Genomic DNA, 144,179 nt, shown 5'->3' on the forward strand with positions numbered 1-144,179 from the left:
ATGGAATAGGCTTTTAAGGAAGATTTATGTCGTGCCATGTGTGAGAGTAAATCTGAAACCAAAACTGAATATTCTGATTCTTTACTAGCTGATGCGACTATGACAGTACTTTTCCCGCAATTTCTTATGTGTAACTAGCAGACCTCGGATGGAATTTAGAAAATCGAGGTGGGGATGAATTTACAAAAATCCTGGAATACGTATTTCTTCATTAGTGACCGAAAACCCAAGTACCAATTTTCATGCAAATAAATTGAAAAATGACAGACTTTCATACAAACTTTCATCCCCTATTTAACCCACTTAGGGGTGGAATTTCGACAAATCCTTTCTTAGTGGATACCTACTCTTTACAAAGAACACACCCTCAAAATTTCATGTCTCTAGGACCAGTGGTTTAGGCTGTGCGTTGATATGTCAGTCAGTCAGTCAGGACTTTGAATTTTATATAAATAGATTATTTATAGCTTAGTACCTACTCGAGGATTTATCAATAAAATAATTTTCAGAATACATCCAAAATTACAAACTTTACCTCTTTATAATATTATTGAAAACGCGACTTCGTACGCGTGGATTTAGGTTTTTAAAAATCCCGTGGAAACTCTTTGATTTTCCGGGATAAAAAGTAGCCTATGTCCCTTTCCTGGTCTTAAACTATATCCGTGCAAAAAATCACGTCGATCCGTTGCTCTGTTGCGACGTGATTGAAGGACAAACCAACAAACCAACAAACAAACACACTTTCACATTTATGATAGGGGTAGTGATAGTACTCGAGGATCTATCAATAAAATAATTTTCAGAATCAGATCATTAGTTCCGAAGGTTACCACAATACATTAAAAATTACAAACTTTACCTCTTTATAATATTAATGTATATATGTGCGTGCCCAGCTTAATGAAAAAATCTGAAGCAAAAAATTAACGCACGAAGAATTTTTAATAAGAAAGACGCCTGAGCAAAAATCCCCGCCAAATTTCACCATCGTCACCCGGTCCCCAAGCAATTTCTAATTCATTTTTTCTAAACAACCATTAAGGGCGCGAATCATCCAAACTGAGGCTGGCAGGTCGGTGGAGAAGGGATGGCGTGGGGTGGTACTTCCCCTTCTATTTTCGGAGCTTGAATTATAGTCCGACCAAACATTGAAGACCTTTTTACCGAAATTCCCTTTCCGTTTTACGACTGCCTCCTAAGCATTGGCGGATAAATTATTCAGTGAAAGTTTTTTTCTTCCGATGCTGATGTCGGTTCTCGGGGTTTAATAAATGCTAAACGCTTGAGTGTGAGTCAATATTGTTTCCGTATTTTCTGTAAAGGAAAAAAAAAACCGACCAAGTGCGAGTCAGGCTCGCGCAACGAGGGTTCCGTACTACAGTCGTATTTTTTCGATATTTTGCACGATAATTCAAAAACTATGATGCATGAAAATAAATAAAAATCTGTTTTAGTATTTTCTAATAATTAGTATTTTCAATTTTCGAAGTAAGCTTCTAAAATGGAAAATACTAATTATTAGTTTATTACCACATTTTAAATTTTTTTCTGTGATGTAACCACAAATTCACGGTTTTCAGATTTTTCCCCTAATGTCAGCTACGAGACCTACCTACCTGCCAAATTTCATGATTCTAGGTCAAGTACCCTGTAGGTTTCTTGACAGACCGACAGACAGACAGACAGAGAACAAAGTGATCCTGTAATTTTTCCGTTTTCCCTTTTGAGGCACGGAACCCTAAAAATGTGTTTGTGTTTGAAGTGGACTTTAGCCTGCGACAGGTTGAGATGGCAATCGGGGTATGAGGCTGGGGATGCCCCGTACACCCGCACGTCACCCGCGCTCGCCCGCACCGGGTTAGGGCGGGGGCCTGTGCGAGTGTGCAGGGCGTTGCCTCCCCGGTTGCCATGTCAACCTGTCGCGGACTATACGTTTGAGTGTGTTACAGTCTACAGGGCAGTTTTAGATAAGTATTATGAAGCCAAGGTTTTTCGACTTTTTTTAGAGCGTAAGAGTTCCTTACATTTTTTTTAAACATTAAAATTTCATTTTTTATTCAGAGTATACTTAGCTGTTTTTCTCTAGATTAAAGTATAGCCTCTAAATCAGAGGATCTAGTCTCAAGAGATTGATTAGGAGCAACCTATTAATACCATCATAAAAACGAAAATGTGTATGTCTATCTGTCTTTCTAAATCACTAAAAATACTATAATACTAAAACTTAAACTAAAAAATGACGCAAATGGTTATTGGTATTGGATTGTGTTTAGGTAGTATAATATTAACGCTAAATTTTTGCTAGTGTTTTGGTTACACCCTGTAATAATAACAAATTATTATACTTTAATCTTCCAAAGCCACCATAACCCAAACTTAATAGTTGTTGACAGTTTCTTCCTGTGTTGGGGACAATACGCATATACATTTTCAGCATCAAAATAATAAAATAAAATAACGAAGGCCTGGCCCTCCCAGGCTCTTACTCCATAATAGAGTTATTATAAAGCTAAATAATAAATTTTGCATATTAATTAGGTACGTCGTTAAGTCAGATTTTATCAACGTACATAAATTTAGGAATTAAGTATCAAATGAAGGCCTTTTCTTTTAGTTAGGTTTCAAATTATAAGCTTGATTTACTGAATTATTAATTTTGTCAGATATTGCCAACATTTTCTGAACTATGTACTTATTTGTTTAATTTTAATCCATAGTTACCTACTAATATTATAAATGTGAAAATGGGTCTGTATGTCTGTATATTGCTTTTTAATGGGCCTTTCTCTTAACCGATTTTGACGTTTGGTTCAGTGGTAGCTTGCATATTAGAGACGAATATAGGGTACTTTTATCCTGAGGACTTTTAAATAAATAAGTCCACGAAGTTGTGGGCCATCATCTAGTAGCGGAATATAAAATAGTCGATATCACAAGCAGATTCGCCCCGGCTTCGTGCATGTAGGCATATTTACGCATAGTTACCTAGTCAAAATGTTGTAGTTCACAAAAATATTAAGGAAGTTCTCCCTGAAAAAAATATGTGCCGTATTGAAACCCACTTAAATCTATAAATAAATAGACAAAAGTGTATTGCGACTTTGTTTCATAAAAGAAGCTAGAGAAAGGATATAATATAAAATAGGTTTGAACGAATATATCTTTAAGTAACAAGTAAAATGTGTTATGAACTACTTATGAATCAAAGGTTGCGAATATATGCCATCATGTACAAAGCGCTCGTTTTTCAAAGGCGTACACCACCTAGGTATATAATATATCCCTCATTTACGCCCCGCAGTTTGTTAACAATACAACTACTTGCACAACATCCCAACATGGTACTAGATGATGCCCACGACTTCGTCCGCGTGGATTTAGATTTTTTTTAATCCCACGGGAACTCTTTAATTTTCCGGGATAAAACGGAGCCTGTGTCCTTCCCCGGGATATAAGCTAACTCTGTACTTAATTTCATCAAAATCCGTTGAACGGTTGGGCCGTGAAAAGCTAGCAAACAGACAGACAGACAGACAGATAGACAGGCACACTTTCGCATTCATAATATTATAGTATGGAAGATTCGTAATAATCAACCGCGTCACCTAAACTGATTTCATTTGCCTACTCTCTATTCCCTCACTCTCATAGCCTGATGGGAAGGTAATCCGACACGACCGGAGAGAGATCAGACTCAGGACCGACAGCTTTACGAGCTCTTCGAGGCACGGGGGCTTTTTAACCTCGGGCTTGTATTGAGATTTATTATTAGAAAAATCTAGTACCTACCTATTTTTGACCCAACAATCGAACCCAGAACCTCGGCGTTCACAGTCGAACATGCTAACCACTTGACTAACGAGGCAAGTGCGAATATATGCCATCAATTACGAAGCGCCCGCCTTTCAAAGGTGTTCATCACCTAGATATATGCCTCCTCTACGCCCCAAGTATGTTTACAATACAACATCGCGAGGTACAAGATTCGTAATAATCAACCGCGTCACATTTACTGAGTTCACTTGCCTCTAAATATCAGCAAGGGTGAGAGAAAGGGAGGCCTGTATCAAGATTCGAGGCTCCCCCATAGCGTACGCTATGAAAGGTCCGGGAGGGAATTTTAGGTTAGTGGACATGTAGACATATAGACGGGAACACGGCAAATTTGTTGCCTAATTTAGTTCGTGTCTTGTTGTGTTTATTTTGTGCGTCGAGTCATCGTTCGTCGTTGTTGTGTGATTATTTTTAGGGCTGTAAATAATACGTGTTTTAGAATATAGTGACGGAAAAACTGAGAACTGAAAAAGTTTGAACGCTGTGTTGTGTGTGCTGAATAATAATCGTGAATGTTTTCGATGGATAAACGCGAACGATAAATTCGCGGTGTTTGACCAATACGTGAATTTTAAAAATATAGTGTTGCGAATATACTGTTTTGTTTGTAAACAGACCGGCGTGCGTCCGCCAGTGTAAACACTAACGCGTTAACCGCGTTAAACTTTTTTGGCGCAAAACTAAATATCTACCTCTAAATGTATTGAATGTTTTAGAATATCGCTAGCTAGGGAATAATCGCTCAAATTTTACTCAGTACCTAAATCGTGCCAATATAAATAATCGTAATATAATAAAGTGTAAATATATATAATAAATTTAGCAAATCTAAGTGTGAGAGTACAAAAAAGAAAAAAAGAGAGTCGTGAATAAAAATATAAGTTGTTTATAGGGTAGCACGTGTGGAACATTGAGTGGGTGAAATACACGAGGTCTCGGAGCCGCTACTATAAGGATCGATAACATTACGCATTACGCGAACGAGACACAAACACACACATACACACAAAAACCGCGCACACCGACGCACCCCACCCTACGCCCTCCGAAAATAAATAGCCCGCGAAAGCTTTAAAAGAAAACCGAATTTATATTAGAGTAAGTTATAAGTGATAAGAAAATTATAGTACAAAAACACTGTGATTAAAACAAAACTGATTTTTGTTGTTAACATAAATAGCTATCTAAAAATATGTTGGTGGGAGCTAACATTTACAATCCGGGGGTTTATTTCCCGGGTTTTGTGCAAGCCCCGGTGAAAATGTCTCAAAGCGGGCAAGAGTCGAATGCTAGTACGATGCCGTCTACGCCGGTCCATTCGGTGAACGATACTAAGCGCGGCTCGCCCCTGACGCCGGCCGAGCGGACGGGCGCGCCGCCCGGCGCCGGCAAGGACGCTGTCAAACTTTTCGTCGGCCAAATACCCAGGCATTTGGAGGAGAAGGACCTCCGCCCGATGTTTGAGGAGTTCGGCAAGATTTATGAGCTAACCGTGCTGAAGGATAAACACACTGGCATGCATAAAGGTAATTTGGCACGTTTTTCAGGGCTTTTGTACTTCGGAGCGGATTTGGGACACATTTCCACGCCTTTTTTTTAACAAGACTTTCTAGCGTAACAACAAAAATTGTAGGCTGGCCCCAATGATTCGACGAATGATATAACTATAATTATATTTGATGAAGAATTGTATGTGCAATTTTCTCTAAATAATTTTCAGGCATTTTATAATAATTGAACTCCGGAATAAAAAGTACTGCCAAAGCACGATTTTTTCTTATCTGACAATAATTTATGTAACAGTTTAGTATATAATTAATAAAATTTAGGATAAATCGGACTTATCGCTGGTTCACTAGTAAGCAAAAGTCCCCTCTCAGAATGAGAAAGGTCACAGTCCACCACGCTGGCTAAGTGCGGATTGGCTGACTATACAAACGTTTGAGAGAATTATAGAGAACTCTCAGGAATGCAGATTTAGGCACGATTGTGTTCCTTCACCGTTAAAGCAAGTGCATAGATAAGGAAGATATGTATATTATATCTAACAGTTTTCACAAGTAGACGAATCACTGACGTCACGTCACTTTTGCGTCACGTGATCACCGCAAATTGCTAATGCGCGTGGCCGCCATTTTAGTGACGTCAGCACTAGACTGAAGTTTCGAGCTGATGGTATATTTGTATTTCGGCTGACGTCAAAATGACGTCATTTCGATGGTAATGAGACATGGTTCCAGCGCAATAGAAATTTGCGGGACTTATACCGCAGGAACCTACTTACTCAGTTATACGTTATGTTTGTAGTATTTACTTTTTTTTACTTTCATATTTTATTTACTTGTATTATGTGAGATAGCAGTCAAGTGCGAACCTGTCATACAAAAAAACAAGGGTGAAACAAATTCGCAGGGTTTTGTGGTGAGGAAATCATAACTCGAATTCACCCTAATAGGGTCTGGTTCTTTATGTGGTTTTCCCTGCGAAGGTTTCTTGTTACCATCGGGGTGAATATTTAATTGGTTTAATTTATATGTTTATGGTTTTGACTTCTAAAACGTAATTGGATTTAATTTATGGTTTAATTTCTAAACAATTATAAATCTTTTTATTTTTAAAATTCTGACACTCTGTTTTATATTTTGAGTTTTTATGGTATTTTATAATCCATAATTTAATATTAATTATTATTAATTGTTTAAATGTAAAACCCCCTACAGACTGGTTACGATAATTCGTAGCAACTTGCTACGACCTGAACGTAGGCTATGAATGTTGTAGCACTCTGAGAAATATACTTAGCGGCGACGACGTGTGCGCCCCTTCGAAAGCTCCAGCATAAGTATCATTTATTATCATAATAGAGAGAGATAGATAATGGGTAAGAGAAGGGTAAGAGTTAGAAAGAGAAGTGGTGTTGTCTAGTTTGTAGATGTAAGTAAAGTTTTGCTTATATTATTTCTGAACTTTTATAATACCAAATCTCAGTATCAATCGAACTTACTAACTATAGTATAGGTATCCTATCTCTATTTTATACATAGTCGTAGAAAAATCATCCGCTAAAATTATATGACCATTAAAGTTTTATGTATAATATTTTTGTAAATTTTAATTTTTGGATAAGTTTATTAATGATAATATTTTGTTTTGTTCTAAAAAATAACCTATGTATTTTTTTATAAAAAGGTAAAGAAATCTGAATTAACGTAGTTTTTTATAATTAAAAAGAATAATCAAAATGCTATATAAAAATTTAAATAAATTATTCTATTTACTAAAAACTATTTATTTATTAAACTTGACATAGGTGAGGCAAATTTTAGCTTATGTTACCTGAAAATCTGGAATCCGTCAGAAAATCTACAGAATGCCGATACAATATTATGATAATAATTTTATCTAGCATTCCGCCCAACATTTGCTGCTAAGGTTAAATTCCGTACATTTAACTCGAAGATCCTTTATGACACTATACGGAAATGATTTCGGACACGACTTGCCCATAACTCAGAATTCCAAGTAAAGTAATACAAATGGTAATTTTGCTATTTTTTTAAACCGAGATAGCGTGCCGCTGATTTTTAACAATAAAATTACTAACACACAAAAATAATTTGGAAGCATATTTCTTTAGGTTTCACTAAGATGGCTTGTTAAATTGCGAGGCTCTGTAATAACCACTGTACTCTCCCGTGGCCAGTGGTAAAACGTCATGGAAAAAAGAGTGAAAATAAAAGCAAAAAATCAAGAAACTCAACATCATTTCACCCTCCTGCAAACCGCACAATACACCTTATAGCATGTAAATTGACTTTGATAAAACTGTTACAACGTTATGAAAAACCGGCCAAGTGCGAGTCAGGCTCGCGCAATGAGGGTTCCGTACTACAGTCGTATTTTTTCGTCATTTTGCAGGATAGTTCAAAAACTATGATACATAAAAATAAATAAGAATACTGTTTTAGAATGCACAGGTGCAGACCTTTCATATGATACCACTTGATATTTGATTTACTTCGAAAATGGAAAATACTAACTATTAGTTTATGAGCACAATTTAATTTTTTTTGTGTGATGTGACCACAAAGTCATAGTTTTCAGATTTTTCCCCTAAAGCCAGTTATAAGATCTACCTACCTGCCAAATTTCATCATTCTAGGTCAACGGGAAGGACCCTGTAGGTTTCTTGACAGACAGACAGACAACAAAGTGATCCTATAAGGGTTCCGTTTTTCCTTTTGAGGTACGGAACCCTAAAAATGCCAGGTTTTACAATGACTCGTACTCATGCATTACAAGTGATCTTCTTACTACTTCTGTGTTTTATTCTGGATTCCTTGGCCATTCCATAACAGCGAGGCGATCACGTGAAGCGTAGATTACTTGATTGGTTACGCAAACTTAAAGAGCATATTTAATTTTGTAGCGTGTACTTCCAGTGTGGAGGTTTAAATATTAAAATAAAATAAAAAGAAGACTGACTGACTGACCTATCGAGCTCACAGGTCCACCACATCCACAGCTCAAACTACTGGACGGATCGGGCTGAAATTTTGCACGCAGATAGTTATTATGACGTAGACATCTGCCAAGAAACAATTTTTGAAAGTTCAACCAAAGAGTAAAATTGGGGTTTGAAATTTGTGTAGTCAAGTCGGACAAAGTCGCAGGAATAAGGTAGTGAATTATAATAGTTTATTTCAAGTTACAAATACGATAAAAGAAATATCATGCTAGGTATAAAAAAAGTGAAAAATAAAAGAAACTATACTAAGCTTAACTTATGTTAGCTCAGACATGTTCTTCTTGACGAGCAATCTTTTTCTTTACAGTTAAAGCAAGTGATATTTATCATTACTTAAAACGCACATATAGACCGCGACAGGTCGAGATGGCAATCAGGAATCAAGCTAAATCGGTGCGGGCGAGCGCGGGTGTCGTGTGGTTGTGCGGGCCGTCCCCCCGCCTTATACCCCGATTGCCATCTCGACCTGTCGCGTACTATACCAACCTATCAAATCCGAAAAGTAATTAGAGGCATAGAAATGCGTGCCCGGCATTGAAACCCGAACTCACCAATAGAATTGACGACCTCCCTGGCACAGTGGTGAGCGCTGTGGTCTCAATAGTGGGATGTCCCGGGTTCGATTCCTGGCAGGGGTTTGGAATTTTATAATTTCTAAATTTCTGGTCTGGTCTGGTGGGAGGCTTCGGCCGTGGCTAGTTACCACCCTACCGGCAAAGCCGTGCCGCCAAGCGATTTAGCGTTCCGGTACGATGCCGTGTAGAAACCAAAGGGGTATGGGTTTAATAAAAACTGCCATACCCCTTCCAGGTTAGCCCGCTATCATCTTAGACTGCATCATCACTTACCACCAGGTGAGATTGCAGTCAAGGGCTAACTTGTATCTAAATAAAAAAAAAAAAGAATGCCGAAGTCTTAATTCACTCTCCATTTTGGAAAGGAAGCAGAACCACAGGAGTCCACTATGCCATTACCGCTTTTCATGGAGTCGGTTGAAAACACTTAAATTACAAAATAATCAAAGTAATCTCGAACATTTTTCAATGCAATAACTTCAGGCGAGATTTTCCAAATAATTCCAACTTAAATACATACTTAGGAATTTTTATAGTGCATTTGAATTCTTACGATAAGGGGTATAATGGTGCTTAATTGGTGCTGTTTATTGTTTTTGAGGGTAATAACTCTGAAAGTGCATTCTTTGTAATCACTACCCCTATTATAAATGCGAAAGTGTGTTTGTTTGTTGGTTTATTGGTTTGTTAGTTTGTTCTTCAGTCACGTCGCAACGGAGCAACGGATTGACGTGATTTTTTGCATGGATATAGTTTAAGACCTGGAGAGTGACATAGGCTACTTTTTATCCCGGAAAATCAAAGAGCTCCCAGCGGATTTTATAAACCTACGAGTAAATCTAAGCGTACGAAGTCGCGAGCATCGGCTAGTTTGACATGAAAATTGAACAATGGGGCCAATTCTCTGGTACACAATCTCTAAACTAAACTAAAACGACACGTCTAAATCTATTGCTATCCCTTTCAAAATGTTGCTTGCGGAAAAGGATAGCACTAGATTTAGGTAGACCTATTAATTTAGTTTAGTTTAGAGATTGTGTACAAGAGAATCGGCCCCAATATTTCACTAAAATGAGCAAATTATAACATTTACTTTGAATTTCTACGTGCTTGATTTGTCGATATTTTGATTGAGTTAAATGGATCGCGTTTTTGTTTAAAAGCTCATGATTAGGGTGCCTGCCCACTAAAGTAAAGCATAGCGGCAAATCAGTCTGAGATTTTGGTAAGATGATGACGTCATGTTAAATATATCTCCTAATACATGATTTGTCTTCTTAAGGCGAGTCACCGAGGCTAAGCGGAAAAAACTGGTTTGCTAGATCAAATATTTTAGGTATTTACTATTAAATAATGGCCTTGCTAAAAATATACAATATACCTAAAGACATTGTATAAAGAATGTGCTACTTTGATACACAATAGGAAGTACTTCACTCGATCAAATAAAATCTTGAAATAAGCCGAAATAAAAGACTAAAACGAATTATTTAATACTAAAATTTCTGACTAGGCAAATAATTTTTATATGGAAATATTTGTCTTTAAGTACTACAGAGAACCTACTAAATTTTGGTTTTCAACAGGACTTCTATAATTTATTAAATTCAAATTTAACGTTTGAAACACATAATTTGAACGTTGCCAAGCGGTTTACCTCAAAGCCGCGCTGCCCGCCTCGGTGACTCGCCTTAAATCTTAATACGATATTTCCGTTCCGCTTCACTTAGTGGACAGGCAACCTTAATGTTTGCGTGAAATTTTTATTTTATTTTTATTTATTAGGTTTTCTTTATAATTTCAGTTCATTGACATTGTTATTTTCTTACGGCTACTTACAAATAATACTTATTCAAAAAATGTTACTAAGTGTAGTGGCCATTTACAAATAAACACAACATTTGTTAAAAATTTGTAAGATACAAAAAAATACTAGATACATATTATTACAATAATAAATCGAGACAAAATACAAAGTAAGAGATATTTTAATTATTGCAATTCAGATCCGTTAATTTTTCTAACCTGACTAAACTAAATACGTAAAAATTACTCCTATGACACTTAAAAAAAATATGACGAATGTGTAACTTAATGTAAAAATGAATTTGTATAAAAATAAAATGGCGCATAAATTAAGGTAAAAAGTTACATAATTCAGCGGCGACCTTTATTTACACGCAGCCACGATGCTCGCGAGTGAAAAAATAATATTGTCGTGTTTATTTATGTTTGCACGCAGATTATGCGGACTCCGTATTTGCATGCCTTTGATATTTTCACAATAAAAACAAACGCTAAATATATACACTAGCGAATTTTAGTTAGGGCAATATTTATTTTATTTATTTTTTATGTACCAAAATTGTAGTTACAAAGTAATAATAAATTAAGTTAAATTGGAAATGCTTATCTCTAAACAGAGATTTCTTCCAGCTTCCCATTCAAGGTTGTGAGTAAGGCGTATCAAGAAGTTGAATTTAGTTTAGGGTTAAAATACCAGTCAACATTTAAATCAATTTTCATGTCCTATAAATTTAAATTCCTTCTCCAAAAAAGGTTTTGGGCACACCCGAAAATTTACTAAGTGCGAGTCGGTGTACAAATTCACTCATGATCGATACAGTGCATTCTTACATATTTAATTATCAAGGTTCACATCTTTCTGTATATTTAGGAGAGCTAGCCTGCAGGATAATCTTTTCTGTGCCATTGAGGCAAGCAACCATTGTCTGACATCGTATGGACAGGGTTATTGAACAAACGAAATGGCACCGACTCATTGGATCTTTTATGCACCAATGCAACCTCTGTGACATCTGGATTTCAAACGGGTCGTTCATTAGTATATAAGAGGTGGCGCTGATTTATTTGGTTTCTAAACCGTAAAAAATTTTGTTCGCTTGACCATATCTTGTCATTTATATCGATGCAAGCAACAAAGTACCACAACGATCTGCGATTGTTCGTCATTCGCGACAAAGGTTTCAAATGTTTTCACTTTCATAAATGTTATGACAAGGTGAAAAATTTGTCGCGATAAGTGTTATTTTCCGTGTTATATTGGAATGCTTTGGGGTAAACCAATGTTATGAATGCCAGGTCCTTCCTTTAAAAAGTAGGTACATATCCCTCCCTTTTGGCTTTGCCGTTGTCGGGTAGTAACTAAGCCCTATAATTTTACTAGCTGACTAGCTAGTAAAATTACTTCGTCCGCGTGGAATTAGTTTCTTAAAAATCCCGTGGGAACTCTTTTATTTTCCGTGATAAAAAGTAACCTATGGCACTTTCCAGGTTTTTATCTATACCCATGCAAAAAATCACGTCAATCCGTTGCACCGTTTGCGACGTGATTGAAGGACAAACCAACAAACCAATAAACCAACAAACAAACACACTTTCGCATCTATAATAAGGGTACTGATACTGATTTCATGATTTAAGGAACCAATTTAGTTGATGATTAGTTTAAAAGTTTACCCCGAAATGTGTGTATCTTCATAAAACATTAACGAATGAATAAGCGAGTTCAAAGAGTAACATGGCCGCTCGCTTTAGGCAAAATAAGGTCTGAAAAAACAAAGGCAGTTTTCTGCTCGATTGAACGAAAATAATGCTCGCGTGGCCTTATTACATGACGTAGGTCGTGTGAGGACGCTCAGTATGAAAAAAAACCGGCCAGGTGCGAGTCAGGCTCGCGCAATGAGGGTTCCGTACTACAGTCGTATTTTTCCGACATTTTGCAGGATGATTCAAAAACTATGATACATAAAAATAAATAAAAATCTGTTTTAGAATGCACAGGTGAAGACCTTTCATATGATACTACACTTGATATAGGTAGTTATGTTACTTAGAAAATTGAAAATACTAATTATTAGTTGACCACAATTTAATTTTTTTTGTGTGATGTAACTACAAATTCACGGTTTCCAGATTTTTCGCCAAATGTCAGCTATAAGATCTACCTACATACCAAATTTCATGATTCTAAAGGTTCGTACGCACCTGAGCGGCGCGGCGCGGCGCTTCAGTCCGACTGCAGAACGCGTCACCTCAGGCCGCTCGACGGTGCCTACCGCACTACAACTTCAGTACGCGGCAGCTCGCGTCACTTGCGCGTCACTTTTATACCCGTTCGCGTACGAGCAACAACGTCGCAAGATGAGCGACAGTGAAGAAGATTTGATTATTATTTCTTTGTTGTGCAGAAGAAGAACGAATTATCGAAGAGAAAAAACCGGCCAAGTGCGAGTCAGGCTCGCGCAATGAGGGTTCCGTACTACAGTCGTATTTTTTCGACATTTTGCACGATAATTCAAAAAATATGATGCATAAAAATAAATAAAAATCTGTTTTAGAATGTACAGGTGAAGACCTTTCATATGATACCCCACTTGGTATAGTCACTCACTTCGAAAGTTGAAAATACTAATTATTAGTTCATGACCACAATTTAATTTTTTTTATGTGATCTAACCCTAAATTCACGGTTTTCAGATTTTTCCCCAAATGTCAGCTATAAGATCTACCTACCTGCCAATTTTCATGATTCTAGGTCAACGGGAAGTACCCTGTAGGTTTCTTGACAGACAGACGGACAGACAGACAGACAACAAAGTGATCCTATAAGAGTTCCGTTTTTCCTTTTGAGGTACGGAACCCTAAAATAGGGGTTCGAGATTTGTGAAGTCCACGCGGACGACGTCGCGGGCATAAGCTAGTATAATATAAACACAAGTACAACAATAGGTAGGCATATTTCCGAAACTATTAATTCTACCTAGGTGAAGTCGGTAGGTATAATATGTACATAATATATTATAGTTATTTAATCAGGATTATTTTTACCATTGATGTTTTCTCATAACGCTCGGAGAGACATTTATACATTTAGACACTGGGAAGGGGGGAAGCCGACATCCTAGGGGTTGGGTCCTTTGAGGATATACTTCTAAGAGCATGAGGAACACGTCATGTGCCAAAAATTAAACCTACGTTATTTATTTTGAGGTCTATCTTGCCGATTCTTGCCTGTACTTTAAATACCTAACAAGATGCGCGTGTATCTTATTCGAGCGACGTACGCATACTGAAGCGCCGCGCCGCGCCGCTGGGTATGTCGCACTAGCGTCACTGCACTGCGCGTCGCTTCGCTGCGCTTCAAAATATTCTCTCCAGCCGTGCCGCGCGGCAACGCGCGGTGAAGCGCTGTGCAGCGCCGCTCTAGTGCGATATGCGCCATACAAAATGATAGAAATGATATTTTGAAGCTCTGTGCCGCGACGTGCAGCTCGCTGAAGCGCCGCGCCGCGCCGCTCAGGTGCGTACAAACCTTAAGTCAACGGGAAGTACCCTGTAGGTTTCTTGACAGACTGAGAGACAGACAGACAACAAAGTGATCCTATAAAGGTTCCGTTTTTCCTTTTGAGGTACGGAACCCTAATGATGAAAAATATATCATTTTACGGGAGCGAGCGAGAGCTGTAGAGTGTAGGCCGCTATAAATATTCTCCTTTGCAAAAAAACTGGAACCTATATAAATAAACTGTACGAGCCTCGAAAGCTATGATAAGCTAGTGCTTAGGACGTCCGCCTTCTAATCGGAGGTCGGGGGCTCGATCCCGGGCACGCTCCTCTAACTTTTCGGAGTTATGTGTTTTTTAAGTACTTAATTAAATATCACTTGCTTTAACGGTGAAGGAAAACATCGTGAGGAAACCTGCATGCCTGAGAGTTCTCCATAATGTTCTCAAAGGTGTGTGAAGTCTACCAATCCGCACATGGCCAGCGTGATAGACTATGGCCAAAAACTTCTCACTCTGAGAGGAGACCCGTGTTCTGTAGTGAGCCGGCGATGGGCTGATCATGATGATGTGTCATTCTGATTCAAATAAATAAATTTATTTTGTAAATCGGTAACATTACAATGTCCTTACAAGTGTAAAATCGTAGCCAGGGTCCTCGATGAAATGATAGACATACCTACATAATCAATTTAGTATAACGTTTATTTCTCTCGAGCACTATTAGTTATCTGTCGTAACTTTATTTCGTTTACTTCTTTAGCAATTATTGATTGTGTTGTTCGTAAAACGGCCATGGACCGATATTAAAAATGCGTCAATAAGTGCAACTGACGGAGCAAGACTGATGGTCAATACCGCCAAGAAGTTCGTTCTTATTTAATTATAGACGTCATGATTTTACTATCATGACTTGTAAAAATATTTCTACTGTATTTATTCAAATCAAGACATATATTATTTTTATATTTAAATTTGAGTCAAATGAAGACTTTATATTTTCTTTATTTTAATCAAATCAGCCTCAAATATTAGTTTATGAAATAATAAGCTAATACAAGATAGTCGAGCGACCTTCAAGAGACCTATTTTATATACGTACTACGAACAGAGTATATTCGTTGAGTTTATTGCGTGTGCCAAATAAAATATAGGAGCTACGCAGAAATTGGCAAAGTGGGCCATCTCACGTGACCGCTTTCAAGTAAACTCTTACAAAAAATTCAATTGTCTTTTTCTAAACATATACCTACTGATAACTACGTAGGTATATTCTTGCCGTAAGTACATAAATATCACAGTATATTTTACTAAGATACCATTCTTCTTTAGCCAAATTTATCCATACTTCCTTCTCATCTATACTGATCCATATCCATCCTAATATTATCCTAATCCAAATCCTACTTACCTAATATTATGAATGTGAAAGTGTTTGGATGTTTTTATGTTTGTTACTCAATCACGCAAACACAGCTGAACGGATTTGGATGAAATTTGGAATGGAGATAGATTATACCCTGGATTAACACATAGGCTACTTTTTAATCCGGAAAATCAAAGAATTCCCGCGCGATTTTGCAAAATGTAAATCCACGCGGACAAAGTCGCGGGCATTAGCTAGTATTTGATAATAATGACCTCCCGACCGAATTTCGGCCACAGCCAATCTCCATAGAGATAAGACATAACATGTGCGGGAGATAACATCATGAAAACAGGTGCAAACACTCTCATAGCCCGATGGGATGAAAATCCGACACGACCGGAGAAATATCAGGCACAGGACCAACGGCTTTACATGCTTTCCAAGGACCAGGGCTGAAACACCGCCAACTTCTTAACTCCGGGCTTAGTATTGCTTATTGAGAATTTCTAAGCCCAATACCTAAATATTTTTGGCTCAACCCGGTAATCAAACCCAGGAGTGTCTCGTTGGTTCAGATTTTAGTATACCTAGATAGAACAATTTTGTACCACTTACGCTACAACTCAACTTATGCTTTGCTCAACTCTTATTAAAATAGTATCTATGTAAAGAGCACGAGACATTTCTACATTGTATATCACTTAAAAATCGGCTAAGTGCAAGTCGAATCACACACGAAAAGTTCCGTATGTATATCGTACAAGAAATTATATATTTTTTTAATTTTCATGGCGGCCATTTTGAAATTTTTAATATTTGATGATAAAGCATCAATAGAAATACATACACTAATTGTAAAAAATTCAACTCTCTTTCTATTAGGTACGGTTCACGAGATAAGTCCAGCCCGCTGATAGACGAGTGAACGGACGGACAGCGTTAGTAATAGGGTCCCAGTGGCACCCTTCGTGTACGGAACCGTAAAAACACTAATTTCCACTTTTCCACACTAATTCCGCGCGCAAAAAGCGAGTACGTTACATTATTCAATTGTCGAACTGGTCTTGTTGTAGTAGGGGAGCCCAAGAGGCTAAATAGGGATTTACTCGAGCGTCGTGGGGAGCTATTGGATTGTAAAGATTAGGTGCTAAAAAGAAAAAAAGGTTATATTATAATGCAACCCATTTCACTGATAGGGAGAGCATGTACAGGTTTTCAAAAATGTAAAAAAAAATCACAAATAAATACTCGAGCGATTTAGATATTAATAGTATAAAAATGCAAAAAGCGAGTACGTTACATTATTCAATTGTCGAACTGGTCTTGTTGTAGTAGGGGAGCCCAAGAGGCTAAATAGGGATTTACTCGAGCGTCGTGGGGACCTATTGGATTGTGAAGATTAGTTGCTAAAAAGAAAAAAAAGGTTATATAATGTAACCCCCTTCACTGGTGGGGAGAGCATGTACATATTTTTAAAAATGAAAAAAAAAACACAAATAAATACTCGATCGCTTTAGATATTAATAGTATATAATGCGCTCCACGTGTTTTTTTTATCGCAAAAATATTTATCTGCCAGTTTGCATGGTGGGGGTGGTTGTACGAAGGTGTAGAAGGGGGCGCTCCATCTTAGGCTGCATTATCACTTCCCACCAGCTCTAATTGCAGCCAAGAGCGAGTCTATAAATTTGAAAGAAAAGAAAAAGAAAACATACTCAAAAATATTTATCGAGCGCGTCAGATATTGAGAAGGGATGTTAAGTGAATCCTTAAGTAGCTCCTATTAAAAAAACTGAAGATTTGGACGCAACCAAAAGCCATGGAAGATATTTAAAACTTTGTGACTCTTCCATTCCCTTATGTCACTCTCAAATTGTCAGATCAATGAAATGCATACTTTTCTACATCTAATTAACTTGCCCCGTCTTAATCTGACGCGCTCGAGTAAATCCCAAAATCCCCTCTTGGGCTCCCCTACTATTGATAGTTCGAACGATATAAATGATTATTACACTCTGGTCTCACGACACCTGAGCGTCTAAAAGCTTTTTTACGACTAAACCGATTACGATGGAAATTTTTACTCTTCTCTCTGCTACTTTTACTCTTTACCTGCTATTTTGTATCAGCATTAACGTTGTCTCTTTAGGAGTGACTTTATCGGGGTAATTTTGTTCAATAAGTTAACTATGCAATGTAAACAAGAACTTAGTGATATTTATTAGACCGAGTCGCATAGGTTCAAGAGGTTAGCAATAGTTAGATTATTAGATAATATAGAATTAGAATTGCATATTTGATTACATATTGTAATACTAACTTATGCTCGCCACTTAGTCCACGTGGACTACACAAACAAACCGCTATTTTACCCCCTTAGGGGTTGAATTTTCAAAAATCCGTTCTTAGCGGATGTCTACGTCATAATAGCTATATGCGTGCTAAATTTCAGTCCGATTCATCCAGTAGTTTGACCTGTGCGTTGATAGATCAGTCAGTCAGTCAGCTTTTCCTTTTATACATATACAGGTTGTAACCAGAACGTTGGCAAAAACGAAGACAAGTAATAATACTGATGATAACTGATATACCACAAAAGAAAAACGCGAAAAAATATTTTAAAAATCCTATGTTTTGTAAAAGCTCACAATAATAATATATTGCAAATTATTAATTAAACATATTCTGACTGACGCTGAAGATCAACGAACGTTGCAACCGACGGCTTAACGTGTTCTGCGAGGCGCGGAAAAAACGAAGACTAATTAACGATGACACTCATCTAGGTCACCCATCCAGTTACTGACCGGAGTCAACGTTGCTTAACCAGTGTGATCATTACATAATATGTGCTATCACAACAAGGCTTTGTCTCCTTTGGTAATAAAATTATTAAGTTCTAAATTGTCTTAGATTAGATCCAGTGGAAGGATACTGCAAAATTAGGCTCAAGGCATATTGCCGCAAAATCGAAGCGCAGTGACGCGTCTTTACTAAATTGTTTCAAAGTAACTGTAAAAAATAGTTTGAGTTTGTCTCTGGAGTGCATCAAGATCAGTTAAACTGTGAAAGGTAAATGACATACACTTAAGTATCAAGATATAATATGTCATTATCACCATTATCATCATCTCAACCTATAGCTGGCTCTCTACTGTGCACGGGTCTCAGATTGAGAAGGGGATTTAGGTCATACTCCACTACGCTGGCCAAATGTAGATTGACAGACTTCACACACCTTTGAAAACATCACGGAGGAACTCTTGGGTATGCATGCAATTTTTCTTCACCGAGTGATATTTATTTGTTTAAAATGCACATATTATCTCCGAAAGTTAGAGTTGCGTGCCTTAGGACCTCTGGACTTCTTAAATAGAAAGCCAACATCTTAACCACTAGACTCCTTTAACAGAGATATATAATATTGTAGTTAGACAGAATATCAGTAATTAAGGCGTACGTAGACACTCGGTCCAATCAAGGCATTCTAGTGATCGGGTGCTAATGAGGTGGTCCTTGACTTGGGTCTATAGCGCTTAATTGACGAGACTACACTTGATCGACCGTTATCAGAAGTGGGATTGATGAAAATAGGCCTTTATAATATTACTAGCTGATGCCCGCGACTTCGTACGCGTGGATTTAGGTTTTTAAAAATCCCATGGGAACTCATCAGTTTTCCGGGATAAAAAGTAGCCTATGTCCTTCCCCGGAATATAAGCTAACTCTGTACCAAATTTCATCAAAATCGGTTGAACGGTTCGGCCGTGAAAAGCTAGCAGACAGACAGACAGACAGACACACTTTCGCATTTATAATATTAGTATGGATAGTACAAGCAGCATACCTACTTGAAATAATTAGTATAGGATTCATTTTAAATGTTGTGTAGAATATTGTTGAGTTTGCTTTGGGATTTGTGTGGTGCTGCGTGGTGCGTATTGTTTGCTTGGTGATTGGTTTTTCTGCATGTTTAGCAGTGGGAGAACGGGCGGTGCATGTCACATGCTGCATGTTGCACCTGTTCATAGACTTTCGTATTCAGAGACTAGGGGATTTTGGACGAAAATATGTCACGGAGTTTCTCGAACGCTATTCAGCCAAGTATAAACTAGGACACTTATACTAGAATAGACTCTAGCACATGATAATCGATATTTTCCTGTCTTTGGTCGAAACTACTGATATATTTTGATACCCAATTTATTATTACCTGATTTCGAAAAACCAACAAGATAAATTGAGTTAGAAGTACTTTTGAAAATCCCAATTATTTTTGATTGAGTCGATGTAAATTAAAAGGTATCAAGTTTCAAAATTGTAACCTCGCACGAGTACACTGTTTTCTGCCATGTACTGTACATGGTTGTTGCCATGTAAACACTTGTTTTCCCCATATTTTTATACGCTGCGGAGACGTGGACTTTGCGACTGGTCGAGAAGAAGAAGATTGATGCTCTGGAGATGTGGTGCTGGAGACGAATGCTAGGAGTCTCATGGACCGAATTTCTTACCAACATCTCTATACTCCAAGAACTCGGCATTAAAAAACGACTTTCGTCGATAGTACAGAGTCTCATATTAAAATTCTTCGGACACGTCTCCCGGCGTGAGAGTGACTCCATCGAGCGTCTTGTCGCGCAGGGCAAGGTGGGCAGGACCGACCAAATTAAGTCTGCTGTGGGCGGTCCTTTGCACGAGTGTACCAAGCTGTCGACCAGCAGGGAGAAATGGCGAATGCTCGTGAGGCATATAACATCTGCCCTCAAAGACGTTGCTTCGTGATGACCACGACCGCTCTGCCAAGAGTGATACGACAAAGAAGAAGAAGACTGTACTTGGATTTCATTCCAGAAACCGTCTACGCAAAAGAAAACTGTCCAAACTAGACTTTTATTTTATCGTAACCTAACTTAGAAGCTAGGACATAATTAAAAGGTTAAAAGTCTCTACATCTTCCACGTACCTACTAGTAACTATATACCTAGTTGTTGCTACAGACATTGCTAAGATCAGATTAAAGTTTGTATAATGGGATTCAGATAAAGTGCCGGAGCCGGCTCGGAAACGCAAACAAGCCAATATTTCACGTGTTTTATCTGAACTGAACTTTCGGGACATTCGACGGAGTCGGTTTAGCGACTCCTGTGGAATTCATGTAGGTGGCCACTCTGCACGTTGGCGGAGTTTAACAATGTCGTATTTAAGTGAACTAATAAAGCAACTTTTAACTGAGTATTATGGGCAAGTTTTGATAAGCACGTGTGTAGTGGAGGCGCGCATGTGTTAGTGAGCACGCATGCGTGCGGCGGGCGGTGACGTCACGATCCGTCGCCGCGTCGCGACGCGTCAGTCGTGCCTCAGCCGGCCGCGCACGAGCCCGCACACACGCGTCGCCGAGCGCCGAGCCGCGTAAACAATAATAAAAACACGCCACAATGTACCCTCGCCACTTATGATAAACCGGCCGCGTGGTTACGACATTTTGGTGTATTTAGTTCGCATTTTGATGTATTCATTTTAATCGTCGATAGTGTTTGTGTCACACCGGTTGATAAATAAAAAAAACGTGTCTTTTTAGTGCCATTTTTTCTATAACATAACTAGTTTTAGATACGATATCTTGCCAGTACAAAGTTTAATATTCCATTGCCTTCTCGCCTCTAAATAGTTGATAGGGAAGCTTCGTGTACAGTGTTAGGTGCGCTAGTTAGATCTCTTAGGACATAAGTTGATATAATAATTTTAAACAGTTTTATATAAAAAAATATCACCGATGTCTCTGATTTGCGGAGGTGAGTGTACTCGTCAAAATTCACCTTGCCGTGAGAAATCCGCCGTATGCCTAAAATTAACAAATTTCCCGCAAGTCGTTGATAATCATTTCATTTTTCAGTCAAACCAAACGTCGTTAGCCCCTTGTAATTTAAAACGTTCCGTTCAACCACCAAATAAATCGTGAGGGACGTAGGTACATAATCATGCAGCCTAAGCCGTAAATGCCACATCATATTTTACGCTGACACCATCATATTTTATACTCCGAGCATATTACTTCAACCGAATTATATTACATCAACTGGATGACATACCTGAAATTAAGTATATCGTAGTCTAAAGAAAGGTCACGATGGATTAGGAACCAAAAATGCTTACTTTTGAAACCACTTATAACAAAATTTAGAAACACAACATTTTGTCCTATCAGAAAATGTGCTGTAAAAAACTAACAACACATTAAATATCAGATTTAATTAGAGAAACAAGAAAAACATTTCTTAAAATAACCTTTGAAATGTCAAAAGCAATCTGCAGTGTGTGAAATGTGAGATGCTTAATGGTAGAAACACACTGAAGACGCCTTTTGACGCCTATTATTTTTTTATATGATATAATATTACCGATGGCGGTGGATTTTTGAGAATACAAACAAAGTTACAAGGATTTGATTTGAGTCAATACGCGTTACGCCGCGTATGTTTAGGTATCGTCAATGTGTTTTGACCTTGTACGCAACAGTATTTCGAGGATCGAGTTGATTTTTAGGATCCTTACATACCCGAAGGGTGCCAATGGGACCCTATTACTGAGCGTGCACTGTCCATCCATGTGTTTGTATGTCTGTCTGTCAGCGGGCTGCAACTCATTAACCGTGATAGGTAGAGAGTTGAATTTTTCTATCATATCCTTCTTGAAACCAAGTTTTGAACGCATAACTACTAATAGGGTTTTTGCCTGTTATCAAATATATATATATATAAGGAAAAGGTGACTGACTGACTGACTGACTGACTGACGACTGACTGATCTATCAACGCACAGCTCAAACAACTGGACGGATCGGGCTGAAATTCGGCATGCAGATAGCTATTATGACGTAGGCATCCGCTAAGAAAGGATTTTTGAAAATTCAACTCCTAAGGGGGTGAAATAGGGGTTTGAAATTTTGTAGTCCACGCGGACGAAGTCGCGAGCATAAGCTAGTCAAAAATAAATTATTTCTCAGTAAGTAATTACTAAATAGAGGGTCTTCCAAAATTCGCAAAATCCACGTCCTTTGTTAGTTTTAATTAATGTAATAACCATTTTAAATTATTATCGATTAAACTAAAAAAAACACGTCAAATGATTGTGACGTCACATGCCGGGATTTCATAGAATCTCGCATAGGTACTAAGCGCGCGTTTTAGTGTTTGATAAAAAGTTACTGATTTAACTAGTTGTCAAATACCGAATTGATTTATGTGGGTGTGATTTACAATTGATTTTGAATCGATACATACGCACCGGTGTCGCGCGTTTGAATCGATACAAACGCGATGTTAACGCGCGTGAGTATCGATACAAACGATAACAAACTGCTCTGTAGGACAAAAGTCGACTTACGTTTCCACAACGTGCTGTACACAGGCCCTTAAATCCACGTGGATGAAGTTGCGGAAGAAGCTAATATCTCACGGAATTATAAAAACCGCAACCTGTACATTATCCAGAAATCTGTTAGAGCGTAAAAGTTAATCAGCGCACACTGGAATAACTTTTTCAATAGTAATCAATTTGAATTTTAAATGAGCGCACAATATGAAAGTTTCTAAATTTATTCGCTCTGTTTAGCTTGCCTTTGAAAGAGATCTTTTTCAATTACCAACGGTGCCAAATAAAGCTTTTTATATTCTGTATGTCGTCTTACAAGTTCACTGGCTTCTGAAACTCTTAGGGTTCATCCAAACGTGCGTAATTTTTTGAGTTGTGAGTCACGTAATTTATGCTGTATTCGGTTTCATACAAAAGTTCTGTTTGTGCCACACAGCGACGCAAAATGAGTTGTCTAAGACAATGAGTTGTTGATTATGCGACTCATTTTACGCAATTTACGTGACTCACAACTTAAAAAAAATACTTCACCAAAATCTTGGTGTACTATGGCCGAAGTTTTTGGTCATAGTATTCGGTTGGTATGACACACATTTTGTTAAAAACGCGCCGAAAAATACGTGACGGAACTTACGTAGCATCTTTTTCTACGCGCTACATGACGTAGCATGACAGCAATGTACCGATAGCTTCGCGTATCAAACTTTAGGTCGTATATTTAACGCGTTTTGACGTGTCACTTGCTATGTAAAATTATCTTACAAATCCCACAACGTGACAATCAAAAATGATACCCAGTTTGAATAAATTATTTGATTTTGGTTTTGAAATACATTGAATGCATTCTAGTCAAACTAATCGCCTGACGGAAGGTACGCTGATTTTCTTAAATCCAGGGAATATGTCATAAGTAAACCGATAAAGTGCGAGTCGGGCTCACACACGAAGAGTTTTTTTTGCTGTCATAACGGTAAAAAACACATCCTGTGAGTACAACTCTATCTATTACGCAAATACCAACCTGGCGCCTTCACGCGATTCGGCCCATATAACCGTAAGGTTGGTGGGGCCATGGGAAGTGCAGGGTTGTGTCTACCTATTACAATTCATGATATACATACCGCTGATAGACAGACGGATGGACTACTGAATCTAAAAATCATTGCGAGCACATTCAACTGAACTTTCAGCGACGGAATTTACGCAGATATGTCGCAACCCTTATGTTTAGATTTCACACTGTGACTGGCAGCTTTGGGCGACAGAGCTCGTTTAATTTAAAAGGGCAAAGTGTACTCTTTGTTTCAAAATAGCTTATTCTCTCGTTTTTTTATCAAATCTATTATGTTAAATATTTTGTAAAACAAATAACCCAATGACATTGCCATATTATTTTGATGACATTTAATATAAACCGGTCTAGTGCGAATCCGACTCACACTTGACATGAAGGGTTCCGTACCATCGTCCAAGAAATAACACTTTACAATTATTGTTTGGGATTTTTCCCTTTACCTACTTGTGCTATAAGACATTGCTACCTGCATTTCATGATTTTAGGTCAATGGAAATATAGGTTTTGATTCCCTTGACAGATCTTGACAGACATGACAGAGAGACCAACAGACAAAGTACGAAGTAATCCTTGGGTGCCTTTTTCCAACCTAACCATTAGAGGAAAACCTTGAAATACATAAATATATATTATTTATACCAGAGTGAACGACGCAAAAAAGATAATTGACATCAGGTAATTGAGTTGTCACAAACTTAGAAAACTTTTGTGATACCAAAAAGAATAACTGATTATCTGAATGATTATTTATTAGCCTTATCGAGCATCATCATTATCAACCCATCACCGGCTCACTACTGAGAACGGGTCTCCTCTCAGAATGAGAACGCTTTGGCCATATAGTTTACCACGCTGGCCAAGTGCAGATTGGCAAACTTCACACATCTTTGATATCATTATGGAGAACTTTCAGGCATGCAGGTTTCCTCCCGATGTTTTCCTTCACCGTTAAATCAAGTGATTTTAATTACTATTTAAAACGCACATCGCTCTGAAAAGTAGAAGCGCGGGCCCGGGATCGAACCCCTAACCTCCGATTAGGAGGCGGACGTCCTAACCACTAGGCTGTCACAGCTTCTCAATAAATAAAACTTATGGCTAGCATAATTTAATAACTAAACAAAAGTCATGGCCGCGTGGAATGGTGCCAAAAACACTGGCTGCCTTTCCACGCTGAACAACCAGGGATCCTTTGCGAAATTAATTTAAAAGTGACTAGCTTATGCTCGCGACTTCATCCGCGCGGACTACACAAATTTCAAACCCCTATTTCACCCCCTTAGGGGTTAAATTTTCAAAAATCCTTTCTTAGCGAATGCCTACGTCATAATAGCTATCTGCATGCCAAATTTCAGCCCGATTCGTCCAGTTTGAGCTCTGCGTTGATAGATCAGTCAGTCAGTCAGTCAGCTTTTCATTTTTAGAAGATTACTTAATATGGATATGGATAAGTGTAAATGAGAAAGTATAGATAAATAGTTTCACAGTATTTAATATACCGCGATATTTATGACAAGAATTGTTATACGTTAGTTGGGATTTTTATAAAGTTAGTCAGTCAGTCACTTTTTCCTTTTATATATTTAGATGAAAAGAAATTTGATTTGATATTCGACTTATTATAGCAGATTTTAAACAGTTATGTATAGTAGTGAACGAACTTAACCTAGCGTGAAGTGCACAGAATATGTCGTTAAAATTTTAGGATGTAGCGGAAAGTACGTCGTTAAGTTAATGTCATTGAATTAATTTAGCGAAGCTTACGGGATGATGCCGAGAGTTGATAGCTTTGCTGATATTTTGATTTATTTACCCCTAATAGTAAGGTACTGCACTAAAATAGGGGGTTGAAATTTGTGTAGTCCTCGCGGCCGAAGTTGCGGATATAAGATAGTTTTGAATATGAAAATCTACCTTTATACTACGCAAATGAAGAGACAAATCCATAAAATTAATAATTTCAAATCCTGCATTTTCAATATATTGTGTTGTAATGATATTACGGAACCCACTCAAAGCGCCAGTCCAGCTCGCACATGACCATCTTGTTCATAAAATATTACTATGACTAGCTTATTCCCGCGACTTCTTCCGCGTGGATTTCACAAATTTCGAACCTCTATTTTACCCCTTTAGGGGTTGAATTTTCAAAAATCCTTTCCTAGCGTCATAATAACTACTTGCACCTCCAATGTCAGCCCGATCCGTCCAGTAGTTTGAGCTGTGCGTTGATAGATCAGTCAGTCAATCAGTCAGTCAATCAGTCAGTCAGTCACTTTTTCCTTTTATATATACAAACAAATGACGGAACAAATCCGAAAATCAATAACTTCAAATCCCGCATTGGCAACATGTATTGTAATGATACGGAACCCATCCAAAGCGCGAGTCCTACTCGCAAATGACCATCTTGTCTAAAAAATATAACTACGACATTAATGTCACAACACAAGACATGGGAATGAAAATAATTGGTTTCCTGGAACATTTTTAAATGTCAGACCTCTACGTCACCACTAAGAACAGTACCCGTAGTAAAAGATTTTACGTCTCACTAAACCAAACCAAATTCGAGAGTCGAAATACTTCCGCGTTACAGTAAAATGGACCTAAACAGCCTTGAATTGAAGTCAAATATTCAATGCCACTGATTTTAATTTCGCAATGTTTCCGCTTGGAGCGCTGGCTGTAGAAGTGTAGACAAACTTGAGCTTTAAAACAAGGCGTTTAAGATCCAGTTTACTGTAACGCGGAAGTATTTCGACTCTCGAATTTGGTTTGGTTTGGTGAGACGTAAAATCTTGTACTACGGGTACAGAGCGATATATCTAAAACTGGAACCGTCCGTTCTGTCTGCAATATAATACTAGACATCAAGGTGACCTCGTTACTATTAGTGATTCTTTTGAAGAAATCAACATTATTATTTACCAGCTGATGCCCGCGACTTCAGCGAAAGCTGTTTAGTCTATTAATAATAATAATCATCATCAAACCATTGCCGGCTCACTGCAGAGTACCAGCTCTTATCAGAACGAGAAGAGCTATAGTCTATCATGCTGGCCAAGTGCAGATTGGTAGAATATATTATATATATTCCTTTTATATATTTAAATATATACCTTCACTAGCTGATGCCCGCGACTTCGTCCGCGTGGATTTAGGTTTTTAAAAATCCCGTGGGAACTCTTTGATTTTCCGGAATAAAATAAAAAGTAGCCTATGTAATTCTCCAGGTCTTTATCTATACCTAACCATGCAAAAAATCTGCTCAATCCGTTGCACCGTTGCGACGTGATTGAAGAACAAACCAACAAACCAATAAACCAACAAACCAACAAACAAACAAACACACTTTCGCATTTATAACAAGGGTACTGATCTCTATCCTAAGATTATACAAAACTCCAGTGTTATAAAACGTTTGGAATACGAGCGTCTAAATAACTATGAAAAAAAGCTTCGATTTGACTGTAAATTGATCACTTGAAAAGAGTAACCGCCGAGTTTCTTGCTAGTTCTTCTCGGTAGGAACGGTATTCCGAACCAGTGGACAGTCCAAAATAATTATGATTTTTCACATTTTTTACTAAAAATGTTTTAAACATTGGCCGATAGAAAAGAGCTTTTATATTGAACACTGAAAATCTGTGACAAAAAGTATAATGCAATATTAGCCACTCGTATCATCCGAATTCTTGGCTCGGGCCACGACGTTTATACTTGCAGATAACTGCACTAATAGCCGGAAGTACATCTGGTAGGACTGGCAACTCACAAAAGAGTTACATTCTACTTTCCGAGCTATTTCATGTCTTTCTTACCTAACTCAATTGTGACTGTTCTGAAAAATGCGCTTTTGTATTCTGTTCTTATTATAAGTTATATTTTTAACTTGTTAATTCTCTGTACCTATATAAATATAAAAAAGGAGACAGACTGACTGATTGATTGATCTATCAACGCACAGCTTAAACTACTGGGTGGATTGGGCTGAGAAATACACACTTTAAAAATTCATCTCTCTATTTATTATGGTTTACGAAATAAGAGAGACAGACGGATGGACGGACAGCAGAAATGTTGTTCGTTGGTACGCGCATCCCTTGAGAACGGCTGGAGAAAAATTGGAAAAATAGATGTTTTTTAAATCATGAAAAACTGAACGTATTTTTCTTTTCTATGGGATTTCTTATGAACTCAGGGCCATATCTGACGATTCAAACAATGGATTTGGGTAATACTTTTTAGTTTTGTTCAAGTTCTAAGAAAATAAAGAAAGAAAACTTTTTTATTTGATCACTATATTACAATTAACCCTACAATAAACCTTAAAACTAATTTAATTAGTCTACATCTACTTATAGGTAAAAATATACTAAATAAAGTATATGGTGTGATCAAATATAGGTTAGAAATAATAAATAAATAATTCATAGAAAAGTTATCAAAAAAAATGGGAGAGTAGGGAATATTACGCAAATCTAATTGCAAGGGGACTTGCAATTAGACTTGCCGAAAATTTAGATTAGCTACTTCATAAAAAATGTTAGCTGGAGTTCCAAAATCAGATCAAAGCTTAATCTTACTACCTATGTACAATGAATCAACATACATATGAACTGGTGTGAACATGCGGTTACGTACGAAAATTTCAAGCCGGGAAATTCAAAAGTAGGTCATAATAATTAATAAGACTTTGCTCTTTTTACAGCGAGTGAATGAAACCATGTTAAAACGGCACGGCGTTTCTCACGGCAAGGATTTTAGAATCTAAAAGAATGCGTAGAAATTAGGCCTTCTTTACAGTTTAAGACATTTCTTATATGAATAGTTTATTTTTCTTCACAGTACGCGGCAGATAGTAATGTTTTTTTTTTTTTTTTTTTTTTTTTTTTTTTTTTTTTTTTTTTTTTTTTTTTTTTTTAAAAAGAATATTAGTCATGTTAAATGACTAATATTCCCCTTTCCTCTCCAATTAAGCGTCAGGCTTGTGCTAGGAGTAGGTACGACAATAGTGCAACGGGCGGGGTTTGAACCGTCGACCTCTCGGTTTTCAGTCCACTCCTATACCGGTTCAGCTATTGAGGCTCTAAATGTACATTGAACTTTAGAAGGAGTTAGCAGATTTGTAGAGCATTGTGGCTGATTCCGTTGTACACAATCTCTAAACTAAACTAAAATGACACGTCTAAATCTATTGCTATCCCTTTCATAATGTTGCTTGAGGAAAAGGATAGCACTAGATTTAGACCTGTTAATTTAGTTTAGTTTAGAGACAGCGTACAAGAGAATCGGCCCCATTGTCTCTACTGAGACCGACAAACCGTCATATAGGTATGAGTGACAGAGACAACGCTCTACAAAGCCAAAATGCCGTAAGGCCGATGTACATTACTTTCTGCCGCGTACCGTAGCTTACATATAAGGTTGACAAATCACATGTAAATTCTTGTACTAAATCGTAAGCAATGCGCATGTTTTGAAGCCGATTTTCACTTTTACCACGGTTTATTGTTAATTCGAGCTAAATATATACTAAGCGCCGTACATGACACGTCGCTTAGTATGTTTTTGCAATATGTATTTTTTTCTTTAAAGTAAGTTGAAGAAAAATAGACTACTTATACAATGTGAAATGAAATGTTTTTTGATAAAAAAAATGAGATGACCTTAATATAATTTTCTTCAGCACGTTTTTCTATTTCAGCCAATTAGGATATAATAATTATAGCCATATATACTACAGCGGACGGTAATAGTCTAAGGTACAGATCAAGCAGCAAAGGCAAACGAAGGCAATTATTGTGGGTGATGGACACCGACCGCCTTATTACACGTTTATCTATCTATATTCTATATACCCTTTGAACTTCTTGAACCCTTGAACCCTTTGAACCCTTTCTACTTTGAATTTTATATATATATATATATATATATATATATATATATATATATATATAATTCAAAGTCTTGACTGACTGACTGACTGACATATATATCAACGCACAGCCTAAACCGTGGTCCTAGAGACATGAAATTTTGAGGGTGTGATCTTTGTAAAGAGTAGGTAGGTATCCACTAAGAAAGGATTTTTTGAAATTCTACCCCTACGTGGGTTAAATGGGGGATGGAAGTTTGTATAAAAGTCCGTCATTTTTGAAATTACATTGACGAAAATTGGTATTTAAGCTTTCGGTTCAAAATACAAAAATACGCATTTCACGATTTTTGGAAATTCTACTACCAAGGGGGACAAATAGGGGATGAAAGTTTGTATGAAAGTCCGTTATTTTTCAAGTTATTTGCATGAAAATTGGTATTTGGGTTTTCGGTAACAGATGAAGAAATATGCATTTCAGGATTTTTGGAAATTGAACCCCCACCTCGATTTTTTAAACTCCACCCGAGCGAAGCCGGGGCGGGTCAGCTAGTTAATTTTTATTACATGTCTAAGCACATCTTGAGATAATATGTAGGGCTACTTACGTTTTCCTATACCGTAACCCGTTGTTCTGTTTATATGGTAAATAATAATTACCCTAACGTCAAAACTTGTAGTTTCAAGGGAGCAAAATTATGTTTTAATAACAGTGTAAGCGTCGTTTTAGTTATGATTTACAACTTTAGCTAGTACTTTAGTTGTAGAACAGTTATATGGACGCTATGCTACGCTGGATACGACTTAATTGAAAAACTATTTCTAAGTTAAATATTGAATCCGAGATTAAAAATAAAATATTCAAAATTGAAACTTTTTGATTGCTCTGAACTTTGTTATCATAGATTATCTCAACTCATCGCTAGCCCAGTACTAAGCTCGTGTTTCCTCTCAGAATGAGAAAGTTTTTAACCCATAGTCCACCACGCTAGCCAAAAAATTCAAAATTCAAACTTTTCGACTGCTTTTAACTTTTCGTCTATCATGTCAACCCATCGCCAGCCCAGTATTGGGCACGGATGTCCTCTCGGAAAGAATGGTTTTTTTTTTTTTTTTTTTTTTTTTAATTCGTATAAACTTTTTACAAGTGCTTACGAATAGTCGGATGCATCTACCACTGGTTCGGAATGCCTTTCCTGCCGAGAAGAACCAGCAAGAAACTCGGCGGTTGCTCTTTTCAAATATTTGATATAGGTACAAAATTATGCCAGTCTAGTTTAGGTAACAGTCCACCACGCTCGTCAAGTGCGAATTAGCAGACTTTCCACCTTTGAGAATATTATGTAGTAGGTATTCTCAAGAAGAATTCCGTGTGTTTCGTTCGTTTCGGGCCAAATTGGGAACTCAAAAGTCGTTCACCCAACCAATCAACGACTAAAGTCAACGTTGTGTATCAATCGCTATCGATTGATATGCGTTGTCACAACTAGGCCTCACATCCCTCTAGGCTGGCTACTACAAAATAATTCAGCGTTCGATACGCCTATTGAGTCTCTCAGTGGACATGTAATTTAGTTGTTCACCGGGTAGTGTCCCGCAAATAACCGCGTTTCAGTGTCCATGCTATCACTATATGTCTATCAATGAGATGTGTGCTTAGTCTTTGTTTTAGTAATAACTAGTATAGTTACAGTCTGTGTTAGTATAGTCATTAATAAGTATAGTTGTTAGTTAGTGATTTTTTATTTTATTAATTTTTTATGTTTCCGTGTGTTTCATTAGTTTAGTTATCATTAGTTTATAATCCGTGGCGTCACCCGGTTCAGGGTACCAGCTGAAAATCAGCGCTGTATGTCCTTGTGCAACAAGGCATACAGCATAATGCTGAGCTGGGACCCTTTTTTCGGGTTGTGCCACACAATATAACAGTTTGTTCCGGCGCTTCTTTTGCTTGTTCTCAGGTGGAAGAAGCGCCGGAACAACCAGCTCTTAGCTTTAAGTTGTGATGTGTGGCATAATTTGTATTAATAAACGTCTTTTCTTTCTTTCTTTTCTTTCTTTCATTCAGTGCATATGAGGCCATTGCAGTTGATCACCCGTTGATCACTCATCAGTAAATTTTTTTTTAAAGAATATTGGCCATGTTAAATGACTTATATTCTCCTTTCCTCTCCAATTAGAGCCTCAATAGCTCAACCGGTATAGGAGTGGACTGAAAACCGAAAGGTCGACGGTTCAAATCCCGCCCGTTGCACTATTGTCGTACCTACTCCTAGCACAAGCCTGACGCTTAATTGGAGAGGAAAGGGGAATATTAGTCATTTAATATGGCTAATATTCTTAAAAAAAAAAAAAAAAAAATTAAGCGTCAAGCTTGTGCTAGTAGTAGGACAATAGTGCAACGGGTGAGGTTTGAACCGTCGACCTTTCGGTTTCCAGTCCACTCCTATACCTACTCGTTGTGCTATTGAGGCTCCTTAGGAGTGGGACAGTTTTTTTATTGAACGTTTTGGACAACTAAGGCTCAAGTTACACTATTGCGGAACGGAATGGACCGGAAGCGTCAATTTCGTCCATTCGCGCGAGAAGGCGCCCGAATTCTCGCGAATGCTCACGAATTCTCGTGTCTGTCCCTGGAGACTATGTTTCGTCAACGCTTGACGCCGCACTGCGACTCTGCCTGTCTCGTACTAAGGATTAGTACGAGATTTTATGTCTCACCAAAGTTGATAGTATTCGAGTGTCGAAAACCTTCCGCATTATAGTAAACTGGATCTTAACTGCCTTGTTTTAAAGCTCAAGTTTTGTCTACATATCTACAGCCAGCACTCCAAGCGGAAACGTTGCGAAATTAAAATCAATGGCAATTTTTGACTTCAATTCTAGGCTCTTTAGATCCATTTTACTTTGACGGTATTGTGTTTCGACTTCTAGCAACTTTTGGTGAGACGTAAAATCTAATACTAAGCGTACTGATGTAAATCTTCGCCTCCCACGATATTTGATGTAATATGTACTCCTACGCGACTGCAACAGTTTCGTGTGTGTGCACGTATGATTCACGTCATGAACGCTCCGCATCGCGTACCGCAACCCGCGTTCTAGATGCGCAGGTGTGACTATAGCTTAAGAATTACGTGCTGAAGAGAATTAATTACGTATTCTTTAAGAATTCATTCACATGAAGTGTGTCTGTATGAATTATAGTTGTAAAATGAATTGTGTTTATATTTCCAGAGCCGGGCGGCCCCCTAATGTCTGAGCCGCTCTTGAGTTTATATAAGTCACCCCTATCAGGTATTGTATTTAAAATAGACTTTACTAAATAATTATAAGTTCAGTGAAATTATTTTAATCGTTTTTACTTTATTTTGATAGAGAAGACCTACTCAATACTAAAATAATTTTACAAATTCTAGTACCAAAGGAAAGCCCAGTTTGAATATCCACCATACCTTTTTTTGTTTTTTTAATAGATATAGCGAGCAAACGAGCAGGCGGGTCACCTGATGTTAAGTGATTACCGCCGCCCATGAACATTTGCAGCACCAGAGGAACCGCCGCGCCGATGCGTTGCCGGCCTTTTAGGAATTTCTACCTATACCTATTTTGTTCTCAGCATATTTCTACTGTTTGTCAATAAAGCTGAGTTTAAATTGCTGCCAAATAGATTATTCAGGACCAAGCTTTTTTTATTTATAAAAAAAAGTACAAGTACAGTTATGAGTGTTATAAGTCCCGCAAATTGCTAATGCGCGTGGCCGCCATTTTAGTGACGTCAGCACTAGACTGAAGTTTCGAGCTTATGGTATATTTTTATTTAAATATACGTCAAATGACGACAAAATGGCCTTATTTCGATGTTAATGAGACATGGTTCCAGCGCAAGAGCAATTTGCGGGACTTATATAAATGTTTGTAACATTTCACATGAATACGGATGAAAACCAGAAATAATAAAGTCAGCGAAAAAACCGGCCAAGTGCGAGTCAGGCTCGCGCAATGAGGGTTCCGTACTACAGTCGTATTTTTTCGACATTTTGCACGATAATTCAAAAATTATGATGCATAAAAATAAACAAAAATCTGTTTTAGAATGTACAGGTGAAGACCTTTCATATGATATCCCACTTGATATAGTTATCTCACTTCGAAAGTTGAAAATACTAATTATTATTTTATGACCACAATTTAATTTTTTTTGTGTGATCTAACCCTAATTTCACGGTTTTCAGATTTTCCCCTAATGTTAGCTATAAGATGTACCTAGCTGCCAAATTTCATGATTCTAGGTCAACGGGAAGTACCCTGTAGGTTTCTTAACAGACAGATGGACAGACAGACAGACAGACAACAAAGTGATCCTATAAAAAAAATTGTAAAAAAAACAACATACCTACTCTCAAATTGTCAACTTCCTTCGTCCGACGTTTCACATTTTAAAATTGCATCGCTCCACATTTAATTTATAATTTAAAACCGTTCTTTATAAATCGACATAAAATTGGCGAGCGAGAATGAAAAGCGTCAAAAGCACCATTGAAAACACTCGGCGAGTTGTCATCACAATAATTACTTCATCTGCGAATAAAGAGAGATGAAAAATGAGATAGGCACCATACATTAATATCTGCTAAAACATCAAAGGGGAGATTTAAAAATAATCTTCGCGGATTTATCCATATAATTAAAAGTCGAATGAATGGCGCGACATATTCTCGCGTCTTTACTCGCACTAGACGTTCAGCATGCGACAAATAATTTATTTCTTTATTTACACGCTACGACTATTTATAAACGTCATTTAACATTATTATTTTGTCATTGGTACGACGTTTGTAAATAATTTTGGACACGACGACATTTTTTCGCGCCTTTGGCGTGCGCACGGATGCGCTCAGCAATTTAAGCTTACGTAATGACCACGACGAGCTAGAAGGTTTAGATTTCCATAATATCCAGGCAATACGGAAATCACAATACTTTTTAGGTGTTTGATATATAACGTCTTTGAGTTTTATTATACACCACAAAATTTCTTTCTGGGCCATAATTTGACTGTAAAAGTATAAATAAATAATAATAATAAATAATAAATGGCACTTACTTTACTTTTAATTTAAGTTAAAAGTATCTACTTTTAACTTAAATTAAAAATTAACTTAAGTTAGTATGAATGAAAAATAATTATTTCATAAAAAAATGTCAGCTCTAGCCTTTACCAGAGTCCAGTATAAGTTTTCAAGTTAAAAACGTGAGACTTAAGTTTTTTTTTAATGTGTCTTTGTAGGGACATGTCAAATTAATTGTTAGATATACATCAACGCATACATAATATGTCACGTTAGCAAACTTGTTAGTAATCACCTTAGGCTACGCCATCTCAGTTGGCAAACAGAACCTTTATATTAAATCGATTGAAGAGAGCTCAGAGTCACTCAGCGGGTGATAGAGAGAGCTATGCTCGGAGTTTCTCTGCGTGATCAAATCAGAAATGAGGAAATCCGTAGGAGAACTAGAGTAACCGACATAGCTCAACGGGTTACGAAGCTGAAGTGGCAATGGGCAGGGCACATAGTTCTTAAAACCGATAGACGTTGAGGTCTCAAGGTGTTGGAATAGCGACCTAGCACCGGAAAACGCAGCGTTGGAAGACCCGCCACAAGGTGGACGGACGACATCAGACGAGTCGCAGGGAGCCGCTGGATTCAGGCGGCGCAAGACCGTGGTGTGTGGAAGTCTCTACAAGAGACCTATATCCAGCAGTGGACGTTTATCGGTTGATAATGATATTGAATCGATATCGTATCGTAACTTATAACACACATCTTCGGCGTAGGCATGTAATGTATGCACGTTAATACACACGTACGTTCGTAACTCATTTCCTTAACGATGCGAGAGAGGAGAAATTCGGGGGGGAATTTTATGTAACATTTTATGACACGGGTCGAATGGTTTTTGGTTCGGCGCGTTTATTGGATGTAATACGTTGATTTTTTTTGCGTTAGGCGTTTTTTATTACGAGTAGGTTGAATGCGGCATGTACCTACTCTACGTGAATTATGGGAATTGCTTGTGTGACTAATTTTATTGCGGGAAAATACGAGTGTTTATGTAATAATTTTATTGAGTGACGTGCACCTAATCTAATGTATATTATCTCTATATATAAAAATGAATCTCTAAATGTGTTGCTGATCGCAAATCTCGGGAACAGCTGAACCGATTTCGTACGAGGATGTTTCTTACGGAGAGAAAAAATTAAAAAATTTGAATCGACTGGGCAGCTAGTAGACCATAAAAGTGGTTGAGATAATTTTAATGAATGTAAAATTATTGAAAGTTTAACAAAAATCTTTTCATCCTTTCTAGGCATGAGTAACATAGATTTTTTACTTTATTTATTAACTATCTGATGCCCGCGACTACGTCCGCGTGGAATTTGGTTTTTAAAAATCCCCTAGAAACTCTTTGTTTTTCCGGGATAAAAAGTAGCCTATGTCACTCTCCAGGTCTTTATCTAAACCCATACAAAAAATCATGTTAATACGTTGCACCGTTGCGACGTGATTGGAGGACAAACCAACAAACCAACAAGCCAACAAACCAATAAACCAACAAACAAACAAACACACTTTCGCATTTATAATAAGGGTACTGATCACTAGCTGATGCCCGCGACTTCGGACTGACTGATCTATCAACTCACAGCTGAAACTACTGGACGTATCGGGCTTAAGGCATACAGATAGCTATTAATTAATTTTTGAAAATTTAAACTATGGTGGTAAAATAGGGAAATTAATTTTTGTAGTCTACGTGGACGAAATTGCGGTCTTAAGCTAGTGATTCTATAAAAACAAGCCGACAAATAAAGAACATATTGTATTTGAATTCAAGCTCGATACAACATTTTTCAAATATGGTCGTACTCTTCTCAGTTGGAACGCATAGCATGGCCCTTTGACCTTTGACACGATGTGTTTGTGTAGGCGGTAATCTTGCCTCCATACTCATCTCTCATCTTCATTTATGGTCTAAGATCCCGCTATAGAACGACCTTCATCGAGCTGGTTAATGGATGAAACGTATTTTATATTCAATTTAATATGTCAATAAATATATTGCATATGGGTTGCCTAAAAAATTTAGTCCAGTATATTATGAGTAAATAATAATTTAATTTTTTTTTAATCATATCACCGGTTTGTTTAATTGACAAATTCCACTCCAATCGAAAGTAAAAAGCCCATAGAATATGCAAACGTTATTTTTTTCCCCCGGGTAGGCAGGTATAAACAGGTAAATCGATACTAGTAACTTGCACCGCGTTAATAAATAAAAGTTAAATGAAAATAAACATTATTTCATTAACCTAACGTTTGCATATTCTATGGGCTTATATATACTTTCGATTGGTATGGAATTTGTGAAATGATTGAAAAAATATTTTTTATTATTATTAATTAATCATCCTGGACTGAAATTTTTTAGGCAACCCATATGCAATATATTTATTGACATATTAAATTGAATATAAGGTGAAGGTCGTTCTATAGCGAGATCCCATACTATTAAGGCTATTGCGATTCACGACCTAGTCGGCCCCCGCTGCCTTGCTTAAATGGAAAAAATCCCCTGTACAAACTGTAAACTAAACTAAATTGACAGGTTTCTTTAGTCAGTTTTTCTTACTGTTAGTTATTAAAACTAATACCGTAGACCCGATAGGCAGATCTTCTATTTTCAGGTACAGAGATGGAACAATGAAACAAACGTATTCTTCAGCGGAGTGTGTAACGGTTTATTTTGACAGTTATGTACTTACCATAAACTAATTTAAGGCTCAATCTACATGATAGTTACACGTATCCTTAATGTATCCTTAATATTACCTTTGAAAACTAGATTTTGAGCAGTATGAGCTTTCTTTATTAGTTACGGAGCAAACATTTTGTGGTAAACAAATTAAAGGTCAAACAGAAATAAACAACTTAAGAGTAGGTAGGTACCTACTTAGTAAACCTAGTTCAAAACAGAGAACTTGTAGGTATGTTCTCTGACACACTTTCGCATTTATAATATTTGAATGGATGGCTTACAATAATATATAATATAATATTGTATAAATTTTGTACAAGTGATTAAAAAATATTTTGTTAAAATTTTTATGAACGCCATTACGGCGATTACGAAAAAAGCTTTTTGCTGTGAAAGCAAACCGACATCAATTCGGAATTCAAAAAAGCTCCAAAATTGAGGCTGACCAAAAATTATACCGAAAATATTACAATTCATTATTTCTTTTGACATGGTGATCGTATTTTATTCGCCGCTAAGGATAATATACGCTGAACCATGCGAAATTATGCAAATTAAGCTGTATTTTATTATAAAAACCGGCCAAGTGCGAGTCGGGCTCGCACAACGAGGGTTCCGTACTACAGTCGTATTTTTCGACATTTTTACGATACTTCAAAAACTACGATGCATAAAAATAAATAAAAATCTGAGTTAGAATGCACAGGTGAAGCCCTTTTATAATATAATACCCCACTTGATATAGTTTTCTTACTTCAAGATTGAAAATACTAATTTTTAGTTCATTTATTATTATTATTTAATTAGAATTTTATGCCCGTAAAGCCCAATTACACTAATTTAACTACTAACTAACATAAATATACTTACAAATGCCACAATTTTTTTTATGTGATATAACCACAAATTCACGGTTTTAAGACCTTAAGGTCAACGGGAAGTACCCTGTACGTTTCTTGACAGACTGACAGACAGTCAACAAAGTGATCCTATAAGGGTTCCATTTTTCCTTTTGAGGTACGGAACCCTAAAAATAATATACCTATTGAATTTTCCATAAGCGGTATTCATGGCGGAATAATATTAAGCAGTCGGTGCGTGAAATATCCGCTGGCATTGGTTCAGTAGTTTTTAAGTTTATTCCAAAAATTACAGCCGAAACAGCTTTAACTCGTGTGCTCAGATATAACAAGCTGTCCGACCGTGAAATTCTCATTGAAATTGGTTCAGTGATTCTCGAGTTTATTAACGTATGTCCGTCGCTTTATCAAATAAAGATATTTCCCGAACGGGTCGACGATTTAATGAATAAAATATTAAATAAAATACAAAAATTTGTTTAACTTTTCGATTGTGGCTGTGGACTTTTTGTTTTCATTTTATAATTTTTGGAAAATGGTCTTTATTTTTGTATGAGTAGATACCTAGTATACCTATTAAAGTATTATGAATGTATGTTATACAACAATAAGTAAATTCATATTGTAATTCATAAAAAAGGGTTTTTAATCCATATTATCCGCAAGCGGATGTTCGGGGCGTCCGCACGTCCCCCCACCTCAAATATCTTGACCTGTCGTGGACTATACCTGCTTGAAAACTAATAACATTACACTCATTTTTATGGGCAATCGTGTAAAAATCATGTAATTTAATTTAATTTATTATCCTTCGTAATGTACATGATCGTCATGTAGATTTGTTTACACAATATCATGCTGGACTATATAATTCACGTGTAATGAAGCGCTTGTAATTTGCATACACAGACAACACTCATTACCTTCCTACCTTATTAAAAAGGAAGTTATTATTTCTACCTACTAGAAACCTGGTAATATTACATTCCTTTGTTATGGGCAATGGTGTAAAAATCCTGTGATGTAATTTAATTATTATCGTTGGTAATTGTACATAATCGTCATGTAGATTTGTGTACACAATAATATCATAATGGACTATATAATTCACGTGTAATGAAGCGCTTGTAATTTGCATACACAGACAACACTCATTACCTTCCTACCTTATTAAAAAGGTAGTTAATTATTTCTAGACAAATTAATTATTTCTGCACAAACATTGTCAGACTTTTATTATGTAGGTACTAGCTGATGCCCGCGACTTCGTACGCGTGGATTTATCGTTTTAAAAATCCCGTGGGAACTCTTTGATTTCCTGGGATAAAAGTAGCCTATGTCACTCTCCAGGTCTTTAAATATACCCGTGCAAAAATCACTTCGATCCGTTGCTCCGTTGCGACGTGATTGAAGGACAAACCAATCGCATTTATAATATGGGTACTGATTTTTTTTGTGATGTAACCACAAATTCACGATCACCTGCCAAATTTCATGGTTCTAGGTTAACGGGAAGTACCCTGTAGGTTTCTTGACAGACAGACAGACAGACAACGAAGTGATGCTATAAGGGTTCCATTTTTCCTTTGGTGGTACGGAACCCTAAAAACCTATTTTCTATTCTATTTTCAATGAAAACTAACACGCTGACGAAATTCATAAAACAAACGAACAACACCAGTGTTCACATTTAAATGAAATTTGATACGCTCTGAAAAAATAGTTTACATTTTACCTCCAAAAATACCACATTCATTGGTTTTGTTGCTACAAAAAATATGCATAAGAGCGCTAACACACTGGGACGCCATGGCGACGTCGCTGGCTACGTATCCAGACAATACGTAATGAAATTTTTGAGAGTTAACTCACTTGGCTGCGGTCTGGCGGCGACGTCGCCAATTTGGAAGCGTAACCACGACCGACCGGCCCCTACATGGAGGCTACTTTACTACTACTAAAAACCGGCCAAGTGCGAGTCAGGCTCGCGCAATGAGGGTTCCGTACTACAGTCGTATTTTTTCAACATTTTGCACGATAAATCAAAAACTACTTACTAGATGTCGTTCAAACCAATTTTTGGTGGAAGTTTGCATGGTAGGTAATGTACATAATATATTTTTTACTTTTATCTTTCTCTTAATTCTCTTAATAAGATTAATTAAAATTAAATTAAATCACTTTGGAAGTGTCTCTCGCGCAAACTATTCAGTTTAGAAAAAAATGATATTAGACACCTCAATATCATTTTTGAAGACCTATACATAGATACCACACACTATGGGTTTGATGAAAAAAAAATTTGAGTTTAAGTATGGGGAACCCCAAAATTTATTGATTTTTTCTATTTTTGTGTAAAAATCTTAATGCAGTTTACATAATACATCTACTTACCAAGTTTCAACAGTATAGCTCTTATAGTTTCGGAAAAAAGTGGCTGTGACATACATCCAGACAGACAGACAGACAGACATGACGAATCTATAAGGGTTCCGTTTTTTGCCATTCGTCTACGGAACCCTAAAAAGAGTTCCCACGGGATTTTCAAAAACCTTAATCCATACGGACAAGGTCGCGGGGATCAGCTAGACAGAATAGTAAAGTTCGTATGTTACTCAAGTTTACATTACAATTACTTAATTAAATAATGCATTTTGACAAACTTCATGTTTGAAGTTGGTGTTTATTTTGGGTATACAAAGTTTGCCGACGCGCATTATTTAATTAGTTTTGCTGTATGTGGCAGAGATTTATTCGTGCCAAGAACCCTTGTCTGCATCTGAATCCTTAATAACAAAGGATAATATAAGGCTTATTTGCAGTCCAAAATACCGTTTGAAGTCATCCATTAGACAGGTTTTGCTACTGTAGGGCTGCCATACGTCCCAGTACACCGGGACAAGTCCCGGTTTGTAGCGTTGTGTCCCTGTGTCTCGGTCAGTAAGTTAGTTGTCCCGGTTTGGCAGTTAGGGCGTTAGTCGATTTAGTTTTTCTTAAAATCACGTGGGAACTCTTCAATATTCCGGGATAAAAAGCTGTTTCCAAGTGCAGACATCCCTCCCTCGGCAACCGTGGTTTATTGGTGCTAAGTTAAGTAGATTCGAAATTGTAGTAGCTTTAAGACTACGTTCCGGTCACATTCCACTGAACGGATTTGCATACCTTATTGGAAAATCAAACTCGCCAAAATGCACAGAATGCGATATAATCGAGGATGTGTATCACGTCTTAGTGGAGTGTGTCCGGAACGAAATAGAAAGGCATAATTTTATAAATAGGTTTAATATTGATTTGAGAGATGTGGGTACTTGTAAGAGTGTTTTGGCCCTCCCGTTGTCTAAGGAGGCCAGAGCACTGTGCAAGCTGTATAAAACGTACTCAAATCTTAGAAGTTAGAACATAATGAAATGTTTGCTCCTATGAGGGTGACATGTTTAGGTTGTAAACAAACCCTCTATAAAAATCTAAAAAAAAAAAAAAAAAAGTGCAGACAGACTGACTGACACTTTCGAATTTACAGACATAATCATCACCATCAAACGATAGACGTCCACTGCTGGACATAGGTCTCTTGCGCCGCCTGAATCCAGCGGCTCCCTGCGAGTTGCGACTCGTCTGATTTTCCGTCCACCTAGTGGGGGGTCTACTTGTCTTCTGGTCTTGAATTTACAGTCCTTTCAGCAATTATGGCAGCCCTATGCTATGCTAGTGTGAAGGATAAAATATAGAAGACGCGTTTATAACAATACATTATTTGACAACTAGTCAACTTTTTATCAAACGTCAAAACGCGCGCTTAGTATGCGAGATTCTCGTCTAATAAAGTTAGTCAAGTTTTACTTATAAAATTTTAGATGACGTAAAACCTTGAACGGAGACAAAAGTTGAGACTTGAGCCATCTTATGAAATGTCTAGTGATTTAACTGTAACCTATTTAAAAGGAGACGTCGTCATCGATAAAATGTTCACATTGAGGTGTTGCTAGTTTCCTTATTTGGTCAATATTTGTTTTCCTCTCATACAAAAGCTCAGAGTCACTCAGCGGGCGATGGAGAGAGCTATGCTTGGAGTTTCTCTACGTGATCAAATCAGGAATGATTAGATCCGTAGGAGAATTAGAGTAACCGACATAGCTCAACGGGTTGCGAAGCTGAAGTGGCAATAGGCAGGGCAAATAGTTCGTAAAACCGATAGAGGTTGGGGTCTCAAGGTGCTGGAATGGCGACCTCGCACCGGAAGACGCAGCGTTTGGAGACCCTCCACTAGGTGGACAGACGACATCAGACGAGGATTCAGGCGGCGCAAGACGTGGCGTGTGGAAGTCCCTACAAGAGATGATGATGATGATGATGATGTTTTTCTCTTGGCTGGCATAATAAACTCCGGCATTGGATTTGCACGTCATTCAGTAGTTTACTTACGGAAAATATTTTTAGTAGGTACAGTTTTCTCTTTTCATTTAAATATTTGCTAGAAAATAATCCTAAATTGCCACCTAATTGGTACCTCTTGGTTCTAAATAGAGCTCTCAGTTGAAGGACCAAGAGCATAATGTGTGTTGGCTTGTTCAAAATATGACTCTTATTTCAAACGTCTTAAGAACTACGGCTATTGTGTGTAGCGTTCAATAGAATGTGGATTTTGTTTCAATAGCTTTAAGGTGTATAATGGAATAAGAGCGGTTCGAATAGAGCTCGTAAGGCACAATTAGGAAGGGGATGGCACTTGATCCTTGCAGGGACGTTGAGGTTTGCCATCGAAAATGCGAGGTTCGAATTAATTAGAGTGAATTGTGAACGTCTCATGCCTCTTTAATGATGAGGTCAGTGCCTATCTTCGGTATTAAGCGTAGATTGAGTAAAAAAGCGGCCAAGTGCGAGTCAGGCTCGCACACTGAGGGTTCCGTACTACAGTCGTATTTTTTCGACATTTTTCACGATAATTCAAAAACTATGATGCATAAAAATAAATAAAAATCTGTTTTTGAATGCACAGGTGAAGCCCTTTCATATGATACCCCACTTGATATAGTTATCTTACTTCGAATATTGAAAATACTAATTATTAGTTCATGACCACGATTTAATTTTTTTTTGTGTGATCTAACCCTAAATTCACGGTTTTCAGATTTTTTCTCCTAAAGCCAGCTATAAGACCCACCTACCTGCCAAATTTCATGATTCTAGGTCAATGGGAAGTACCCTGTAGGTTTCTTGACAGACAGACAACAAAGTGATCCTATAAGGGTTCCGTTTTTCCTTTTGAGGTACGGAACCCTAAAAAGCTAGATTAAAGTATTTTATATTATAGATTCGACCTGTTTCTGACTGACACTTGGCCGGTTTTCTATTTTAGTAGTTAATTATTAACGCGTAACACTTTTGGTTGAATAACAATTTAAAGCACCAGATTTGCGGTTATTTTATTCAGCTATTATTATATTGATAAATTAATTAAAATATCATCAAACAAATATTTGGCAACAGGGTCAATAGTGCGGTAGGCGTGCATGCTATCGATTGACCGAAATCACCCTCAGTATAAATAATTACATTTGCCATTTTAATTATCTCATTCAATTATATTTTATATTAGAACCATAAAATAGCTGTGTTATGCGACAATAGTTTGTCTGTCCGTTCAATCGATTTTGAATCATTTTGGTCCAGAGATAGCTTGCGTCCCAGGATAGACTATTTTTTACCGACTTCCAAAAATTAAGGAATTAAGAAACTATCATCGTAAAACAAAAAAAAAGTAGCTAACATCTAAATATGCATGCAATCATACACTCCCAGTTACACACACACACACACATACACACACGCTCACACACACACACATAAGCACACACTCACACACGCATACACACACACACACAATCATACACACACTGTTGTAATTTTATTTTATTATTGTATATACCTACATTTATTCTAACTCTATTCTGTTAAAATAGTTTAATTATAATTTTAAGTAATCTCTTTTGGCCTTCTGTTATACCTAGATTTAAATTTAAATAATAATTATGTATTTACGCTTTTGATTACTTTCAAAAAAAAAAAAAAAGTGATTCTGGTACACGTGTAGAAACTAGAAACAAAAGTTTTTTTTTACTTTGTAGTGATTTTGGAAGTCGGTATTTTTTTTTCTTACTGCGAGTCATTCAGGATTGTTTGTATATTGATCTGTCACCGCGCATTGTATAGTGGATTTATTGTTTTTCCAACTGAATTTATGGATATGATAATAGCATGTGGTTGATGTTTATGGTATACATTTTTTTCTTTCTCTTCCCCTCTCTCTCTCTGTTTCAATTTTCCCTATGTATATTCTTTTGTCTCTTTCTTTACAAGATTTGCTGAAATATTGTAGCAAAATTTTTGCACGATTGATTATATTATTATAATCGTCTGTATTGTCTGTCGGTATTCTAGCCTATTGGGTAGAGTAGTCTCAATATGAAGTGCAGTGGGAATGACGTCATAACTCCCCGGCATTGGCACATGGCGTGCAGCAGTATCTTATTTATTTTCCTACTGAGAGTCATTCACGGCCGCTTGTATATTGATCTGTCACCGCACATTTGTATGCGGATTTATTGTGATTCCAACCGAATTTATGGACATTTATAGCATAGGTATGGTTGGAAAAAAAAAAAAAAAATTATAAGGCGTTCATTTTATAATTTTCTCCCTATCTATGTCTTTCTATGCATCGTATCTTTTGTCTCTTTCTTTCTAATTTCTGAGGGTCGTGACGCTTTTTAGGGTTCCGTACCTTAAAAGGAAAAATAGAACCCTTGTACTTAGGATCACTTTGTTGTCTGTCTGTCAAGAAACCTACAGGGTACTTTCCGTTTACTTAGAATCATGTTTGGCAGGTAAGTAGGTCTTATAGCAGACATAAGGGGAAAAATCTAAAAACCGCGAATTTAGGGTTACATCACACAAATAAAATTAAAATGTGGTCATGAACTAATGATTAGTATTTTCAATTTTCGAAGTAGGATAACTACATCAAGTGGGGTATCATATGAAAAGGCTTTACCTGTGCATTCTAAAACAGATTTTTATTTAATTTCATGCATCATAGTTTTTGAATTAGCGTGCAAAATGTCGAAAAAATACGATTGTAGTACGGAACCCTAGTAGCGCAAACCTGACTCGCACTTGGCCGGTTGATGATGATGATTATAATCACGTAATGGTAAGAATTATGCGGCGGGCTTCTAAATCCAGATTTCACGTATGTGTAGACTCTATGCAACTTCGACTCTTAGTTTTAACTATTGTTTTCAGGCAAGACAGACAGCTTATAATTATTCTCTCTGATTGTATGGAGGATACGAAAAGTTAAGTTCAGACCTCCAAAGTCACTCGTCCAATTACTGACTTAGGTCAACGTTGTTTACCCATCACAAGTCTCTCGATCATCGTTTTAAAATCGTAGTGTTTATCGTGATCTCTTCAATGGTCTGCTTATTAACTTCTTTAATAATAAACTTGACTAGCACAGAGATTCTTCTCAATCGTTAACTTTTGACAGAGTGGTCGTGGCTATGAATTCACTGCTGCTCGTGCGATCTCCCTCCAGCGACTTCTGTTGGTGGCATTATGTGCACACACGGAGACAGGTGTGTTAGTTGGGGAACGCCCACGTGGAAGCACAGAGATACCTAATAAATATTATTATGTTATGGTTCAATGGGAGTCTATGAGCTCTTGATCTTGAGCACTGGCGCAGTGGTGAGCGCTGTGGTCTTATTAGTGGGAGGTCCCGGGTTCGATTCCTGGCAGGGGTTTGGAATTTTATAATTTCTAAATTTCTGGTCTGGTCTGGTGGGAAGCTTCGGCCGTGGCTAGTTACCACCCTAGCGGCAAAGCCGTACCGCCAAGCGATGTAGCGTTCCGGTACGATGCCGTGTAGAAACCAAAGGGGTATGGGTTTACTAAAAACTGCCATACCCCTTCCAGGTTAGCCCGCTATCATCTTATACTGCATCATCACTTACCATCAGGTGAGATTGCAGACAAGGGCTAACTTGTATCTGAATTTAAAAAAAAAAAACACAGCTTCACCAGCAATATACGTACAGATATTTTAGGCTATGCGTTGATCCATAAGTCAGTTGGTCCGGAAAGCCTTTTATTTCCTACCTAATTTACAAAGGCGGAGCGCTGTGAAAACAATGAATGTACCGTTCAGTGCTTTTAAAGTGTATTAACTCCACTGAAAACGATTCCAACTTGGCAAAAAACCAACGGCACGAAAATAAAAAGAAGCGCAAAGTTGACAATGTGAACTTCCATTTTAGGGTCCCGTATCAAAATGGTAAAAAAGGATGTAAATCGTGCGACTTCCTCCATCTGTCCATCTATATGTTACAGTTTCTTATTTCAGTAACTATCTAATGCTAGCAATAATTCTCAGTATTGTAAACTATGTAGACAACCACACGTTAGTTAGTAAACCTTACCCACCTAGCCTAGAGCTAAGAACAGGACGAGTTGCGAATATAAATAGTGAATGGGACGAGCTGCGAATGGTACAAGATGCAAACGGGACGAGCTGCGAAGAGGACGAGATGCGAATGGGACGAGCTCCGAACGGAACGAAATGCGAATGGGACGAGATGCGAACGGGACGAGCTGCGACTTGGACGAGTTGCAAATGGGACGACTTTCTAACAAACCTAACTAATGCTGTTGAATTGATATTTGGAATGGTTTTAAATAATGCTTACGTACGTTTTTTTTTTAAATTTATAGACTAGAGCTTGGCTGCAATCAGACCTGGTGGCAAGTGATGATGCAGCCTAAGATGGGGCGCGCTTGCCTAGAAGATGCCATTCACTCTTGTCTTGAAACTGATGCTGGATGGTGTTCCAAATCTTAGCGGTTCGAATTTGTTCGGTTTATTTAAAAATAAAAGTAACGGGACCGTCGGTACGTGAACCTGACTCGCTCCTGGCCGGTTTTTCAAAGTTAGGTAAATATTGGCTCGGCCCCGATCCGCTTACACAGAGGCCTTTGTGATTAATTACACGGCTCCTTTCACAATAATTACCTTCTTTGTACCGAGCGCGCTTACAAACATGCACTTTTCATATAAATTAGCCTAGATCCGTTCGAGAGCTGGTTAATTTGCTCGAAATTATATTATTCTTCTTCTTCGTAAATGGGGGGGGGGGAGGGGTTAATTTTGGATACGCACCTCTCATTTTTCACCGTTAAAGCAAGCCGTTCGGTACCCTCATTCTTGCACATTTTCTTGATTACGTGACTATTGAGTCCCCCGCCAACATTTTACGATTGTGAAAAATATGGTTACTCTTGAGGTTGAATTCTCTGTGCGTATACTGCAATGTGTCGATTAGTTACTTAGCAACTTTGTTATTTTATCAAAAACTGGATAGTATTTTTTACAACAACCAACAATGTATCGATATATTACAGAAAGATTGAATTTTGAATCCGAACTTTTATTACAAACGGAAAACAATCGATACAATTTTTTGAAAGTCAAAATTTAATTTTAATTTAATTTAAAACAACTTTATTGTTACTAGAATAACAGTGAGTAAGAATACAGGATACACTTAAAGATTTACACAAAAACAAAGGGCGACCTTTTTTTTTTTTTTATTATTATTCAGATACAAGTTAGCCCTTGACTGCAATCTCACCTGGTGGTAAGTGACGATGCTGTCTAAGATGAAAGCGGGCTAACCTGAAAGGGGTATGGCAGTTTTTAATAAACCCATGCCCCTTTTGGTTTCTACACGGCATCGTACCGGAACGCTAAATCGCTTGGCGGCGCGGCTTTGCCGGTAGGGTGGTAACTAGCCACGGCCGAAGCCTCCCACCAGACCAGACCAGAAATTAAGAAATTATAAAATTCCAACTCCCCGCCAGGAATCGAACCCAGGACCTCCCGCTAATAAGACCACAGCGCTTAACACTGCGCCAGGGAGGTCGTCGAACCTTATCCTTATCACTAAAGTGATCTCTTCCAGGCAACCCATACCTACTTAAGAACTTATAGAACTGTAACTTGTAAGTATCGAAAGTTATTTATTAAAATAAACCAGTAGAAACACTTTACATACAAATCGTTCAACAGCTCTCATACAATTAAAGGTCTTTGTAACTTGCTAACAAACATGCAGTTTTAATATAAATTGGCCGTTCTCCAGAGCGCTTTTAAAAATTGTACAGTTGAAGTAACAGCCTATTACCACCGGCAACGGCTTTTTCATTGAAATTCCTCGACAAAGAATGCTAAGTGGCTGTGTCACACGAATTTTGACGGTGAAAAATCTACAAAAGATTAATTATATACCGAGAGCTCGCAAGAAATTGATGTAGAGACGCGACATCAGCTGGAGATCTACCGAATAATAGATACGAATTCAAGATTTCTTACGAGGGATATAGGCTACTTATGCTGTTATAAAACTTTTCGTGTAGGTATGAATATGAATTGCCATTATGTTTTTCTTTATGTATTTTGCTACTTTTGTAGGACATGTTCTTATTGTTTTAGTTACAATAATCCGACCGCTAAACTACGGTCCGCTTGCTGCCAGTGACGAAATTTGTAGAATAGAATAGAATATAATAGAATATAATGTTTTTTTATTCATGTAAACTTTTTAAAAGTGCTTATGAATAGTCAGGTAGTTTTAATTTACCACTGGTTCGGAATTCCGTTCCTATTTGTGATATGTATGTTCACTCAGTACTGAAGCGACTTTTAATGCCATCTAGTAGCGACAATTTGCAGCTATTGAACCTTTCGACCCCAGGAGACGCGGGTATGAATCCTGCCGGTCAGCAATTTTTGATATACGTATTTAAAATTATTTCTTGTTTTACTTCTTATGTTGACCAGCCGTTGGGATGCTTTGAAGGTATAAACAATCCTATATAGGTAGATAGATAGATAGATAGATAGAAATACTTTATTGCACACAAAAAATATTACATAATTATTACAGAAACTAAAACCAAAAAATAATTGTATGCAAAGGCGGCCTTATTGCTCACAGCAATCTCTACCAGGCAACCTTTGGTGAAAGGAGAAACTAGGTGTGTTGGATAGTACTTACACGCAATACAGAAAAATGAAGTAGTATAATATTATATTATATATATATATAACTACATACCTACATATATTATAATAGACATACAATACCTATGATCGAATAAATTAACTTTTATGGCATCGATAAGTATAGTTCTTTAAGACGATTTTTAAATATGGGCAAGGATTTCGAATCCCGGATATTTTTAGGCAGAGCATTCCACAGTTGTACAACATAATATATTGTAAAAGATTTCCCGTAGAATTTTGTGCAGTTACGTGGGGTTTGGAGTTTGTTATCTGAGGTATATGTTTGCTTGTGTAGTCGGATTACAACTGATGCCTATCAGGCCATGATAATGTTCGATATATTCAGGAGCATCGCATAAAGTTGAATAAGCGGAAACTTCACGCAAAATATAAATATGGAGGGCATGTATTCTGTTCACTCATTGCGGTGCGCCTCCACCGCGGGTGTATTGACTAGTTAAATATTGCGGTACATTTATATTATTTCTATTGAAAATGTTGTATTGACTAGGTGAAATATCTAAATATGTAAAAGGGAATGCTGATTGACTGACTGACTGATCTATCAACGCGCAGGTCAAATACTGGTCGGATAAGACTGAAATACAGATAGCTAGTAATTAATTAATAATTATTTTAGTTAATATGGGTACCTTCAAGTCAAGAGTGAATAGGCATCTTCTAGGCAAGCGCGCTCCATCTTAGGCTGCATCATCACTTGCCACCAGGTCTGATTGCAGCCAAGCGCTAGTCTATAAATTAAAAAAAAGATTTTATGACGTAGACATCCGCTATGAAAGAGTTTTTGAAAGTTCAACCCCCGAAGAGGTGAAATGAGGGTTTGAAATTTGTGTAGTTCATGCGGACAAATTTGCGACCATTATCTATAGGTATAACATAAAGAAAGCTGTGATAGCCTAGTGGTTAGGACGTTCGCCTTCTAATCGGAGGTCGGGGGTTCGATCCCGGGCACGCACCTCTTACTTTTCGAAGTTATGTGCGTTTTAATTAATTAAATGTCACTTCCTTTAACGGTGAAGGAAAACATCGTAAAAAAATAGAGCCTTAATAGCTCACCGGGTAAAGGAGTGGACTGAAAACCGTAAGGTCGACGGTTCAAACCCCGCCCGTTGCACTATTGTCGTACCTACTCCTAGCACAAGCCTGACGCTGAGTTGGAGATGAAAGGGGAATATTAGTCATTTAACATATAATATTTTAAAAAAAAACCTGCATGCCTGAGAATTCTCCATAATGTTCTCAAAGGTGTGTGAAGTCTACCAATCCGCATCCGCAATCCGTGGTAGACCCTTCTTAATCTGAGAGGAGACCCGTTCTCTGTAGTGAGCCGGCGATGGGTTGATCATGATTATGATGATGATAACATGAGTTGTTAACTTTTCAAAAGTAAGTAGCAATTATTTTCATATTTTTCTTTCTCCGTTTCAATGAATACAACATTTTTTCATTTCTACATTTGTACCATACATACGAATGTACGATACATAAAAATACTGTAACTTAAAATCAAAACTGCAATTCGATCAAAGGCAACAAGAGTTAAATCCCGTTGTACCAATTAGTGTGCTCGTACCTGTGTTCGTTTTTTGTTCAAGTCTTTTTTGTATGTCCACGTAAACGGTCATTTCGGTGCTCACGTGGCAGTCGCACGGGTTTTATAAACCTTTACGAATAACACTTAAAACTTTTTTAAATGTATTTTTTTTGATAAAAATTATAGGTATTGTGTTCAGTGATATTAAAGGAAATATAAGTTTAGTGGGTTATGACTTTTTCAAAATGTGATAAGAAAAATAGGATTTTAAGATCATCGTGACAGGAAATCAACAAGAGTTAAATCCCGTTGTACCAATTAGTGTGCTCGTACCTGTGTTCGTTTTTTATTCAAGTCTTTTTGTATGTCCACGTAAACGGTCAATTCGGTGCTCACGTGGTAGTCGCACGGGTTTTATAAGCCTTTACGAATAACATTTTAAACTTTTTTAATATATTTTTTTTAAATAAAAATTATAGGTAGGTATTGTGTTCAGTGATATTTCAAAAGAAAAAAAAAACCAGCCAAGTGCGAGTCAGGCTCGCGCAACGAGGGTTCCGTACTACAGTCGGCAGTTTTATGCATCATAGTTTTTGAATTATCGTGCAAAATGTCGAAAAAATACGACTGTAGTACGGCACCCTCAATGCGCGAGCCTGACTCCCACTTGGCCGGTTTTTTATCTGTACATGTATTGCGGTCTATCGATATTTTATTTCAGAAACGCGCAATATTAATCTCAAAGCTGGAATAACTTTGTGAAGCGTCCAGGGGGATTAAGAAAAATTTCAATTATATCTCATTCGGCCCCCGTACCCTCCGCGCCCTCCACCCCCTTTGCCCCCCGCGCCCCGCACCGCATGATCGGTGAGACAGAACGTTAGGATTTTACTCCCAGCTGAATTAAAACTCAAATTAAATTCCATTTTTTTTGTGTTCTGATTTTGTACTCTGCTGTGTAATTTTTATGTCTGGGAATGTAATGATTTTAGATGGCCAAACTTAACAGACTATACATAATATATTATTATACATTATTATTATTATGTAAGTATATACATTTCATAACATAAGTTCCTAACATAACAATTTTCAATTTCAATTTGACAATCAAAATCAAGATCTGTTAAACTGTTGGGACAGACAGCAGACAGACACACTTTCGCATTTATAATATAAGTATGGATAAAACATCTGACTGACGTACGCTAGAGGTCAACGAACGTTCCGAAAATAGGTCACTCGGAGTCAATGCCACGTCGTAGGCGAGGCATTGACCAGAGTTTTGCACGCTATACATTGCGGGTTTGAAAAAAAACTACATCACTAAAACTACAAAATGAGGCAAATGGTTATTGGTATTAGATTGTGTTTAGGTAGTATAACAATAACGCTAAGTTTTTGCTAGCGTTCTGGTTACACCCTGTATATTGGGAATTCAAGCTCAATCAAAGAGATTGTTGTAGAGATCTCTAAAGTTCCATACTTTAGGAATGACGATAATTCTTGTGATGTGATTCGAATGATAAAACTCCTATAAAGCCAAGGAAAGCGATTCGGGATTGTACGTACCTATATCGATTCCGCTATCTCGATTCACGTCAGCGCAATCGATTTTATGCCATCGAGTTAATTAAGCTAAGGTTTAAACTTTCCTTGGCTTCACTGCTATTCTTATCTTAATCGATGTACTTCCGCACAATTTTCAATGTGTTGTTTAAATACTGTTCCGAGTTATACGCGCTTACTTGAAGTTAATTACTTGAGTTTTAGTTTACAGTCTTGAATAATTGGTTTTCTTTATGTATATACACATATACATACATACATCTTCTATTTCATCATTATCATGATCATGGTATCAGTACCCTTATTAACTCCCTCCAAAAAATATTACTATAGAACTACAATAACTCTTGTATACCTACATAATATTATATTATAAACATACCAGAAGTGCAGTTAAATATTAACTACGACACACAGCGGCTTATCGAGAGTTTTGCCTTTCATAATAACCTAACTGCAATATGAACTTGATTAGGGCACAATTGCTATTGAAACCACTCAATCAGAACGGCGACCTAAACACAAAAGCATTTAATAGTCGAATGAGTCTGTAGTTGAACACAGACTGCCTTAAGAATCATCAACTCTCGCTTTTATACCAATCGATTCAAGATGGTGATGCAACACATCACGTGACTTCTGTCAGAGATAATTATTTCAATTTCAATTTCAATTTATTTATTAAATCGGACAATAATTGATCCATTATGTGTTAGTAACAATAAATACTTAATAACTATGTTAATACTTAAACACTAACCCTCTAACAAATAAATCTGGAATAGCGGTGGAATAGTTATACTCTGTTTTGTCTTTTTCCTTCAAATGTCAAATTACTGATGAGAGATGACAGAGAAAGACAAAACAGAGTATAACTATTCCACCGCTATTCCAGGTTTATTTGTTAGAGGGTAAGAAGTTAGTAACAAAATACTTAATCACTATGTTAGTACTTAATAACTAAAAGGGATTTAGTCCTCTGCACGAGTTTCCCCATCAGAGGACTATCCATTTTGTCCGTTATCATGCGCATGATCCCGTTGCTGCTTCCTCGGACTCTGGACAATATATAATTATTATAAGTGCGCTAACAATATTGGGTAATAAATTAAATTATTGTTTACTTTTTAGTGTTGGTGGTTATTGAAGTCGGTTTTTTTTTTTTGTTTTTTTTTATCCTATGAAATCAAAAAAGTTCCCACGGGATATTTTAAAAAATCTTAATCCACGCGAATAAAGTCGCGGGCATCAGCTAGTTTCATTATAAAAACATGTACATTGCAGTCAAGGCCTAACTTGTATCTGAATAAAATAAAAAATAAAAAACTTGCCTTCTTCCGGACGTAGTACACAAAATCAAATACGACGAAATGAAAGAACAATAATATGATTTCAAAAAACGCATTACCGTGATGAAACCGAAACCACGCGAGTATTTATTTTAGAACCAAGTGGAAGTAGGTACGGTACAGTTTGCGATATTGTCGTGAAAACAGTACCTACGCTTAGTACGAGATTTTATGTCTAACCAATTTTTTTTATTTATTTATTTATTAGGAACACACACAATACATTGATTTAACACAAACTACGACACTTATAAACAAACACAGGCTGATAAATGTATCTATAAAATGTGTACACAGCATTTGCAAAATATCTAGACAAATAAAAAGAACTTAACTAAACAAATAACTAAGTTACTTAGGAGATGAACCCACCGTAAAATGATAAGAGCTTTTTTTTGAATGCAGTAGCTGAGTCATGAAATATATCGATGCCGGGTATCTTTTTTGATATTTCGTTAAATTTTGCACATATACGCATAATTGGGGCTTGATTTCCTAGATGAGATTTGGTGAAAGGTATATGGAAGATTTTTGGGGATATAAAACTACGGGAGTGTCTATGTGGAACAGATAAGGATATTCGATTGAGAAGGTTACTACATTTAACTTTATTTCGTAATATTTTATGTAGAAAGCACAAGTCAAGTATTTCGCGTCTATTTCGAAGAGATGTCATGTTAAACTCAGCCAGACGCTGATAATATGGCTGTCTGTGTGAGATGCCACTGACGTTAAAAGCTAAGTGTCGAGTAAAGGAGTAAAGTAAAGTTGATAGTATTCGAGTGGCGAAACACTTCCGCATTATAGTAAACTGGATCTTAACTGCCTTGTTTTAAAGCTCAAGTTTGCCTTCACATCAACAGCCAGCGCTCCAAGCGGAAACGTTGCGAAATTAAAATCGCGTGGTATTAAATTTTTGACTTGTTTTTTTTTTTTTTTAAAGAATATTAGCCATATTAAATGACTAATATTCCCCTTTCCTCTCCAACTAAGCGTCAGGCTCGTGCTAGGAGTAGGTACCACAATAGTGCAACGGGCGGGGTTTGAACCGTCGACCTTTCGGTTTTCAGTCCACTCCTTTATCGGTTGAGCTATTGAGGCTCTTTAGATCCATTTTACTTTGACGTTATTGTGTTTCGACTCTCGAATTCTAGCAACGTTTGGTGAGACGTATAATCTTATACTAAGCGTACAGAACAAGTTTGTTCACTCTGTTTGTTCTAATGTACGAACGTTGACGTTGTTTACTCGCAAACATCTTGGGAAATTAACAGAGAAGAAAAACTGCTGCCATATTTTTAAGTTTTAATCAAAACTATTCAACTTTTAATAAAGTTTGACAAACTTAATTTGTGTACCTAAGTATATTTTATCAGTACCCTTATTATAAATGCGAAAGTGTGTTTGTTTGTTGGTTTAATGGTTTGTCCTTCAACTACGTCGCAACGATGCAACGGATTGACGTGACTTTTTGCATGGTTATAGATAAAGACCTGTAGAGTGACATATGCTAGTTTTTATCCCATGAAATCAAAAGTTCCCACGGGATATTTAAAAAAACCTAAATCCACGCGGACGAAGTCGCGGGTATCAGTTAGTTAAATTATAGTTAGTAAAGAAAATTAGGTTTCTTGAGTGTTTCTTGTGAGGGGTACAGTACGCGACAAGTCAAGATGGCAATAGGGGTGGGGACGCCCCAAACACCCGCACAGATTCCGCGCTAACCCAGTGCGGGCAACCGCGAGTGACTTGCTCGTGTGCGGGGCGTCCCTCTGCCTCAAACCGGGTTGCCATCTCGACCTGTCGCGTACTATACGTACTGTTTTGAAATTGTGATAAAATGTTATTTAATGCAAAAATCCATGCTAAATGCTAATGTAATAAATACAAAATCTAGGTACATGCATGTGACAGCCTAGTGGTTAAGACATCGCCTCCTCATCGGAGGTTGGGGGTTCGATCCCGGGCACGCACCTCTAACTTTTCGGAGCTATGTGCGTTTTAAGTAAAACATCGTGAGGAAACCTGCATGCCTGAGAGTTCTCTTTAATGTTCTCAAAGGCATGTGAAGTCTGCTAAACCGCACTTGGCCAGCATGGTAGACAATGGCCAACCCCCTTTCCATTCAGCACGGCTAGCATGGGCCGAAGATAAAAATTATATCCCCCGATTTTATCCACTGCACAGGAGATATCATTAACTTCTCCACCCCTCAGAGCACGGCAACAGGGGAGAGGAGAAGTTTATCCCCGTTTGACATTTCACGGGGACTCGGGGGACTATTTATCCACCGTCTATAGCATGGGGCCAAATAAAAGAAGATAAACTGTCCTTTTTTGACATTTGAGAGGGATAATTTTATCCTCGAGATTTGAGGTGGGTATAATGCTCATAGAACTTTAACTCAATTATTAAAAGATCAAAAAACATGTCTCGCGCTTTTTTTATTAGTTTGAAATAGAGAATTTAGAACGAAAATAACATGAGCACGTAATTAGTGATGGAAGTAATCCCTTTGAATTTCCCGACGCTGAGTTCCGACACTTGTTTCGGATGGACAAATATTATGTGCTGTACTTGTGCGAGCAGCTTAATGAAGCACTAAAGCCGATTAATTCGATGGATGGATTCATAAAAGTAAGTACCTAAGTACTTACCTATTACCTAAAACCATCTTGTGCAAACGAATAGGTACCTACTTAGGTAGGTAGTAGGTACCTACAAATAGGTCCTACATGCGGCTATTATCTATTTATTCTACGTCCTCACATCTATAAGACTCTTGGCAGATGGTAGTTACCAGTGAGATACAAGTCAAGGTCATGGGATGACTATTGCCCGCGACTTCATCTGTGTGGATTTAGGTTTTGAAAATCCTGTGAGAACTATTTGATTTTCCAGAATAAAAAGTAGCCGGTGTCCATCCTCGGGATGTAAGCTAACTCTGTAGGTACTAAATTTCATCTAAATCGGTTAGACTGTTGGGCTGTGAAAAGCTAGCAGACAGACAGGCAGACACACTTTCGCATTTATAATATTAGTATGGATTATTGGAAATATAAAATAACACAATGACTCATTATAATAAAATCATTTATTTGAACAAAATAGGCAGGAGTCTAATTTAACAAAACAATTCTTAAATTAAAATACACACCTATATCATAGTTAAATACATAATGATACACAAACACAATAAGACTTTAAAAATTATAATGGTTCATCATAAGTGTTTTGTAAGAGTAAATATGTTAGCCTATTATACTTTATAGACCATTTCAGTATATCCTCTTACTCTTAATTTATTATTATTGAAAATCATTAATGTATAAATTGTATGTTTCAGAATTCCAATGGAACAACCAAAGGACAGACTAGAAAATGTAACAAATAAAGAAATCTCACATATCTATGGATCAAACCAGACTGCTAACTGTTGCCCGACAATAAAAGGGAAAAAGGGATGGAATAATAAATACATATTTGCATTAAAATATATTTCTTTAAGTACCTATTACCTAAAACCACCTTGTGCAAACCCATCCTTATATCTACTACTACTACTAGGGTTCTGTAGGGTACCAATGGGACCCTATTACAGTCTCAGCTCTCCATCTGTCTGTCTCCTGAAACGTAACAGGTTAAAGTTGAAATTTTGTACTTATTTCTATTGCTGCTATAACAAAAAATAAGTTTCTTCAAAAAATAATTTTGCTTTAAGTACTCTTTCTGTGTGATTGAGTAACAAACACAAACTCTTAGGCATAATATTAGGAATACCAATTAAAACAATGCTTATTTGAATGTACACAAATCTCTGATGTTAACTTAACAGATCTAAAAGTAGTGCTATTATCCTTAAGAAAAGGAAGTAACAAGTTTAATGTTCAATCAAACCACACTGCCATAGAATAACTTCCTATATTCATAACTATTTACAAATTACAAAAATGTACATATCCTCTACTTACTTTTTATTTATTTATTGGCATTTATAGGAAAACTACTCGGGGCTATTGGTTTTATAAAGTACCCACTGTGTACAAAGTGGGTTAAACGACAGTCTCACCATAGTCCACCACCGACACTTCAAAGATTTCCTGCCATAAGATAAAAAACATTGGCTTGACATGCTTATAAAGAAATTAGGTTAGTTTAATAGCTCAAACCATACCAGCTTAACCAATTTTAAGTGATATTGAACTCTTCTCAGTGCAGTGTGCTAAACTGTTAGTTTTATCATCATCTCAAACAATAATGAAAATATTTTATGTTGATAAGATGTGTACCTAACTTACCTATTCCAATAGGTAGGTACCTAAAGTTATTTTGAGTTTGTTATACAAGACACACATTTAATAGAACTAAATTAATACACGCATCTCTCTGGCTGGCCCATTATGGAGTCTTCAGGTCCAATTCCTGTTGAGCATTTATGCCCAACAGTGATAATTAATATTGAACACTTATGTGCTCATATATGTGACCGACGGCACTATTGAGACATTTCCCGGTGGTCCTACATCCCGAGCTGCCTCATCATACTTGTCAGTCAGTGGCCAGTGCCCTTCTTCAAGTACATATTTCCATGTCTGCAAATAAAACAACAATTTATGCATTTCTTTGTCGCTAACAATATCAATATATTATCACTTCAATTTTGTGTACTGACTAACACAAATTGTCTTTGTGATACTTACTGTGATAGCTAGGAATTTCAACTATTCGATTATTTTTTAATTTGGATAATTCAAAAGTGGAGTTAGGTTAGGTAAACACAAACAATAACAATACTTACGTGCATAATCTTCTGTGAATGTTTTTTAAACTATTTTACGGCTCCGGCTTCTAGCTCTTTTAAAATAAAAAGCAGCCACAGACGAGTTACGAGTAACGAAAACGAGCAAAATCAAAAGCACAGATAAAAAATAATAACACTTTGACATTAACCGAGGACTAGTCTTTCCCCGCCTTATCACCGGGGATAATTATATCCAACCCTGTGCCCATGCTCGGAGAGTGGAAATAACTATCGGAGGGGATAAAATTTTTATCCTTTCCTCGGGGAGAAAATTTCCCGGCCCATGCTAGGCCTGCTGAAAGGAGACCTGTGCTCTGTAGTGAGCCAGCGATGGGTTGATGATGTATATGCTTTACGGGCTGCTGAACTAAACTTGACGAAACTTGACACAAAGGTAGCTTGCCTCATGGAAAAGGACATAAAGCACTTTCAATCCTGGAACATCCAAGATTTTTAAAAAGCCTATAAATTCACGCAATAGGAAAATGACCCAGGAACTTTTAGTTCAAAAACTTTACAACGAACTTTACCAAAGGTTCTATGAAAAAAAATGCAGAGCCTACGTTCTCATAATACTTGAGCTAACTCGCCGGTTTTACAAGTTCGCAGTTTTTCAGGGACAGCGTCCTTTCTCCCATCTTAGCTCGTCACGACTGACCTTTGCGTAAAATTACTTTTTTTTGCCTTTTTTACTTAGCTACTTGAGTTTTATAAAGGGATCTTATTCAGGGATCTGTGAACAATCTGATATTAAATCCGACGAGTTTCATATCCTACTGAAATTCGAGCCTGAAATACAAGAATGATTATTATGGTCTACTTATTTCAATTATAATATGAAAGTACTAGCAGTCGCCCGCGACTTCGTCCGCGAAAAGTTTCTGGTTTCTCATGAGATCTGCAATTTTCCGCTGCAAAAGGCCTCACTTACCTACTCGCTCAGTCTCACCTTAAGGCACGGAACCCAGAATACCTAAATGTCGATTTTTACGTCTCTAACTTCAAAAACATAGGACTTTCATACAACTTTCAACCCCCCCTTTCACCCCCTTAGGGGGAATTTAGTTAGATCCTTTCTTATCTGATACCTACCCCCTAGAAAGAACCTACGTTTCAATTTTCAAGTAAAAATAACATTAGTTAAAACTTTTCTATAAAAACTTTCCCCCTTATTTTACCACCCTTAAGGGGGTAATTTCCCAAATTGACCCATACAGATTCTTATTATTTAAAGCTAATAACCTAAATGTCAATTTTCTTGCAACCTTTGACCCCCCCTTTCGCACCCTTAGGGGGGGAATTTTTCAAAACCGTTTCTTAGCTGACACCTGCGTCCTAGAAAAAACCTACCTTCCAAATTTCAAGTTTGTAGGCTTTATAGTTCCTGAGATATCGTGATTAGTCAGTCAGTCAGTGAGTGAGTGATTGGTATTTCGCTTTTATATATTTAGATGACATGTCTTATCGTCCAATATTCTTCAGTACTTGAAGATCAATCTCATCAAACTACATAGACTTAGGCTCTCGAAGTGCTGGAATGGTGGCCTAGCACCGGAAGGCGCACTAGGTAGGCAGACGACATCAGTACGCTTAGTACTTACGAGATTTTATGTCTCACCAACGTTGATATTATTCGAGTGTCGAAAACCTTCCGCATTATAGTAAACTGGATCTTAACAGCCTTGTTTTAAAGCTCAAGTTTGTCTACACATTTACAGCCAGCGCTCCAAGCGGTAACGTTGCGAAATCAAAATCAGTGGCATTTAATTTTTGACTTCAATTCAAAGCGTTTTAGGTCCATTTTAGTTTGACGCTATTGTGTTTCGACTCTCGAATTCCAGCAACGTTTAGAGAGCCCCTGAATTAAAGCGGTGTAAGACCACACGAGTAGGTAAGACCGTGCCATGTGGAAATCCTTACAAGAGACCTATGTCCAGCAGTGGACGTTTATCGGTTGACAATGATTATTTGTACAGTACGTAGTCCAGTGTTATGTCGGTTTCCATTGATAATCTGCAGCCCTAATAGCTTGGCAACGAACAATTGACACGCGTTCAAATGGCGAATTAGCTAGTGTGCTCACGCACCTGCCGACGGAAGCCGCTGGAAAATTAAATGACGGACGGACCGACCGCCCGCGCTCTATCTACATAATTACGCCTAAATACGACGGGCTTCGTAGCATCGTGCCTACGAACAGCATTGGTATTTTACTTACCGTTTAATAGAAACTTTTATTGAAATAAATTTTACTGCGAATATCTAATCTACTTAATTTGTTTTCTATTCGATGGTAAGTTTTTTAACCGACTTCCAAAAAGGAGGTGGTTCTCAATTCAGCCCGTTTTTTTAATTAAGGTAATTCTTGACAATTATCTAACAATGCATGATTTTGATTGCAAAAATGATTCATAATCATCATCAATCGGTAGACGCCTTATACTAAGCGTCCCTTCCACACGCCACGGTCTTGCGCCGCCTGGATCCAGCGGCTCCCTGCGACTCGTCTGATGTCGTCCGTCCACCTAGTAGGGGGGTCTTCCAACGCTGCGTGTTCCGGTACGAGGTCGCCATTGGCCGATATTGTACCTATCGTACAATAGGAACTTTTTGATTGAAAGGATTTTAACTGCGAATAATCTATAGTAAGCGACAGGCTGAGATGGCAATCGAGGTGACGACGCCCCGAACACCCACTCAGCCCTTGCGGTAACCTGGTGCGAGATAGCGCGAGTCACGTACTATAATTTGTTTTCTATTTTGATAGCAAATTAACGATTAAGATTTTAACCTTTTAGTACATAAACACAGAGAATGCAAAATCAAGAGTACGCATCATCAAGGTTTTGCATGAAAACAAAATCGTAACATGTTGACTGGGGACAGTGGAGAATGCTTTTTTGTGATTGGTGGACTCATAAGTCACGTAATCAAGACAATGTGCGGAATGAAGGTAACGAATGGGCGTGGGCCTACTTTTATGCTAAGCAACTGTCTAACACGTCCTCAGTAGTGAACCGGCAATGGGTTGACCATGATGATGATGAATAAAACCCTTCCAGAAGTTGCAAATGAATATTGACTAAACTAGCTTATGCTCGCGACTTCGTCCGCGTGAACTACACATTTCAAAGCCCTGTTTCACCCCCTTAGGGGTTGAATTTTCAAAAATTCTTTCTTAGCGCATGCCTACGTCATAATAGCTATCTGCATGCCGAATTTCAGCCCAATCCTTCCAGTAGTTTGAGCTGTGCGTTGATAGATCAGTCAGTCAGTCAGTCAGTCAGTCTCCTTTTCCTTTAATATTTTTAAGAAGATAATTGCGTCACACGAGTAGATATGTCCTACTCTGTGATTGCATGCTTCATTATTCGTTCTGCTTAAGACCATCTCTCAACGCTGAGATGGTATCTGTTATCGGATTTGTTTCATTAAATGTTTAAGCTCATGAAAGATTCAACAGATGTGCTCGTGCCTGATCGAACGGCCTGTATCTCGAGCAATCTGTTCCGAGATCAAACAATATCGCCGGAACGGATACAAGGTAAAGTCGAGCGGCGATTGTCTATTCCGGTCACATTGTTTAGTTTTTAAAACAAGGTATAGACCAGAGTCATACTCATAACACGCCGCTCCATTGTGGAGTCACGCGATTGTTAAGTCAAATCGACGTAAATGTCAATTCTTTGACTAGAAATAAACAACCTCTGCTTCAGGTCCTTCATAACTGAGGGTTTTCACCTTATATTACAACTAGCTTATGCTCGCGACTTCGTCCGCGTGGACTACACAAATTTCAAACCCCTATTTCATACCTTAGGGGTTGAATTTTCAAAAATCCTTTCTTAGTGGATCCCTACGTCATAATAGCTATCTGCATGCCAAATTTCAGCCCGATCTGTCCAGTAGTTTGAGCTGTGCGTTGATAGATAAGTCAGTCAGTCAGTCAGTCAGTCAATCAGTCAGTCAGTCACCTTTTCCTTTTATATATTTATACTAGCTGATGCTCGCGACTTTGTCCGCGTGGAATTAGGTTTTTTTAAAATACCGTGGGAACTCTTTGATTTTCCGGGATAAAAAGTAGCCTACGTCACTCTCCATGTCTTTATCTATACTCACGTAGAAAATCACGTCAATCCGTTGCACCGTTGCAACAAACAAAAAAATCAACAAACAAACACACTTTCGCATTTATAATAAGGGTACTGATAGAATAGGTAGAGGTTTTCTCGGAAAAACTCCGTAGGCTCCGAGATCCTCCCGCAAACGACTCAAATAGTAGGTAAAGTCCGCGACAGGTCACGATGGCAATCGGAAAATCAAATAGTTCCCACGGGATTTTAAAAAACTTCAATCCACGCGGACATCAGCTATTTCAAAATATTTCTACCTACCTGTTTCACCATTAAAAACACGGCAACATTTCCCTTTCCCTATTACGTCACAATTCCCAAAGCTCTCAAAACAAACCGAGCCCTAAAATATAATTACTGTCTATGTCGCGCCTAAATAACAATAATTTCGTTATAAAAAAGACATTGGAACCATTAGTTCACATCAAGCGTAATAGTGTCATGCATTAGGGTTCGCTCGAGGGAACAATAAGGGGTAATCACCCCTCGGGTGGGGAGGATGTAGAGGGGGTGGGGTAAAAGATGAGCGAAAGCGGGTAACATCCAAATATTTAATGCGCATCGGTCTCTTAAGCGATATGAGAGGAAGAAAAGCGAAGAACTAGACAAAATTAAGATATACCTATACTATGATTTCAAACCTCCATTTCCTCCGCAACTTATTATATCATCCCAACCCATTGCCGGCTCGCGATTAAGCATGGGTTTCTTCTCAGAATGAAAAGGGTTTAGGCTACAGTTCACCACGCTATCCAAGTGCGGATTGGCAGAATGTAACCACGAATTCACGGTTTTCGGATTTATTCCTTTACTTATGCTATCAAGCCTACTTACCTGCCAAATTTCATGATTCTAGGTCAACTGGAAGTTACCTATTAGGTATTCTTGACAGACACGACAGACGGACAGAGAGACATACAGACAACGAAGCGTTCCGTTTTTCTTTTGAGGTACGGAACCTTAAAGAGTAACTTAGTTAACCGGCATCTGTTTAAGACTTGGTCCATTCTCAGCGAGTTATGTTTGACTTTAAACGGCACGACTGAATACCCTTATCTGGTGGAATGCGTAATTTTTGCTCTTGCAAGACAGCTGTGCTCACTTGACACACTTGTCGAGTACACTTTTCGGGTGAAAGTGACTAAAGGCTTTTGCCACTTGCGGTGAACGAATGAATGAACGGATTTATTTATTTTTCCACATTACTTATCTATACGAGCATAACATTTTTAGCGTTTCGTACGTCAAAAGGAAAATAGGAACCCTTATAGAATCACTTTGTTGTCTGTCTCTCTGACTAATTTTTGCTCTTGAAAGACAGATCTGCTCACTTGACACACTTGTCGAGTACACTTTTCGGGTGAAAGTGACTAAAGGCTTTTGCCACTTGCGATGAATGAATGAATGAACGAATTAATTTATTTTTCCACATTACTTATCTATACGAGCACAACATTTTTAGCGTTTCGTACGTCAAAAGGAAAATAGGAACCCTTATAGAATCACTTTGTTGTCTGTCTGTCTGTCTCTCTGACTAATTTTTGCTCTTGAAAGACAGATCTGCTCACTTGACACACTTGTCGAGTACACTTTTCGGGTGAAAGTGACTAAAGGCTTTTGCCACTTGCGATGAATGAATGAATGAACGAATTTATTTATTTTTCAACATTACTTATCTATACGAGCACAACATTTTTAGCGTTTCGTACGTCAAAAGGAAAATAGGAACCCTTATAGAATAACTTTGTTGTCTGTCTGTCTGTCTCTCTGACTAATTTTTGCTCTTGAAAGACAGATCTGCTCACTTGACACACTTGTTGAGTACACTTTTCGGGTGAAAGTGACTAAAGGCTTTTGCCACTTGCGATGAACGAAAGAATGAATGAATTTATTTATTTTTCCACATTACTTATCTATACGAGCACAACATTTTTAGTGTTCCATACCTCAAAAGGAAAAAAGGAACCCTTATAAAATTACTTTGTTGTCTGTCTGTCTGTACAATTTTTGCTCTTGCAAGACAGCTCTACTCACTAGATACACATGTCGCTAGTATTTTGTGCCTTATATGTTGTGTCAGTACCAGTTCCTAACCAGATGGCAGTAAAGACAAACTAAACACTATGTTATATATTAATATCTGAATTGGGTAAATTGTATTAACTAATGCGAGCACTCCTTATTTACCGAACACCGCCGCTACTAATATTTACTGATTCCACAAACGGCTCTCCAAATAGCTTCGAGCTAATTTGTTTTAGCTTACTAAATTATAATATTTACTGGTTTCTATCTTTGTCTGCTTAGATTCGGTTTAAATAGTAAATTCCTCATCATATCCCTCATAGTTTTCCCGCTAGATTACAACATGGGGTTATTTAAGGGGCGGACCAACAAATTCCTAAAAGTCCGGCAACGCATCGACGGTTCCTCTGGTGCTGCAAATGTTCATGGGCGGCGGTAATCACTTAACATCAGGTGACCCGCTTGCTCGTTTGCACGCTATCTCTATTAAAAAAAATATATGCTGATATTGAAAAGTTGTTGAAAGTTTAAGTTTATCGGAATCGGGTTCAACTAACTAACTGTCACACATACCCCTTCCAAGTTAGCCCGCTTCCATTTGAGACTGCATCATCACTTACCACCAAGTGGAATCATACCACCTTGTCGTCAAAAACAAAGATATGGTAATTAATCAATTCCATCAGCAGCTCACTACTGATCAGGGGTTTCCTCTCAAAATGATAAGGGATTAGGCATTAGTCTGCCACGCTGGCCGAGTGCGGATTAGCGTACTTCACACATCTTTGAAACCTTGATTGCACCTTGATTATAAACAACTCGTAGGCATGCAGGTCTCCTCATAATATAGGCAATATATTTTAATGTTATCTTTTGACTAGCTTATCCCCGCGACTTCGTCCGCGTGGACTACACAAATTTTAAACCCCTATTTTACACCCTTAGGGTTGATCTTTAACTATGAGATTTTAACATATTATGAGCTTAATAAAATATGTCATACTGCTAATTGCAAGAATATTAACTACAAAACTTCTTTATATACACTTCAAAACTGACAGAGTTTCATACAAACTTCAAACCCCTATTTTACCCCTTTAGGGGTTTCTTAGGGGTTCTTTAGGGGTTGAATTTTCAAAAATCCTTTCTTAGCGGACGCCTACGTTATAAAAGCTATCTGCATGCCGAATTTCAGCGCGATCCGTCCAGTAGTTTGAGCTGTGCGTTGATAGATCAGTCAGTCAGTCAGTCAGTCAGTCAGTCAGTCGCTTTTTCCTTTTATATATATATAGATAAGCAAAAAACAACCGCGGATTATTTTTTAATACTAAAGTTCACTACGAAATTGCTTCGTAGAATCTTGTTCAGTTCCCACCTCTAAATTACCTCACCGTCGAAAATGTTAAAAAGTAACGCGATAAGCCAGCGAGTTAATCATGGCGGACTTATATACATTAACCTCCATCCGACTTGCTTACACTTAGAGTTTAGAGGATCAAAAGTTTTTCCCCCTCAGCACGTTAAAAACACGCGTACAACAAAGTTTACAGTATGTATTTACTAGTAAAATCTTTTTTCAACATCATCATGATCTTGCCGGCCCACTACTGAGCACTCTAAGAATGTCAAGGGTTTAGGCCATAAACTGCCATGCTGTGCATTGTCAGACTTCACACACCTTTCGGTGACCATCATCACTTACCATCAAGTGAGATGGAGAACTTGTCATCAAAAACAAAGATAGAGTAACTTTAGTTTATCATGATCAACCCATCGCTGGCTCACTAATGAGCCTCTAAAAATGAGAAGGGGGTTAGACTTTAGTCTGCCACGCTGGTTAAGTGCGGATTGGACATTATAGAGAACTCTTAGGCATGCAGGTTTCCTCACGCTATAGGCAATTTATTTCAATGTTATCTTTTGATAAGCAAAGAAACAACCGCAGGTTATTTTTAACACTAAAAGCGAAGTAGCTTTATAGAATCTTATTAAGTTCCCACCTCTAAATTACCTTACCGTCGAAAATTGTAAAAAGTAAAGCGATAAACCAGCGAGTTAATCATGGCGGACTTATTTACATAAACCTCCATCCGACTTGCTTACACTCAGAGTTTAGAGGATCAAAAGTTTTTTCCCCTCAGCGCGTTATAAACACGTCAGTAGCTGATCTTGTGTTTTTTAAATAAGTAGGTAAACTTTATGTTAAAATCATCTTTTCTTTTTAACCGACTTAAATACTTGATGGAGACGAAAATATTTACTAGTTTCTGTCTTTGTCTGCTTAGATTCAGTTTAAATAGTAAATCTAAATATATAAAAGGAAAGGTGACTGACTGACGGACTGACTAACTGACTGACTGACTAACTGACTGATTTATCAACGCATAGCTCAAACTTTTGGACAGATCGGACTGAAATTTGGCATGCAGATAGCTATTATGACGTAGGTAGGCATCCGTTAAGAAAGGATTTTTTTTTTTTTTAAAGAATATTAGCCATGTTAAATGACTAATATTCCCCTTTCCTCTCCTACTAAGCGTCAGGCTTGTGCTAGGAGTAGGGTACGACAATAGTGCAACGGGCGGGGTTTGAACCGTCGACCTTTTGGTTTTCAGTACACTCCTTTACCGGTTGAGCTATTGAGGCTCTTAATTCAATCCCTAAGGGGGTGAAATAGGGGTTTGAAATATGCATAGTCCACGCGGACGAAGTTGCGAGCATAAGCTAGTTCCTCATATGCTGTTTACTTGTGCTATAAGACCTACCTTGGTTTTTTGACAGATCCGACAAACAGATAGACGACGAAGTGATCCTATAAGGGTTCCGTCAGCCTTTTTTTCAAGTACGGAACCCGAAAAACCAACTCTGAAAAGCCTTCCGAGCCCAATACCCACCTCTAGCATAACACGTTCAAAATGAATGCACGACATAGTGTAGTGTAAATACATACATTCGCAGATAGTAATATATTGTGGCCGGCTGGGATCGCGGATGCGAATTTAATATCTGTCAGGCGCAGAGAGCCGCGCGAGTGATGTAGGTACGCTCGTTGCTGTCACTGGATTCGAAGCTATTTTATTTCGCGAGTGTTTTAATACAAAACGGTTGACGTTTTCGAGTGCTCGTACCAATCAATATCAAACTGTTCAAAGCGCGTTCCAATCATTGCTTTTTATTAGGCATGATTGCTGTCAAGCACAAGACTATGTCAAAATAAAAAAACCGGCCAAATGCGAGTCAGACTCGCTCACTGAGGGTTCCGTGCTACAGTATTAACGTACAGTGTACATCGTATTTTTTTTTGACATTTTGCATGATAAATCAAAAACTATTATGCATAAAAATAAATGAAAATCAGTTTTAGAGTGTACACGTTAAGCCCTTTCATATGATATCCCACTTGGTATAGTAATCTTACTTTGAAAATTGAAAATGCTAATTATTTGCACATGAACACATGCTTTTTGGTGGTATAACCACAAATTACGGTTTTCGGATTTATTCCTTTACTTGTGCTATAAGTCCTACCTACATACCAAACTTCATGATTAAAGGTCAACGGGAAGTACCCTATAGGTACTACCCTAGACTAGACTGATTGCAGCGCCAGCACCGCGCGTGCCCGCTCGTACAGCGTTGTTATGAGACATCTCATTTCACGTGCTCATTCCCATTGTGCGCGACGGCGCAGTCCTTGTTTACACGAGGACTCTGTGTGACGCTTACACTATTTTTCTTCTATATCCCATGTCAAAATGTATAACTTAACTGGCTGATTCCCGCGACTTTGTCCGCGTGGAGTTAGGTTTTCAAAAATCCCGTGGGAACTCTTTGATTTTCCGGGATAAAAAGTAGCTTATGTCACTCTCTAGGTCTTTATCTATACCTATGCAAAAAATTACGTCAATCCGTTGCACCGTTGCGACGTGATTAAAGGACAAACGTGTATAAAGGGGCGTGGGTTTATTAAAAACTGCCATGCCCCTTCCAGGTTAACCCGCTTCCATCTTAAACTGCATCGTCACTTACCACCAGGTGAGATTGTTAGCACCAGGCTTACTTGTATCTGAATAAAAATAAAGCTTATTTTATACAGAGCTAACGTCTATAAAAATTACCTCAATACTTAAAAAAGACTATCTAAAACAACCCATGCATAAAACCTTACAAGCCAAGCACTATAAAAACAAGTAATAAAAATAATACCATGCTATCAGCTCGGAGCCACTCGACCCCTTTGTGCATCGAGTGGCGATTACACTTATCTTATCCAATTTATCTTGTAGCGTATTGATTTTCATGTGATAGCGGCTAACATGAAAATTAATATTGTAGCCGTGTAGCAGTTACGTAGAACTTATTGTTGGAATGCTACGAGCGTTGCTTTGAGCTGTCAATTTTGCTGTAGGCATGTTGTAGGCGTTTCGTAGCAAGATATTTTGCAGGCATTTCGTAGCAAAGAGTTACGTAGCGACATAGCAGTAGCTTTATGTAACAGAATATACTTATATTATGTATTCTGTGGTCCCTGAAAACTTTTGAAAAATAAACTTTGAAAATTTTTTTTGAAAAATATACTTACCTACACCAAATGACTCACGCTCCGAACACTATTTTGAAAATATTCTTAATTTTTACTATTTATTATTTATTCAATTGTATTAAAAAGTGCGACAATTCCTCGAGCTTCACATCTATAAGATGTAACAGACAGATAGACGAACAGTACTATGTGTTATTAGTAATAATATGTCTATGGTTAGATTTCGTCCAGTACGCATGTTCCACTCCGCCTGTAACTAACTGACTAACTCAATTACAGTGACATTACAGCTGAGAAGTACTTGCAAGCAAATGAAGCACTAACGAAATGATGAAACAACGATAACATTCAAAGGCCGCTGTTCCAGCTGTGTGAAATAGAGCAGAAACTTCCCAAGTCGCATCACACGGATTTATGTCCCTGTTTCAAGAGCAGACCTTCTTGGTTGCTGCGCACACTTGAGACAGTACGGCCCTACATACATAATATGTATTAGGAATAATTATTATTATACTCATAAAACTTTTTAATTCGATGATAAATTAGACTAGAGATAGAGAGGTAAACCCCCCCCTCCCCCCCTCCACTTCCTCATAAAATGAAAATTTATTTTATGACAACAATGTCGGTTTACAGCTTAGTGTCGGGAACCCTGAAGTAAGTTTGATTCTTTTAAAATACCATTGTCAAATAGTATTTTAAAAGAACTAAGCCTTTTGACCTAGTGTAGTTATAGTAAAAGTGTAGTGCTAGTGCAATTCAAAGAACACAAGAACAAAGTGTCTTCCAATAAAGTATCTTTATAAACTAAGATAAGTCAATGGACCGATTCTTAGGTAGCTAATACTTAAGTACGTTTATAAGTTCAGGTTAAATATAATATTACTTATTAGCCTCTCTCATAGGCTATATTGTAATGATAGTAAAGTACTGGTGTCGCACTTTACGATAAAAAAATAAATAGTAATTTATGAAATACCCATTTGACTGGTAATTTGTTTTGTCAAGTGTAGGTATTTTTAGAACCAGAAGTTTTATAATGATGATAAAATTAATCGAAACTTTATCATCATTATAACACGTCCTTTTGTCGCAAATGTGCGCTTCACCTCGCCATCCCACAGCTAGACACTAAACATCAAGTTGTACCCTATACTAGTCTAGATTTAATAGTCCACTTCGTATTCTAGTTACAGTGACTGCTTGCCTCAATATTGGGCTCTAAGCAGTAATATATGCAAATTAGTTGCACGTGTCTAACTACATTTGTATTTGAAAGCAATTCAATGTAGTGTAGTGTAGGTAATGCCATCATGATCAACCCATCACCGGCTCACTACTGAGAACGGGTCACCTATCAGAATCAGAGAACAACACATCGCCAGTTCACTACAGAGCACGGGTGTCTGCTGTCTGCTCAGAGTGAGAAGGGTTTTGTGTGTGATTTGTGTAGTCCACGCGGACGAAGTCACGAGCATAAGCCAATTTGCGTATTATAATACTGCTTTATTATATTGCTGTGAAGTCTTGCTAGCCCAGTGGTTACGACGTCCGCTTTCTATTCGGAAGGTCGGGGGTTCGATCCCGGGTAGCACCTCTAACTTTTCGGAGTTGTGTGCGTTTTAAGACATTAATTAATATCGCTCGCTTTGACGGTGAAGAAAACCTGCATACCTGAGAGTTCTCCATAATGTTCTCAAAGGGGTGCTAAGTCTGATAATACGCACTTGGCCAGCTTGCTAGACTATAGCCAAAACGCGGACGAAGTTGCGGGGATAAACTAGTTCATACATAAACCCTGAAAGCATTGCACCCCTTCTTTTGAACAGTCGTGTAAAAACAAAATAATCTAACTGACACAATAGACTATAATTTCTAGTTCCTGATTAAACAAAATAGTATCGGTGTAGTACCAAAGCAATTCATACGCGGCCGCCGAGCGCGCCAAAACTTTCATTATACGAACAATTGCCTTTAAATGTAACAATAAATTCATTCCGTCCTCAAAGGTACGCGGTGAATGCGAGCTAGCCAAAGAATTTCCAATAAAGCCAAAAATATTGGACGTTTCACATTTACTGTAGTAGGTACAGTGGACTAAGTGCCAGCGCGTGCCAGACCTTCGTTATTTTATAAAAGCTGAAAGTTTATCTGCGTATAGTCCCCAACACAGGGTGGAACGATTCCCGTACCCGTAGTACAAGATTTTACGTCTCACCAAACCAAACCAAATTCGAGAGTCGAAATACTTCCGCGTTACAGTAAACTGGATCTTAAATGCCTTGTTTTAAAGCTCAAGTTTGTCTACACTTCTACAGCCAGCGCTCCAAGCGGAAACATTGCGAAATTAAAATCAGTAGCATTGAATATTTGACTTCAATTCAAGGCTGTTTAGGTCCATTTTACTGTAACGCGGAAGTATTTCGACTCTCGAATTTGGTTTCGTTTCTTGAGACGTAAAATCTTGTACTACGGGTACTGAGCGCGTTTGGAGTCCTCGTGGCTTTAGTTTTAAGTTCGCGTAAAAATTATCACCACTATAATAATATCATCTTACAAATGCAAAAACCGACTATCAAAAAGTGTAATTTATTACCTACTAGCGACCCGCCCCTGCTTCGCATGGGTGCAATGTGGATTAACACAAACCAATATTAAACTATACCTATAAACCTTCCTCTTGAATCACTCTATCTATTGGTGAAAACCGCATTAAAAGCCGTTGCGTAGTTTAAAAGATCTACGCTTTCAAACATACAGACAGCGGGAAGCGACTTTATTTTTATACTATGTAGAGATTTTGAAAAAACGATTTGATTTGATTTGATCAGCGACTATGAAGTTTGGATCATGGTGGCTTTGGGAGATAACAGACAATAAAGGTGTAAAAAATCATACGTCAAAGCAAAGTATAAAACTTTTAAACTTCAAGGGCGTCTTGCAGGGGTGTGTAATGACACTAAATGTCTGGCAGGGCATGACCTGATTTCTAATAAAATTCTGAAAAACCGCTGATCGTTCCTCCATGTGTTCCGGACTGAACGCAGTGAAACTTTCAGCTTTTATAAAATAACGAAGGTCTAGCACACGCTGGCTCTCTCTCTATAGGTACTGTGTGGTACTAACTACACCGAATCGCTTTTAAAACAATTTCGTCTATAGGAAACGATAATTTAATTTTGTTTTGACATTATTGGTATGGTACGGTTTTGTTAGCTACTTTTATTATGTGGCTGACCATAATCTGATTGTTACCATATTTTGTATCTTTATGCAGCTAACTGTGCTGTAAAAGCTGTGGTAGCCTAGTGGTTAGGACGTCCGCCTTCCAATCGGAGGTCGGGGATTCGATCCCGGGCACGCACCTCTAACTTTTCGGAGCTATATGCGTTTTAAGTAATTAAAATATCACTTACTTACAGAGTTCTCCATAATGTTCTCAAAGGTGTGTAAAGTCTGCCAATCCGCACTTGGTCAGCGTGGTAGACTATGGCCAAAACCCTTCTCACTCTTAGAGGAGACCTGTGCTCTGTAGTGAGCCGGTGATGGGTCGATCATGATGATGCAGCTAACTTGTTTTATAATTAAGATCTGGTTTATAATTTATTTCAGCGGACCGATGAAGGAAATTGAGGATGAAGGAAAAAACCAGCCAAGTGCGAGTCAGGCTCGCGCAACGAGGGTTCTGTATTACAATCGTATTTTTTCGTCATTTTGCACGATAATTCAAAAGCTATGATGAATAAAAATTAACAAAAATCTGTTTTAGAATGCACAGGTGAAGCTCTTTCATATTATGACACCCCACTTGATAAAGTTATCTTACTTAGAAAATTGAAAATACTAATTATTAGTTCATGACCACAATTTAATTTTTTTTGTGTGATGTAACCACAAATTCACCATTTTCACATTTTTCGCCAAATGTCAGCTATAAGATCTACCTACCTGCCAAATTTCATGATTCTAAGTCAACGGGAAGTACCCTGTAGGTTTCTTGACAGACAGACAGACAGACAACAAAGTGATCCTATAAGGGTTCCGTTTTTCCTTTTGAGATACGGAACCCTAAAAAGGATGTTAGGAATATAAAAACACGGGCGCTGGATTAGTTTGCTGGACTAAAACACTAGAAATAATAAAACACGCAGATTCAAACCACAAGTGCAAACATTTCAGTTTGAAATCGTGTGTAAAATTCTCAAGATTTATGAAATTTAAAATGCTCGCAACCATTTTATTAGAATTCTTTGCGTTATAGACCTAAGTTCCCAACCGCGAGTAACCAGTGAATTATAGAGTATAATATATTTAAAACTTTCTCAATTTAAACACGTAATTACTCTTGTTGTGAATATATTGCCAGTTAAAACTTTATTTCGGGCGGAAATTTTGCATATACGTACGTAGATACCTAAATTTTCCTTATATAAACAATAGGTGAATAAGAAACTTTTCTTATAAGGTATTCTCTTTTAGAAAAAAAATATAGATGACTAGCTTATGCTCGCGACTTCGTCCGCATGGACTACATAAAATTCAAACCCCTATTTCACCCTCTTAGGGGTTAAATTTTCAAAAATCCCTTATTAGCGGACGTCTACATCATAATAGCTATCTGCATGTCAAATTTCAATCCGATCCGTCTAGTAGTTTGAGTTGTGCGTTGCTAGATCAGTCAGTCAGTCAGTTACAAGTTACAGTTTTACATATTTAAGATTTGCAGCCAGTTCTTTATCGTAACAGATCCAAGAGATATATTTTTATTTTTCCTCCCACAGAGACAAATAAGACGCACGTTTACCCGAAGTACCTAACTTAGCGAGTATCTGTTCATGCACTATAAAATTTTATGGCCTCCCAAACTTAGTAACGACTGTCCCAGGGTTAAATGGCCCCTGGGTTAGGTCAGACGTTGCCATAAATGTGTGGACTATAAAGCCTTAAGGTGTTTGTGTTCTGAATTAAGGCTATTGTTATTGGTTGTACGTTATTGTGATGTTTACACTATCAACAAAGATAATATTAGATAGCATTATTATGTTAAACTAGATGTTGCCCGCGACTTCGTCCGCGTGGCTTTAGGTTTTTAAAAATCCCGTGGGAGCTCTTTAATTTTCCGGGATAAATGTAACCTATGTCTTTCCCCGGGATGTAAGCTAACTTCGTACCAAGTTTTATCAAAATCAGCTAAACTGTTGGCCTGTGAAAAGCTAGCAGACAGACAGACACACTTTCGTATTTATAATATTAGTATGGATTGAGTGCATAAAATAATTGATTACACATCTACCAGATGCCATTGATTTTTTTTGAAAAAAATATGACAAACCAGTTGGTAAATTTCAGCGGAATCTATTGAATTTACTAAATATGATCTAGGATGTCCTTGCCACAAGCCTAAAAAAATGTTTTTTTTTTTAGCAATTTGTCATAAAGTAAATTTTGTTACGTTTGTTCCAGCAACGATTTCCAGTGTACCAGTTCATTGGCGACAAGATCACATCATCTAACATTAAAATGTTTGTTCTACTACTGTGCTAGTATTCATCGTTTTGTATTTGGTGTCTGTTTGTGTTTCTATTTAAATGTATCATTGGGGCCGATTCTCTAGTACACAATCTCTAAACTAAACTAAATTAACAGGTCTAAATCTAGTGCTTTCCTTTTCCGCAAGCAACATTATGAAAGGGATAGCAATAGATTTAGACGTGATATTTTAGTTTAGTTTAGAGATTGTGTACAAAGGAATTAGCCACATTGAATAAAATTGTTAAAAATTCTTCCTTAGTCCTTGTACTCTGTCCCCATCGATGTGATAGTGAAATAAAATATCTAATTTAAAACTGAAGGGTGTTAAGTTTTTTAAATGAGCTACGCCAGAAGGCTCGCTTCGTTATCCCTACATTCAGCGTCACCTTATCAAACTTCGTTTTGCTATGGATGTTGGCTGTTCCCTTCGCTCGCCAACCTCACTCCGATTGGCCTCTTAGGCTCACTTTGTTCAAGACCTCCTTCCCGAGTTTCTAGATTTGCGCTGTATAAAATTACTCTACTACTATAACTATATATACTATAAATACTATATTTTTTTATATGTACCAAAAACATTTACAGTAAAGAAAAAAAGAGAGCAAAAGTGGACAGAGAAGCACTTATCTCTATGAGAGATCTCTACCAGTGACCCTTGGCAGTGCGAGAGGGTGTAAAGGGAGTAGAATAGGTACAAAAAGAAAATAGAAATACTCATGAAAAGAACATAATAGATACTATGTCATATTATATATAAATATATATCTACATTAATTAAAACATCTTACATAAACATACATACACTCTAGGGGTAGGATAGATATTTTTTTCATTTAAATAAGTATTTGATCATTATACTTATTAACATTTATTGCAATGTGCTACAAAAAGGTAATTTAACTATCCGACCATTAAAGTAGCAAAGTTATAAAGAACCGTATTTTAACAATCCATTTTCGAAGGCCCAATGAATTGAGCTCCCCAATAACAGGGACCGCAATTAAAATTTTCCAAAAGAGCGCCGTCCCATCTTTATTAGCACGACCTTTTGACCCTTTACCCTAATTTCATTGTTATATCTGAAATCTTGCGAAATATAATTATTATCTTTTTATTTATTTGAAAGTGGAGCCTGCAATTCAAATTAAAATGTAAGTATAGATACTTAATATTATAAAGCGGAAAGATTTGTTTGTTTGTAATCAATAAACTCTGAAACTACTGAACCGACTAATTAATAATAAAAATAAAATATTTTTTAGTTCAACTTAACTTTTACAAGTACTTTTGTATCGTCAAATGCATCTACCACTGGTTCGGTATGCGCTTCCTACCGAGAAGAACCAGCAAAAAACTCGGCGGTTGCTCTCTTCAAAGATTTGATATAAGTATAATATTATTCAATAAAAGTATTTTAGTGTCCAGCCAGCACTACTAACTACAATAGTTTTTAATTTAAAAAGCTTAAGATTGCCTGTCTATTCTTATGTTTATAAATATAAATTAATCATTAAATGAAAAAAGAATATGTGTATCGCATGTAGGTACTATCCAACACACTTAATCTCTCATCAAATGTTTCCTGGTGGAGATTGCTTTAAGCATTAAGGCCGCCTTTGCGTGTTGTTTTTACGTTTATAGTTTCTTTGGGGTTTTGTCTTGTTTTGTGTGCGATACAGTTTTCTATCTATCTTTATCTATGTTTGTCGTGAACCAAAAATCATCCTCTAAAAGACCAAAATTCATTCTTCAATTCATTCATGAGTCATAAAAAAGATAGACATTCTAGTTCCATTCCCTCTTTTTGTATGAAAAAACCGCTTTATTTCCTGCCTCCTTTATCGCCTGCTCCATTCATTTTATAAACAATATTATAAACGCAAACATTTATTAATTTGTAAAGTTTAAGATTAACTACCTACCTACAATATAATTGTCGTGTATCAAAAGTCATCCTTCAAAAGACCAAAATTCGTTCTTAAAAAGATAGACATTCTAGTTCCACTCCCTCTTTTTGTATGAAAAACCCGCTTAATTTCCTACCTCCTTTATCGCCCGCTCCATACATTTTACATCCAATATTATAAATGCAAACATTTATTAATTTGTAAAGTTTAAGATTAACTACCTACCTACAATATAATAGTCGTGAACCAAAAGTCATCTTCTAAAAGACCAAAATTCATTCTAAAAGACTTAAAACATTTTCGTTCTAGTCCCTCTTTTTGTGGAAAAAACCGCTTAAATTCTTGCCTCAAGGTATTGTCCGCTCCAAAGGTACTTATTTTCTTTTCAGCATTTTAAACTTTAAACTTTTTTAATTTGTAAAGTTAAAGATTAACTAGGTACCTACAATTGTCGTGTACCAAAAGTCATCCTCTAAAAGACCAAAATTCGTTCTAAAAAAGATAGACATTCTAGTTCCACTCCCTCTTTTTGTATGAAAAACCCACTTAATTTCCTGCCTCCTTTATCGCCCGCTCCATACATTTCCTATCCAGCACTATTAACTCTAACACACGTAAAAATACTGGTCTTCATTTCCCGTCCATTGTTTCATTTTTAAAAGCAGCCTCTTTCGCATCGGTTGACCCGAATGGCCCGAGCATTGCTGATTTTGCATAATTAAAACCGTCTACAGTACTTTTAAATAGCTCCTTTGAAGTTTCTCACATTCGAACTTGGCTATTCAGATATTGTTTTTTTGCTATTAATTTTTAATGTTCGTAAAGGTAACAGAGGGGTTTTAATGATCATTTTTGAAGCCTCAATAGCTTAAGGGCTTAGGAGATAAATTGAAAAACTGGCCATATTCTAATTCTCCCCTTATTACAATTGTTAATTTAACGCTTTGTAAAAAATCGTATCCAATTTATATATTACTAGCTTTTGCTCGCAACTTCGTCCGCGTGGACTACTTAAATTTCAAACCCCTGTTTCACCCTCTTAGGGGTTGAATTTTTAAAAATTCTTTCTTAGCGGATGCCTACATCATAATAACTATCTGCATGCCAAATTTCAGCCCGATCCGTCCAGTAGTTTGAGCTGTGCGTTGATAGATCAGTCAGTCAGTCAGTCAGTCAGTCACCTTTTCCTTTTATATATTTAGATATCAAATTCAAAGTCCTGACTGACTTATATAATATCAACGCACAGCCTAAGCCGCTGGTCCTAAAGACATGAAATTTGGAGGGTGTGTTCTTTGTAAAGAGTAGGTATTCAATAAGAAAGGATTTTTTGAAATTCCACCCCTAAGGGGATAAAAAGGGGATGGAAGTTTGTATGAACGTCTATCATTTTTAAAGTTATTTCCATGAAAATTAATATTTTGGTTTTCGGTTACAAAAGAAAAAATATGTAGGTTCCTATTAAATTCTTAAAAATATTTACATTTCGTGTCATAAAAATCTTACAGTGGATCCTGCTATTATAACTTTTCATATTGCAGTAGAAGATAGGGAGGTACTTCATGTTTAACAATAATGACCATTATTAGCAGTTCTTTTGACTGCGTTGTTCACTTCAACGCGACCACAACAGTTAGCATTGTAGTTCACAATTTGTTCACTTTATGTTTGTTTTCTATTTTGCAGTCTCTTTGTACTGAGACTCTATAATTTGAACGCTCGTTGTTGTATTTCTCTCTAATGCAGTTACACTGGTAATTTCAAATTACATTTTCCTGTTTTCGTACCTGAGTTTTGTTTTAATTTTAATCCTTATTATAAATGTGAAAGTGTGTTTGTTTTTTGGTTTGTTGGTTTGTCCTTAAATCACGTCGCAATAGAGCAACGGATTGACGTGATTTTTTGCATGAGTATAGTCAAACACCTGGAGAGTGACATAGGCTACTTTTTAACCCGTGAAATCAAAGAGCTCCCACGGGATTTTCAAACACATAAATCCACGCGGACGAAGTCGCGGGCATCATCTAGTATTTTATAAGGCGTGTCAAGCTAACAGAGCAAAGTATGATATATCTTCAAAGTTTCGATCTACCTACATCAAATATGCAGTCTATCAAAATGTAAGCCTTGTGCAGCTATCCATCACCCAGACTTCGTTATGCACGATTAAAAAGTTCTGAAACATGCTAAGCCTTTCTTCGTAGTCCAAACAAAGCGGGCGTATTATAAATTTAAAATTTTCGCCGTTCAATTAATCATCTTCAGCCGGCACGGAGTCCGGCCCTGGACATAAACAGCCTGATATATCGTTTCTTTGAAGGCAGAGGGAAATTGCCCCCGGGGGATTCGGTGGAAATTTACTTTCGGAAAAAATTGTATTGCAAATGACATTACGGTGGAAGTTATGTTAATTTGTTTTGTATACCTACTTACGGAGATTGCTATTTGGGTGAAGGAATGGTATATTGGTACCGATTCCGTTGTCTTTCTCTAAACTAAATTTAGAGTCTCTGCATCTTATTCTTTTTAAAAAGGGACAGAACATGAACTTTACATTTAAAGACTCTGAATTTTAGTGCACGCTACAAATTTAAACAGTAGGCTCGCGACTGTGCGCTAACATCACGGGTTTTACAATCTGAAAATTAAATTTAAAACTGTCAAACTGCGTCTGTCCTTTTCATATTACATTAGTAAGAAGAGGATGCGAATACTCTAAAATTAGGTTGTGCTCAGAAACAGTACCAATTGTCGATCTATATTTTGAATGAATTCGTCGTTGTTGTTGTCATCAAACGATAGACGTCCACATCATCATCATCATCATCATCAACCAATAGACGTCCACTGCTGGACATAGGTCTCTTGTAGGGACTTCCACACGTCACGGTCTTGCGCCGCCTGGATCCAGCGGCTCCCTGCGACTTATCTGATGTCGTCCGTCCACCTAGTGGGGGGTCGTCCAACGCTGCGTCTTCCGGTGCGAGGTCGTCATTCTAGCACCTTGGGACTCCAACGTCTATCGGTTATACGAACTATGTGCCCTGCCCATTCCCAATTCAGCTTCGCAACCCGTTGAGCTATGTAGGATCTCCTCATTTCTGATTACGTGATCAAATTAGAAATCAGAAATAGACGTCCACAGCTGGACATAAATCTCTTGTAGGAACTTTCACCACGGCTTTGCGCTGCCTGAATTCAATGGCTTAATCAATGGTAGGAAGATAAATATATATACAGACTGCTAAAAAATAATTAATAGCGCTATTTAATAGCGTGCCGTCCCTTGATGCGGCGTGGAGTGGAGTGGAGTAGAACAGAGATGACGTCTTCAGGAGACAAATCAGATTACACAGACATGACTTTACAAAATAAATACCTACGTCATTCTCTATCTGAGCTGAGTCTGTTGTACCTTTTAGGTAAAAACCATCACTTAAGGGTGCGTTTCCACAAACGCGGCGCGCAGCGAGGATGTCATCTCTCCGATCATTGAGAGACGACGTCGTGATAAATTTATTATTACGCCATCTAACAATAGCCTGATTGGTCGAAAATATACGTCTCCACTCCGCTCCGCTCCAGTGGAAACACACCCTAATTTTATATCGATAAAATCTAAGCCAATAACATCCAAAATGACCTTCGAATAACCTGAGCATATCATATCTCCGGAAGATGGCTCTATAATATCTTTTTATTTTATTAGTCAAAGCCAGTAAAGCCTTTCAGTGTTTTCCTTTCGCAGGCACAACAGTTTGACACTTTTATTACGAGTGCCGCGATTAAAAGCCTTATAACATGTTCTTGTTCATGGAATTATAAAGGGTATTCTCTAGGCAGCAGTGGCGATTATCGTTTGCTCAGCGTTGATTGAAAGAGGGGAATTGTAATGAGACGGTCAGCAGTTATTGATTCACGTGATTCCATTAGGCCGAACTTAGGGATGGGTAGGGCTTATAAGGGGTGTTCAGGTATCGATGAATGGACCATTAAATCCATACTATACTATCCATCCATACTAATATTATAAATGCGAAAATGTGTCTGTCTGTCTGCCTCCTAGCTTTTCACGTCTCAACAGTTTAACAGATTTTGATGAAATTTGGTATAAAGTTAGCTTACATCCCGGGGAAGGACATAGGCTACTTTTTATCCCGGAAAATTAAACAGTTCCCACGGGATTTTAAAAACCTAAATCCATGGGGATAATGTCGCAGGCATCATCTACTTAGTGCTTATATAAGGGAAGCACTAGGCTATTTAGTATTTAATACCTATAACCTATATACAGAAATACGTATTAAAATAAAGAAAGCTCAAAGAATATGATAAATAAAAAAAATAAAAAAACCTTTATTATTCCTTATCTTGAACTAAATTAGTCAAATGATTTTATTCAAAATTCAAAATAATTGAATTCAAAATTGTTAGTATTTTTTAATTAGTATATTCTCTCTGTATCGCCCAAAAAATAGTTTTTTAAATCCCTTGGGAACTAATACGGGTTCTAATATTATTTCGCATTTTGATTTTAGTGTGAAAGTAGGGATCTAATCCGAAATATTTAAATGAAGCATTTAAGAATAGTTTGTGTTTTGTACAGTACGCGACAGAAAATAATGTACATTGACCTTTAGAAAGAGATAGCGGTTTTGTAGAGCATTGTCTATGTCGTTGAGACCGATAAAACGTCACATATGTATGAGTGACAGAGACAACGCTCTACAAACACATACAAAGCCGAAATCTCATTCTAAAGGTACATTATTTGATACTGATGTACATTATTTTCTCCCGCAAACTGGACCTTTTTATTTATATCTTCCATATATAAAAATGAATAGCTGAATGCAAATCTCGAGAACAGCTGAACCGATTTCGCTAATTCTTTTTTTATGTCCTTGAAATACGAGGATGGTTCTTACGGAAAGAAAAATTTAAAAAAATTGAATCGACTGTTAGGCTATACGAAGTTCGCCAGGGCAGCTCGTTTTACATAAAAATAGTAACTAAATTGCCGTCTTGTGCATGTGTTCAGGCAATTTGTTGCTAAGCGGCATGTACTTAAATAAAATTAATAAAAAAAGAGCTCTATCACATACGAGATATTTAACACTAAATTACAGAAAACCTCTGACATAATAAATCTTGCAGTGGAAAAATGAGACATTTTAATGCATAAATATAGCTATTAATCTTTTTTCCCGCCACTTCTACTTCTCGGCATTATAAATACTGACTGAAAATAATACTCCACATATTTCTCGCGGTATCTCAGAAGTTATTGTAAATTAGATTCCGGAACATCATACCTACACTTTCTTGGAGCTCTGAGACCTTAGTACAGGTACCATACCGGCAGTAAATATTGCTCGTCGAACTTTAGAAAGAGATTTCTGTTTCGTAGAGAGTCGTCTCTTTCACTTATACCTATATTACGCGATAGGTCGATACAGCAATAGGGCTGGGGACGCCCCACACACCCGCAGTGACCACTAGTAACATTAGAATAATTCTATCAGCGTTAAGGTGCTGATAAACTTGAGCATTCACTTGTAACAGAACATCGAGCATTCGCCGTTTTTATTTTTGTCGAACTGAACAACAACCCGAGCCAAGCATAGAGCCAAATATTGCTACGAACTTCTTGAGCATTCTAGCGAAAGCTCTATTCGATGCTCGTCTATTCTTAATGAAGATGTCCGACTTGGCGGTCGCGTGTGCTCGCTAGAATGCTCACCAGAATGCTCGCTAAAATGTTTTCGTATTTCTTTGTGATGTAACATTCACACGAATGCTCATTACAAGTGAATGCTCAAGTTTATCAGCACCTATAGGCACCATCTCCACGGACGAGAGAATCGCGGCGACAGTCTCACTGCGCTACCAATTTTGATACAACTCTTCAAGGCCATTCTCCACAACGCGATACTATCGTTGGCGATAGTAGTTACGATACCCTCGCCCGTATAGGTGGTGTCTTGGTGAGATGTAAAAGTCTTATACTAAGCCTACTGAGAACTTTCTTCAGGACCGGAGGGCAGCTTTTGACGTTCATAAATTTTAAATGCGGCATCCTTTTCGGGGATCTTATAACTAGAATAAAGTTTAAGTTTCATTATTTACGGTGAACGGAGTTTTGGGCTTGTTCTGGGATAGTTCAGTTTTATTAATGAGACTGGCCAGGTAATTTATTATTCATTGATACATGAAAGTTAATTGTCAATCCTTAAAAAACCGGCCAAGTGCGAGTCAGTCTCGCGTACCGAGGGTTCCGTACTCAGTTTTTTTTTTTTCAAAGTAAGACGCGTTACAGTACGCGGCCAAAATTGATGAACATCGGCTTTTAGAATGTCATTTCATCTTTATAGAGCGTTGTCTCTGTCACTCATACCCATATGACGCATTGTCGGACTCAACGACCGAGACGCTGCTCTACAAATCTGCTGTCTCCTTCTAAAGATCGATGTTCATGACTTTTGGCCGCGTCCTGTAACTATATTAAGTGGGCTATCATAATATGAAAGGGCTTTCTAAAACAGATTTTTATTTATTTTTAGGGTTCCGTACCTCAAAAGGAAAAACGGAACCCTTATAGGATCACTTTGTTGTCTGTCTGTCCGTCTGTCTGTCAAGAAACCTACAGGGTACTTCCCGTTGACCTAGAATCATGAAATTTGGCAGGTAGGTAGATCTTATAGCTGACATTTGGGGAAAAATCTGAAAACCGTAAATTTAGGGTTAGATCACACAAAAAAAATTAAATTGTGGTCATGAACTAATAATTAGTATTTTTAACTTTCGAAGTGAGTGACTATATCAAGTGGGGTATCATATGAGAGGTCTTCACCTGTACATTTTAAAACAGATTTTTATTTATTTTTATGAATCATAGTTTTTGAATTATCGTGCAAAATGTCGAAAAAATACGACTGTAGTACGGAACCCTCATTGCGCGAGCCTGACTCGCACTTGGCCGGTTTTTTATGCATAAATGGAATTATCGTGCAAAATGTAAAAAAAAATACTACTCTAATACGAAACCTTCGGTGCGCGAGTCTGACTCGCACTTGGCCGGTTTTTATTTCATTTTAAAGTTGCATAAATAATTTCCCAATGTTTCATTCCAGTTACCATAAATAACAGCGGTTTTAATCTGACATGTGACTCGCGACATGTCCTCAAGTGTAAAAAGATTATCGATGTGTCAGTTACGTCCCTAGTGGGCATGAGTGCGAATTCAGCTGGTTATCTCTCCGCGTATACGTCCCTTTGGGCTCTTTCCTACCCGACGATACGACATGTCATGACGATGTACGTACATTTTATTTAAAAAAGCAGAACGGTTTAGTCTTTAGAGACTTGCGTTATCAAAGTGTCGTATTTTCATGTTGAGGAATATTTTGTACTAGCTGATACCCGCGACTTCATCTGCGACTGTGTGGTATTGGGTTTTCAAAAATCACGTGGGAACTCTAAGATTTTCCAGGATAAAGAGTAGCCTATGTCACTCTCCAGGTCTTTATCTATACCCGTGCAAAAAATCACGTCAATCCGTTGCACGGTTGCGACGTGATTGAAGGACAAACCAACAAACTTTCGCATTTATAATAAGGGTACTGATTTATTGCTCGCATAAGTAAAAATATTAAATACTTATTTGAGAACTAAGTTCAATTCTCTACTGTTAAAATTCATGAGATACAGCCCGCTGACTGACAGACAGATGGTAGAACGGGCGGATGGACGGACGGACAGCGGAGTCTCAGTAATAGGGTCGCATTGGCATCCTTCGGGTACGGAACCCTAAAAAGATCAATTTTCGACTGCAATCATGTAAGACGCACTATCTTATCCCGCCTCATTTTATTGCTACCTTCATCCTATTTTTACTGGTTACGTTTTGTCCCAATTCGCTTACGGCTATCTGGGACCCCCGGATAAAAAGTGGAGCTTAGTATAATATGTCTGAATTTGTTCATTCCAAACTTAACTCGCACTACAGTAAACCACAGATGAATTTTATCCGCAAGATTCTGAAAATCCGTCTCTCATTTTATACAGGGTGTATCCAGAACGGTAGCAAAAACTTAGCGTTATTATTATACTACCTACACACAATGCAAGCAAGCATTAGTAATACCTAAACACAATCCAATGCCATTAACCATTAGCGTTATTTTTAGTGATTTAGTAAAATTAAATTGTGGTCATGAACTAATAATTAGTATTTTCAACTTTCGAAGTGAGTGACTATATCAAGTGGGGTATCATATGAAAGGTCTTCACCTGTACATTCTAAAACAGATTTATATTTATTTTTATGCATCATAGTTTTTGAATTATCGTGCAAAATGTCGAAAAAATACGACTGTACTACGGAACCCTCATTGCGCGAGCCTGACTCGCACTTGGCCGGTTTTTTTAAAGCCGCAATGTATAGCGTGTGAAACTCGGGTCAGTGACCTACCTATGTCGTGGCATTGACTCTGATTTAGGGAACGTTCGTTGACTTCTAGCGTCATTCAGATGTTTTATTTGCAACTAGCTTATGCTCGCGACTTAGTCTGCAGGGACTATACAAATTTCTAATCCCTATTTCACCCTCTTAGGGGTTGAATTTTCAAAAATCCTTTCTTAGCGGATGCCTACGTTATAATAGCTATCTGCATCCAAATTTCAGCCCGATCCGTCCAGTAGTTTGAGCTGTGCGTTGATAGATCAGTCAGTCAGTCATTCTTTCCTTTTATATATTTAGAAGATTTAAAAAATCTACATTTCATTGAAAATTGAAAAAAAAACCCGTAGTGCGTTCTAGAACCATGCTCGAATTTGTTTTATCCCTGAAACGTATTTCAGTTAGGTTTGCAATCCTTGTCATTTCTTTTTAGTGTTTTCAGCTCAGGTTTCGCAGTTTGACCAGAAAGCCGATAAGCTGACAGTTTATCAGTCGTTTACTTTTCTAGATTTTTACCCGACTGTACTAGAAGGAGGGTAGGTATTGTTATTGGGGTAGAACTTAATTAAGCCACAGAATACTCTGCAGTTCATTTCAGTGCTAAAGTGTATCGCTGGCGGGGACATCTGTAATGAAGAGGAAAGATTTTTTGTTTGTCTGTTGGTAATCTTATAGATTACTCTTGAACTACTAAACCGATTTTAATAGTAAACTCCCAAACGCTGTGCTTTCCATTCCGAGGTTCATTCCAGGTGCCATTCCAGCATCTTTGGACCCCAACTACTATCGGTTTATTGTGGTTTTTAGGGTTCCGTACCTCGAAAGGATACCGGTTTTTGTGATATCGTATGACTTTATACCGAACAGAATAGAAATAATAATTTATTTCTAAGTTAATAACTTAAGCTGATAGTGTGTAGCAAGCCTTACAGAATTGACTTTAAATTGCCCAATTATATTATTGTTGGATTTTGATCTCTTTAAACGAATTATTTGTATAATGCATTTATTATGTGATGAGTGTTATTCAATTTAAAATGGCTGATTTCCTTTTTGTAATGTAAAATATTTTATGAATTGAGTTTAATTCGTTAAATCTATTATAACGTAAATTACTTTATATTAATAAATAATTAGGGTTGAACTACGAAAATATGAATATAAAAGTTAAATATAAACGTATAATCACCTTCATTATCATCATCATTATCTAAATATATAAACCTAGATGATGCCCGCGACTTCATCCGCGTGATTTAGGTTTTTAAAAATCTCGTAGGAACTCTTTGATTTTCCGGGATAAAAACTAGCCTATGTCCCTCTCCAGGTCTTAAACTATAGGTACGTTGATCCGTTGCTCCTTTGCGACGTGATTGAAGGACAAACCAACAAACAAACACACTTTCACATTTTTAATAGGGGTAGTGATTAGGGTTGAACAAAAGACTACGGTGTTTAATACGGGTTCATGGGAAACCGAATCAGGCCTACGTTAATTTGGTGTAATAAAATAAGATTAGTAGGTATTTCGATTTAAGCAATATAATTTAGCAATTAACTTAATCCTAACCCTTTCCCAATAAAGGCCAATGAACTGTTAATTAGAACCTTCGTATTATTAAGGGAGAGGACTGAAAACATTGCTATATCGCGTAATCCGAGTTATAAACTTGTACTTAAGCGAGCAATTAAGGATAATAATATGATCTGTCGTGCTTAATCCGAGTGCACATTATACCTATTTAACCGGATTCCGGGACACGGTTATGAGTTCTTAATAGGGTTGTCGGAAACGTATTTTTCCATCCCGGACTGGCGTTTTTTTAAAAAAAAATTCAAAGTAATTATTATGTCATAAAAATTTAAAAAACCTTTTTTTTTTTTTTTTTTTAAATTCAGATACAAGTTAGTCCTTGACTGCAATCTCACCTGGTGGTAAGTGATGATGCAGTCTAAGATGATAGCGGGCTAACCTGGAAGGGGTATGGCAGTTTAAATTATATATCTCGATTACTTTTAATAAAATAAGATGGAAATAAAAAGTTTTAATGAATTTTTAGTTAACCACAATCACTTACAATCCGGGAAATGACAATACACAGCAATAGCATAGTAATATAATAATGTATTCACAATACCGAGACAGTCACGAAAATCCTAGCAGCCTGCCAACCTTAGTTACAGACGTAATCCCGGCATAACTGTTGTCCGAGGAACGCCGGAAAGTTCGTAATTACGCCCGAGGCCGGGATTGCATTCGGTTTATGAAGGTTTAGAAAATCCGATTAGTGGATAATCGAAAAAAAATTCCCCCGTAATAGCCTTTAGGTGTTTGATGGCTTTCGTAATGCGCCACCATGGAAATTGGGACGATGTATCTAATCTGCATTTTATCATGAGATTGATATAATGTTTTATTTAGATTACTTTGTAGAAAGGATCAGTACCCGTAGTACAAGATTTTACGTCTCACCAAACGAAACCAAATTCGAGAGTCGAAATACTTCCGCGTTACAGTAAAATGGACCTAAACAGCCTTGAATTCAAGTCAAATATTCAATGTGTTAGAAATCATGTTATAAATATTAAAATTTGTAGAGTTAAATACTATGGCCATAATTAATAGAGCGCATTAAATATAATATGAAGGAAACATTTGATTGAATGTAGAATATTGCAACCTAAACCTTATGTGATTCATTCAATCAAATGTTGTTGACAATACACATCCCTAAATTGCATATCTATTTAAAGTAACTTACTTACTAAGTTTGCTAATCGTTAAAATTACTACAATTATTTATCAAAGTAGTATTACATATATTTGTTTGTTAACATAATAATGACTTTAATTAAGATACGTTGAAAACGAATCTTAAGGAATGAACGAAGGTAACTTCACGTCATTTCGATTAATGTCTGAGTTCATTCATGATAAACGATATAAAAAGCCGTGTGGCCGAATAGGCAAGTAGTTCTGTAATGAAAACCGACAAATAAACTTGTGAAATCGTCTTCGAGTTATTTTTCCTTCGTGGTCTCCTTACATCAGAAGCAGGGATCGATCGGCTGAACGCAGGTAATAAGTGATTTATTTTATTGTGTGAATAAGTCTAAAGCGATTTGAAAATTGAGATGTTTTTTTTTTTTGTGTTTTAAACCTGTTCATTAATATCCATTTATGGAGTTAATTATGGAAGTACCCACCACCTTCAAAAGATAATTTACGAAAAGGATAAAGGAACAAAATGAAACTTTGCTGAGATAGGAGTGATTTTTTTAATCTACCCGTATTTCATCGAGTTCCATGTTTTGATCTTTCCGTGTTACTAACGTCTCTAACCGATCTACGTAGCTAACCGATTTTGAAACTATAAATAATTAAGTATGTTAAAATCTAACGCAATAACATCTATTTCTAAGTAATGTGTGTTTTTCATCTACCCGCATTACATTGATTTACATGGTCAAAATGTTCAATTCGTCCTTTTTTTTTTCGTTCTTTCATATCGAGGACGATGATGTGCCGCAAGCCTCAGCCTGGAAGTGCGGCCAGAGACGCAGCCGCCGGTGTGACCGGAGTACAGCCGGGAACACGGCTGGCAACGCGGCCAGAAGCGCGGCCTCCACGCCGCGATGCGACTGGGAGCGCAGCCGGCAGGACAGCTGGGCGGTGCAGCCGGGAGCGCAAACGTCGGCGCGGCCAGAAGCGCGATCGCTGGTGCGGCCTGGAGCGCGACCGTTGACGCGGCCGCTGGCACGGCCAGGAGCGCGGCCGGGAGCACGGCCGTCGGCGCGGCCAGAAGTGCGGCCGCCGGCGCGGCCGGGAGCTCGGCCGCCGGTGCAGCCGGGAGCGCGGCCGTCGGTGCGGCTGGGAGCGCGGCCGGGAGCACGGCCGTTGGCGCAGCCGGGAGTGCGGCCGGGAGCGCGGCCGTCGGTGCGGCCGGGAGTGCGGCCGTCGGCGCGGCTGGGAGCGCGGCCGCCGGTGCAGCTGGGAGCGCGGCCGGGAGCACGGCCGTTGGCGCAGCCGGGAGTGCGGCCGGGAGCGCGGCCGTCGGCGCGGCTGGGAGCGCGGCCGTCGATGCGGCTGGGAGCGCGGCCGGGAGCACGGACGTTGGCGCAGCCGGGAGTGCGGCCGGGAGCGCGGCCGTCGGTGCGGCCGTCGGCGCGGCTGGGAGCGCGGCCGCCGGTGCAGCCGGGAGCGCGGCCGTCGGTACGGCCGGGAGTGCGGCCGTTGGCGCGGCCGGGAGAGCGGCCGTCGGTACGGCCGGGAGTGCGGCCGTCGGCGCGGCCGGGTGCGCGGCCGTTGGTACGGCCGGGAGTGCGGCCGTCGGCGCGGCCGTTGGCGCGGCCGGGAGCGCGGCCGTTGGTGTGGCCGTGGGCGCGGCCGGAAGCGCAGCCGCCGGTGCGGCCGGGGACGCGACCGTCAGGCGCGGCTGAGAGCGCGGCCGTCGGCGCGGCTGAGAGCGCGGCCGTCGGCGCGGCTGAGAGCGCGGCCGTCGGCGCGGCTGAGAGCGCGGCCGTCGGCGCGGCTGAGAGCGCGGCCGTCGGCGTGGCTGAGCGCGCGGCCGTCGGCGCGGCCGAGAGCTCGGCCGCCGCGGTGCGGCTGGTAGTCCAACCAGAGCAACCGAGGGAAGCAGAAAAGTCTGCTAATTCAAATGGTGATAATTGTGCATCGATGTAAACATGTTAATATGAGTTATATAGATTTCATGAGGCTCATGAGTTTTGTAGATTTATCAATGATCAATCTCCAAAACTGCATTATGATGAAAATAAAATAATCTCTAAATTTGATTCAACAACAAAAGTTAATGAGTGCACTAAATTATATACCACTTTTGCATTCCCGACTCAGATCATGTTAAAAAAAAATAGTACATGCTAATTACAATCGATTAATCGCAAAACCTTAAGGGCTTGTGTGGATATTGTAGATTTGCTTGAGTTTTCGAAAGACATGGGTAGGGACTAGGGAACATAACAGTGGAAGTACCCATAACCCAATGCATAGACTCAGAACTCTCACTCGATGATATTTTATGACACCCGATAATTTGTTTTAGTTTAGTTGAGTCTCAGAGAACAATATTATTTAAAGCACTGTCTTTTTTTTAAAGATTTTGATGAAGGGATTAATAAATTAGAGAAATCTTTCACTTATTGGATTATGCCATATTAACTTTAAATGAAAAAAAAATGACATTTCTATTTTTTTTTTATATATAAATAAGTAATCTATGAAAAATCTTGAACTAGTACACTCATTAACCAAATTCAATGAATCAATGAATAATAGTACAGATAGTGAAGAGAATAAATAATTATAATAATATCAACATTATTATCATTATTAAATGTAGTAAAGACCTAACGGAAAAATCAAGGGATCAAAGGATATTCCAAGCATAAAGTTAAGGGCATGTCAAATGAACTTCCAGGCATGAACCGAGGGCATGTCCGAAGAAGTTCCAGGCATTAAATTAAGGGCGTGTCTGAAGGAACTTCCAGCATGAAATGAGGGTATGTCTGAAGAAGTTCTAGACACGAAATTAAGGGCATGTCTGAAGAAAATTTCAGGCATAGAATTAAGGGCGTGTCTGAAAGAACTTCCAGCATAAAATGAGGGTATGTCTGAAGAAGTTCTAGACACGAAATTAAGGGCATGTCTAAAGAAAATTTCAGGCATAGAATTAGGGATGCTTAAAGAAAATGTTAAGCATTATTTGAAAATTGAATGATATGAGTAGCAGGGAGCTGCTGGATTCAGGCGGCACAAGACTATGGAAGTTCCTACGAGAGATTTAAAAAAATAAAAAATGTATACAAGATAGATAGATAGAATTGGTAAATATGTATGAGAATTTTATTTTCTCTGTGATTTTATTTAAATCAGTGTAATTTTAATTAATGCTTCAGATTATGATAAATTAAATTATTGATTTTTTGCGACACAAGTTCTCAAGATCTAATTATGTTTCGTTACTCAAATACTAAAGTTATTACTTTATTCATGTATCAATCCATTCTCATTTGATTATTGTAATTCTGATTTAATTGTTACAGTTTCACGATTATTTTAATCCTGCTTTAAATGTATAAAATAATATTAAGGAAGCTAAAAATCTTGAGTAAGATTAAGATGAATTAAAATCTTAGTAATATTAGTTAAATAGATCTTAAATAATCTCAAGGATTTTATATTTAGTTCAGTTAGTTGGTAATAAAACATTTAGCTAGTATAATAAGCTTCCAGAAGACATATTGGAGGTGTCTCTCAACAATGTTCAAAGTCTTCATAAAACGGAAACTTATTAAAAAAAAAAAATCTATTACAATAATACCTAAAGTACTATTTGAATGATAAGAAAGCTTGGTTGGGAATGAGTTGCTTAACAGCTTTGTGTTAGTTCTAGGTGATTTTGTAAAGTGGTGATAATAAAAAGAATACCCGGCTGAGTTTGTTGTGGGCTAAGACTCTTCTCTTCTTTTTGTTTTAAGTACGTATTAATTATCACCACTATATCATTTTACCAATTCTGGATAAACAATTTGAGTTTGAGTTTGAGGTAGTCAGGGTGTAGTCTCATGAAAGCAAAAGCACAGTGGACATAAGTACATTATGTGAAAATAGAAGGAAATTCTACTTAAATTTTAAATTCTTTACCACGCTCTTCTCACTTAATTCAAAGGTGCTGAAATAATGTCAATTATAGTTAATTATCTACTTATGCAATTAAAAGTTTGAGGACAAACTATGATTATCAGAATGGCCGAAATGTTAGAAATCATGTTATAAATATTAAAATTTGTAGAGTTAAATACTATGGCCATAATTAATAGAGCGCATTAAATATAATATGAAGGAAACATTTGATTGAATGTAGAATATTGCAACCTAAACCTTATGTGATTCATTCAATCAAATGTTGTTGACAATACACATCCCTAAATTGCATATCTATTTAAAGTAACTTACTTACTAAGTTTGCTAATCGTTAAAATTACTACAATTATTTATCAAAGTAGTATTACATATATTTGTTTGTTAACATAATAATGACTTTAATTAAGATACGTTGAAAACGAATCTTAAGGAATGAACGAAGGTAACTTCACGTCATTTCGATTAATGTCTGAGTTCATTCATGATAAACGATATAAAAAGCCGTGTGGCCGAATAGGCAAGTAGTTCTGTAATGAAAACCGACAAATAAACTTGTGAAATCGTCTTCGAGTTATTTTTCCTTCGTGGTCTCCTTACAAATGCCACTGATTTTAATTTCGCAATGTTTCCGCTTGGAGCGCTGGCTGTAGAAGTGTAGACAAACTTGAGCTTTAAAACAAGGCATTTAAGATCCAGTTTACTGTAACGCGGAAGTATTTCGACTCTCGAATTTGGTTTGGTTTGGTGAGACGTAAAATCTTGTACTACGGGTACAGTACTTTATTTTTATTACTTCCATACTAATCCAAAGTCCGAAAAAAAAGTATCAGGATTTTTGGAAATTCTACCCCCACGGCGATTTTTTAAATCCCACCCGAGCGAAGCCGGGGTGGGTCTAGTAGTATTTTATAAAAATAGATAACCTTCTTTTTAAAATTCGGTTAAAAGCGAGTTTTGCGAGTACATTTTATGACAACATGAACATGATACTTTTGTGAAACAAACTAACTAGATGTGCTTTTTAGTAGGGAGTATACATTTAAATTGGTCTGAGTTTTGGACAGTTTTTATTCGTTCCATGAAAGTTTACCTCGTTAAAGGTGACTGTCAACTTTTCTGAATTGATATGCTTATTATGGTTGCGTTGCTTTCATAATGATTTAGGCCGTAAAAAGTTAAAATTTCTTTTCAAATTAATGCCATTGTAAATTTTTTACATTTCTAATCAGTTTTTGACATATTTATTGAAGTCGCTTTTGAATTTTTTAATAGCATTAGTTTTAATTTTTTGAATGTAAGTAATGAAATGCGATAAAATAATTATACTAGGCTTAATATATAGGCTTATAGTAATTATTATGAATACCTGTGATTGCATGTGTGTGTGAGACAGAGAGAGAGAGAGAGAGAGAGAGAAAGAGAATAATATAACTTTTACCGGAATAAAAAACGCTACAAAAATATCAATTATTCGGCTCCTGACCTCTAGTTTATTTATGTTTGTGTAAACAATATGTGAGGTCTATACAAAAATTGTATAATCTCCATAAATGTCAAAGCTTTATCGCACCACTCGGCGAGTAGTTGAGTGAGGCATGAGTGTCATGATGAATGGGAGGTAATGACTCGCCTCATATCCTCTTAATTAGAGCTTAGTTCCAGCGAGCGTGTGCGCTGCACAGTGCACAATAGGTAAAGTTGGCAATGACGCTACCTTGACTAGTTGTTTATTTATGTAAAACAATGTATGAAGTCTTACAAAAAATAGTATAATCTCCATAAATGTCAAAGCGTTATCGCGCCACTCGGCGAGTAGTTGAGTGAGGCGTGAGTGTCATGATGAATGGGAGGTAATGACTCGCCTTATATCCTCTTAATTAGAGCTTAGTTCCAGCGAGCGTGTGCGCTGCACAGTGCACCATAGGTATAGTTGGCAATGACGCTACCTTGACTAGTTGTTTATTTATGTAAAACAATGTATGAAGTCTTACAAAAAATCGTATAATCTCCATAAATGTCAAAGCTTTATCGCACCACTCGGCGAGTAGTTGAGTGAGGCGTGAGTGTCATGATGAATGGGAGGTAATGACTCGCCTCATATCCTCTTAATTAGAGCTTAGTTCCAGCGAGCGTGTGCGCTGCATAGTGCACAATAGGTAAAGTTGGCAATGACGCTACCTTGACTAGTTGTTTATTTATGTAAAACAATGTATGAAGTCTTACAAAAAATCGTATAATCTCCATAAATGTCAAAGCTTTATCGCACCACTCGGCGAGTAGTTGAGTGAGGCGTGAGTGTCATGATGAATGGGAGGTAATGACTCGCCTTATATCCTCTTAATTAGAGCTTAGTTCCAGCGAGCGTGTGCGCTGCATAGTGCACAATAGGTAAAGTTGGCAATGACGCTACCTTGACTAGTTGTTTATTTATGTAAAACAATGTATGAAGTCTTACAAAAAATCGTATAATCTCCATAAATGTCAAAGCTTTATCGCACCACTCGGCGAGTAGTTGAGTGAGGCGTGAGTGTCATGATGAATGGGAGGTAATGACTCGCCTTATATCCTCTTAATTAGAGCTTAGTTCCAGCGAGCGTGTGCGCTGCATAGTGCACAATAGGTAAAGTTGGCAATGACGCTACCTTGACTAGTTGTTTATTTATGTAAAACAATGTATGAAGTCTTACAAAAAATAGTATAATCTCCATAAATGTCAAAGCGTTATCGCGCCACTCGGCGAGTAGTTGAGTGAGGCGTGAGTGTCATGATGAATGGGAGGTAATGACTCGCCTTATATCCTCTTAATTAGAGCTTAGTTCCAGCGAGCGTGTGCGCTGCACAGTGCACCATAGGTATAGTTGGCAATGACGCTACCTTGACTAGTTGTTTATTTATGTAAAACAATGTATGAAGTCTTACAAAAAATCGTATAATCTCCATAAATGTCAAAGCTTTATCGCACCACTCGGCGAGTAGTTGAGTGAGGCGTGAGTGTCATGATGAATGGGAGGTAATGACTCGCCTCATATCCTCTTAATTAGAGCTTAGTTCCAGCGAGCGTGTGCGCTGCATAGTGCACAATAGGTAAAGTTGGCAATGACGCTACCTTGACTAGTTGTTTATTTATGTAAAACAATGTATGAAGTCTTACAAAAAATCGTATAATCTCCATAAATGTCAAAGCTTTATCGCACCACTCGGCGAGTAGTTGAGTGAGGCGTGAGTGTCATGATGAATGGGAGGTAATGACTCGCCTTATATCCTCTTAATTAGAGCTTAGTTCCAGCGAGCGTGTGCGCTGCATAGTGCACAATAGGTAAAGTTGGCAATGACGCTACCTTGACTAGTTGTTTATTTATGTAAAACAATGTATGAAGTCTTACAAAAAATAGTATAATCTCCATAAATGTCAAAGCGTTATCGCGCCACTCGGCGAGTAGTTGAGTGAGGCGCGAGTGTCATAATGAATGGGAGGTAATGACTCGCCTCACGCCATCGTAATTAGAGCTTAGTTCCAGCGAGACGTTCCTTGTCGCGGCGCTTTCACTAATTATGTCACGCTAATTGTCTCCCTTTTTAATTTACGTGTATAATGAACGTTAATGTGAAGATGTTATACATTTTTAACGGCCGTTTTTTTATTCATTCAGTCGCGTAAAATGAAGCTGGGACTCTATAGTGTACATTTTTAAAAGCGTTGAGGTAAATCTGTAATTCAATATAGTCGAGCAATATCTTGGTTAATGTAGCTTAGGTATCTTATGATTGTATAGACTGTTTACCAGAACGCTAGACAAAACTTAGCATTATTTTTATACTACCAAAACGCAATAGGTACAATACGAATAACCATTTGCCTCATTTTATAGTTTTAGTATTTTACAAACCTGCAATGTATAGCGTGCAAAACTCGGGTCAACTCCCCACCTACGACGTTGCAATGACGCTCGTTGACCTCTAGCATCAGTCAGATGTTTTATTTGCAATATATCGTGAAATGTTACAAAATATAGGATTTTTAAATATATTTTTTCGTGGTTTTTTGTGGTACTATATCAGTAATCATCAGTACTTTTACCTGTGTTCGTTTTTGCCAACGTTCTGGTTACAGCCTGTATATTGTCATATTACTGTGGTAGAACTGTGAACTTACGATACGCAGCGATACGTTCACGTTTCTTTAGCAGTTCTATATAATAATTATTTTGAATTCTGCGGTAGTTTTTCATAACGAAGTGGTAGCAATATTTGTTGATTATTTAATAAAATGAGAATCGCACAAGTTCTCGTAGTTAGGAACTCGTGGCGGGCGCGGGCAGAGTTTCCAACAATTAACATTCATTTCATGGGCCTTTTCTCTCGTTCAACCGGACGGCCTATTGCGCGGAATTGATACGGTTATTATGATATTTTTGCGTTTGTGCTAGGCTTTTACTGCGTTTTTATCTCTTTAACTCTCTCTGAGTACAACAAAATTATCCTATACGGGTTCCTTTTTTTCTTTTGAGGTACGGAACCCTAAAAAACCTTACGATTTAAATACTACTAAGAATCAGACTTTTGTCACAGAGCATACAAGTTACACTAAATGCTCGTTACAAAATATACTGAAGTATTTAAAAAAGGTGAGTTTAAAAAATACTTAAAAATATTTTTTTTTTTATAAACAAATGTAAAAGGCCGCCTACGAATGAGTCGTCTACTTATAAACAGGCACCGTAATCGCCGCGCCTTCGCTGAAAACACTTGAATTTTCATTTTTAAACAAGCACTTAGTAACACAAATAGCACGAATAAGTACTACATTACGAAATCAGTACAGTAGCAGAACGCGTTTGCAACGGAAAAAAGCCTGAAAAAGCCTGAAAAAAGGCTAAAAAGGCTAACAAATCAGCCGACAAAAGGAAACGTAAAACACCGCCCAACAATGTGCAAATTGCTAGTCTAGAAAGAATTCCGAGGAAAAACCGTATACTTTAAGAGTTTGCGGTCAATTATGTTAGGTGATTACAACAGTAGATACAACTCAGTGCAAAACAAAAGTAAACAGAGCTACAGAGCTTGCGTAATTAAAAATTTTGAGAAAATCTACGGATTCCGTAAAGAATTAACGATCAAAATATTAATTTCATTGATTACTTTACTACTTAGATGGTGACTACGACTACGACCGCATGACGTGTTTAAGTGATGTGCAGTCTAAGCAAGTGGGCTTACTTGGAAGGGGTATGGGAGTTTTATAAAACCCATACCCCTTAACGGTTTCTAGATGGCATAGTAATACCGGAACGCTAAATCACTTGGTTTTGTAAAGAAACGTCTTTTCTTTCTTTCTTGGCGTTCCGGTACTATTGAGAGTTCCGAACCGATGTGAGGTAGGTATCGTCGAATACAATTGCCACTTGATTTTCGCAGCGAATCCTTTTTTATAGAAGTTCTCATACGTCATGCATCGGGATATTTTGGTATTAATAAAATGTCGAAGTAGTTATGACGCCATCTCTTATACTATTAGAGTCTTGCAAGTGGTCAGTCCATTGCAGTGTAGTAAAGTATTTAATATACGGCTGTCTGATCATACCGCAGATTGTGGATAATATTATTACGCTATTTTATTTTGCTACAAAGAATATTATAGCGATCTAAAACTCCCTTGAGAATAAAAATAGGTATTCCATATTTTATTTCATTTGCCTACGCTATTTCATATTTTTCTCGCCTGACTTTAGAGGCTTTTCGGTTTTAGCAGGCAGCGTTTTTTTTTTTTTATTATTTATAATACAAGTTAGCCCTTGACTGCAATCTCACCTGATGGTAAGTGATGATGCAGTCTAAGATGATAGCGGGCTAACCTGGAAGGGGTATGGCAGTTTTTATTAAACCCATACCCCTTTGGTTTCTACACGGCATCGTGCCGGAACGCTAAATCGCTTGGCGGCACGGCTTTGCCGGTAGGGTGGTAACTAGCCACGGCCGAAGCCTCCCACCAGACCAGATTTTTTGTGGTATCATATCAGTAATCATCAGTACTATCACCTGTGTTTGTTTTTGCCGGCGTTCTGGTTACACCCTGTATTAAGTATGGATTTGCAGATATTATAGGCTGGAAAGTTTTGATTTTTGTGTTAACTGTCAATACAAATTGAAACAATATGTAGAACAACATTTAAACTGTCGGTTTGATTACTGTGGTTATTTGTTTTCCGGATTGTACTGAAAACTGAACGCTTTAACTACACCTATCAATTAGCCACGTGTCAACATGCGATCGACCAAGTTTATAATTTACTAGCTTATGCTCGCGATTTCGTACGCGTAGACTACACAAATTCCATACCCCTATTTCACCCCCTTAGGGGTTGAATTTTCAGAAATCCTTTCTTAGCGGATGCCTATGTCATAATATCTATCTGCATGCCGAATTTCAGCCCGATTCGTCCAGTAGTTTGAGCTGTGCGTTGATAGATCAGTCAGTCAATGAGTCACCTTTTCCTTGTATACAGGGTTACAGGAAAATAGGACACGATTCCGTTAAGGGGTACAGGACATTAGCTTTCAAACGACCTCTAAAGTGCTTATGCAAAAGTGTATCTTTTTAGAGTTATTCATTTTTTATTTTTTTCTTGGTAAAGGGGTGTTTGCCACTTTAAAAATAAATAAAAAAAGGAACAATGTATTTCATCAGATTTTTTTTTATTTCTTGCTAGTGCATATCCTTGTTAATAATAAATAGTTATAAAACAAGAAAAATCTTCAAGCATTTTAAAATTACAACCCAAAATCTGTACAAGTTTTCGATTTTTAAATTTAATTCTTTGAATAACTTGCAAATTTTCTGTAAAAATTACTATGGCACTAATCCTGCGGATTATTTTAAATACATCTACGTTTCGTTAGCTATCTATTGGTACAAAAAAATTAGAGAAAAAGTATCAAATCAAGAAAAAATTACACAGCAATGAAACCAGGTAGAAAATTTTAACAAATTCCATTGCTAAATAATTAAATCAGAATCAATGTAAAAACGAGTTTAATGTAAAATCGTTGAAGATTATTTTTCAATGAGGTCAAACAATAATATAAAATCAGTCAAGTGCGAGTCGGGCTTGCACACGAAAGGTTCCGTACCATCGTACAAGATATAACACTTTTTATTTTATTTTATTTTCATGGCGTCCATTTTGTAATTTTTAGTATTTGTTGTTATAACGGCAATAAAAATACACATTCTGTGAAAATTTCAAGTCTCTACCTATTAGCGTACACAAGATACAGTCCACTGACAGACAAACGGACGGCCGGACAGACGGACGGACGGACGTACGAACATGAAATTTTACGGTACGGTACGGTACCCTCAGTGCGCGAGCCCGACTCGCACTTGGCCGGTTTTCTTTATTTACTATTACTGAGAACATTATAACCATTATGGAGAACTCTCAGGCAGGTTTCCTCGCGATATTTTCCTTCACCGTTAAAGCAACTGATGTTTGTTTTAATTACTTGAAACGCACATCACAACTTATTTTATATGTACAGATATATTTAGGTATTTGTTATTTTGCTCAAAAAAGTCTTTAGGGACTCTCTTTGCCCAGTGGTGAGACAATTATACAGTGAATTTATAAAATAAATTCAATGCGCTCTAACAAAACGGAAACTTTATAAAAGCAGTTGAAATTTAATTAGCGAGTGGGCGATATTGTCCATATTTAGAGTCAACGGAACTTAGTTCTCAGCAACTCCTTCAAGTGTTAAAGCTGTCCACACACGTAGCAGGTCAAATTACATCTGTATAATATATAAAATTCAAAGTCCTGACTGACTGACTGACATATAATATCAACGCACAGCCTAAACCGCTGGTCCTAGAGACATGAAGTTTAGAGGGTGTGTTTTTTGTAAAGAGCTGTACCCGTAGTACAAGATTTTACGTCTCACCAAACCAAACCAAATTCGAGAGTCGAAATACTTCCACGTTACAGTAAACTGGATCTTAAATGCCTTGTTTTAAAGCTCAAGTTTGTCTACACTTCTACAGCCAGCGCTCCAAGCGGAAACATTGCGAAATTAAAATCAGTGGCATTGAATATTTCATATTCATCCACCGCGACCTCAAGACGCCCACCGTGGAGGAGTACGTCCGCACACTCGCGCGGCGCATGTTTGCGCGCGCGGACAACGGACCGTACGAGCACCTCCACGGCATCGCTCCACTCATCCCTAGACCGCCGACCGGGCGTCAACTACCTCGTGAGCTCCTGCGATCGCCATCATTGTCGCAGAACGCAAATGATCCAAGCGACGACGATTACGACGACGCGAGACCCACCGGACTTGACCTCGTCTCCGCGCTCGACGGCGAACTTAACGCCGTCGCGCGGAGACCGACCTCGGATTGACGACCCTGGACCGAAAACATCTCCGCGCGCGACAGTGCGAACGCCGCCGCCCGCGCGCGGAGAACAAACAAACAGAACAAGTCCCCTAGGGCCATAAGCCAAGATTGGCAGGCCCAAGTCGGTGTAATTCCGACTTAAAAACAGTCACCAGGGCACAAAGTTGCCCTGCGCCCCACCCGGGTAAGGAGGCCATGCCTCGAGGCCCGTACCCCCGCTTGGCCGTTCCGGCCAAACGCAGAAGACCCGCTCATCATCAATATTTGACTTCAATTCAAGGCTGTTTAGGTCCATTTTACTGTAACGCGGAAGTATTTCGACTCTCGAATTTGGTTTGGTTTGGTGAGACGTAAAATCTTGTACTACGGGTACTGGTATCCACTAAGAAAGGATTTTTTGAAATTCCACCCCTAAAGTGGTTTAAATGGGGGATGGAAGTTTGTATGAAAGTCCGTCATTTTTGAAGTTACATCGATGAAAATTAGTATTTAAGCTTTCGGTAAAAAATAAAAAATACGTATTTCACGATTTTTGGAAATTTTACTACCAAGGGGGTTAAATAGGGGATGAAAGTTTGTATGAAAGTCCGTCATTTTTCAAGTTATTTGCATGAAAATTGGTATTTGGGTTTTCGGCAACAAATGAAGAAATATGTATTTCAGGATTTTTGGAAATTCAACCCCTACCTCGATGTTCTAAATTTCACCCGAGCGAAGCCGGGGCGGGTCAGCTAGTCTATTAATATATTTGGATGATGGGTTAAGACTTGGGACTCCTATTCCCCTAAATCTCTAACTTTTCTCAGTCGCCCTTTCGATGTTTGTGTTAGGAATGACTTTAAAAGGGAAGTGGTGATACCCTAGTGATTATGACGTCAGCCTCCTAGTCGGGGGTTCAGGGTTCGATCCCGGGCACGCACCTCTATCTCTTCAGAGTTATTTGTGTTTCAAGCAATTAAAAATCACTTACTTTAATATGGCTCATGTATGTGAGTTTATTCCACCACAGTTTCTAAACACCTGAACAGATTTCAATGTACCTATGGGATATTGTTAGAATTCTTATGTCATCACGAGTGATACTGCGAGTCGATTTCGTTAAACCTGCATCAATCATTATTACAATTCAAGTGTTCTGATTGGCTGAATTTGTGCGATTCTTGTTGCAACAACTGTCTGTCTGTCTGTCAAGAAACCTACAGGGTACTTCCCGTTAACTTAGAATCATGAAATTTGGAAGGTATGTGAATTTAGGGTTAGATCACACAAAAAGAAATTAAATTGTAGTCATGAACTAATAATTATTATTTTCAATTTTCGAAGTAAGATAACTAATCAAGTGGGGTATCATATGAAAGGTCTTTACTTGTGCATTCTAAAACAGATTTTTATTTATTTTTATGTATCATAGTTTTTGAATTATCGTGCAAAATGTCGAAAAAATACGACTGTAGTACGGAACCCTAATTGCGCGAGCCTGACTCGCACTTGGCCGGTTTTTATTTTAATCACGACTTGTCAATCTTTATTTTTGTTCCATCGTTCATTTATTCAGTTAGTCACACCAGTATAAAAGTCGTAAGTGGGCTAAGTGTTTTCTCGTATAGTCAAGAGAATGACAAACAAACTTATCTACATCGTACTCTAAATTGCAGCGTCAAAATAAACTCTCCTCGTGCCAACGCCCTTAAAGTGTATATGAAACTGCATTTGGCATGCGCTCCTGTTTTCTCATTTCGCCAGATCTTATCTCGAGTTGTTTCACAAGAAACATAATAATGATCGTCTCCACGGACGGCGGACTTGTAATTGTACGCGTGGCGCTTTGTGTAATAATTACTATGATATACTACAATTTATTATACCTATAATGAGCTCTCTGTGTTGTCTTCTACATAGTATTGTACAAGTTACAGCAACCCCATACATTGCTGGAGCGAGTTAAATCCGAGCTTTTTTATCATTTACATAGTCTTCAATATGGTATTTTAGGAGCATACTTTTAATAGATATTTTCTATTCTAGTTCTAGACTCTAGTATGGTTGGTATACCTATTATCTTATCGGGATTAAGACCTAGCTATGTATTTATACATAGTCTATCAGATACAATATCGGCTTAGTGTCTATCAATTAGTCATTGAATAGATTTAATTAAACCACATCACAATAGGCTATTTGCCGAGACGATTAGTTTGCATACGATAAACCTCGCACTGAGTTCAATTCCGTTTAACTTTGGTAATTATACGTACGTAATGCATTACCTAGATTACCGAAGTCAAGCAAGATACCTACCTAAGATATATTAAGCACCAAGCGGTGAAATATAATCTATTTTCCATCTTAGACTGCATCAGGTGAGATCGCAGTTAAGAGCTAACTTGTATCTGAATAAAAAAATTGGTTCTATGCAATAAATAATTTAAGCTGTTGTCCTTTTTTTAAACACTTTGTGTACAACATAAACGCGCCATACCCTGTGAATCCCTGAATTACCTACAACGTCAATATTACGTGTTTAACAAGAGAATTTAACTATTAAAGTTTGCTGATTATTTCCAACCTTTTGACAGCCTACTAATCTTCTTTACCTCGACTAATTGTAATAAACAAGTTGATACAATCGCGTGCCATTGTATTTATTTCGGTGCAACAGTGCAGTAATTTACGGCGCGTGGTCGAATTTACATCGCCGGCCACCGACCACTAATTAGCCGGCGGGTTTTATTTCCGCACCGTTATCTAAGCACTCGTGATCAGCTCCCGCCACGCCTATGCGCCGCACGGAACACCGCCGACGTCTGCTATTACTGCTTGTGTGAAGCCCAACCAAATAATGCCACTGCTTATAAGAATTATTTATTAATGCGATTTACGTTTATTGCAATTTCGCACGACAGAATAAAGCTAAGTTAGAATAAGTAGTGACTAAGTTGTGCTACGTTGCTCATGTTTTCTTTTTACTAGAATTTTTACTCAAAAAATCATGACTAACACAATTGATTAGTTAATAAAATGTTGAATATTTAATAGCTTCAAAAAATAAAACACACACACTCACACCTTCCAACAGCATTGGGATCCTTGGAGTCCACATTTCGAGCGAGGTTCAATTCCGCGATCATTTGGAAAGCAAGGCCAAATTAGCCTCCAAAAAGCTTGGGGTGCTCAACAGAGCAAAGCGTTACTTCGCGCCCGAGCATAGGCTCCTACTCTATAAGGCGCAAGTCCGCCCTCACATGGAGTACTGCTCCCACCTTTGGGCTGGAGCACCCCAGTACCAACTCCTTCCATTTGATCGGATCCAAAGGCGGGCTGTTCGACTTGTGGACGATCCCAAACTAACCGCCTCGTTGGAAAGCCTGGAGCACCGCAGAGACGTTAGCTCTCTATGCGTGTTCTATCGCCTGTATAATGGGGAGTGCTCTGAAGAGCTTTTTGACCTCATTCCACCCTCTTTTTTCTACAACCGCACCGCGCGCCACCGTAAGGAATTTCACCCTCACCATCTGGGTGTCTGGTGCACTTCGACCGTCCGCTGCGCCAGATCCTTCTTTCCACGCACGTGCAAACTGTGGAACCAACTCCCATCGGCGGTGTTCCCACTAGATTATAACATGGGGTTATTCAAGGGGCGGACCAACAAATTCCTAAAAGGCCGGCAACGCATCGGCGGCTCCTCTGGTGCTGCAAATGTTCATGGGCGGCGGTAATCACTTAACATCAGGTGACCCGCCTGCTCGCTTGCTCGCTATATCTATTAAAAAAAAAAAAAAAAAAAAAAAAAAAAAAAAATTAAATAAAATAAAAATCTTTTTTATTCAAATAAACTTTTACAAGTAAGTATTACTGAAAACTGTAGGCCTTTAGCTGAAAACTAAAGAGTATAAAACAAACTATTTTAACTATATACTATAAAAACTATTTAGGTAAAATAGCCAATTTATTTATGGCAGGAGGTCAAATTTACCTACATCGCCGGCCAACGACGGCAAATATCTAATATTATGATTATCCATCAAAATATTTATGTACTTAATCATCCAAAAATATCATACCTAGCACCATGCTAGTACAATGTTATCATAATTATTAGAACACCACTGATTTGAGCAATTACTGCTTGTGTTAAGCATAACTAAATATTAGCAGTGCTTACGTGAATTATTAATGCTATAAATTCGTGATAAAGAACTAAAAATTTGCATGTGAAAAGTTGTAATAAACTTTTATAATGACCAACTTTTACACGAAAAAATTGTAAAATGTAGTTTATGCAGCACTTAATTATTAGGCTGAGAAGTTATAATTTATTACTTAGATAAACTACCACACTTGCACATGTTATAAAGAAGTCTGTTTTAAACAGAGTGTTTAGTTTCAATAAATTCTTAGTTGAGACACGTTTATGACACAAAAATATGTGTCTGTGTGACCAATTTTTGTAAAAATGTTTAGTTGTAAAGTGTAACTTTGAAGCTTAAATTTTAGTATTTAAGTAAATGAGGACTACCTAGCGTTTGTATAGAAGCTACGATTACTTCTTTTAATCTAAAAAGTCCTAAAAACCATAATTTTAAAGAAGGTTATGTTTAATTTCAATTAAGTAATTCCAAGAGCTGGTTCTTATTTCGCTCAACGGTTAAGCCTTGCCATTCAGCGAGGTAATAGCACCAGTATATTGGGCACAATGCCCATAAATGACTATTTGGACGGCGTATATTTTATGTAAATATAAAAATTTTAGTTATGAGTTTTTTCTACGTGTAAATATGTATAATTTTCTTTTGTATTTAAGTAGTGTTAAAATTATTTTTCTTAGCAATAATTAACATCAGATTTCTCACGGCTTAATGGAATTTATGTAAATTGTTAGTGTTGATATAATGATGTAAATTCCTAAAATATTTTACTGGAAATTGAAAAGGATGTCTGGTCAATTTTTCAACTCAAACAAGTGACAAAAATAATAACATATTTGCCCTAAATCAAAAGTTACAATACTGTGATTTTATATAAATTTCATTGAAATAGACAACTAATTTACGCCTCGTGGTCGAATTTGCATCGTCGGCCAGCGACCACTAATTAGCTCGTGGGTTTTAGTTTCGAGCCATTTCCTAAGCCACTGTAATCTGCTATTACTTTGCCTACGAAAAAGGCATTGTCTCTTACTTAATTATAGCTGTGAAAAGTTTAAAAATGCAATGACCGGTACTGACGTCTTTTTTAATCTCTACTAGGTTTATTTATTTATACTCAGAAAATATAAACAAAAATAAACAGACTTGGCGGTGCGGGACAGGTGCCGGGTGGCATAGCCTCGATAGCTCAACGGTTACAGGAGCGGACTGATTCTGAGATTAGTGTATTATCTATGATTCTGAGAGGGAAATCCTTCAAACTGCACCCGCACCTACACTACGTACGTGCTCCATTGTCGTGCCTCCTCCTAGCACAAGCTTAACGCTTAGTTGAAAGGAAAGGGGAATATTAGTCATAATTAACGTAGCTAATATTCTTAAAAAAAAAAACTAACCGCACGAGGCGAAATGCTGGGTTGAACTTATGAGCTATGATCTTATTTTCAATTATTTTATATAAACATACAAGAAGCAAAGTTAAATATTAATCACGACGCGAATAGGAGTATCGAGAGTTTTACCTTTTATAATAACCTAACTGCAATATTAACTTGATTAGGACCCAATTGCTATTGTAGCCACTTAATCAAAATGGCGACCTTAACACAAAAAGCATTTAATAGTTGGTCAAACCTCGAGTGGGAACGAGACTAGCTTAAAAACCACCAACCAACCGTATTTATACAATTGACTCAACATAGCTGCCTCGCAACACGACTTCCATTTTAAAAGGCGCCAAATACAAATGCGATAACATTTATTTAATATGCAGTAAAGGCAGTGAAATTAATCTCAAAATTGGATAAATTTACCAGAAAAATTATTAAGTATAGGTACTTCTTTCATGCAACCGTATTACGCATCCTTTTAATATACTTTAAACTTTTTACCGCTCGTGCCAAAGGCATAAATCGGAGCGAACTTTTTACCGATTTACTGGCCACTTGACAAAACATCTCATGTTGGGTTTACAAACTACGTTTTCCGAGAATAAGCCACCAGTAGTTCGGTCAGAAGTAGTTTTGTTTAGTTACACAACTACGGAACCACTAGCCTTTAAACTAAATAAGATTAAAGAGTTCTTTCCTTGGCTTCTATAAATTTCACGGTTCTTGTCTTGTGATTAATTAAAGTTGCAATAATTTACTTTTTGGATCTAATTTTCCTTGTTCTGGGTTAATTCCACGTAGATTACATTTAAAATATTCCTTATATATTCTGTAATCACCTCGTTTGTCTTTGTTACTTGCCCTTTTTTGTTACCAACAAATGAATAAATTAAAAAGATGTTTAATAGCACATTGTAAAATTATTAAGGTTTAATCATTTGTGTTTCGTTTCGTATTCTAACATTAAAAATGTTTCCATAACATTATGATGAATATTATTTCTCTTTAAGATATATTATTATTTATAAGAACATTACTATCCACATAGCTTAATGCGGACTCATCCCAATGAAATTTGCTCTACAAAAAATGCGCTAAGTTGAAATAAAAAATTGTAGGAATATCTACAGCTTTGAATCATATCAAAACGTATTTGCTCTATAGAATGAGCTATTAATTATTATATATTAAGTAGCAAAGAGCAAAACAAAACTAGTGGTAGAAGACGTAAGGCCATTTCGAAAACTAAAAATATTCACTTAGGTAATACCTAAGTCCATTTAAAAAAATAAAAATGTTCACTTAAAACCTAACCATCTTTAAAAGGAAACGATAATAAAGGTAGCTTTTCCAACAACACGATTCCATTAAAACTTTTTCCACCGCCTTTTGTACAAGCGCTAAGTAAACATTACTTATCTTAAACGTACCCTTTTAGTACATAATGTGAACAGCATTATAGTTTATTATAATCAAGTTAGTAAGAGGTCGTTTAGTGCTCGTCATACAGCCTCATTACTCAGGGTTACAGATATTTCAACGTTTTGATTATGACAGACAAGATAAATCTACATATTTCTTAAGCAGAATTTATTAATTTAAGGAAACAGAATTATAAATTTGTTACTTGTTTTTATTAGAAAGTATTGGCCGAATTTATTTTTTCTTTAGTTCAAGTTTCCTTGTTCCTGGATTTAAAAAGAAACTTAAATAGGTAAGTATGTCCATTTATTATAGGGTACTTAAAGGCTACATTTTATTACGGGAAATCAAAGAGTTCTCGCGCAGTTTTTAAAAACCTTAGTAGGTACGCGGATGAATATGCGGTCATCTAGTAAAGATAACTTATACTATATACATATATTTTTTAAATTATATTAACAAAATAATATGGTAAAATAATTAAATATGAAAATTACAAATCGAAAATATCATCTAAACCACCGTAACGAGGCAGCGTGTCCAGAACGCTGGCTGCGTTACCTCGTTGAATGGCCACATTAATATGCTAATATTTAAAATACAAATTATTAGATCATGACCATAACTTAATTTTTTTGTGTGACGTTACCACAAATTCACGGTTTTCAGATTTTTCCCCTTATGTCTACTATAAGACCTACCTACCTGCCAAATTTCATGATTTTAGGTCAACGGGAAGTACCCTGTAGGTTTTTTGACAGACCGGCAGAAAGACAGACAGACAGACAGACAACAAAGTGATCGTATAAGGGTTCCGTTTTTCCTTTTGAGGTACGGTATCTTGAAAATAATAATAAATAAATAAATAAATATAAATACATAATATACTTGAAATTTTAGAGTGTAAACATTAATTTAAAAAGCCGCTCTACCCTCAAATAAAGCTTTAGTTCACGGTACAAAATTGTTACTTTTTGTAGCTTTAGTAATGAGGCAGCGTATACAAAAAGCAGGACAAAAACAAAGTAATTGAACCCGTGAACAAACTCCGATATCGGAGTCTGGAAAACAAGTTTTTTTGAGCTGTTTACTTAACTAGGTTGAACTATAATAAGGCTTTGTTTTCAGTAAATATAGAGTTACTATACAATTTAGAATGGTTTATTTTCTATACGACGATAAAAGCAGTAACTTTGTTACTGCTGTGCTTTTATATTATATTTTGTAATTACTAGTTAAGTTGAATATACTTTTGACGACCTCCCTAGTGCAGTGGCAAGCGCTGTGGTCTTATTTGTGGGAGGTCCCGGGTTCGATTCCCGGCAGGGTTCTGGAATTTTATAATTTCTAAATTATAATTCCCTTCGCGTCGCTTTGAATCGCCACAAAAAATAACTATAAATTTTATTTTAACGGCACGTTAAATACAGCTTACTGTCTAAATAGTATATTTACTAGCTTATGCCCGCGACTTCATACGCGTGGACTACTCAAATTCCAAACCCCTATTTTATCCCCTTAGGGGTTTTCAGAAATCCTTTCTTAGTAAAATTCTATGTAATAATAGCAATCTGCTTGCCAAATTTCAGCCCGATATATCCAGTAGTTTGTGCGTTGATAGATCAGTCAGTCAGCCAGTTAGCTTTTCCTTTTATAGGTATATTTAGATAATGTAGATAAATTTTAGACGGTCGGTTATTTAGTTTATTATCAAGTTTGTGTATAGAAAACTAAACTATACGTATTATCAATGTCTTACGTCTCCGGCCTAAAATAAATGCTGCTTATCTTGAATGCACCCTTTCAGCATATAATGAGATCCGCGTATAATCAAGGAGCCGGCGGCGGTTCGGTGCTCGTCAAAGAGGCGTGTTGTGTCGTGCCCTGGGCAGAATATTGTTACCCTTTGTACCGACGTAATGAGAGAATATGCAGAAAAAGGGGAAAAGAGACCAGATTAATTTATGTTACTCAGCCTTTGAAAGTAATATCTTCGTCTTTCACATGTTTCTGGTATTTATCTCGTCTATTTTTTTAATTCAGACTTGACTCACTCTGAGTACTGAGTAGTCGCTATCTTATCAACTTGATGGTAAGTGATGACGCAATCTAAGATAGACGTGAAAGGTTATAAATATAAGTGGGACTATATTACAAAAATCACTTGGCAGCACTGCTTTGCCCTTTGTACCAACGTAATGAGAGAATATGCAGAAAATGGGAAAGAGACCAGATTAATATTTATGTTACTCGACCTTTGAAAGTAATATCTTCGTCGTTCACATGTTTCTGGTATTTATCTTTTATCTAAATATATAAAAGGATTGAGTGACTGTCCGGATCGGCCTGAAATTTGGCATGCAGATAGAATTATGATGTAGGCATCCACTAAGAAAGGATTTTTGAAAATTCAACCCCTAAGGGGGTGAAATAGGAGTTTGAAATTTTTGAAGCCCACGCGGACGAAGTCACGAGCATAAGCTAGTCCAGTCTATTTTTTTATTCTGACTTGATAGAGTACAAGTTTTAACATGGAGTAGCCATCTGAATAATCTGATGGTAAGTGACGACACATGCTAAGTTGGAAGTGGAAGAGTATTTAAGTGGCACTAGTCATAATAATTATATTGCACAAAAACAGCAGAGGATTTTAAAAACCTGAGTCTACGAGCTAAACTTAATTGAATATATTCATTACTTACTATTGATATCAAATGCTACCTAATTTTAATTTAGCGAGTTTTCTTATGTCAAAAGTTGCACTAATTAAAGCTCAGATTTCTTAAATCGCTAGAGCAATTTCGCAAAGCTTTCTAAATGTCATAGGAAAAGGCAAGATTTTGAACTAACTACAAAAAAATACTTTAAATCTACTGTGACAGTCATCCATAACTAATTCCTTCAAGCTTCAAGTATGTAATCCGAGACTTCTCGCATAACTATGAATGTTATATCTCAAAAATGTTTATAGAAAAACCAAACTTAGGATTATGATGATTGGGGTTAAAATTGCCTGCTCGTAGCGGCAGATTGATAGAGTAGGTTGTTTTAGCGAGACTGCTTCTTTTAAACGAGGCAGGAAACTTCTCTTTTGCCATGGAGAAGTTTTCGCGAATTTTTCCTAATTAAATGTTACGGGGCTCATTATGTGAATGTAGTCTAGTTAAAATGTTTACCATTGTTCTTTAGAGAATTGTAGAGTTTCTGCTTGTTCGTTTTTGCATTACGAAATTCATCCTATCAAAAGTTTAAATTGTCTGTTTTGAAAATTACCCTTCTCTACATTTTGAATGAAATGAGCATCCGTTGTTATTGAGGTTTTGGTTATCTTAATTAACTACTAAGTAGATCATGCCCGCGACTTTAGCCGCGTGTATTTAGGTTTTTAAAAATCCCGTGGTAGGTCTTTGATACTCCGGGATAAAAATTAGCCTATGATAATGGCTCGGAATTAAATGCCGCTGGCTAATTTAGTGGTCGGTGCCGGTGGTGAAAAGTCCACCATGTGGCGTAGGTAAATAAGTTAACCATTTTGTCTAAATGCTTATGTTCATAGTACCCAATATTAAACAGGTAGGTACGCTATTGCTAAAACTTTTTGGGTTATTAACATGTAGTCTAAATTTTATTTATCTGGCACTTAATTGTTTCACTTTAAAAATTATAATAATATATTTTTCTGTATTATGATAACTATTCATTAACAAGTTTCTTTTGAGAACGCTACTGAAGAAAAACATGACAAACTTAGCGTAACTTACTAACTACTCTGCCTTTCCTTTATCTACTCGTATACTTATTTTTAATGAAACTCTTTTTAATGGAAATATTATTAGTTAATCAATTTATGTTTTAGTTGGAAAATATATGTTTTCTTATATGATAAAATTATATTATGATTTTTGAGAAAAAATGCTACTACTTAAATAGAAAACATGAGCAACGTAGCCGAACTTAGTCACTACTTATTCTAACTTAACTTTATTCTGTCATGCGAAATTGCAATAAACGTAAATCGCATTAATAAATAATTGTTGTAAACAGTGGCATTATTTGGTTGGGCTTCACACAAGCAGTAATAGCAGACGTCGGCGGTGTTCCGTGCGGCGCATAGGCGTGGCGGGAGCTGATCACGAGTGCTTAGATAACGGCGTGGAAATAAAACCCGCCGGCTAATTAGTGGTCGGTGGCCGGCGATGTAAATTCGACCACGCGCCGTAAATTACTGCACTGTTGTCACGTGCTATTGTACTTATTTCGGTGCAATTAACGGAGGTATTTCGGCTGATTGTCTAATTATTTGTATTTATACCTACTTTTTAAAAGCTGTGATAGCCTAATAGTTAGGACGTCCGCCTTCTAATCGCAGGTCGGGAGTTCGATCCCGGGCACGCACCTCTAACGTATAATGTGCGTTTTAAGTAATTAAATATCACTTGCTTTAATGACGAAGGAAAACATCGTGAGGAAACCTGCATGCCTGAGAGTTGTCCATAATGTTCTCAAAGGTGTGTGAAGTCTACCAATCCGCACATGGCCAGCGGGGTAGACTATGGCCAGACCCTTCTCACTCTGAGAGGAGACCAGTGCGCTGTAGTGAGCCGTTGATGGGTTGATCATGATGATGATGACAATTTAAGAAAAAAAAATCTGTCTTTCTTTTTTCCTTAATATTATTTTTCAGTTATTTATAGCCTCGGCCTAAATGAGAGGTATTTTGTAGATTTTTAACAACTTGTACGTAATACCTAGTTAAAAAGTTTGTCCTTTGCATAGCCTAAAACTGTTTTGCTGGGAAATTTGTGAAAACGTCTTTTACATGCCTAAATTTTTGATTGATCGAACTGCGGCTGAAAAATAGGTTTTTCCAGCGTTCTGTAAAACTTTTAGCATAGCTGGATGCAACCATCCCATCAAAACAAAACTATAGAAATACGAAGCTACTTTTTTTCTTAAGGTATTTGCCCGACCGCCAACGGTTAGCGAGAAACGAGTTAACTGAAAACTAGAAAAGATTGGGCGAGCAACGAGAAGCCAGTTTGTAGTTGGGATAGTTCTGTCGCTGGGCTATGAGCGAGTGTGCGAGTGTGACGGACGATTTGGTGCCGTAATAGCTTCCCCACTAGAATTTTTTCATTTTTCATTTTAATAATCTATGAATAATTACCCTTAACGTACAGTACGTGGCTGAAAGTAATGTACATCGACATTTAGAAGGAGATAGTAGATTTGTAGAGCATTGTCCCTGTCATTGAGACCGACAAAACGTCACATAGGTATAAGTGACTGAGACAACGCTCTACAAAGCCGCAATGTCTTTCTAAAGGTCGATATACATTACCTTCGGCCACGTACTGTAGTTTAGTTATAAAGAAAAGAAGGATTGCAAAAGGCAGTCTTATAACGTAACAGCGATCTCTACCAGCCACACTAAGGATCAGAAAAATATAGTAGACAAATTCATACCCAGCTAAATTTTCTTCCATTGGAAAGCTTGTAAACCCTAACTTGCATAAATAAAATCCCCAAAAGGATATTCCCAGTTTTCCCCCAAGTAGCAAATGCATTTGAAACAATTTCCCTACTAAATTTTTCATCCAGCAGCGTCCAGTCGCAACGTAAATCGCGGCCATCTTGTATTGAAAACGTGTTCATTTCCTGTGCCTATGCATTTCCGTATTTCCGCACCATTCGATTCTGACTCATATTTTTTTATAGTGAATGCTTGTCTGTTGTTTTCGAGCGATGTTCATAAGCTTTTACTGCGTATAGTGAATTTAAAATAGGTGTATTTTAAGTTGAATGAGAGGTTTTTTTAAGTAAGGGCCATTGTATGGCCATTTGATTTAATTATATCTTCGTTATTCTATTTTATAGGTTATAGTCCGCGACAGGTCGAGATGGCAATCAAGGTATGAGACGAGGGATCCCGTACACCCGAACGTTACCCGCGCTCGCCCGCACTGAGTTAGCACGGGGGCTGTGCGGGTGTGCGGGACGTCACATAGGTATGAGTGACAGAGACAACGCTCTACAAAGCCGAAATGTCATTCTTAAAGGCCGATGTACATTATTTTCTGTCGCGTACTGTACTGTATAGGCCTCATAAGAAAGCTCAGAGTCACTCAGCGGGCGATGGAGAGAGCTATGTGCGGAGTTTCTCTACGTGATCAATGAGGAAATGAGGAGATCCGTAGGAGAACTAGAGTAACCGACATAGCTCAACGGGTCACGAAGCTGAAGTGGCAATGGGCAGGGCACATAGTTCGTACAACCGATAGACGTTGGGGTCCCAAGGTGCTGCAATGGCGACCTCGCACCGGAAGACACAGCGTTAGAAGACCCCCCACTAGATGGACGGACGACATCAGACGAGTCGCAGGGAGCCGCTGGATCCAGGCGGCGCAAGACCGTGCGTCTGGCGCGTGTGGAAGTCCCTACAAGAGACCTATGTCTATTGGCTGATGATGATGATGATGATGATGACTGTACTGTATATCCCTGGTAGGTATGACGACCTCCCTGGCGCAGTCGTGAGCGCTGTGGTCTTATTAGTGGGTGGTCCCGGGTTCGATTCCTGGCAGGGGTTTGGAATTTTATAATTTCTAAATTTCTGGTCTGGTCTGGTGGGAGGCTTCGGCCGTGGCTAGTTACCACCCTACCGGCAAAGCCGTGCCGCCAAGCGATTTAGCGTTCCGGTACGATGCCGTGTAGAAACCAAAGGGGTACGGGTTTAATAAAAACTGCCATATCCGTTCCAGGTTAGCCCGCTATCATCTTAGACTGCATCATCACTTATCATCAGGTGAGATTGCAGTCAAGGGCTAACTTGTATCTGAATAAATAAAATAAAAAAAAAAGTTATGCCGATAGGTAAGCACACAACCTATATTCTAAATAGATATTTTTGTCCTCAGGGTGCGCGTTCCTGACCTATTTTAATCCAGAAAGTGCATCAAGTGCACAATCCGCCCTCCATGAAAAACGGACGCTACCAGGGGTAAGTTTTAGCATTAATTTATTTTTCCTAGTAAAATATTAACCTTTTCTGTATTCAGGAAAATAAGAAATATTAATAGCGTAGATGTGGCAATTTTAGATTATAAGTTCTGTTTTTGAAATATAAAAATATAGCACAAAATTCATGTAAATTTTACATTCTTTTTTGTTTCAATTATATTATCACAAATATAATTTGCTAAACGCTAGGAAAAAATTGAAATATACGTAAGTAAAAACGTATCTACGTTTTTTAGGGTTCCGTACCTCAAAAGGAAAAACGGAACCCTTATAGGATCACTTTGTTGTCTGTCTGTCTGTCTGTCTGTCTGTCTGTCTGTCTGTCTGTCTGTCTGTCTGTCTGTCTGTCTGTCTGTCCGTCTGTCTGTCAAGAAACCTACAGGGTACTTCCCGTTGACCTAGAATCATGAAATTTGGCAGGTAGGTAGATCTTATAGCTGACATTTGGGGAAAAATCTGAAAACCGTGAATTTAGGGTTAGATCACACAAAAAAAATTAAATTTTGGTCATGAACTAATAATTAGTATTTTCAACTTTCGAAGTGAGTGACTATATCAAGTGGGGTATTTATTTTTATGCACCATAGTTTTTGAATTATCGTGCAAAATGCCGAAAAAGTACGACTGTAGTACGAAACCCTCATTGCGCGAGCCTGACTCGCACTTGGCCGGTTTTTAAAATTACGGCCAAAATGACCAAACTATTCGTAAGACGTAATCTTTAGATAAATTATTACTTGGCAACGTAAAACAGATCATACATTATTTTTAACAAATAACAACGTTGCGAAGTTACTTACTATCGATAGGTTACAGAAATAGGATTGATTATTTACTTTGGCCATTAATATTATGTCAGAAACTCATCGTGAGAGGTGAGCATACATTTATCTCATAAAAGACAAATTAACAAATGCATGCAAAAAATTAAATTCAAACATGAAACCGAATTTATATTTTAAAAAAGAATATTGTTGTACGCCCGTTCAACGATTTCATTTTTTCGTTAAAAAAATGAAATCGTTCGTGTCAAACAATAAAATAAAGGGAACCGGAGCTGTCAAATAAATATTTTTAATGCACCTGCTATTAAATTGTCGTAGATATGTTTCATTTTGGTGGCGTCGTCGAATTTATTGGTGCGCCGCATGATTTGTTATTGGGAAGTAAGCGATTTTAACTCGTACTTCATAGCTTGTTGATTTCCAATTGTCTAATTGCTGAATTGCGTAGATATATTATAATACTATTTAGGTTACGATTTAGGTTTTTTAAAATACCGTGGGAACTCTTTGATTTTCCGTAATAAAAAGTAGCCATGGCCTTCCCTGAGATGCAAGCTATCGCAAATCGGTTGAACGGATGGGCCGTGAAAGGCTAGCAGATTGACAGACACACTTTAGCATTTATAATATTAGTATGGACTAAGCTACGCGATGGATTTTGAACAGATACCTAAATGAATTTAGTAATGCTACACTTTTTAACCAGTCTGAAATACTCCTGTACGTTTGAATTAGTACTGAATATGCATTTTAGTCAAAATAAAGTGTTTTTGTACATACAACTTGAATATTCACGTAATATTTTAATACCAATTTACATTCAGCGAGCGTTTCAACCCTTGAAATAAAAATGTGTTTTTTTTTTTTTTTTAAACAGAATCGCGCGATAAAGGTACAAAGTGCCGCGTATGAAGTAATTTCGCCTTACAGAATTTAATGCGGAGGTAGAATTACCACTGCTTGGTATTCCGCGTGGCGCCGGGCTCTGTAACGGGGGTTGTACCTGTGTGTATGAACTATAAATTGTGAGGGTTGATGTAATACGACTTACGAGGCAGGTATTTCAGTTGGTACAAGGGCCTAACCATTGACGACCTCCCTGGCGCAGTGGTAAGCGCTGTGGTCTTATGGAGGTCCCGGGTTCGATTCCTGGCAGGGATTTAGAATTTTATAACTTCTAAATTTTTCGTCTGGTCTGGTGGGAGGCTTCGATCGTGGCTAGTTACCACCCTACTGGCGAAACCGTGCCGCCAAGCGATTTAGCGTTCCGGTATGATGCTGTGTAGAAACCAAAGGGGTTTGGGTCTATTAAAAACTGCCATACCCCTTCCAGGTTAACCCACTTCCATCTTAGACTGCATCATCACTTACCATCAGATGAGATTGCAGTCAGGGCTAACTTGTATCTGAATTAAAAAAATTGTCCTACAGTAAGTTTTTCAAACGTTTACTTGGTATCATATGAAATGGCTTCACCTGTGCATTTTAAAACAGATATTTTTATATACATCATAATTTTTGATTTATCGTGTAAAATTTCGAAAAAATACGACTGTAGTACGGAACCCTCCGTGCGCGAGTCTGACTCGCACTTGGCCAGTTTTTTTAAATTTATAATATGTATTTTCACATGACCGAGAATGCGGCGCTAAATAAAAACTGCTGTAACTTTTGTAATATTATAAGCATTCATAGTAAATATATTTTAATGTAACATTATAACACACTAGAGTTCTCCATCCAACAAATACCTGTACTTAAGTACTTAATTTTTTTAATTGCACGAATGGGTATATAAATTTTACGCTACGTAAATCGTTACGGACGTAAAATTAACCTCTACTTTGTATTCGCGGCGTCGCTCTCGGCTCATGCATGTAACAACGAAAGTAATTTTATTTAAGGGCATAAACCGATTCCCGCATAATGACTGTATCATAGTAAACGCACCCAGGCCCCGACATTAGCTGGTTTGCACATTAAACCCTAGAAAATACTAAAGCGTTTATAACTCTATTTTGTATAGGACAATATTTGTTTCTAAGGAATTGTTTTAAGGCGAGTCACCGAGGCGAGCAGCGCGGCTTTGAAGTAAACCGCTTCGCAACGTTCAAATTCTGTGTTTCAAACGTTAAATTTGAATTTAATAAATTATAGAAGTCCTGTTGAAAACCAAAATTTTGCAGGTTCTCTGTAGTACTTAAAGACAAATATTTCCATATAAAAATTATTTGCCAAGTCAGAAATTTTAGTATTAAATAATTCGTTTTAGACTTTTATTTCGGCTTATTTCAAGATTTTATTTGATCGAGTGAAGTACTTCCTATTGTGTATCAAAGTAGCACAATCTTTAGACAATGTCTTTAGGTATATTGTATATTTTTTGCAATTATTTAATAGTAAATACCTAAAACATATTTTGATCTAGCAAACCAGTTTTTTCCGCTTAGCCTCGGTGACTCGCCTTAACCCTTGTTTAATTTAGTCCAAAAGGTAACGTTCGTTTCTCTATTAGTTCCTTACTATGATTTTGAACTTGATTAATAAACTACTTATCTAGGTACTTATTATTTTTGGCCAGTACGTAATTAGAGTAACAGAAGTGAATGAACTGAAATAATAAAGAATATCTAGCTTTTGTAACTAAATGAAATACCTACTTAAAATCATAATATTATTATAAACATAAAATATATTGTAATATTTTTGTCTTAATACAGAGTTATATTTTTATCCTCACAACATAGGTAAGTACCTACCTACTATTATTATGTTGAAATGTGAAAAGTTGATTTAAGTTAAATATATTGAATGAAATAGAATAAAGTAATATTTTGTTATTTTAGCATTTAAACTAGGTACCGTAAGTGATTTCCATTACAAATAATATCTATCCCGGCTGTACTCCTGTGTCTCGTCGACGTTAGCCCGACTAGTTTCGAACCCATCAGGACCCCGGATGGGTTCCAAACTAGTCAGGCTAACGTCGACGAGACACGTGAGAACAGCCGGGATAGATATTATTTATAATATTTTGTTATATTTATCACTACCCATATTATAAATGTGTGTTTGTATGTTGGTTTGTAGGTCTATTAGTTTGTTGGTTTGTCCTGACTGACTGACTGATCTATCAACGCACAGCTCAAACTACTATACGGATCGGGCAGAAATTTGGCATGCAGATGTCTAGATTAGAAAGGATTTTTGAAAATTCAACCCTTAAAGGGGTATAATAGGGGTTTGAAATTTGTGTAGTCCACGCGGACGAAGTCACGAGGATAAGCTAGTTAAAATATAAACATTCATACCCACAAGATACCATTTCGATCACCTTATTTTAAATTCTGTGGTATTTTAATTTTTGGTCTCACCCTAATCTTCCCTATAAAGTCATATTCGCGAAGCCGGCCCACGCTACGCACTGAATATAAATTGTGTCATTTCACAAAACCCTAATGGAAAAGCAGATTAAATAATTCAGGCGTAAGAAATTTTGAGCTATAATAGCTTTCATAAATAACGAGGTTAGTATACAATGTACATATAGGGCGTGCGAATGATGCCATTGCTTTGTGATTATTTTTTCTATGTGATTATTTTATTTTATTTTATCTCTAGCGGATACCTGGCATGTGCTACTATAGGCTATAAAATATTGCCTTATTCATTTTTATTGGCCTTAAAAACCATCTTCGCATTATTGCCTTTCTAATTTGAAAAAATAATTTAGAGCTAAAACGCCTGAATCTATAGTTCGCGACAGGTCGAGACCGTCGAGATGACAATCCGGGTGGGGACGCCGCCCACATCCGCACAGCCCCCGCGCTATCCAGTGCGGGATGGCACTGGTAACGTGCTGGTGTGCGGTGCGTTCCTCCGCCTCATACCCCATCTCAACCTGTCGCATACTATAACTTTCTATTAAACGTATAAACAGAGCAAATTAAATTCACTTAAACGCAAACCTTTGACGTAGATTAATTATGAATATGGAGCGTTCGTTTACATTAGCAAGTGTATTTAGCAGACAGATGTGTTTGATTTGCCGCTCTGGGTCATCAATGGGCTCAATTGTGACGTCATTCCGGCTTAGTTACGAATATATTAGCGTTTACCCACGATTCCGTCCACGAACAATTTTAATAAACTAAGAAAATCCACCGTAACAGGCCTATCGGTGTATATAATATTATATTATACCCACATAATAAATGCGAAAGTATGTTTGTTTGTTTTGTTTCTCCACTTACAAAAACATAGGACTGTCATGTAAATAATATTCCAATTGTTAGCAATTTCGATTATAATTATTATTCTCATCGCTTGCCAGTATACAACGTCATGACACAACAGTGTAGCCACGTCAATATACCCTATTAAATATGTCATTATACCTTTGTCAATATACGTTGCATGACAAGACGTGTATTGACAAAGGCAATTATTACTGTTTGGAAGTGGTAACGACTTGTATTTAACACGGGTGTTTTGGATAACTAGGGTCAGTCTTGTGTCAACTATGCCTAGTTGTGGTGCGACAGTGTTTAAGTTATGAAGTTGTTATATTGTGACTATGAGAAGTACAAGTATACAAGTATACAATGAATAAATGAGTTTGGTGTGATTCTCGAATATTATGCAAGGAAATATCCTCCTGAGCTTTCACAATTTCTATGTCACCCGTTTAGGGGTGGATTTTGTAAAACCGGTTCTTAGCTGATGCCTATGTTAAAATTAGCCTGCTTCCAACTAAAATTGCATTGACATTTACCACCAGGTGAGATCGCAGTCAAGGGCTAACTTAACATCGAATAAAAACACCAGCCAAGTAAGTGCGAATCGGACTCGCGCACGAAGGGTTCCGTACCATTATCTATAAAACGAGCAAAAAAAATCACGTTTATTGTATGGGAGCCCCCTTAAATATTTAGGTATTTTATTCTGTTTTTTTTTTTGTATTTGTTGTTAAAGCGGCAACAGAAATACGTCAACATCTGCGAAAATTTCAACTGTCTAACTATTACGGTTCATGAGATACAGCCAGGTGACAGACGGACAGACAGCGGAGTCTTAGTAATAGTTTCCCGTTTTGCCCTTTAGGTAAGTAACCCTGAAAAGCAGGAAAATGTTATATTACATAATCATAAGAGAATTCGTCGAGTTTTTCGCCGGTTTTCCCCAGAGAATACACGCATACGTCTGTTCTTGTACGTGATCATGGAAAAATCATAATAAATACGGACAAACATGCATACGTGCTTGCTTTCATAAATTCTTGAGTTAGGTAAAGTGTGAATGTTGTAACATTGATGTAATATAAATGTTCTTTCCGACCACAATTTCAGCCACGAAGTGGCGAGGCAATCTAAAACCTACCCAACATCATCATCATCATGATCAACCTATCGCCGGCTCACTACAGAGCACGGGTCTCCTCTCAGAGTGAGAAGGGTTCTGGCCATAGTCTACCAAGCTGGCCATGTGCGGATTGGTACACTTCACACACACCTTTGAGAATATTATGGAGAACTCTCACGCATGCAGGTTCCCTCACTATGTTTCCATCACCGTTAAAGCAATTGATATGTAATTACTTAAAACGCACATAACTTTGAAAAGTTAGAGGTGCACCCGGGATTTAACCTCAGACCCCCTAACTCTTAACCATTAGGCTATCATCGGTTAAGAGTTATGTGCGTTGTAGCAATTATTAAGTATTGAACTCTCAGGTTTCCTGAGAATGTTTTCATTTACCGTTAAAGCACTTGCTTTAACGGTGAAGGAAAACATTCTCAGGAAACCTGAGAGTTCTCCATAATGTTGTGTAAAGGTGTCCGAAGTCTGCCAATCTGCACTTGGCCAGCGTGGTAGAGGGGTTGATCGTGAGGCCAAATTTTTTTTTTTTTTTAATAGATATAGCGAGCAAGCGAGCAGGCGGGTCACCTGATGTTAAGTGATTACCGCCGCCCATGAACATTTGCAGCACCAGAGGAGCCGCCGATGCGTTGCCGGCCTTTTAGGAATTTGTTGGTCCGCCCCTTGAATAACCCCATGTTATAATCTAGTTGCTGCTCGACAATTCACTTTAGTTTTGGTACCAGACCTCTATAAAATGTGGCGGTGGTATTTTTTACATCAACAAAATATAGCTTTATAGCACTCGCGCTCGTAGCTTTACCCTTTCTGCTTCTAATTTCACCTGCACTTTAAACTCTGGAATTACGAACGGCAGTCGTCACGCGCGTGCCCGGAATGCTGCAACACACAACACGTATAAATCGTAAAATGTTATTTTTACACATTATTATACTTTATGTGTAAAAATAACACAAAGTGTGAGATTTTCTATTGTAAGTCCGAATAAGTCTTCGTAACAATAATAGTAATAATTCAATAAGTACTTTTCGAATTCTGATTCGAATATTGATTTCATCAATGATTACTAATATTCCCCTTTCCCCTCCAACTAAGCGTCAAGCTTGTGCTAGGAGTAAGTATGACAATAGTGCAACGGGTGGGGTATGAACCGGCGACCTTTCGGATTTCAGTCCGCTCCTCTAACCGTTGAGCCATTGAGGCTCTACATAAAAATAAACCAAAACATAATCTCAAAACGAAACGGAAAATGCATACAAGATATAAACAAAATTCTCCACGCAACTAACACATTAGCAAGAATAACAAAAGTTGGCGTGGAGGCGCCGAATTGAAAAATGTAAATGATAACTAAAACGGTTTTATTTGAGTATAATTCACTTAAGCACTGGAAAGGATCCAGTGCAGCTCACTTGCAACAGGTCGTGCGTGGCCCATTGAATACGGCATGTGTGGAGATGACTTTCAGCTATAAAAATAAATATTCCTATAATTTTCTACCGATTTCCAGATTTTTGTGGTAAACTATTTTATATCTTCATCATCATCATCGCGTGCCTTCTTCGAAACGAAGTTTAGAGGTCATCATGCGAAAAGCTTCTCTATTTAAAGCCGCCTCCTTTAACTTTGGGTAACTAAGCCCTGTTCACCCCCTTATATCGTCCAAACATTTGCGTCTTTGGCTTTTGCGTTCAATTCGTGCTTCTAAAATACGAATGTTTATATTTTATATTACAAATATATTATTTTATATTTATAATACAAATATTTTATATTCGACAGCTAAAAAGATTTTATTTGAGCACTAGATGATGCCCTGGACTTCATCCGCGTGGATATAGTTTTTTTAAATCCCGTGGGAACTCTTTGTTTTTCCGGGATAAAAAGTACCCTATGTCCTTTCCCGGGATGTAAGCTAACAGATCTATGGAAACAGCACTATTTTAGGCTCCACCCACCAACGAGTTAACGCTTCTATGAAGCGGGCTCTTAAGTATGGATTATGAATTCGCAAGTTTATTTATTTACGTTCAGTAAAATAAAAATAATAAAGGATTAAGCTATTCAATGTGTGTCTATGGTCTAGATGCGTGTGTTACAGACCACAGTCTACTGTCGCGCTATAAATTGTTGCGTTGCGGTGCTGCGGTCTGGCTCACGGACGACATTTTATCCGATGCATCTTGTTCGTGATTGGTAGGTGTTCGTGGGCAACCGATAAAGGACTATCGAAAACTATGGAGGATAAGAAAATAATAAAATATTATTATTTTCATTTTTTCCTATTTGTTTAAAATTTTCTTGTAAAACAAACGGGATTTTTTTATATATTTAAACAATACTACCCATATTATAAATACGAATGTGTGTCTGTTTGTTGGTTTAATGGTTTGTTTGTCAATCATGTCCCAACGGATTAGCGACGGATCAATGTAATTTTTTGTAGTCATAGTTTAAACTGGCTCCTTTTTATCCTCCTACGGATTTTTTTTTAGTATTGACGCGATTGGCTGGCGAATGGCGGGTGCACGCGATTGGTTGATCAGTCGGCGCGAGTGCACGCGATTGGTTTTGACTTTTGCTTCCCGGATTCGCCAGCTTTCTCCCACTACGCTGCTGCAGGCCCAAGTTGTTTGCTGGGCATTATATCAGCTGCGCTTGAAGACCAAAGTCTTCGAACAGTGCGTGTTGCCAGTGATGACATATGGATCCGAGACATGGTCGCTAACTATGGGCCTCATAAGAAAGCTCAGAGTCACTCAGCGGGCGATGGAGAGAGCTATGCTTGGAGTTTCTCTACGTGTTCAAATCAGAAATGAGGAGATCCATAGGTGAACAAGAGTAACCGACATAGCTCAACGGGTTGCGAAGCTGAAGTGGCAATGGGCAGGGCACATAGTTCGTAAAACCGATAGACGTTGGGGTCTCAAGGTGCTGGAATGGCGACCTAGCACCGGAAGACGCAGTGTTGGAAGATCCTCCACTAGGTGGACGGACGACATCAGACGAGTCGCAGCGAGCCGCTGGATTCAGGCGGCGCAAGACCGTGGCGTGTGAAAGTCTCTACAAGAGACCTATGTCCAGCAGTTGATGTCTATCGGTAGATGATGATATCAGCTATGGAAGTCCTGGGTACCAGCTAGTGAATGTATACTTTAGTCATTAAATTTAGTGTACTTACAAATGCATTGTCTCGTGCATCTCAGCCACATCTCAGCATATCTAGAAATTTCTGTGGCGAATTTGTCAAAGCTCGCGACATTCTCCAATTGCTAGTGTTATTGCAATAAAAGGTTTACTTTCGGATCGCATTGTGCCTGTTTTGCGGCGTTATTGTTATCTGTGTTGTCTCTAATGCCCTTACGAGGTTATTCTCGGGAGAGCGAATCATTTTATAGTTATTTGGGTTCCGTATATTATACTATATGCTTAAAAAGCTGTGACAGCTAGTGGTTAGAACATCCACCTCCTAATTTAATATTAATTAATCAATGACAATTCATATAATTATCATAACATATTGCATGCTATAATAGGCCGAATTTGGCAGTACCTTCTTGTTTTTGTAACATCTCTACTGTTTACCCATATTCGCAATAAAGAAATTAGATTTGATTTGATTTGAATCGGATGTCGGGGATTCGATCCCGGGCACGCACCTCTAACTTTTCGGAGTTATGTGCGTTTTAAGTAGTTACTTGCTTTAACGGTAAAGCGAAACCTCGTAAGGAAGCCTGCATTCCTGAGAGTTCTGCATAATGTTCTGAGAGGTGTGTGAAGTCTGCCAATCTGCATTTGGCCAGCGTGGTAGACTATGGCTTAAACCCTTCTCACTCTGAGAGGAGACCCGTCCTCTGTAGTGAGCCGGCGATGGGTTGATCATAATGATACTATGCTTTCTTCTTTTTTTTAAATTTTGATTTAGCATTATTTCAATCGAAGATAGCTTTTTAGCTATTTTTTTCCAAAAAGTTAGAGGTGCATGCCCACCGACCTCCGATTAGGAAGTGGACGTCTTAACCATTAGCTATCATAGCTTTTTAAGCATAGTATAATGAGTCAGAAATAACAAGTAGTTTAGGTGTCAATTGTGCAAGTAAAAAAAATAGAAAAAAAAATAGTATAACGAAAGGTAAATTCGATAATCCGTCTTCACTATCAGCAACATGCATATAATACTAAATTAAATTAAATTAAGTAGTTTTAATATCTAAATTATTATAATAGTGGTATTTATTAACATAACAATATCGCAATTGTTATGTAAGGCAGTCTCTCTAATTTGCATATCAATCAACGCATTAATTAGAGAATTTGCCCCGCTGAATACCTGTGGTGTGTCCATTAAGTAAATTGGCTTTATTTTATGTGCGATTTATTAGTTATACCTAAATCAATTGGTATTTAAATAGAAATAAAAATACAATAATTATTGATTTTGACTTTTAAACAACAAAATGTTAAGTATCTATTACCTATTATATAAGGTTATTTGACTTTACCATATTAGTTTTGAATAAAAAAATACTGAGTACCTTTTTTAGGGTTCCGTACCTCAAAAGGACAAACGGAACCCTTATAGGATCACTTCGTTGTCTGTCTGTCTGTCAAGAAAACTATAGGGCACGTCCGGCAGGTAGGTAGGTAAGTCTTATAGCACAGGCACAGAACAGGTAAGGAGGAAAATCCAAATACCGTGAATTTGTAGTGACATCACAAAAAAATAATTAAAATGAGTTCAAGAACAAATAATTAGTATTTTCAATTTTCGAAGTAAGATAACTATACTAAGTGGGGCATCATATGAAATGGCTTTTTTACCTGTACATTCTAAAAAAAAATCTTATTTATTTTCACGCATAATAGTGTTGATTTATCGTGCAAAATGTCGATAAAATACGACTGTAGTACGGAACCCTCGGTGCGCGAGTCTAACTCGCACTTGGCCCGTTTTTTATTCCTATATATATATATATATATAAGTTGATTATATCCCTTCCAGGTTTGCCCGCCACCATCTAGACTGCATCATCACTTACCACCAGGTGAGATTGCAGTCAAGGGCTTACATACATCTGAATATAAAACCACGTTTTTAAACACCTATGAGTGAGTAGGTATGTAGGTACTGAGAGAGAGATAAAGCTCTTTAAAATATAAAAATCTCAGAATATATATGAAAATGTACTTGCTTTTAACCAATCTCTTAAAACCTAGTGCTACGCTTTCACTATAAAGAAAATTGAATCACGCCGTCTTTTTAAAGTTTTTTTAAAATATTTTTCGAGTTCGCAAAAACTTTTAAATCATAAAGAATAAAAACTGCATTGAATTCTTTTGTTCCAAGAAACGGACATTTATTTTTCCAACGTCGCTCTCTTGCCCCTTCTAATTTGATTTTTAACCAACTTTGCATAATATTAGAAGAGGTTTCTTTCTTTTTTTCACTCGAGGGGTTTAATAAAAGAGCTAGAAATACTGTCCCTTCAAAAAATAACACTTCTAGTAAGTACATTTATTGTTGGCTCGTCCTTCAATCACGTCGCAACGGAGCAATCGATTGACGTGACTTTTTGCATGGGTGTGGGTATAGTTAAAGACCTGGAGAGTGACATAGGCTACTTTTTATCCCGGAAAATCAAAGAGTTCCCACAGGATTTTTAAAAAACTAAATCCACGCGGACGAAGTCGCGTGGAACATAATAATTAACTAGCTTATGCCCGCGACTTCGTCCGCGTGGACTACACAAATTTCAAACCCCTATTCCACCCCCTTAGGGATTGAATTTTCCCAAATCCTTTCTTAGCAGATGCCTACGTCATAATAGCTATCTGCATGACAATTTCAGCCCGATCCATCCAGTAGTTTGAGCTGTGCGTTGATAGATCAGTCAGTCAGTCAGTCACCTTTTCCTTTTATATATTTAGATTACTAATATGAAGTGTGCACTCTATATTACCTACAAGATTTCAAAACAATTTAAGCTTTAGAACTTTTACAAATAGAATTTAATTTTAAATGTATGTGTCCGCAAATAAATAACTACATAAGAAAATAAATTAGTTGTCTGAATATCTCTTTTATACCTTCCGCGATAGCTTAATTAAAAACATTAGTCAGAGTGGGGGGAGGTAGTAGGAAGGAGGGAGTATGCTCTACAATACAATATTTTCTTCATAGACCTAGCATGTTCCTGGAGGGATTAGCATGGAAATTGTAATCAAATCAAGAGCGAAAACAAAATGGTCTCTAACGCCGGTCGTTTAGACAGGATATTATCAGTATGTACCCTTGTTTGTTGGTTAGTTGGTTTGTTAGTTTGTTGGTTTGTTGGTTTGTCCTTCATTCACGTCGCAACGGTGCAACGGATTGATGTGATTTTTTGCATGGGTATAGATAAAAATCTGGAGAGTGACATAGGCTACTTTTTAACCCGGAAAATCAAAGAGTTCCCACGGGATTTTTAAAAACCTAATCCCACGAGTATGAAGTCGCGGGCATCAGCTAGTATAGAAATAAATAAAAAATTTAAAAATTTATTTGCCGATCTATGGAGTTATCAATCAATTTCTATTGGATTTGACAGGTAGATAATGGTGCAACTTATACAAGCATTCTACAGATACCTTCTTATTTATATACTTACATATCCTTTTCACAATATAAATAATAGGTTACCGTGAAATTATAAAGCAAACTAACATAAAATGTTTGAAGTAAGTCGACGTGCGTACGCTATAACTCGCTTCCTCTAGTAACATTCATAGATACCTATGGAGTTGTTATTGATGTCAAAAATAAACATGGGTGTGATTGTTGGATTTTTTATTTCGAGTAGGTACTGGTTCATAGAAAATAAAATAAAACGTTTAAAAATAACAAAATTATCATTAAGATAGTAATAATATTCTGTAGAATGCTGAACAAATGAATGTGACTTTATTACCCGTATGTTATTATAATAAGCAAACCATATTTTATTAAATTCACCGCCTTATTGTAAAAACAAAGATTAAATGGAGTACCTAATAATAATTTGATAACAATTAAGTGAATTTTCAGCTAAGAATAGTACATTACAGAAAAAATATAATAATGAAAAAGTGATTCGACATTGCACACCAGAACTTTAGAAAAATGATTATAAATAGAAATAATATTGATAAAATCCAATGATTAGGAAGGATGCTTTAATGTCGTGTTCCTCTATTCAATTTGTCTATTATCTGTCAATTATGTTACGTATAAGTCCTCTAAATTGCTATTGCGCCGGAACCATGTCTCATTAACATTGAACTGACGTCATTTTGATGTCATTTGACGTATATTTAAGTAAAAATATACCATCAGCTCGAAACTTCAGTCTAGTGCTGACGTCACTAAAATGGCGGCCACGCGTATTAGCCATTTGCGGGACTTGTAGCATCTTTATTATCCATACTAATATTATAAATGCGAAAGCGTGTCTATCTGTCTGTCTGCTAGCTTTTCACTGCCCAACAGTCTAATCGATTTTGGTGAAATTTGGTACAGATTTAGCTTACATCCCGGGGAAGGACATAGGCTACTTTTCTCCCGGAAAATTAAAGAGTTCCCATGGGATTTTGAAAAACCTAAATTCACATGTACGAAGTCGCGGGCATTATCTAGTATCTTATAAAAGACTGCCAAAACATAACGTTGCTAGATAGCTTACCTACATAATACAGATAGATAGATAGATTGAATATGAAAAACTGAACAATGATTCATCTTCCATAATCTGACGTACCAAACGAAAACAAGCGGTAAAAACAACTCTATGCGTACTCTGGACGCACCAAAGATTTGTGTTTAAAATTTGGTCTTATTTTAGCTTTACAGGCGGTAGTGTACGTCAGCCGTTATTCGACCAATGCGTCTTAGTTCGACGCTACCGTACCGGGGAAATTGATCAGTGATTTAACAATTGTCGAATCATCCTGGTTCCGCGAATCCTGTAGTTTGATCCCGGGTCCCGTAGTGCGGTTCTGAATCCCGAATCTCTGAGTGTTATCCCGAATTTGGTGTGTGTGATTTGAGTGAGCTATGGATTACGATTCGCTGATTTACTCGCACATTGCGAATTACTACGATGATTTGGTGAGTTTTGGGCGGAGATTTTGTTACCAGATTTCTACATTTTCTTCTTATATATATCAGTATTTTAGGGTGTTTTTATTGGACGTGATATTATTAAGGGGTATGCAAAGGTATACTAATAGATTAAACTCCTTTAAAACCGGAAATGCATCGGAGTACTGCAGATGTTTATGGGTGGCTCTTTTACTTATAAATTACTAGATGACTTCATCCGCGTGGAATTAGGTTTTCTAAAAATCCCGTAGGAACTCTTTGATTTTCCGGGATAAAAAGTAGGTATGTCCTTCCCCGGGATGTAAGCTAACTCAGTACTAAATTTCATCAAAATCGGTTAAATTGTTGGGCCGTGCAAAGCTAGCACACAGACAGACAGACGCACTTTCACAATTATAATATTAATATAGAGTATGGATTTTAGGGTGTTTTTATTAGACGTGATATTAAGGGATATTACGATTCGCTGATTTACTCGCACATTGCGAATTACTACGATGATTTGGTGAGTTTTGGGCGGAGATTTTGTTACCAGATTCCTAAATTTTTTCTTTTACATTAGTATTTTAGGGTGTTTTTTATTGGACGCGTGATATTAAGGGATATGCAAAGGTATACCTAATAGATAAAACTCCCCTAAAACCGGCAATGCATCGTAGTAGGTACCTACTGCAGATTTTCATGCTATTTAGCTCTTTTACGTATAAATTATTATTGTAAGCTAAATAAAAATATTTAATTACAGACAGACAGACACACTTTCACATTTATCATATTAGTATGGATTAGTTCATGACCACAATTTATTTATTTTTGTTCACGGTTTTCAGATTTTTCCCATAATGTCTGCTATAAGACCTACTTACCTGCCAAATTTCATGATTCTAGGTCAACGGGAAGTACCCTGTAGGTTTCTTGACAGACAGACATACATACAGACAAATCCTATAATAAGGGTTCCGTTTTTCCTTTTCAGGTACGGAACCCTAAAAAGTAAACCAAGACATTCTGTCAATGTGCATTGTTGCACCAAAAAATACAGGAACTCAAGGGCTTCACTTACACATTTTAAAATAGCATCTAAAGTCCTCTTATATTTTTCTTATGATGAAAAATACCATCTTTCTTCATAATTAGATGAACGATAATCGAATTGATTAGTTTTTTATAATATATCTATCTATATATATAAAATTCAAAGTCCTGACTGACTGACTGACTGACATATATATCAACGCACAGCCTAAACCGCTGGTCCTAGAGACATGAAATTCGGAGGGTGTGTTCTTTGTAAAGAGTAGGTATCCACTAAGAACGATTTTTTTGAAATTCCATCCCTAAGGGGGTTAAATAGGGGATGAAAGTTTGTATGAAAGTCAGTCATTTTTCAAGTTATTTGCATGAAAATTGGTATTTGGGTTTTCGGCAACAAATGAAGAAATTTGTACTTCAGGATTTTCGGAAATTTAACCCCCACCTCGATTTTCTAAATTCCACCCGAGCGAAGCCGGGGCGGGTCAGCTAGTGAGAAGGTACGAGTATAAAGACTTTGAACAATTTGCATGTGTGCAAATATGGGGCAAAAAACGAAAGATTCACCATTTATGGCCCTGAAATAAACCGTCCTGTACTTTTACATACCGACATGTAAACGTGTCTAATTATTTTCCTACGTTCCTTGAAACAGCAACATTGCATTCATATACTAATTCCAACGTTATTGCCTACAATGTAAGATTCAAAATCGATTGAAGATTGTGTTTAAATGAATAATGTAAACAAACCCAATTTACATTACACGTATTTTCACTTTCGCTTTAAATACTGATTTTTAGTGAATTGGTAACCATACTGTTTCACATTGAAAACTAGGCTAAGATATGCTTTTTTTAGGGTTCAGTACCTCAAAAGGAAAAACGGAACCCTTATAGGATCACTTTGTTGTCTTTCTGTCTGTCTGTCTGTCTGTCTGTCTGTCTGTCTGTCTGTCTGTCTGTCTGTCGGTCCGAAACCTACGGGGTACTAAAATTAAAATTATTTAGTAATTTCCTTGAAGTGTAGGTAAAACACTAAAAAATTATAAAAAAATTTGACTAGTTGTCAAATACTGTATTCAGATTCATGGTTCATCCACACAGCAATCTGTTTAGAAGTGAGGCTCACTTGCAACCATTAACCGCCAGAATGGGCGTTCAAAGGCGCGAAGGCTCCTCTAATTAGTGCGTGCAATTAGAGGCGTCGATCAGTTTTCATAGAGTTCGTGCCTCAAACAATGAGCCATAGATGCTAAATGATTGCGCAATCATTGCATTGTTTGAAGCCATGGAAAGGAAGAGTACCTATAGTCCGCGACAGGTTGAGATGGCAATCGGGGAGGGAACGCCCCACACACCCGCACAGCCCCCGCGCTAACCCAGTGCCGGCGAGCGTGGGTGACTGTGGCGTTACTATACAAGTACCTACCTATAGGTACCTAATTGAATAGGGCTTTGTTACAGTTATTTTTTAATTCATTTTGGGCACACGCTTGACAACAATCACACCTGATGAAAATCATGATGATGCCCACGACCTTGTCATTTTAAGTTTCCTGAAAATCCCGCGGGACCTCGTAATTCTCCGGGATAACGAGTACCCTAAGTCCTTCTGCAGGTTGCAAGTTATCTCTGTACCAAATAAATGACGTGCACCTACGTGGGTTTAGGTTTTTAAAAATAGTGTGGGAACTCTTTGATTTTTACAGCACCTAAAGAACCTAGTCTTTCTCCGGGATGCAAGCTATCTTTGTACCAAATTTCGTCAAAATACGTTAAATGGATGGGCCGTGAAAAGATAGCAGATAGCACTTTCAGTAGAATAGATGAAAAAGTAGAACATGTGGAAAAAAGTACACAAAACACCTCATCCATATACCATCAGTTCATCAGATTTTGACAAAATTTGGTACACAGATAGCTTGCATCCCTGGGAAGGACACACACTAGTTTTTATCCCAAAAAATTAAAGAGTTCCTCAGGATTTTTAAAAATCTAAATCCACGCGAATGAAGTCGCGGGTATCTAGTGATTAATAAGGCCAAAGCAAATATCAACTGCTAGAAAAGCAGAGCGGTAGTCCAAATGCATTTGCACAAATATAATAAATCAAATTAGGTACATTGAAAGTTTTAAAAAGAATTTCCCAGCAAAGTGGATTTAAGAGTTAAAACCACTTGCAGTATTGAATAGGCGGCGTCGTTACTAGTATATTCATGCGTTATTTCACTTTCTATTCAGAGCGAATCTATTCCTAGCCTCTCTACTACTACAAATCGTAAAATTTTAAAAGGAAAGTATGTTTTTTCGTTCTGATTTCTCGATGTAACTCTTTTGAAAGATGATGATGATGGATCATCTTTGATCTTGAAGCACATTTTAAGAAATTAAAAAGAATTAAAGAAGAAAGAATTAAAAAGAATTTCCCAGCAAAGTGGATTTAAGAGTTAAAACCACTTGCAGTATTGAATAGGCGGCGTCGTTACTAGTATATTCATGCGTTATTTCACTTTCTATTCAGAACGAATCTATTCCTAGCCTCTCTACTACTACAAATCGTAAAATTTTAAAAGGAAAGTATGTTTTTTCGTTCTGATTTCTCGATGTAACTCTTTTGAAAGATGTTGATGATGGATCATCTTTGATCTTGAAGCACATTTTAAGAAATTAAAAAGAATTAAATAAGAAAGAATTAAAAAGAATTTCCCAGCAAAGTGGATTTAAGAGTTAAAACCACTTGCAGTATTGAATAGGCGGCGTCGTTACTAGTATATTCATGCGTTATTTCACTTTCTATTCAGAACGAATCTATTCCTAGCCTCTCTACTACTACAAATCGTAAAATTTTAAAAGGAAAGTATGTTTTTTCGTTCTGATTTCTCGATGTAACTCTTTTGAGAGATGATCCCTGGATCATCTTTGATCTTGAAGCACATTTTATAAAACTTACTAACTAAACTAAACTAATTTAAATCCATACTAATGTTATAAAATCTCCATACAAAATATAATATTATATGCATAAAATTAACTTACCTTGTCTTAATCTGACGCGCTCGAGGAAATCCCAAAATCCGCTCTTGGGCTCCCCTACCATAAGTAGGCCGGCGAAACGCAAATGCCAATTTCAGTAGTTATAACAAACGAATACACAACAAACTTGGTTTGCTTATTTTTTAAAGAAGACTGAAGAGACTTGCAAGTGCGGCCGACGAAATAGAAAACTTCAAGTTGAAAGCAAACCACAAAGCAATAGAATAACAAGAAAATATAAATCTACTACAATCTTGTTTGAGATCGTTGGTTGCTCTATCAATAAAATGTTTTTTAGGGTTCCGTACCTCAAAAGATAAAAGGAACCCTTATAGGATCACTTCGTTGTCTGTCTGTCTGTCAAAAAACCTATAAGGTACTTCACGTTGACCAAGAATTATGAAGTTTGGTAAGTGGGCAGGTCCTATAGCACTCGTAATGGGAAAAATCCGAAATCCGTGAATTTATCGTCACATCACAAAAAATAAAATCAAAATATGTTCATGAACAATTTGTATTTTCAACTTTGAAAGTAAGATCAATATACCAAGTGTGGTATCATATGAAAGGGCTTTACAAGTACATTCTGAACCGGATTTTATTTATTTATATGAAGATATTATGTAAATTGAAAAAAAATGACTAATTATACTTACCTAATAGTTTTAGATTTATCATGCAAAATGTTGAAAAAATAAGACCGTAGTACGGAACCCTCGGTGCGCGAGTCTGACTCGCACTTGGCCGGTTTTTATATCTCGGACGATACAAAGCTGGGTAGCAAGCAATGAAATAACAGAATGCTTATTTTTTTCAGCAGTTTGCGTTTGTTTGTTTGTATGTTGTTCTGACAGAATTCTGAAAGTACTACCCTTGTACACGTGTTCTTAGGTTTTCATGTGCTATAGATATAATTCATCATCATCATCATTATATTCTATCGATAGACGTCCACAGCTGGGCATTGGTATTTTGTTCTTCCACAATGTACGGCCTTGCGCCGCCTGAATCCTGCGACTCATTTGATGTCGCCACGTGATGAAGGGGCTTCCAACACTGCGCTTTCCGGTGCGAGGTCGCCATTCTAGCCCCTTGGGACCCCAACGTCTATCTTTTCGAACTATGTGCCCTGCCCATTGCCACTTCATCTTCACAACCCGTTGAGCTACATTGGTTACTCTGGTTCTCCTACGAATCTTCTCACTCCGTTGTGGCGTGATTGAAGAACACAAATGTACTTTCGCATTTATAATGGGACCCATTTAATGATGGGTCTATAATACTGGTTCGGGAGTTACTGAAGTACGCTGAGAGCATTGCATGAATATGTCATTCAATGTTCTCAGCGTACATATTCAAAATTCTTTGATCTTTTATCGTTTTGTATTTTATGTCTTTTTTCTTGTACCTTTATTTGTATTTAAATTTATTATTAATCATCTAGTTAGTGTAAGTGGCACTGCCGTTCTAATTAGATATAAAATAAATAAAATAAAAATAATATGATGCCCACGACTTCGTCCGCGTGGAATTAGGTTTTTTAAAAATCCCGTGGGAACTCTTTGATTTTCCGGGATAAAAAGTAGCCTATATCACTCTTCAAGTCGTTAACTATATCTATGCAAAAAATCACGTCGATCCGTTGCTCCGTTGCGACGTGATTGAAGGACAAACCAACAAACCAATAAACAGCTAACAAACAAACATAATATGGGTAGGTACTGATAATATGGGTAGTGATAACGTAGAGTTATCAATCGGATGCTTTAGACCCAAATAACTCCAATTAAATTTCAATAAAATCTAAACTAATACTCTGCCAAATTGATCGAGTCTTGTACAGGTTTCATAACCGAGCGAAGTCGAGTGGCAATAAATCTATAAAAAGATCGATTATTGCATCCACGTGTGCCTTAATCGAGTACATTGCGATTAGATGTAAATAAAGGCACGTTCACAATATTGCACATTGCATACTATGAGTGCGAAGCCGAGGCGGGTCGCTAGTCAGTACCCTTATTATAAATGCGAAAGTGTGTTTGCTTGTTGGTTTGTCCTTCAATCACGTCGCAACGTTTCAACGGATTTACGTGATTTTTTGCATGGGTTAAAGACCCGGAGAGTGACAGGTTACTTTTTATCCCGGAAAATCAAAGAGTGGGAACTCTTTGGGACTCTTGGGATTTTCAAAAATCTAAATACAATCGTACGAAGTCGCGGCCATTAGCTAGTATTTTAAATAACTTTAAAATAATGCGTAATAATTATTAATGAGAGGTTACAGAGGGAAATAAAATTAAACACGCAGGCTTTAATTAAAAACAAATATCGATGTGCTCGGCCAATTATTATCTCCGAATACCCGAATTATCTTTAATACAAATCTGATTACCACTCCATAATACTGGCGATAATTAAATGGACTCCTCAATGGACGGACCGACATTATTCATTGATCATTTTAATTGCTTTCGGTTTATAATTATGTAAAATTCGCTCTAAAGTTATTATAATTTTCCTATAATATTTCTGACTACCTTATGTTCGCGACCTCGTGCGCGTGAACTACACAAATTTCAAACCCCTATTTCACCCCCTTAGGGGTTGAATTTTCACAAATCTTTTCGTAAGGTGCCTACGTCATAATAGCTATCTGTAGGCCAAATTTCAGCCCGATCCGTCTAGTAACATGAGCTGTGCGTTGATAGATCAGTCAGTCAGTCACCTTTTTCTTGCACATATATTAAGATTCTCTTTAAAATTATTATAATTTTCCTATAATATTTCTGTTTTTAGGATTCCGTATTTCATAATGAAAAAGGAAACCTTATAAGATAACTTCGTTGTTTGTCTGTCTACCATGACCCTTTTCTCAGGAACGCGTAGAGTTGAAATATCTACCATCCCTTGTAGAGCTTGTTCCCTAATAGTAAAAAACTAAATCAACTTAGTTTCTAGGGTTTAAGGTTTCCATACCCAAAGGGTAAAACGGGACCCTATTACTAAGACTCTGCTGTCCGTCCGTCTGTCTGTCACCAGGCTGTATCTCATGAACCGTGATTGTTAGACAATTAAAATTTTCACAGATGATGTATTTCTGTAGCCGCTATAACAAAAAATACTAGAAAACACGAATTTGTGGTAACACCACCAAAAAGTATTAAAAACAAATAATTAGTATTTTCAACTTTCAAAGTAAGATTGCAATATCAAGTGGGGTGTCATATGATAAGGGCTTTTCCTGTACATTCTAAAACAGATTTTAATTTATTTTTATGCATGATAGTTTTTAATTTATTGTGCACAATGAAGAAAAATTACGACTGTAGTACGGAACCCTCATTGCGCGAGCCTGACTCGCACTTGGCCGGTTATTTTCCTTTTGTGATACTGAATGCTAAAAAAAACACCAACTTATTTCAGCCTATTCCGCATATTACAAACGATGAAGTAACACAATATAACTTCTAACCCTATCCGACAGCCAAAGAGCATCAGATTCGACGTAAACCATAAACCGAAATGCTGCTATTTATAACTACAACGAATGCACGCATTCGATTCTCCACCAAATGGATTATTTACGACTTCACTCGCTGTATGGAAATAGATCTCATGAGGCCAGCGCATTATAATGGTTGCAACATATTACGAGGATCTCAAAAGGAGATCGCCCGTGAACGGCCTCTTTTGTGGCGTCGTGTCAAAACTTAAATAATTTTTTATTTAAATGTGTTATTTTTTTACGATTATGTTTTATAACGACTTTTTTTCACTCTATTATTGAAAATATCCACAATTACAGTTAGAATCGTAAACATGCATTTATTTTGAAGAAGTATTAATTAAATATAACCTCAATATCAGCAATATAAAAAATAAGATTTCTTTATAACCAGGGTGAATAAATAGAAATCGTCTGCAGAATATAAAGAGTTAATTATTTGTCTACAAAATAAAATTAAAACCATGGTGACATAACAATTATATTAGGAGGGGTCCAAAGCTCCTAAGAAAATGGGCAATCTCTTTTGTATGGTGTTTTTATGCAGCAAATCGTCGACACAAAAACCAAAGATAAGAGTTGTATGTAGTGTACAAAGTAGCCAATGTCACTCTCTAGGTCTTAAACTATACCCATGCAAATAATTCCATCAACTTGTTGCTTCGTTGCAACGTGATTGAAGGACAAACCAACAAACAAATAAACACTTTCGCATTTATAATATGGGTAAGAATAATATAGATAGACTATTTTGGACTTACCTTTGCATAAGTTTAAAAAATCTATTAAAAATATACTCCTGAAAAAAGCATATTACACAATTGAAGATTATCTAAATGATAAAAGAGCGTGGATTTGACCTGCAGCTCGTTCCAGCAACGCACAGGACTGCAAATACTTTTTTATACATGGCATAATCTTGTATATCAAATATTTGAAAAGAGCAACCGCCGAGTTTCTTGCTGGTTCTTCTCGGTAGGAAAGGCATTCCGAGATGGTAGATGCATCCGACGATTCGAAAGCACTTGTGAAAGTTTACTTGAATAAAAAAGATTTTTATTTTTTATTTTTTATAGGGATAATATTTTGGGTAGGGATTTCAGAAGAAGGTAATCATATGGCTCAAACCACAGATTAGATACAAAATTATGTGGCTTTGATATACAGACAAACAGACGGATGTAGTAGGTACAATTATTACACCGACTAATTTGAATACCTCACTCGGTCCGAAACTTTGTATTAATTTAGTTTTTCGTAGGTACATCAATGGTTGCTAATTATGTTTCTGATCTATGGGAAGTATGAAATAACAGTGAAGATATATCGAAATGTAGCTTTTAATTTTAGCAGTGGAATAGTGGACTGCTTTGCATCAGGCGAACTTCGTAGTTAGTAAGTAAACAAACAAGCTGTGATAGCCTAGTGGTTAGGACGTCCGCTTTCTAATCGGAGGTCGGGGGTTCGATCCCGGGCACGCACCTCTAACTTTTCGGAGTTATATGCATTTTAATTAATTAAATATCACTTGCTTTAACGGTGAAGGAAAACATCGCGAGGAAACCTGCATGTCTGAGAGTTCTCCATTAATGTTCTCAAAGGTGTGTGAAGTCCACCAATCCGCACATGGCCAGCGTGGTAGACTATGGCCAAACCCCTTCTCACTCTGAGAAGAGACCCGAGCTCTGTAGTGAGCCGGTGATGGGTTGATCATGATGATGATGATGATGAAACAAACAAGCTTAAACAGATAAGTGTGCGCGTATTGTGCGAATTGGCGGATTTCACACATCGTTGAGAACATGCAAATTTCTTCACGATGTTTTCCTTCACCGTTAAAACGTAAAACAAGTGATATTAAATTACTCAAAAACGCACATAACTCCGATAAAATAAATGTTAAACCCCGGACCTCTGAAAAGAATACCCAAGTCTTAACCACTAGACTGTATCAGAGTATTAGTAGAAAGAGACAATATCGTCCCGCCGCGTCGTATCGTATATTCTAAGCACGTGTTTGTATCCCCAGATGAAGCCGCAAGTTGCTCCATCGGACTTAATTAAAAGAAAACAAGCGCATACGTGCCGATGCGAGCGCAGGCCCCGCTCGGTTCAGATTGCGAACAGCTAAACCGAATTTTGGAACAAACTCTAAAGCTAGCGAAAAGTTAGATCGTGTAGGCACTTCTCTATTAACTTCTTTTTTCGTTTGACTTAGTTATTTAGGAGGATGTTAGGTTAGGTGCATACCTTGTGGCAACCTGTCGCCCATGCATGTACTGCGACGAAATTGACAATGCAGAACACACAGTATTTTACTGCGTAAAGTGGGTCAAAGAGAGGAAGGAACTTATCTCGAAAATAGGTTCAATAATTTAGTGAACAAAATGTTACAACATGAAGACACATGGATGCTTGTTGCAAGCTTTATGGAAAAAATAATAAGCTCTAAAGAGGAAGAAGAAAGGCGAAGAGAAAAACAAGTTAAATAGGAATTATATTATAGACAATAATGTTACTGTGTTTAGGCTGAAAGGCGGGCACACGGCGAACAGGGCGACAGAAGGGGTTTTGAGCCGGTAAGAGTCCGGCTCTACCTTCGGGTGTCCATGAGGATTTTCCCCTTCTGTATTTAAAAAAAAAAAAAAAAAAAGGTTAGGTGCATACCTTGTTATAAAATATCAAGTTTGTGATTGGAAAAACTTGCCAGGGTTATGAACCACACAAAAGCGCTGGTCGTAGGTATCATTCAATAAGAGGAAGACCTTTGATATGCTGCTTTAATGGATCGTCGTGGACTAAATAGACACGTCATGTACAATCTTAAGCTCCAGGGCGCAGATATCTGCAGATTATGCCTTTTTTTCGTTAGGGGAATAGGAAAATCCTCATGGATACCACTGACATGCCCGACTCCATTTGGGGTGCTGTCCAACGGCCTACAGACTAAAAACCTCCTCCCCTCTTTCGCTCTAATTTTCAGGTAAAACCTTTGCATTGCATCTGAAAGATGACTGTCTTTAGGCGCTTTCTCTTTTCTGTATATCCCATTCGTCCTTGATTCTTTGTTTTATGCAGATTATGCCTGAAAAGACTCAAATGCCATAATCTGCTACTAACCTACTTTAATGGATAAACGTAGCATCCACCTAGGGCTAGGGAAACACAACGTACACCCTGAGGAAGCGACTCTAATTCCCGTTAGGAATGTTTTGTTGTACAAGTTTTTTTTTAAAGAATATTAGCCATGTTAAATGACTAATATTCCCCTTTCCTCTCCAACTAAGCGTGAAGCTTGTGCTAGGAGTAGGTACGACAATAGTGCAACGGGCGGGGTTTGAACCGTCGACCTTTCGGTTTTCAGTCCACTCCTTTACCAGTTGAGCTATTGAGGCTCTAAGATTAGCACGGAACTATAAAATTGGTGGCGATTACAATGGATCGGAGACAATCAAAGTGATACAAGGTATTCAAGAATCTACACAGCCCTGCACGCCTTACATGCGTCCACGAGAAAATTTTGTCTACGCATTTACTCGTGTTATCTCTATGAATAACACGAGTAAATGCGTAGACAAAATTTTCTCGTGAGGCGCATGTTAGGTATGCTGAAGAAGGTAGAAGAAGAGTAAGGCTTATGATGATCCACCAGTGAATTTGCTGCGGTGCTGCTAATTTAAATGCGCCGTAATATATAAAAAAATACCTCCTAATTATTTTCGAGGTCCTCATAAAATTATGGCATAACAGACAATAGAGTTCTAATTTATACGTACGATAACAATGACCGGCCGGGAACCGCCCCGGAGTTTTCCGAACATTTATCATTAAGTACCTACCTGCCCTACAAACTCGCCTTTATTACTGTCAGCGGATGGAAGTGAATCGATATTTTACACCAACTTTTTACCTTGATTTTATACTTCAACTGGTGTAATTAGTTAAAATTAATAAAAAAAATGAAAACAGCACACAAGAATTTTAAGCTTATTTCATAGTTCAACGACATCGTCACTACCCCTATTATAAATGCGAAAGTGTGTTCGTTTATTAGTTTATTGGTTTGTTGGTTCTTCAATCACGTCGCAACGGAGCAACGGATCGACGTCATTTTTTGCATGGATAATTATAGTTTAGGCCTGATGAGTGACATAGGCTACTTTTTACCCGGAAAATCAAAGAGTTCCCACGGGATTTTCTAAAACATAATTCCACGCGGCCAAAGTCGCGGGCATCAGCTAGTATTTCATATTTTGTACATTAATGGATTAAAGGAAGGGGGATTTACTTATTTTTGGATTCACAAACAATTTTAAGACTGATATTATTGATAGACAGTGTAAATAAGTCCTTATTTGTCTAGCAAACGATTCTTCCTCTATTTTGCTAAATAACCTGAATAGTTTCATTTAATTAATGGTTAACAAATAAACTATTAATAAACTTAAATCTAAAAAAAAAAAACAACATTAAATTAAAACTAAAATAAATTAAATTAAATCTAAAACCTCGTCGAGACCACCGCAGCGAGGCATTGTACCCAAAATGCTGGCAGCATTACCCCTTTGGATGGCCAAACTAATTCTTTGACCAAGGTAGCTGCCAGCTCTCGGGTCCCCGGTTGACTCGATAACTCTTTTCTCAATTCCCCAGAATTAGAAGTACTTAATAAAAATATCACAAATAAGTGGAAGTGTAAATTGGAAAATGCCTGAGCGATTCCAAGCTGTACGGAGTTCCAACGCGCCGAATTCCAGGCTTTGTTGACGGCGAGGAGGCGGAATTTCCAAGTGACATCAGCAATCCTGCAATAGCGGGGATTATTAATATAATATACCAGCAATAGCGGGGATTATTAATATAATATACGCGGAGATATGGCGTGGCGAAGGCACCTGCCCCCATTCTTTGGTTTCATGAACGCTTAGACTCTATTATGACTTGCTTGTTACGTCATTTGCTATACGGCAAGAAGTAAGTATAGGACTCTCACAAGGTGACTGACTGACTGATCTATCAACGCACAGTTCAAACTACAGGACAAATCAGGCTGAAATTTGGTATGCCGATAGCTATTATGCCGTAGACATCCGCTAAGAAAGGATTTTTGAAAATTCAACCCCTAAGGAGGTACGTCCACGTGGACGAAGTCGCGGGCATAAGCTAGGCCCATACAAATGACAGAGACTAAAATCTTAGTGGGCATTTTGAGTCACCAACTAATCAAAAACGAAACTATGTTTTCAAATTGAATTTCGAATGTTTTTGAAAACATGTTTGTGGTTGGTTGGTACCTCAAAATGGTAAACGCCCACTGATATTACCTAGTGGATTAGTTAGAAATATAGTATAATTGGTAAATGACAGCAATTTTTCGTTTAATGCCATCGATATAAATGACAACATATTATGGTAAAGCGAAAAAATAATTTCACGGCTTAGAAAAATATATCAGCGCCACCTCTTAGATACTAATGAACGACCCGTTTGAAATCCAGACGTCACTGAGGTTGCATTGGTGCATAAGCACCAATGAGTCGGTGCCATTTTGTTTGTTCAATAACCCTGTCCATACGAAGTAATATAAGTCAATGTTTAACGCGTACATTTTGAGAAAAAACACGCCACATTGCTATATATTATGTCAACTGTCATATCAAAAGTACGGTAAACCCGCAGGGCGATTGTCTAAAACCTGCATCAATCATTTTTACAATCTCAATTGTTCTGATTGGCTGAATTTGTGCGATTCTTGTTGCAACAATGCATTGTGGCCAATAGTGAGCGAGCATTAACCAATCAGAGATGATTGCGATCGTGACATTGTAGCTGTCAAACAACCGCGGTAGGGCCACAGGTAAACCGTGCTTTTAACATGACAATAATCACATAGATGATAGAGAAAATATGGCTACTGGCTAGTCCTCTTTCAAAATTATACGCACTATAATATCTACAACATTGTTGTTTTGTAAACTTGGACCTCCTGGCTACCAACATGGACATGTAGTTATTTATTTTCAGCAAAAAAAATCTGTATTTGGAAGTACTTGCTACTAAAATTGTGTTGAGAATATTCAATATAGGATGTCCAGTTTTTATTTAATAAAATCGTCATGTCGGCAAATAGCCAGCGGATAGGTATTGATTAGTGCTGTGAGCAATAGGCATCGGTTTGGGCGCAAGTTAAAAGATTTAAGCGGTTTAAAATTAGAAATTAATTTTATGTCAGCTAAGAAAATATTTCGAGGAAATTCGGGATGAAGGAGGAAAAATAGGGGATGAAAGCTTGTACGGAAAAATTTCATTTCGTGTTATTTTTAATTTGAATTTTGGTAGATAATGAATGAATGGATTTTAAAGTAAGTTTCTTCTAGGGATAAGACATCAGCTAAAAAAGAATTTAACAAAAATTTACACCTAAGAGGGTAAAATAGGGATCGGAAGATCGTAGGGAAATTCATGGAAAATAATGTTGCAATTTTTACTAGCTGTTGGCTTTTTGGCAATAGACGAATCAAGAATCTCATGGGAAATCAGAAATAGTAAGTATGCAAATGAAGGCTTGAGCAATCACTAGTTAATTATTACCATTATCTTACGTAATTAATTATCACAATCATCCTTATCTTACAAATCCAACAATTATTGACTATCAACAAGTGTACAGTGTTACCTATCATTACCTATACCCTTATATTATTACCTTATTATAAATGCTAAAGTGTATTTGTTTGTTAGTTTATTGGTTTGTTGGTTTGTCCTTCGATCACGCCACAACGGAGCAACGGGTCGACGTGATTTTTTGCAAGGATATAGTTAAAGACCTGGAGAGCGACATAGGCTACTTTAATCTCTGAAAATTTAAGAATTCCCACGGGATTTACAAAACTAAATCCACGCAGACGAAGTCGCTGGCATCAGTGTTATCTATTTTGAATAAATGTTTGACTTTGACTAAAGCTAAGGACCGCTGATTCTTGTAACATGGACTGCACATGGGATAGGTGCGGCTCACCCTATCTGCAGCGTATATCACTTGAGGCGTCGGCGTCGGCCTTTGTAATTGATTGATACGTCCACCGCCGCGCGCTGTTGAAAAATACCCGTTGCTCGAGCGGCCCTTGTTGTATCACCAACAACATTACCTTGTTGTTGTAAAAACAACAACACACAAAATCAAAATCAAATTGGGTTTCAAAATCAAAATATTTTTTTAATGTTGTATAGAAGTATGGAGTTACTTTGCGGATGTCCATGGTATGCAATGAACCAAAAGCTTAATTTGCTATAATCCGCTGAAACAGGTCGAATCTGTATGGTGCAACATGCAGCATGCGAAATACACCGCCCGCCTTCCCACTGCTAAACATGCAGGAAACAGATTCGACCTGTTTCAGCGGATTATAGCAAATTAAGCTTTTGGTTCATTGTATAAAATATTTTTATTCATTTAAACTTTCACAGGTGTTTTTGTATCGTCAAATGCATCTACCACTGGTTCGGAATGCGTTTTCTACCGAGAAGCGGTTTAGTCACAATGTAGCTCTATGTTGCTCTGGCGTGAATGAAGCTTTATTATCAAGTACATAACATTTTACGAAACAAACATGCACGCGTAAATACCCCCAAAAAACTGAACAGCATTAAAGTACGCG

The 144,179-nt window shown here is 37.5% G+C and overlaps 2 long non-coding RNA genes across 3 annotated transcripts; one reads left to right on the top strand and one right to left on the bottom strand.

The window, feature by feature from the left end:
- Positions 1–20,992: 20,992 nt before the first annotated feature.
- Positions 20,993–114,649, top strand: LOC138402685 (uncharacterized). The gene is made up of 3 exons (XR_011237038.1): positions 20,993–21,410; positions 33,183–33,242; positions 114,567–114,649. It is a non-coding gene; the product is annotated as an uncharacterized lncRNA (long non-coding RNA).
- LOC138402625 (uncharacterized) lies at positions 58,196–59,303 on the bottom strand. 2 transcript variants are annotated; one of them, XR_011236984.1, is made up of 2 exons: positions 59,023–59,303; positions 58,196–58,816 (listed from the first exon to the last, which is right to left on the bottom strand). It is a non-coding gene; the product is annotated as an uncharacterized lncRNA (long non-coding RNA). The 2 variants fall into 2 exon arrangements; XR_011236983.1 differs by having other exon boundaries at positions 58,925–59,303.
- Positions 114,650–144,179: the final 29,530 nt, after the last annotated feature.

Source organism: Maniola hyperantus, chromosome 8 (genome assembly GCF_902806685.2).
Source record: "Maniola hyperantus chromosome 8, iAphHyp1.2, whole genome shotgun sequence".
Taxonomy (NCBI): domain Eukaryota; kingdom Metazoa; phylum Arthropoda; class Insecta; order Lepidoptera; family Nymphalidae; genus Maniola; species Maniola hyperantus.